This window comes from Ranitomeya imitator, chromosome 3 (genome assembly GCF_032444005.1).
Source record: "Ranitomeya imitator isolate aRanImi1 chromosome 3, aRanImi1.pri, whole genome shotgun sequence".
Lineage (NCBI taxonomy): Eukaryota > Metazoa > Chordata > Amphibia > Anura > Dendrobatidae > Ranitomeya > Ranitomeya imitator.
The window spans coordinates 328,384,810-328,528,988 of NC_091284.1; the positions used below are offsets into that span (position 1 = coordinate 328,384,810).

At 45.9% G+C, this 144,179-nt stretch overlaps 2 protein-coding genes across 3 annotated transcripts; both read right to left on the minus strand.

Moving 5' to 3' along the window:
- Positions 1–9,945: 9,945 nt before the first annotated feature.
- LOC138669868 (peptide methionine sulfoxide reductase MsrA-like) lies at positions 9,946–120,747 on the minus strand. Of its 2 annotated transcripts, XM_069756700.1 has the most exons (6): positions 120,635–120,747; positions 120,413–120,481; positions 83,762–83,881; positions 27,849–27,953; positions 18,498–18,604; positions 9,946–12,379 (listed from the first exon to the last, which is right to left on the minus strand). In XM_069756700.1, the coding sequence occupies exons 1-6, from the start codon at positions 120,705–120,707 to the stop codon at positions 12,227–12,229; spliced, it is 627 nt and encodes a 208-aa protein (XP_069612801.1). In that variant the 5' UTR covers positions 120,708–120,747; the 3' UTR covers positions 9,946–12,226. The 2 variants fall into 2 exon arrangements, with proteins under 2 accessions (XP_069612801.1, XP_069612802.1); XM_069756701.1 differs by lacking the exon at positions 83,762–83,881.
- Positions 68,385–70,344, minus strand: LOC138671471 (uncharacterized). Its single transcript, XM_069759650.1, has 3 exons — positions 70,284–70,344; positions 69,538–69,694; positions 68,385–69,442 (listed from the first exon to the last, which is right to left on the minus strand). The coding sequence occupies exons 1-3, from the start codon at positions 70,342–70,344 to the stop codon at positions 68,449–68,451; spliced, it is 1,212 nt and encodes a 403-aa protein (XP_069615751.1). The 3' UTR covers positions 68,385–68,448.
- Positions 120,748–144,179: the final 23,432 nt, after the last annotated feature.

Here is a 144,179-nt window from a genome sequence, read left to right on the forward strand (position 1 = left end):
ACTCACAGTCATTACTTGTGGGGGGCTATCTATCCTTTGGGGATTTTCTCTGAGGCAAGATAGTTTTCCTGTTTCTATCTTTAGGGGTAGTTAGTTCTCAGGCTGTGACGAGGTGCCTAGGGAGTGACAGGAGCATCCCACGGCTACTTCTAGTGTGGTGTTGAGCTTAGGGACTGCGGTCAGTACAGGTACCACCTCCTTCAGAGCTCGTCCCATGTTGCTCCTAAACCACCAGTTCATAACAGGCCACAGTGTCTGAACAGCCTGGGTTCCTGGCTACTCTTAATCTAAACCTGGTGCCCAAACAGTAGCCCCCCCCCCCCACATATGGGGTATCAGCATACTCAGGACAAACTTTGGGGTCCGATTTCTCATGTTACCCTTGAGAAAATAAAAAATTGCAAGCTAAAAAATCATTTTTGAGGAAAAAAAAGGATTTTTTATTTTCACAGCTCTACACTATAAATTTCTGTGAAGTACTTGGGGGTTCAAAAGTGCTTACCAGACATCTATATAAGTTCCTTAAGGAGTCTCTTTTTCAAAATGGTGTCACTTCTGGTGAGTTTCCACTGTTTAGGCACATCAGGGGCTCTCCAAACGCGACATGGCATCCAATCTCAATTCCAGCCAATTCTGCATTGAAAAAGTCAAACGGAACTTCTTCTCTTCCAAGCTCTGCCATGCGCCCAAACTGTGGTTTACCCCCACATATGGGGTATCGGTGCACTCAGGACAAATTGCACACCAACTTTCCTGGTCTAATTTCTCCTGTTACCCTTGTGAAAATAAAAATGTGGGAGCGAAAAATCATTTTTGTAGAAAAGATTTCATTTTTTATTTTCACGGCTCTACATTATAAACTTCTGTGAAGCACCTGGGGGTTTAAAGTGCTCACCACACATCTAGAAAGGTTCCTTAAAGGGTCTAGTTTCCAAAATGGTGTCACTTGTGGGGGTTTCTACTGTTTAGGCACATCAGGGGCTCTCCAGATGCGACATGGCGTTCGATCTCAATTCCAGCCAATTCTGTATTGAAAAAGTCAAACGGTGCTCCTTCTCTTCCAAGCCCTGCCGTGCGCCCAAACAGTGGTTTACCCCCACATATGGGGTATCGGCGTACTCAGGACAAATTGGACAACAACTTTTGTTGTCTAATTTCTCCTGTTACACTTGTGAAAATAAAAATTTGGGGGCAAAAAGATCATTTAAGAAAAAATGTGATTTTTTAATTTTCACAGCTCTACGTTATAAACTTCTGTGAAGCACCTGGGGGTTCAAAGTGCTCACCACACACCTAGATAAGTTCCTTAAGGGGTTTAGTTTCCAAAATGGTGTCACTTGTGGGGGGTTTCCACTGTTTAGGCACATCAGGGGCTCTCCAAACACGACATGGCGTCCGATCCCAATTCCAGCCAATTCTGCATTGAAAAAGTCAAACAACTCCTTCTCTTCCAAGCTCTGCCGTGCGTCCAAACAGTGGTTTACCCCCACATATGGGGAATTGGCGTATTCAGGAAAAATTGCACAAACAAATTTTGTGGTTCATTTTCTCTTTTTACACTTGTGAAAATAAAAAAAATTGGTTCTGAAGTAAAATGTTTGCAAAAAAAAGTAAAATGTTCATTTTTTTCTTCCACATTGTTTCAGTTCCTGTGAAGCACGTAAAAGGTTAATAAACTTCTTGAATGTGGTTTTGAGCAGCTTGAGGGGTATAGTTTTTAAAATGGTGTCAAGTTTGGGTATTTTCTGTACACCCCTCAAAGTGACTTTAAATGTGAGATGGTCCCTAAAAAAATGGTTTTGTAAATTTTGTTGTAAAAATGAGAAATCGCTGGTCAACTTTTAACCCTTATAACTTCCTAACAAAAAAACTTTTGTTTCCAAAATTGTGCTGATGTAAAGTAGAGAAAGTAGAGATGTGGGAAGTGTTATTTATTAACTATTTTGTGTGAAATATCTCTCTTATTTAAGGGCATAAAAATTCAAAGTTTGAAAATTGCAAAATTTTAAAAATTTTCGCCATATTTCCATTTTTTTCATAAATAATCACAAGTAATATCGAAGAAATGTTACCACTAACATGAAGTACAATATGTTATGAAAAAACATTCTCAGAATCAGCGGGATCTGTTAAAGCATTCCAGTGTTATAAACTTATAAAGTGACACTGGTCAGAATTGTAAAAATTGGCTTGGTCATTAAAGGGACACTGTCACCTGAATTTGGAGGGAACAATCTTTAACCATGGAGGCGGGGTTTTTGGGTGTTTGATTCACCCTTTCCTTACCCGCTGGCTGTATGCTGGCTGCAATATTGGATTGAAGTTCATTCTCTGTCCTCCATAGTACGCGCCTGCGCAATGCAAGATTGCACCTTATGCAGGCATGTACTACGGAGGACAGAGAATGAACTTCAATCCAATATTGCAGCCAGCATGCAGCCAGCGGGTAAGGAAAGGGTGAATCAAACACCCAAAAACCCCGCCTCCATGGCTGAAGATTGTTTCCTCCAAATTCAGGTGACAGTGTCCCTTTAAGTACCAAATTGGCTCTGTCAATAAGGGGTTAAAGGTATATACACCGCTAAGTTGGGATTGGTGCCTAATAAGCTTCACTGGTCGTTTCTTATTATAGCATTCTAAGATCCTAAGGCCACACGCACATGATGAGTTTTTTTTCTACAATTTTCCAAAGACATGGAAACATTTTCACTATGTATTTGTAAAATTGCAGCAAAAAAGAAAGCATCAAAAACACATCATGTGAATATGACCTCAAGGCAAGGGCAGATGCCACAGTTATTTAGTCAATGCAGTCAAAAATATGCAGTAGACGGCATGTAATAATTGTATACACAACCATTCATACGTCCGTGTTTCACGTACGAGTTCTATCCAGATTTTTCATGGGTAGAACACGTACTCATTACAATCTGTGCTGCTATTCACATGTCCCTTTATTTTCGGCAGCATGGATTAAAAGTACCAACACAAGTCTATGGGTCCTTGTGCCATCCATGTGTTGTCTGTGTTTATATGGCAAAGGATAGGCTGTCAGTTCTTACAATCATTAGTGATTTTCACTTCGCTAGCTTAACACAACTTTCTGAAAAATGATCAGTTTCATTCAGAGAAATTGGGCAATTTTTTTCTCACTTGTCATCTGTACGCAATCCGTACAAATTTATATTTTCCTATTTCCTTTCCATTTATAGTTTCCTATGTTAATAAATTGTAATGTATCCATATAAAAATCTGATTTTATACTATAGCTTTATATGGTGTCTGATTTTTTTTTTCTTAGCAACCATAGACTTGAATGGGTGAGTCTCATCCGATTTACGCAAGAAATTAGTGCATGTTGAGATTTTTCTCACATGCAGACTTGGTTAGTGAAAAAAAATTCTCATCTGTACAGCCCCATTGAAATACATTGGTCCGTGTACTGTCTTTTTTTCACAGATGGCTCTTGGAAAATATTCTTGTGTGAACCCACCCTAAGGTTGCATTCAGACGTATGTACAAATCGGTCCAAGATCAGACTGCAATGCACAGACTGATCGAGGGTCTCCTGACCCAAGCGTGACAGCTTCATAGACATATATGAAGTTGTCAGGCTTGGGTGAGTAGACTTGCGACCAGCTTGGGCACTGCAGTCTGAGCTCGTACCGATTTGTACGGATTTCTGAATGCAACCTTACAATGTTAACCACGGTCAACACTCAGATTACACACGGATTTTCAATGGCTTGTTTGAGTCATTTTAATATATTATGTGAATCACAAACAGACATGTCTCTGATTTGTTTTGCACAATAAAACATGGCCATGTGAACAGCTCCATAGATTTTAAGGGGTTCAGTTCAATCAGTGAAAACCACAAATAGAACACACACGTGAAAAAAAGACGTCTGAACGTGGCCTGATGCTTTTCTATGCAAACTTGTCATGCAGTCAACTGAATGTGTTTTTTTGCCACATCAACCACATGACCACTCGCAATCATGTCTTATAGCATTGTCTTCAGAAGGATTGCTTCATACAGAGTTTTTTCAGTTTTTTTGCTTATAAAAACCACATGAAGTTTTCACAAAAATTCCAAGGTCTAAAAAGCATGAAAAACACCACAAAAAATGTGCTGTTTACAGTGCTTAGACGCACAAAAAAAGGGTAAAAATATTGCAAAATATGTGGCAATAGCCAAACAATTTGTGCCAGAATGCTAGCATATGGCTGTTGCAAATATCCCAAAATGTTTACATTACATGTAATTGCACAGAAATTTTGCGACTTTTGGTATTTTTTCACCTATGTCAACGTTTGGCAAGTGGGCATGGCTTAGTTATAGTTGAATTGGAATACAAATTCTGACAAATTCATTAACAATTCAATTTAGTGTACACAAGTGGTCAAAATTGTTGGTACCCCTCGTTTAATGACAGAAAAACCCACAATGGTCACAGAAATATAAATAAAAGATCTATGACAATGAACAAATGAAACCTAAAAACAAAGAGAGGGGAGTGCACATGAGTGGTATCAGCCGGGAAAAGAATGCAGAAAGGTCAAAGACCTACTCACCGCAGACAGTTATGCTGAACAAGCATAACAATGTGGAATGGCTCAAAAGGATTCCCAGTCCTGTCCGACAGATGAACAGCAGCTTGCAGACCTCCACACGGAAGGCGCAGGGCAATGATGGACAATTGAAGTCCAGAGATGTGTCGGCGTGCAGGAGACTCCGAATACTGCGTCCCACGTGATCAATGACCTGCCGGTCACGTGGTGGATGGTCCTGGAGTGGTGAAGGGCAATTTGGCTTGTCAACTGCAGCTCCCACCGCAGTCCCTCAAGGAGGGAGCAGCAATGCAAATAAAAAGAATATAGCGGTCTCGATGGAGCGCTGATGACAGAGGCCTCCGGAGCACAGATTTAGGAGTTTAAAAACTTTAATGACAACGCGTTTCAACAGCCAATCGTTGTCTTCTTCAGGTGGCAATAAGTAAAAAGGTTAAAAGGGAAGAAGGAAGTATTTAAAGGGACAAAGACCAATGGAAATTAAAGAGGGAGGTGCAAAAGAGAAAAAGGGGAGGAGGTACAAAAAGTGATAAATAAACAGTAAGATGCTATACACAAAATGTAATTATGCTATAAAATATAAAAAAAATTAAAAACCAAAATAGATATAAAATGTGTATAAAAATAGCATGATAAACAACCATAATACACAGTTAAAAGAACAGACAGAAAAATCATCAAAAGTGTATGTAAGATAAAATAAACGTCACATTATTTAGCCACATTTTCTATTGTAAGATTAAGTCCCTCAGGGGAAAGAGTGCCCAATTTAAAAATCCAAAAGCTCTCCCTATTAATTAATCTTAAGGAAAATCACTTAAGAAATCCCATCCCACTGGCAGAGCAAATGACGAAAAAAACAAAAGCAATCTGAATATTAATACTATTTAAAAAAAGGGAATTTTTAATTTGTCCAGTCACAATCTAACAAATGAGGAAAAATCTCTACTAGAACATGGCCTCTCCTTTTGTCCTGACGCCCCAGTTAACACATTCAATCTCTACATGGATCTCAATGAATTTGTGCATAAATTGACTATCCAATGTAATTTTTTATTGGAAGGAAGAAACAAAACTACTCATCAGACCCCCCCCTTCACCCGTTAATATAGAGGATCCCTATATACATGTTAATACACAAGTATTATCCAGTAATTTTTACCCCCTTCATCATAGGGGCTCTCATATAGAAACTTTCCAACATCTCATTCTGAATGATGTCCGCTCTTTATCTTTCAATAAAAAAAGGAATACTAACCTTACCATAGCAGAAAAATTAGCTATAAATACCCTTAGGGACAATAAGGATATTATAATAAAGAGTGCTGATAAGGGAGGGGGGTAGTCATTATGGATAGAACTTGTTATATAGAGGAAGGCCTGAGAATTTTGAGTGATCTGGAGTATTATGAAAGAGCTGAACCGGATCTCTCCATATCCATCTTTGGTCAATATAATAAGTTTATAAAGAATGCTCTTTTTCTTGGCATCCTGAACAGAAGGGAATTTAAATTTCTTAACATCTCTCGTTTTAAGGCTCCTTTCTTTTATTTTCTTCCTAAGATCCATAAGGACCCAATAAATCCCCCCGGGCGCCCCATAATCTCTGGTATCGGTTCTATAACCAGTAACCTTTCTCATTATCTGGATCTTTTCCTTCAGAAGTATGTTATTGAGTTAGACTCCTACGTAAAGGATTCGTCCCAGTTAATTAACCATCTCCATTCCTTGTCCGCCCATCCTGATTGTATTCTGATAACTATGGATGTTCAAGCTCTTTATAGCAACATACCTCATGACCGTGGTTTGGAAACAACAAAACAATTTCTACTCCATGATCAGGACATGCCCCCCACACAGCAAGAATTTTTGCTTAATGCTATTAAATTTATTTTAAACAATAATATATTCTCATTTGAGAATGTTACTTACAGACAGTTGAATGGTTGTGCAATGGGGACGAGATTCGCCCCCAGCTTTGCAAACCTGTTTATGGGGGCTTTTGAGGCACTTTTCATTTCCCCTTTTCTTCATCCTAGTGGTAAAATAGCTTTGTATCGCCGATTTATTGATGACTTGTTCCTAGTTTGGACGGGGTCTTTGGACAAAGCATCTGACTTCATTCAGAGGGTAAATGATAATTCTTGGGGTTTATCCTTCTCAGCTTCAATGTCAAATACCAATATACAATTATTGGATTTGATGATACATGTTGACCCAATGGGTAAATTCCACACTTCTACATTTTTCAAAAAAGTGGACGTAAATAGTTATTTACTTTTTAATAGCGGTCACCTTCTGAGGTGGATCACTAATATCCCCTTTGGCCAGTATTGGCGTATCCGAAAAAATTGTATCAATGAGAACGATTTTCAGAAGAAATCCAAGATTTTAAGAATCGTTTTTTAGAGAAAGGATACCCTAAAAAATTGATCCACGATGCTTTTAATAAAGTTCAATCCCTTTCTCAAAAAGACTGTCTCAGCAAGATTAAAACCGATAAGAGGAAAGAAACCTCTGAAATTAGGAAGTGGAGTTTTATTACAACTTATAATTATTCCCATGCATCCATCCAGGATTTACTCAAAAAATATTGGTTTATTTTATGGGGGGCCCGATCCTTTCAAAATATCTTCCTGCTAAACCTAAATTTATTTTTAGAAGGAACCGTAATCTTCGGAATATGGTTGCCCCCAGTAATCTGAAGCTCAATACTCATCCTCCATCAATCACTAATACGCGTAATCCTGGTTGCTTCGCATGTAAGGCGCCAAAATGCCTCTGCTGCACTTCTATTGTGCATGGTGCTAAACAATTTAAATCGACTATCACGGGCACTAATTTTAATATCAACTATTATGTCAACTGCCAGTCATCTATCTAAGCATTTTTCACTAACACATCAGAAAGATCCCAGCCATTTGAATCTTATTATTATTGATTACACACCTGTTAATGTTCCTGACCGGTATAGGAGATTAATTCATAGGGAGAGCTTTTGGACTTTTAAATTTTGCACTCTTTCCCCTGAGGGACTTTATCTTACAATAGAAAATGTGGCTAAATAATGTGACATTTATTTTATCTTACATACACTTTTGATGATTTTTTTGTCTGTTCTTTTAACTGTGTATTATGGTTGTTTATCATGCTATTTTTATACACATTTTATATCTATTTTGGTTTTTAATATTTTTAATATTTTATAGCATAATTGCATTTTGTGTATACCATCTTACTGTTTATTTATCACTTTTTGTACCTCCTCCCCCCTTTTCCTCTTTTGCACCTCCCTCCTTAATTTTCATTGGTCTTTGTCCCTTTAAATACTTCCTTCTTCCTTTTTAACCTTTTTACTTATTGCCACCTGAAGAAGACAGCGATTGGCTGTTGAAACACGTTGTGATTAAAGATTTAAATCTCCTAAAGCTGTGCTCCAGTGGCCTCTGTCATCAGCGCTCCATCGAGACCACTTTATTCTTTTTATTTGCAATGAACAAATGAAAGTCAGACATTGCTTTTCAACCATGCTTCCACAGAATTTAAAAAAAAATAAAACTCACAAAATAGGCCTGGACAAAAATGATGGTACCCTTAACCCAATATTTTGTTGCACAACCTTTTGAGGCAATCACTGCAATCAAACGATTCCTGTAACTGTGAATGAGACTTCTGCACCTCTCGACAGGTATTTTGGCCCACTCCTCAAGAGCAAACTGCTCCAGTTGTCTCATGTTTGAAGGTTGCAGACGGCATGTTTCAGCTCTTTCCAAACATGTTCAATAGGATTTAGGTCAGGGCTCATAGAAGGCCACTTCAGAATAGTCGAATGTTTTCCTATTAGCCATTCTTGGGTATTTTTAGCTGTGTGTTTTGGGTCATTATCCTGTTGCAAGACCCATGACCTGTGAATGAGACTAAGGTTTCTGACACTGGGCAGCACATTTCTATCTATAATCCCTTGATAGTCTTGAGATTTCATTGTACCCTGCACAGATTCTAGACACCCTGTGCCAGATGCAGCAAAGCAGCCCCAGAACATAACAGAGTATTCTCCATGTTTCACAGTAGGGACAGTGTTCTTTTCTTGATATGCTTTATTTTTCCGTCTGTGAACATAGAGCTGATGTGCCTTGGCAAAAACTTCCTTTTTTGTCTCATCTGTCCATAGGATATTTTCCCAGAAGCTTGGCGGCTTGTCAACATGTAGTTTGGCAAAATCCAGTCTGGCATTTTATGATTTTTTTCAACAATGGTGTCCTCCTTGGTCGTCTCCCATGAAGTCCACTTTGGCTCAGGCAACGACGAATGGTGCAATCTGACACTGATGTTCCTTGAGCTTGAAGTTCAACTTTAATCTGTTTAGAAGTTTTTCTTGGCTCCTTTGTTACCTTTTGTATTATCCATCTCTTTGATTTGTCATCAATTTTCCTCCTGCGGCCACATCCATTGAGATTGGCTACAGTCCCATGGATTTTAAATTTCTTAATAATATGTGCAACTGTAGTCACAATAACATAAAGCTGCTTGGAGATGGTCTTATAACTTTTATCTTTAACACGTTTGTCTATAATTTTCTTTCTAATCTCCTGAGACAACTCTTTCCTTCTCTTCCTCTGGTCCATGTTGAGTGTGATACCCACCATGTCACCAAACAGCACAGTGAATATCTGTAGCCCTATATACAGGCCCACTCACTGATTCCAATATTGTAGACACCTGAGATGCTAGTTAGTGGACACACCTTGATTTAATATGTCCCTTTTATCACATTATTTTCAGGGGTACCATCATTTCTATCCAGACCTATTTCATGAGTTTTATTTTTTTTTTTTTTAAATCCTGTGGAAGCATCATTGAAAAGAAATGTCTGACTTCATTTGTTCATTGTCATAGATGTTTTATTTATTATTAGTTTTGTCAGATTCAAGTTATTACTGTGACCATTGTGGGTTTTTCTGTCATTAAACGAGGGGTACCAACAATTTTGACCACATGTGTATTTTCCTCCAGAGGAGTCTGCATCAATACTAGTCTTGATGAATCAACGTCATGGTGATTTTTAAAAAAAGCTGTATGTAAATTTATCCTTCGCACTCATTAAGACTTAATTTTTTTATCCCCACCCCGCCCCCATAAAAAAACAAGCAAAAAACATAGACCAATTTTCATCTGTGTGCTGGATCAGGTTTTCATCGAGGTTTGGTTAGAGCGAGGGTTCTACTGTACAGCCATGCTTGTAAGTTTATGAGCCATTCCGAATTTTCCATATTTCTACACAAATTTTAACTAAATTTACGGTACATCAGATTTTTCCCACATGTACGACATGTACATAAATGGAGACAAATCAAACAAATAAGTCCAAAGTATTAAACTTTATGTTTTAATCCAATATCACATCCGTGAGTGGCAGAAGAATGTGAACCTTTGCATTCAGGATCTGGTGTGACCTCTTTTGTAGCAATAGCTGAATCTAAACATTTGTCTTGCCAGCATTACCCACATTTTCTTGAGATTCAGCTCATGGACAAAAGTCCTGACAATTTATTTTAGATTTCACTGTTATAATTCTGGATTCGTTGTTCCATCAATGATGGTAAGCTATCTTGGCATAAATGCAGCAACATGGGCCCAAACTATCATACTACCACCGTGTTTCACAGAAGTACATTGTTTTTATGCTGTAATGCAGTGGTTTTCTTTCTCCTAACAAAACACATTGGGTTTAAACCAAAAATCCCTATTTTGGTCTCATAGATCTACAAATAGACTTCTGGTTTTTCTAGTGTTCTTTAGCAAATGGTAAATGGAGAGTAATCTTATTTTTGTAGAGCAGTGGCTTTCTCCTTGCAATCCATTCATGCACATTATTATTATTTAGTGTTCTTCTGATGTTGGACTCATGAATATTAACACTGGCAAATGTAAGGCCTTTAGTTGCATAGAGGCTACCTTGGGTTCTTTTGTGACCTTGCGGACTACTGTCGACCACTCCTTAGGAGGGTAAAAATGGTTTTGAATTTCCTACATTGGTACAATATCTGTCTTACTGTGATTTGGTGGCGTTCAAACTCTCTAGAAATGGTTTTGTAACTTTTTGCAGTCTGAAGAGCATCAACAACTCTTCTCAGGTCCTCAGAAATCTCCTTTGTTCTTGCCATGATACATGTTGACCCTAATTACCTAATTCATCAAGAGTGGCATTTTTTACACTGGTCTAGATGAGGGGATGAAGTGAAATGCGAGGCACACAATTCATTAAGAGGCGCATACTTGATAAGTGGGGATTACAAAGCACCGTTACGCCTAGACCCACTTATTTTGTTGGAGCTGGGCAAAAAAGCCATGAAAATGCTAAAAGTTCCAAAAATTCTTGTACGACCTCTCGTTGTGAAATCAATTTGAATCTTTTTACGGCGGTTTCCTGACGAAAAAGCTTAATGAATTGGGGCCTTAATACTTAATATGTGTTTTGAAGGTCTGACTTAGATTGAGCCATATTCTTTAAATAAAGCCTCATTCACATGTCCGATTTTTGCCTATGAGTGCTACTCATGGCTTTCACAGATAACACTCATACCCATGATATTGTATGGGACATGTCCGGTGATAGCAACATCACCGTGTGTTTCTTGTAAATCTCCTCCATGCACAATGATACCAGACGTACGCTCTCCAACTTCATGAGTACACTGCGCATGCCAGGGTTGCCAGTCGTCCAGAAATTCCAGTCTATAAAATTAAGGAACTTTTTGCCCTGTCTCTAAAAATATGGAGGGTGTCTGTGATTTTTTTGAAGATCGTATACAGATTATTTTGACTGCAATTATCATCACTGTACAGTGAATGCAGCTGATGTCAGAATTATGGGGTATAGATATGGATCATGTATCAAAAGGATTTATTATAGTCTTCAATGTGTCCGTAAACTATATTGTCTGTCTGTGATTTTGATAAGCCATCCAGAAGAAATAAAAAGTCATGGTGGCAACCATGGCGCATGCGCAGGGAGGCTGAATGTCAAGATTTACAAGGAGCCGACAGTGACGTCGCTCTTGCAGGTTATGTCTATTGCAAATAGAGGAGCATGATTACAAGATGGGGGGCAGCACTAGTGTGAGGGAATCAAAGACCCGCCGGACATTTATGTAATAATAGTGCAGATTAAAGCTTGAGTAAAGAGTAAAGATATTACAAAGCCACAAGAAATAGAGACATGAAAAGCATGGAAATGACTGAAACACAGATGTATCCTTCCAACAAATCCAATATACACAATGCAGCAGCAAAGTGAGGAGTTTTAGCACAAGCTGTGATCTTGGCCCATTGTCTGCTCTTGATTTGTACGTTTTCAGCAACATATCGCTATATGTAAATGGCCAGTTCAGTCTTGCTGAAAATATTGGGCCAGTAAGGTGCATGCACCATTAATCCGCTCAGGCATTGACTATATAGACATGTATTGTTATCCCGTGTATTGGATTTAGCCACATGATGTGGAATGGACAGTGATGTTAGATCCATACATGTCACGGTTTATGGTGAGTTAATGTGAAAAGTCAGAATGTACAGACCTATCAGCAGATGTATCTGAGCTTTATTAACATCACATGCCTAAACTGTGCCGGGAAGAATAGCATCCAGGCGTTCACAGCACACAGGACACTCCAGTTCCTTTCAGCCCACAATAGCCATCTGGGATTTTCTGCAGATATTGCTGGTGGTAATCCTCAGCATAATAAAACTCTGGAACGGGGAGGATCTCAGTGGTGATGGCTCCCAAGTTACAATGTTTAAGCTCCTGTGGACAGAAGACAGGAATCATCATATATATATATATATATCTGCACCTTGCTTTCTGTTCCAATTTTGCCCCAATGACAGATGTTCCTCACAATTGTGAGGCTGGGGTCACATTGTGTTTCAGGAGTCCGTTTAACAGACTACGTTACACCGCTGCATAACGCGGTGTAACGTAGTCCGTTAACACCGCCATTGCTAGTAATGGCGAACGCATCGCTAGCGCACGCCCACATTGGGGGTGCGCTAGCGATGTGCCATCATTTGAGTGACGGACCCGAGACGCTGGCTGCAGCGTTTCCGGGTCCGTCACTGCTAGTGCAGATGGAGCTAGCAGAAGCTCCATCTGCGCTAGCGTGATGTAGCGCAGGCACTTGCGCTAGCAGCAGCCCGTTAGCGTATGTGCTGAGTGGGCTGCTGCTAACGCAGTGTGACCCTAGCCTAACTGTGTGGTCTTTACTGATGTTATGTAACACAACAGTCGGCAACATGCGGCTAAACCAAAACTTAATTTTATGGGCAAGGGTTTCCTGTTTATTTACTGGGCAGTTTTACCTGAAAATATGATTGTTAATGACCACATAGTTTTGTACAATCTTTTGGACCAATTCACAATCCATCTCATACATGGTTTTGGCTGCATGCAGCTGTTGCAATGTGGCCACGTAGCCCTTGGGCTCCTTTAGAATACCTGGCTACTGATGGTCATTTAGTGGCCTATTCGGACAGACAGACCGCATCTCTTTTGCGCACTGAGCAATTAGTAGTAGACTGTTCTGTGTATATGAATTGTCGTTGTTCTCAGTAGCACATGTACTGTTTCCACAGGACAATGTGCTGCCGAGAATGATAATTTTATTTTTATTCGCCTCAAAAGTAAAATCCACATAGATCTTCACAATGTTAGCAATCACGCCTTCCATTTTTGCCACTTGCTCTACAACCTGCAAAAGATGGGCTGTAGAAACACTGTATATATAGGTTTTCAGTAGCCAATAACGTTTGGGAGCCTCCCATGGGCGTTTTTAAAAAACGGATCTGTCATAAAATGGATTAAAAAAACTGAAGAAATGGATGGAAAACTGATGTGACGGGTCCGTTTTTTCACCGGATCCACTAGTTGGATCCGTCGAAAAAATGAATCCTTTGCATCAGTTTTTCACAATCTGACTGACGTCAAAAAAATGATGTGTGAAAGGGGCCTTTCTCTTCTATTGTTTCTGTCTCCTGGGTACCCAAAAAATGCACCAGAATACATTAATGAATCAAGCCTTAGGTTTATTTTAGGCTGCCGTCACACTATCAGTATTTGGTCAGTATTTTACATCAGTATTTGTAAGCCAAATCCAGGAGTTGAACAAATAGAGGAAAAGTATAATAGAAACATATGCACCACTTCTGTATTTATCACCCACTCCTGGTTTTGGCTTCCAAATACTGACCAAATACTGATAGTGTGACGGCAGCCTTAGACAGTTGTAATTTTTTGCCTGTCTTACAATCACAACACCTGCACCCCTCCATGTCTCCTCAGAAACGGAAAAGTACTCCACTTCTCATAAAGTATGAAATTTTCAGATTTTACATATGTATTGCAGCCATAAAGTACAATAATTCAGGCTACAGGGAGGTACAGTGGGCAGCACGGGCTAGGTCTTATCCCATGTGCATGATGATATGCTCACAGCTTTTATCAGTACTTGGGGCTGTGTATGGCGTTCCCTGAAGTCTGGGAGCTTTTCTGTAGCACACACCTGCAGGCATGGTGTACATATGCTAGAACACAGTGTGGCTCTTGGCGTACTATGGTTGTGTTGTAAAGCATGAAGTGAACTATGTGCAGCTGTAATTTATCATGGCGCCAGCATATTCCATAGAGTTGTACAAAGTATACACTATGCCTCTGAACCCATTGGGCTCACAATTTAATTTTTCTTTTGTAAATGAGAGCGTCAATTTTGCAAAAGAATAATAAAGTTACACTAAACGATTTACCAACGATCACGACCAGCAATACGACCTGGCCGTAATCGTTGCTAAGTCGTTGTTTGGTCGCTGGGGAGCTGTCACACAGACAGTTCTCTCCAGCGACCAACGATCAGGGGAACGACTTCGGCATCGTTGAAACTGTCTTCAATGATGCCGAAGTCCCCGGGTAACCAGGGTAAACACCGGGTTACTAAGTGCAGGGCCGCGCTTAGTAACCTGATATTTACCCTGGTTACCATTGTAAAAGTTAAAAAAAAACAAACAGTACATACTCACATTCCTGTCACGTCCCCCAGCGTCAGCTTCCCTGCCCTGTCAGCACCGGACGTAAAGCAGAGCGGTGACGTCACCGCTGTGCTCTGCTTTACGGCCGGCCGGCGCTGACACAGTCAGTGCGGGAAGCTGACGCCGGGGGACTTGACAGACATCGAAATGTGAGTATGTACTGTTTTTTTTTTTAACTTTTACAATGGTAACCAGGGTAAATATCGGGTTACTAAGCGCGGCCCTGCGCTTAGTAACCCGATGTTTACCCTGGTTACCAGTGAACACATCGCTGGATCGGCGTCACACACGCCGATTCAGCGATGACAGCGGGGTGATCGGCGACCAAAAAAAGGTCCTGATCATTCCCCACAGCCAACGATCTCCCAGCAGGGGCCTGATCGTTGGTCGCCGTCACGCATAACGATTTCGTTAACGATATCGTTGCTACGTCACAAAAAGCAACGATATCGTTAACGAAATCGTTATGTGTGAAGGTACCTTTAGTAAACTCGAGCACGCTCTTATGAATCTGTGCCAATTAGTGAGTGTGCTGACATCAGGAAAATAAAACTGGTTGGGTGATATGGTTGAGCACTTCATGAGATATTAACAAGACTTTTTCTGTGTTTTTTTTTTTTTGGTTTTCTGCGGCAGTCTGTTAAGCATTATTTGACATATTTGCCAAGTAGGCATCTCTGGGCATTGCCAAGTGTGTAGTGTAATATTGTAGCTAAATGCAGACTAGTTTGACTTCTTTCTTAAGATAACCCTATTCATGAGTGCCCTCTGCTGGTGGTAGGCCAGTATGACAATGAAGCAATCCATCGGCATTCTAATTTACTAGATGGTGGCCTGATTCGAATGCATCGGGTATTCTAAAATATGTCTGTATGCATGTCGCGCTGTGAGTGGGGGCTAAATTCCGCGCCAATATCGCTGATTGGTCGCGGCCGGCCGGGCACAACCAATCAGCGAAGCGGTGTTTAAATCCCGCGCCAATATCGCTGATTGGTCGGGGCCAGCTGGGCATGACCAATCACCGAAGCGGTGTTTAAATCCCACACCAATTTCAATGATTGGTCGCGGCCGGCCAGGCGCGACCAATCAGCAAAGCGTGGTTCAAATCCTGCACCAATTCGTGGCCGGACTGCGCCTGTCGCTGATTGGTCGTAGGATGTTGGGGGTTCGGGGCGCTGAATGTCGAGGGTTCGGGGCGCAGGATGTTGAGGGTTCGGGGCACAGGATATAGTACAGCCACGTAGTACATAACACAGCCACGTACTATATAGCACAGCCACGTAATATATAGCACAGCCACGTAGCATATAACACAGTCATGTAGCATATAACACAGTCATGTAGCATATAACACAGCCACGTAGTATAGAGCAGCCACATAGTATATAGCACAGCCACGCAGTATATGGCACAGCCACGAAGTATATAACACAGCCATGTAGTATATAGCACAGCCACGTAGTATATTACACAGCCCATGTAGTATATAGCACAGCCACGTAGTATATAGCAGCCATGTAGTATATAGCACAGCCACGTAGTATATGACACAGACAGCCACGTAGTATATAGCACAGCCACGTAGTATATAGCAGCCACGTAGTATATAGCACAGCCATGTAGTATATAGCACAGCCACGTAGTATATAGCACAGCCATGTAGTATATAGCAGCCATGTAGTATATCAGCCCACGTAGTATATAACAGCCACGTAGTACATAACACAGCCCACATAGTATATAACATAGCCCATGTAATATATAGCAGTGTGGGCACCATATCCCTATTAAAAAAAAGAATTAAAATAAAAAATACTCACCTTCCGGCAGCCCCCGGATCCAGCCCAGACCTTAGCGATGCTCCCGCCAGGTCCGTTCCCATGGATGCTTTGCGGCAATAATCCGTGAAGTCATCTAGATAATTTCGCAATGCATCTCTGGGAATGGAAGCTGCCGAGGAGCGGGAAAGCTGCTGAGGCGACGGAAGGTGAGTATATAATGATTTTTTATTTTTTTATTATTTTTAACATTATATCTTTTTACTATTGATGCTGCATAGGCAGCATCAATAGTAAAAAGTTGGTCCGGGATGGGGTGACACACTGGAACTGAGTGGAGGGGAGTAGGGAGGGGGCACTGACTGGAGGAGAATAGGGAGGGGCCAATTCGCCGCCGCACAAAGCCTGTCACTGATTGGTCGCGACCGGCAGCGACCAATCAGCGATGCGGGATTTCCATGACAGAGAAACAGACAGACAGACAGACGGAAATGGACCTTAGATGATTATATAGATAGACTAGATGGTGGCCCGATTCTAACGCATCGGTTATTCTAGAATATGTATGTATGTACGTCGCGCTGTGAGTGGAGGTTAAATTCCACGCCAATATTGCTGATTGGTCGCGCCTGGCTGGCCGATCAGTGAAGCGTCGTTCAAATCCCGCGCCAATTTGTGGCCGGACTGCGCCTGTCTCTGATTGGTCGCGGCTGGCCGGGCACATCCAAACAGCGAAGCGTGGTTCAAATCCTGTGGATGTCAGGGGTTAGGGGCGCTGAATGTCGGGTGTTCGGGGCGCAAGATATAGTACAGCCACGTAGTATAGAACACAGCCACGTAGTATATAGCAAAGCCACATAGTATATCACACAGCCCACGTAGTATATAACACAGCCACGTAGTACATAACACAGCCACGTAGCATATAGCACAGCCACGTAGCATATAGCACAGCCATGTAGTATATAGCACAGCCACGTAGTGTATAGCACAGCCACGTAGTGTATAGCAGCCACGTAGTATATAGCACAGCCACGTAGTATATAGCACAGCCCACATAGTATATAACACAGACAGCCACGTAGTATATAACAGACAGCCACATAGTATATAGCACAGCCATATAGTATATAGTAGCCACATAGCATATAGCACAGCCACGCAGTATATAGCACAGCCCATGTAGTATATAACACAGACAGCCATGTAGTATATAGCAGCCACGTAGCATATAGCACAGCCACGTAGTATATAGCACAGCCTATTTAGTATATAACACAGAGAGCCACGTAGTATATAGCAGCCACGTAGTATATAGCACAGCCACGTAGTATATAGCATAGCCACGTAGTATATAGCAGCCACATCGTGTATAGCAGCCACGTAGTATATAACACAGCCCATGCAGTATATAACACAGCCCACATAGTATATAACACAGCCCACATAGTATATAACACAGCCCATACAGTATATAGCAGTGTGGGCATGATATCCCTGTTAAAAAAATAATTAAAATAAAAAATAGCTATATCCTCACCCTCCGGAGTCCACCGAAGCTGCCTGCTCTTCGTGATGCGGCCGGCAGCTTCCGTTCCTATTGATGCATTGCGGAATTACCCAGATGTGTAATTTCGCAATGCATCACTGGGAACGGATGCTGGCGTCCGCATCGCGTGAAGCGGGACAGCTTCGGTGGATGGCGGAAGGTGAGAATACCACTAATTTTTATTTTTTTATTATTTTTAACATATCTTTTTACTATTCATGCTGCATAGGCACCATCAATAGTAAAAAGTTGGTCCGGGATGGGGCGACACACTGGCACTGACTGGAAGGGAGTAGGGAGGGTACACTGACTGGAGGAGAGTAGGGAGAGGCCAATACGCGGCTGCACTAAGCCTGTCGCTGATTGGTCGCGACCAATCAGCGATGCGGGATTTCTGTTACAGACAAACAAACAGAAAGACAGACAAACAGACAGAAGTACCCCTTAGACGATTATATATACAGTATATATATGGAATGTTACTTGGGAGATGGAATTGAATTCTGTTGAATATTTACCTTTTGGTAGCTGTCTATTGACTGAAGAGCTGCTTCTCTCTGTTGATCGCTGTAGGTGAATATCACAGAGCGGTACTGAGTACCTATTTCCTTTCCTTGCTTCATTCCTGCATTGACAGATGGAGTGATACTTTTATGGAAAGGGATTATATTGTCATGGTTATTCTTACTTCTTATCACAGTCTAGTAAGAAATATCTAACGTGTTCTAAAATTAGAATCACAACATGCTCTGCCAGACAGTAGTGCCAAAACACTCCAGGATCTATGAATTACTCTCTTTCCATATATAGTAAGCCAAGGGTCTGTCTAAATCAGTTGTTTAATAACGTATCCCTTTTTTATTTCCCCTTTATGGCTTTAAACTTTTACCATGTAATTACTAGTGTTGAGCCACCTCCCTAGTGTTCGGGTTCGGTTCGTCGAACAGGGAGGTGTTCGCCGAACTGTTCGTCGAACGTTCGACGAACACCGTCGAACCTCATTGAAACCAATGGCAGGCAAACACAAACACATACAAACACATGGAAAACACATAGAAAAACCTTAAAAGGTGTCCAAAAGCTGACAAACTGCTCAGAAGACACAACAAACATGGAAAAGTCACAACTACATATAGTCATGCGAAAAGAAAAGAGGTGGAGGAGTAAAAGGAGGAGGAGACACAGATATAGGCATGTCATGCCCTTCTAAAATCAAGAAAGGCTGGAGTAAATATCTAAACTCACTTTACCAACACCCAGACGTCTTGACAAAAAAATAAAAAAAGGAATATCTTTAGGTAGAATGGCGGCGGGTCCATTCAGAACACTTTCCTTAGAAGACGTAGTGTTACCCCCGTTGGGAGTTGTGCCAAAAAATGAACCCAATACATTCAGACTAATCCACCATTTGTCATATCCAAGGGGCAGGTCAGTAAATGACAACATCGACGCGGAACCAAGTACAGTTCTATGTACTGTACCTCCTTTGACGAGGCAATCAAGCGGGTCAAGAAGTTGGTAAGGGGCACCCTAATGGCCAAAACAGACATTGAGGGGGCGTTCATGTTACTACCTGTGCCCTTGAATAGTGTCCTCCCAATGGGCTTCTTCTGTGAAGGAGCATACTACATAGATCGCTGTTTGCCCATGGGATGCTCCATATCCTGCTCACTATTTGAGGCGTTTAGTTGCTTCCTCGAATGTGTCGTCATGGACGTTTGTAAGGCAGCACATATTATCCATTACCTTGACGACTTCTTATGCCTGGGCCCAAAAGATTCGCCACAGTGTGAAAACACGTGGTAGTCCACCTGTGAGAAGGAGAGAGCTGGAGGGAGAGTGGACACCCCAGAGCTGAGGGGTTAGATTGAGAAAGAAAGAAGGCGGTGTAGCTTGCTTCATGGGTGGGGTACTCTGCTGAGTAGCAGAAATTGCTACTAGGCCCAAAAGGATTTCCTGGGCCAGATGCCGTTAAAAAATAGTACTTAGGTAAACAGGCGGTGTAGCTTGCTTCATGGGTGGGGTACGCTGCTGAGTAGCACTAAATTCTACTAGGCCCAAAAGGATTTCCTGGGCTAGATGCTGTTACAAAATAGTAGTTAAGTAAACAGGCGGTGTAGCTTGCTTCATGGGTGGGGTACTCTGCTGAGTAGCACAAAGTGCTATTAGGTACAAAACAATTTCCTGGGCTAGATGAAGTTAAAAATTTGTAATTACATCAACAGGCGGTGTTGGTTGCTTCATGGGTGGGGTACTCTGCTGAGTAGCACAAAATGCTATTAGGTACAAAACAATTTCCTGGGCTAGGTGCAGTTAAAAATTAGTAATTAGATCAACAGCTGGTGTAGCTTGCTTCATGGGTGGGGTACGCTGCTGAGTATCACTAAATTCTACGAGGCCGAAAAGGATTTCCTGGGCTACATGCCGTGAAAAATAGCACTTAGGTAAACAGGCGGTAAGTGGCTGGGCTACTCTGCTGACTAGCAGACACTGAAGCTTTGGAGCAGACCTCTGAATCCCAGACCGTAGTATGAGGAAACAACTCTGCAGACGACCCCACCCACCTGGAATTGGCGATGGCAACATCATATAAAACTCAGCAAGGGGACTAAATAAAAGAGTCTCCATTTTTCCACTTAAGTGGCATCAATTTCACCAGAGTTTTTTAAAACGGTTGGTGAGGTGATTTTCAAAAATCATCAAGCTTTTATTCTCCCCAAGATGACAAAGGGGTAGAAAAGTCCTTGCGGATCCAGGATATGTTCATCTTGATGAACGTTAGTGTGAGAACACTAGGGAACTCCAAAAGGTGGACCGGCTAGACCGCGACAGCGAACCCCCCAAGGGCGAGTGGACCCGGAGGACCACCCCCTATACAGGGAGTGTTCGGGGCAGGTTCAAGGAAGACTACTGTTGCGGCAGCTAGTACCTGAAGGAGAGGTGCGGGAAAGGGAGTAATACAAATTGCAGGCAGGATGAAGTGAAGGATACACGGACCAGGGAGCAATGGAGGTTACCAAGAACCAGACAGGTGAAGTTCGGAGCGCAGACTGGTTGACACGACGAAGGCAAGGCCGTAGGGAGCAAAACAGGAGACACAGGTTGGGAGGCACTGGAAGGGAAAAACAAATGGGAAAAAGGTAACAGGAGGACGGAGGGAAAACACAAGGGAACGAAAACACAGCAGTACGGCAGAACAACAAGGCAGCTGATACAGGCGGGCAGCGAACAGAAAACAACAAGACTACGTGGGGCCAGAGTCACATGGAAACTCATATGACAATCAGGCAATGTCAGGGAGAAGAGGCGGCCTGATAAGGAGGACGGAGAAATAGCTTCCGGGTGGAAGTCCTCCAAAGCACAGAGCTTACCAGAGAGAGCGGCCTGGGATCAGCGAGGAGAATGTGCGCGTGCGCCGCCGACCCCAGTGCGCGCGCGCACCCGAGGATGACCAGGAGCCAAGCGCGCAGGAAGTGCAGAAGACTGGGAACGAGCAGGAACGCGCCAGGAGCGAGCAGGAACACCGCAGCATGGTAAGTATGAGGCACAAGTAGCGAGGCAGGCGGGAGCGTAACAGTTAGTCTGTCTACATTGTCACTGGACAGCCGCGTGTGCTTATATGTCAGCACACCACCAGCAGAGCTGAACACACGTTCAGAGAGAACGCTGGCTGCGGGGCACGACAAGATCTCCAAGGCGTGAGTGGCGAGCTCAGGCCATTTTTCAAGATTGGAAGCCCATAATGAGCAAGGGTCCAGTTCCACAGTCATGGCACCGATGTTAACTTGGAGATACTCTTGTACCATCCTCTCTAGGCATTGGCTGTGCATCAGACTTCTTGTCTCCTGTGGCCTTGCAAAGGATGGTCTTAAAAAATCTTGAAACGATTGGAAAAAATTGCTATTACCCCCAGATACGATTTTACTGTTACAGTTTGAGTGATAATTCGATAGTCCTACGGTTGGCAAGTTAGAACTCAGAGATTGACTACGTGCACCACTGGTGTTTTGTGGAAAAGCAGATGTTAGATTCTGTAACAGTCTCTGCTGATACTCCTACATGCGCGAATCCCTTTCTATGGCAGGAATTATTTCGCCAAATTTGCTTTTGTAGCGGGGATCTAAGAGTGTGGCAACCCAGTAGTCAACATTACTTTGGATTCTGACAATCCGAGGGTCAAGCTGCAGGTAGTGCAGCAAGAAGACACTCATGTGTCTTGCGCATCCAGGAGGACCAAGTCCTTGTTGTCTTGGTGGTGGCGAGGTGAGAATCATGCTTCCTTCGTCTGCCCTCTCCCCCCAACCTTGCACAACAGAAATTTGATCAAGGTCTCCCTCATCTGACGAGTCTTCCATGCCCAGCGCCAGTTCATCCTCCACTAATTCGCCTCCTGCACCTTCCTCAACAGTTTGGCTGCTACCATGCGCCCTCGGTAACCCCTCTCCCCCAGCCTCCAATACCAGCCGCCTTGGTGCTGCCAACGACGTCACCGCTCTGCTGTCCAGAATCCCAGAGTGCCTATCAGCCATATCCTCCTTCTTCTCCTCTCGCTTCCTCAAACTCAATGTGGACAAATCTGAACTCATCATCTTTCCTCCATCCCATAGATCTTCCTTACCTGACCTATCTATCGCAATCAATGACATCATGCTTTCCCCTGTACCGGAACTCCGCTGCCTTGGAGTAACCTTCGACTCTGCCCTGTCCTTCAAACCGCACATCCAAGCTCTTTCCACCTCCTGTCGCCTCCAGCTCAAAAATATCTCCAGAATCCGTCCTTTCCTCGACTGTCAATCCACTAAAATACTTGTGCACGCCCTCATCATCTCCCGCCTTGACTACTGCAACATCCTTTTCTGTGGCCTCCCTTGCACCTCTCCAGTCCATTCTTAACTCTGCTGCCCGACTAATTCATCTCTCTCCTCGCTGCTACTCCTCTGCTTCCCCCATCTGCAAATCTCTTCACTGGCTCCCATTCCCTCAGCGTATCCCGTTCAAATTACTAATACTGACCTTCAAAGCCATCCACAACCTGTCTCCTCCATATATCTCTGAACTAATCTCCCGATATCTTCCCTCACGTGATCTCCGGTCCTCCCAAGACCTCCTTCTCTCCTCCACACTTATTTGCTCATCATCCAACCGCCTCCAAGACTTCTCCCGAATATCCCCTATCCTCTGGAATTCTTTGCCCCAACACGTCCGACTATCAACCACATTCAGATCCTTCAGACGGAACCTGAAAACCCATCTCTTCAGGAAAGCCTACAGCCTGCACTGACCCCGCTGCCGCCTCATCACTACCGAAGCTACACCGGAGCTCCTGCAACCCTCAACCTACTGTCTCCTTCCCCATAATCCTGTAGAATGTAAGCCCGCAAGGGCAGGGTCCTCGCCCTTCTGTATCAGTCTGTCATTGTTAGTTTGTTTACTGTAAATGATATCTGTAACTTGTATGTAACCCCTTCTCATGTAAAGCACCATGGAATCAATGGTGCTATATAAATAAATAATAATAACCTTCTTGACCTTGGAGATATGATCCCTTCCGCATAAGACTCCTCCTGTTCCTCATCCTCCTCCTCCTCCTCCTCTTGTTCCACCACCTGACTCCGAACACTGTGTAAGGTGTGCTCCAGCATGTAAATCACTGGAATGGTCATGCTGATAATGGCATCATCAGCACTAAACATCTTTGTTGCCATTTCAAAACTGTGCAGAAGGGTGCATAGGTCCCTGATCTGAGACCACTCCTGCAGCGTGATTTGTCCCACCTCTTGATCTCGTTGGCCCAGGCTATACGTCATAACGTATTGCACCAGGGCTCGTCGGTGCTGCCACAGTCGCTGCAACATGTGCAGAGTTGAATTCCACCGTGTGGGCACATCGCATTTCAGCCGGTGAACTGGCAGGCCCAACGACTTCTGTAGAGATGCAAGTTGTCGAGCTGCAGGATGCGAACGGTGGAAGTGAGCACACAGTGACCGTGCCCTCTGCAGAAGCCCATCTAGTCCAGGATAATGGGATAAAAATTGCTGGACAACCAGGTTCAAAACGTGAGCCATACAAGGCACGTGTGTGACATTGCCCCGGCGAAGGGCCGCACCCAGGTTTGCAGCATTGTTGCTGGCTGCAGGTTGAGTGGAGACAACCATTGATGGAACTCGATCTCCAGAGCTGACCACAACTCCTCTGCTGTGTGACTCACATTTCCCAGACATTTCAATGTAAACACTGCCTGATGCCGTTTAGCCCTGGTGACAGCATAGTGAGGAGGTGTGCAGGATTCCTTCTGCGCAGTTACAACGCGGGTGGCATTACCAGACAGGCTTTGGGTGCAGGTGGAGGACCGAGAGGAGGTTGAGGAGGCAGAAGCAGTGGAGGATCTTCTAGATACAGAGGATCAATGAGCAACTCATGGCGACGGCAAGACTTGAACAGCAGCCCCTTCTCCTGATGTCGCCGTAGTTACCCAGTGCCCAGTCACCGACATGTAACGCCCCTGTCCATGTCTACTCGTCCAAGTGTCTGTGGTAAAATGCACCCTATCACACACAGAGTTTCTCAAGGAAGCGGTGCTGTTGTGTGCGACATGCTGGTGTAGCACAGGCAGAGCTTTCTTTGAGAAGTAGTGGCGAATGGCATCTGGTACTGGGGTACTGTGACGGACATAAGGTCTCGAAAATCCTCTGTGTCCACCAGGCGGAAAGGCAGCATTTCTGTAGCCAACAGCTTGCAGATGGAGAAATTCAACCTCTTAGCTTTGTCATGGCTAGGAGGAAATGGTCTTTTACTTGTCCACATCTGAGGGACTAAGGGCTGGCTGCCATGCTTAGACAGAGTTGAGTAGGGTGTCCACGGCAAACTGCTGGTCTGTTAGGAAGGTGCAGGTGGAGATGTTATGTTGCCTGGATCAAAATGTGGTGTCGATGTCGGAGAGCGCTCAACACCAGCAGGTGTTTCCACTAGCAAATGTCCTAACGACCTGCCAATCACACTGGCTGTTGCGGGTAAAAAGGTGGAAGGTCTGCATCCAAAACCATGTGCGACTGCTGTCCCCACAGTCACAGAGGATGAAGAGGACGCGGATGCACTTGATGGGGCAGACGGTCGTTGACCCAGCCCACTAGGCCGCATTGTAGCACAGTGAGCTTCCCACTGCAACTTATGCTTCATATCCATGTGACGGTTCATGCATGAAGTACTCAAGCCAATGATTTGTTGGCCTCTACTGAGATTTTGTTGACAAATCTTACAGACAACAGGAGTTGAGTCATCCTTTGCGATGTCAAAAAATGCCCAGGCTATGCAAGGCTTAGAGCACGTGCGACCTGAAGAGCCACCACGACTTCTGGTCTGAGGCACAGTTGGGGTTGAGGATGCAGTTGTTGACGTGCTTCCAGTACTCTGTCTCTGTCCAGGAAGGCGCACCATTACCTCGTCGTCAGACTTGTCACTAGCATCCTCCTCCTTCTCCTCTGCTGACCTCATGGACTGGCGGACTGGGGGTTGACAGTAAGTGGGGTCTACGACCTCGTCATCATCATCCTGTGTGTTCTCACACCCATCGTCCTCAGAGCCAACCTCTTCCTGCCCCGACCGAAAAGTCAAGTTTTCATTCCAATCAGGTATCTCAGTCTCATCATCATCTTCCTCCTTGTCTCCACCAACAGGAGTTACAGTTTGGGAACGAGGGTCTACATTATGCTGAGAACCTTCTTCATCTGGGCCTGGATCCGACTCACAAAGATTCTGAGCATCAGTGCAGATCATTTCCTCGTCTGGATTCACAGAAGCTCTGGAGCAGACCTCTGATTCCCAGGCTACAGTATGCGTAAACAGCTCTACAGACTCAACCATGTGTGTTAGCCCATGCTCAGACGGGCAGCTGGAGACTTGGGAGCTGTGAGGAAGCATGTGCGATTGGGGTGACAACTCTGAGGACTAGAGTAGTTGTGATGTTGAAGTTGACATGGAGGAGAGCCCACTTGAACGAGCACTTGATATCCGTCCAAGCACCTGCTGTTTTTGTGCCTCATCTGGAATTTTTGGCGATGCTTGTAGCGATGGTCGTAAGAAAGGGATCATATCAGATTGTCCACGAAAAGAAGTAAACATCTTACTTTGGCTGGAAGATGGTCTTTCTTCTGCAGATGTTACTGTTGCTTTACCACCTACCCCACGGACACAACCTTTTTTTCCCTTTCCAACACGCCTATTCCCCTTTCCTCCAGCAGCAGGCCTTTTGCCACTCATTTTAGTGCTTAACTAATTGGCAAATCTGTATCTGTAGTTGTTGGCACAACAACAAATAGCTGAAAACCGAGCAGAACTGCGTGGCCAAACTGTGGTACTAGGCCCAAAACTAATAACTGGATTCGATGCAGTGAAAATTGAGATACACAGGCAGTATAGTTTGTTTCACAGGCGGGCTACTCTGCTGACATGCAGACACTGCTCCTAGGCCCTAAACTAATAACTGGATTAGATGCAGTGAAAATAGAGATACACAGGCGGTATAGTTTGTTTCACAGGCAGGCTACTCTGCTGACGTGCAGACACTGAGGCCCTAAACTATTAACTGGATTAGATGCAGTGAAAATAGAGATATACAGGCGGTATAGTTTGTTTCACAGGCGGGCTACTCTGCTGACGTGCAGACACTGCTCCTAGGCCCTAAACTAATAACTGGATTAGATGCAGTGAAAATAGAGATACACAGGCGGTATAGTTTGTTTCACAGGCGGGCTACTCTGCTGACGTGCAGACACTGCTCCTAGGCCCTAAACTAATAACTGGATTAGATGCAGAGAAAATAGAGATACACAGGTGGTGTAGATCACAATTCCACCTACGGCTGATGCGGGCACATGTCAGTTGTATATATCAGCTGACATGTGCCTGGAAAGGTGCTGGCTCAGCGCCGGAGTCAGACATTGGCGTACTATTACGCCCAAGTTCGGAAAGAAGTTACATGGTATATTCACCATTCACTCTTATATTCAGACAGTTTATATAAAAAGATGTAAATATATTGTATTACTTATCTGGTAGTTAACATGTATTGTACTTCAGAGCTGTATTCATAATTCTGCTGGTGTTTACTGGAAACCATCAACACGCTTTTAGGATGAGCACAGTTCAGGATGAGAAGGTTAGAGACAGTTTCATTTTCCTGAATCAGCAAAATTGTGGACACAACACTGAATATTAACACAGGCTGTAACTCATAGTATTAGTAAAGGCATATATCATACTGTATGTACAATGTTACTCAATTTCTTATGTAGGTTAATTCTTTAATGTTTTATTAGAAATTGTGTTCTAAGGTGATCATAAACTTTGACCGAATTGTATTTGAGATGATATCTGCTCCCCAGCTTTAGGCTATGTGCACATGTTGCAGATTCGTGTGCGGATTTTTCCGCATTGTTTTTGCAAAATCCGCAGGTAAAACGCACTGCGGATTACCTGCGGAGTTACCGCGGATTTCCTGCAGTTTTTGTGTGGATTCCACCTGCGGTTTTACACCTGTGGATTCCTGTTGTGGAGCAGGTGTAAACAGCTGCGGAATCCGCACAAAGAATTGACATGCTGCGGAATAGACAATGCAGCGTTTCCATGCGTTTTTTCCTCAGCATATGCACTACGGATTTCGTTATCCATACGCTTACATGGTACTGTACAACGCATGGAAAACTGCTGTGAATCCGCAGGGCCAATCCACTGCAGATCCGCAGCAAAATCCGCAACGTGTGCACATAGCCTTTGGGCTCCCACATATTCCAAGTATATAAAATATGAAATATCTATTTATTATAAAATATTCCTCTATGTTTTAGAAAACCACGTATTAATACATATCATACCGTCTGTTGGGTTGTGATTTTCCCAGAAGAATTTCAGCAATGATTTATAACTAATCACTTTCGGGTCATATACAACTCGGACGACTTCAATGTGTGCAGTAAGACCTATAAAAAAAAGTACAAATACAATAAAAAATACAGCTAGCAGTGAAATGTTCATTTTGTAGGAAATACTAGGCTAGTACTACATTTGCATTGGAGGCTGCATTGCAAATACCGGTATTTTGCAGAAAGAAATAGGGCAGCTTGCTATGCTTTTTGTCCAGTAAAATAACGGCTTCCCTAAGGGTATGTGCACACGATGCGGATTTTGCTGCGGATTTGCAGCGTTTCCGCAGCTGCGTGTCCGCAGCAGTTTCCCATGCGTTTACAGTTCATTGTAAACCTATGGGAAACCAAAAACGCTGTGCACGTGCTGCGGAAAAAAACGCGTGGAAACGCAGCGGTTTACAATCTGCAGCATGTCACTTCTTTCTGCGGATCAACTGCCCCTATGGGAACCCGCAATTGTAAAACCGCAGTGAAAACTGCAGAAAAACCGCGGTAAATCTGCGGTAAATCCGCAGCGGTTTTCCACTGCGGATTTACCAAATCTGCTGCAGAAAAATCCGCAGGGTCCAATTTAACGTGTGCACATAGCCTAATGGAAACTAAACGGACCCCATAAAGGTGGTTGGAGCTCATCTAGAGCCATTGTTATCTGTCATTGAATGGATGTTTTTTTTTGCAGGAGTTCTGAAAGTTCCAAAAACTGTTGCGCAAGCCATGAAGATACATTTACAGTTTTATGACCCCATAGCCATGTAGCCATAAAACAAGGGAATAAAACCCTATAGCCATGTGGCCATAAAACATTTAGAAACTGTGGACATTATTTGTAACATGCCACTGTTACATTTCATGAAAATGTGATTTTATGTGTTGTGTACACCTGCATGATGTAGAAAGCCTTAACGGAGGTCCAGTCACCGTTACCCCCCAAGGGTGTGCCTAGGTGCCCTAGCGCTGTGGACCCGGAAGCCGAAGATCCTGAAGCCAGACGTACATGCTCCTCTCCTGAGCTCTCCATCCGTTGGTCCCCGGGTAAGTCAGACGGCCGACTGCCGTCCTGTGACACCCCATCCGAAGGTGCAGGGTCCCTTGCTGCTGACGCCGCCGCTGTGAAGATGCCTGAGCCAGCATAACGCTGCCCGTGCTGGGAAGTGCTCCTATCTGCAGCTGTGACATGGCCAGACCCCCTGGATGGACTCAGCCCCTGCCTGCGCTGGCTAGAGGAAGTCAGCCCTCCAGCTCCCTGCCCCGTCCCAGGCAGAGCGCTGCTGACAGGGCCGACAGAACGCCGCCCGTTAGATGCCACACGCCGAGAGGCCTGGGAATAAGGCCCCCACCTCTTGGAAGCGCCCGCTCCTCTGCGCCAGGCTCACCTGACCTGGCACAGCCCGCCGCTCCTGGTCCTGACACCTGGTGAGTTACACGCGCCGAGGAGGAGGCCGACTCCCCCTGCTGCAGGCCCCGCCGTGCTGCCGGATTCCTCCCAGCTCTGCCGCGGGCCGCTGCTGCACCGTCGCTCGCGTCTCCTGCTGGAGGGTCCTTAGAGGGGCTCCTGATATGGTGCCGGGTCTGAGGGGTGACGTCTGGGCTCAAGCGCGCCGGAGGCCTGGACCTCCGCGGCCGGCGTCCCTCTGCAGGTACCTGGGCTAGTCCCGTCACCGCACCGTTCAGAAGGCTGCTTATGGACTGCTGCAGCCATTTGGTGCCCTGTGTGCTGGCCTGTTCGCGCAGTCTCTGCAATAAGGCCTCCACGTCCATCACTGGGGATTTCAGCCACCGCCGGACCAGCAGGTGAGCGTGGCAGTTGCTGAGGTGAAATTGTCGGTTTCTTATCCAAATCACCCCCTCAGTAAGCTCCCCCGCTTGCTCCTCCCTGCCTCATCCAAACCCCGGCCCCCCCCCCCCTGTCCAAATTCAAAAGTACACAGCCCAAGCAAACTATTTAACCCTGACTTGCCCTTGCCCACCCTGAGGCTCTGCCATTGCCCGTGACCCCGTCATGCTGGCCTCCCTTGAGGGCCAGGGGCCCAGTACAGCCTTTCCTGGACTCACGTATACCAGGATGTGAAAAAGCATATCCGCAGAGGAGCGTCTTCTCCTTACCTTACGGTATGTATTCAACATCTTCACATACTGTATGTTGATGATGGTTTTTTTGCAGGGTTTTTTGCTAGCAGCTTTTTTAAAATATATGTATTACTTTGGAGAAAACCAAAAATATGTATTTTTAATGCTCTACTTATGTACACTAGGTAAATAACATAGTAACATAGTAACATAGTTAGTAAGGCCGAAAAAAGACATTTGTCCATCCAGTTCAGCCTATATTCCATCATAATAAATACCCAGATCTACGTCCTTCTACAGAACCTAATAATTGTATGATACAATATTGTTCTGCTCCAGGAAGACATCCAGGCCTCTCTTGAACCCCTCGACTGAGTTCGCCATCACCACTTCCTCAGGCAAGCAATTCCAGATTCTCACTGCCCTAACAGTAAAGAATCCTCTTCTATGTTGGTGGAAAAACCTTCTCTCCTCCAGACGCAAAGAATGCCCCCTTGTGCCCGTCACCTTCCTTGGTATAAACAGATCCTCAGCGAGATATTTGTATTGTCCCCTTATATACTTATACATGGTTATTAGATCGCCCCTCAGTCGTCTTTTTTCTAGACTAAATAATCCTAATTTCGCTAATCTATCTGGGTATTGTAGTTCTCCCATCCCCTTTATTAATTTTGTTGCCCTCCTTTGTACTCTCTCTAGTTCCATTATATCCTTCCTGAGCACCGGTGCCCAAAGCTGGACACAGTACTCCATGTGCGGTCTAACTAGGGATTTGTACAGAGGCAGTATAATGCTCTCATCATGTGTATCCAGACCTCTTTTAATGCACCCCATGATCCTGTTTGCCTTGGCAGCTGCTGCCTGGCACTGGCTGCTCCAGGTAAGTTTATCATTAACTAGGATCCCCAAGTCCTTCTCCCTGTCAGATTTACCCAGTGGTTTCCCGTTCAGTGTGTAATGGTGATATTGATTCCCTCTTCCCATGTGTATAACCTTACATTTATCATTGTTAAACCTCATCTGCCACCTTTCAGCCCAAGTTTTCAACTTATCCAGATCCATCTGTAGCAGAATACTATCTTCTCTTGTATTAACTGCTTTACATAGTTTTGTATCATCTGCAAATATCGATATTTTACTGTGTAAACCTTCTACCAGATCATTAATGAATATGTTGAAGAGAACAGGTCCCAATACTGACCCCTGCGGTACCCCACTGGTCACAGCGACCCAGTTAGAGACTATACCATTTATAACCACCCTCTGCTTTCTATCACTAAGCCAGTTACTAACCCATTTACACACATTTTCCCCCAGACCAAGCATTCTCATTTTGTGTACCAACCTCTTGTGCGGCACGGTATCAAACGCTTTGGAAAAATCGAGATATACCACGTCCAATGACTCACCGTGGTCCAGCCTATAGCTTACCTCTTCATAAAAACTGATTAGATTGGTTTGACAGGAGCGATTTCTCATAAACCCATGCTGATATGGAGTTAAACAGTTATTCTCATTGAGATAATCCAGAATAACATCCCTCAGAAACCCTTCAAATATTTTACCAACAATAGAGGTTAGACTTACTGGCCTATAATTTCCAGGTTCACTTTTAGAGCCCTTTTTGAATATTGGCACCACATTTGCTATGCGCCAGTCCTGCGGAACAGACCCTGTCGCTATAGAGTCACTAAAAATAAGAAATAATGGTTTATCTATTACATTACTTAGTTCTCTTAGTACTCGTGGGTGTATGCCATCCGGACCCGGAGATTTATCTATTTTAATCTTATTTAGCCGGTTTCGCACCTCTTCTTGGGTTAGATTAGTGACCCTTAATATAGGGTTTTCATTGTTTCTTGGGATTTCACCTAGCATTTCATTTTCCACCGTGAATACCGTGGAGAAGAAGGTGTTTAATATGTTAGCTTTTTCCTCGTCATCTACAACCATTCTTTCCTCACTATTTTTTAAGGGGCCTACATTTTCAGTTTTTATTCTTTTACTATTGATATAGTTGAAGAACAGTTTGGGATTAGTTTTACTCTCCTTAGCAATGTGCTTCTCTGTTTCCTTTTTGGCAGCTTTAATTAGTTTTTTAGATAAAGTATTTTTCTCCCTATAGTTTTTTAGAGCTTCAATGGTGCCATCCTGCTTTAGTAGTGCAAATGCTTTCTTTTTACTGTTAATTGCCTGTCTTACTTCTTTGTTTAGCCACATTGGTTTTTTCCTATTTCTAGTCCTTTTATTCCCACAAGGTATAAACCGCTTACACTGCCTATTTCTGATATTCCTGTGTTTTTTAGTAAACAATATACTTGCGCTTTCTCATGTTTTATCAAAACTATTGTTACATAATTAATATGATTTTTGATGTCCTTTCAGCTTCCTGTCAACTGGATTGTCTTATGCGGGACTACACCTGGAGTTTCTCATTGGTCGCTCCACGATTTCTGGCATTGTTCGCTCAACATGTATTGAAATATGGGCAAAACTACATGATGTTGTCATGCCTGAGCCAAAAATGGCCGATTAGCTCAAAATAGCCCGTGGGTTCAATGACACTTGTGACTTCCCACACTGCATTGGAGCCCTGGATGGGAAACATATCAGGGTGCATAAGCCGCCGAACTCTGGGTCCCAATTCTACAATTATAAGCAGTTTTTCTCTGTAGTTCTGTTAGCTGTAGTTGACAGTAACTACAGGTTTATAACTGTAGACATTGGGGCCTATGGGCGAACAGGAGACTCAAGGGTCTTCAATTCGTCCACTATGGGTCGGCGGCTACGTGAAAACCAGTTAGACCTCCCACCACCACAACAACTCCCAGCCTCCAATGCTGAAGCAGTGCCATATGTTCTTGTGGGAGATGAGGCCTTCCAATTGACAAGGAATGTCATGAGGCCTTATCCCAGGTGCAACCTGGATCACCGGCGGCGTGTTTTTAATTTGAGGCTTTCCAGGGCGCGTAGACTGGTGGAGTGTGCCTTTGGGATTCTGTGTGCCAAATGGCGTCTCCTCTAGTCTGCCATTCAGCTGAGTGAAGCTACTATTAATAAAGTAATTAAAGCGTGTGTTATTTTGCACAATTTTACTAGACTTCATGATTGCCCATCATCTGTTATTGGTGAAGAAATGTTGCCCAATGAGAGTGAATGCAAGTAGAGGAGCTGCGGAGACACCATCACGTGTTTCTCAACGCAGGCAGTGAATAGCCAGGCCTTTCCCCGGGATGGAACAACCAAGGGAAGGGCAGCATCCAATAAAGGAAAACCACCTATGCCAAGCATGGTATCCATCCACAGACAGCTGTTTCGGGGGTTTTGCCCCTCATCAGTGTGGAGTAGGAAACTGGCTATCAGGAGCAGTGCCTAGTAGAAAGTCTATAAAGGCACGGATGATTGACCTCGTGGAGACCAAAACATCCAACACCGCGGAGACACCATCACGTGTTTCTCAACGCAGTGATCCAGAACACTGCCCCCAAATATGCAAATGCAAGTAGAGGAGCTGCGGAGACACCATCACGTGTTTCTCAACGCAGGCAGTGAATAGCCAGGCCTTTCCCCGGGAAGGAATAACCAAGGGAAGGGCAGCATCCAATAAAGGAAAACATCCAATAAAGGAAAACCACCTATGCCAAGCATGGTATCCATCCACAGACAGCTGTTTCGGGGTTTTGGCCCCTCATCAGTGTGGCGTAGGAAACTGGCTATCAGGAGCAGTGCCTAGTAGAAAGTCTATAAAGGCACGGATGATTGACCTCGTGGAGACCAAAACATCCAACACCGCGGAGACACCATCACGTGTTTCTCAACGCAGTGATCCAGAACACTGCCCCCAAATATGCAAATGCAAGTAGCCAATGAGAGTAGGCCTACACCACATGGCCCTCCTCCACGCTGTCCCCTTTCTGGAATAAAAGTGAGAGATATTTTCACAAATTATTTTGTTTCTCCTCAGGGTGCTACTGCCTGGCAAGATAATACTGTTTCTCAGTTGTGATTTCCTTATTTTAAAAATATATTATCAACATAAAATATTTTATGCCTACAGAAACTGTACTCTGTGTGTTGTATTTACGGTACTTAATCACCAGATGTTTATGAACAGAGCATATGTGTGTGATGTAAGAATGATTGTCCCACAAACGTCAATTGGCTTTTGACAACATTTTTTACTTATTGCAAAAGACTTGGTCTTAACTTTAAACCATATTTGCTTCATATGGTTTTTTTTTTTTGGTTTTTTTTTAAACCACAACAGAACAAAGTTCAATTACAGCACAAAGTTAAACAAAACATGGTTATGCTGCAAAAAGATAAACAAAAATAACTTTGGCTTACAGATTTCTGTAAGTTGGTGGAGGTGATGGCGGCTGCTCAGGGTCCTGCTCAGGTGGCCTTTGTTGGGCCAATTGTCCTTCACCCTGTGTGGATGCTGTGTGTGGCGTTTCCAAATACAGGCCTTGCTCATATTGGCCAGTTGGGTATTGGCCATAAGGGAATTGTCTCTGCCCCTCATGCTGCTGAACATATTGGTTGGATTCATAGGCACCCCCAGTATGGCCATGTCGTCCAAACCCAGGTTGCAACTAGCCTACAGCACTGGGTCTGGAAAAGTGGCCATATTGGGAAGGTTGGTTGTAGGCTGCCATATGGTACGGTGCTGGCCTTGGTTGATTTTGGGTGGGGGGGGTTGAAGTTAAGGCACACGTGGAGGAGGTGCTTCAAATCCTGATTGACCATGCACCTGTTGAGGATGTGGAAGGCGCAAGAGGTTATGTGGTGAAAGCTGCCTTCTCTCAATAAATTCCAAAACCTCATAGGGGTCATTTGGGGAGGTGCATAAATCAATCAGGATTTGAATACACCCTCTCACACGTAGCCTCACCTCACGGGGAAGGGGATGAAGGTATCGGGCAGGGCTGCGAGCAAAGGCCTCCTCTCCATCATCCGTGGCTGCCCTGGCCAAATAATTGAGGACCCCAGCGTCCACATCCCTCCTACTGGCTTACAGCTCTCTCCTTCTGCGGCCTCTGCGTAAAGGCCCAGCTGCCTGTGGGGAGGACACCAGTGGGACAGTAGGGCTGCTGCTGTGACCATGCTCTTCCTGGGTTCAAGGATCAGGTGCTGCTGAGGGTGGTGGTGCTGCATCTTGGACACTTGCTGCTGTCTCTTGTGATGCAGAAGCCGATGGTCCAGGAAGGATGGAGGTAGAAGAGGCCAAAGATGGGCCTGCCACCTCTTCTTCAACACCAACGGGATCGATGACAGCCTCCGACTCCGACCCAGTCTCCCTCTTAGTGAGGTTGGACTTTTTTCTGTTATTAAGCAATAAACCAAAACAAAAAAATTAATAGTTGAGTCAATTGCTAACATAAGTTTATTATACATCTGTGACCTCGTCTCCCGGTAATTACCTACACACAACCTGCGATCCTCACAAGATCTCCTTCTCTATTCCGCTTTTATCTCCTCTTCCCACAATCGTATACAAGATTTATCTCGTGTATGACCCCTACTCTGGAACCCTCTACCACAACACATCAGACTCTTGCATACCATTGAAACCTTCAAAAAGAGCCTGAAGACCCACCTCTTCCGACAAGCCTATAACCTGCAGTAACCACCGATCGACCAAACCGCTGCACGACCAGCTCTATCCTCACCCACTGTATCCTCACCCATCCCTTGTAGATTGTGAGACTTCACAGGCAGGGTCCTCTCTCCTCCTGTACCAGTTATGACTTGAATTGTTTAAGATTATTGTACTTGTTTTTATTATGTATACCCCTCCTTACATGTAAAGCGCCATGGAATAAATGGTGCGATAACAATCAAAAATAATAATAACAATAATAATATTAATAAGAATTGTGTTGTGATGTTTTTACTTACGGTCTTAGATCCATACTGGGATCCAAAAAAGTCGATCGTAGTATATGTACTTTCGCTTTTTCGGTGGAGCTGCTGACCCACTTCTTGCCCGCTGCTGCCTTTCCCGGCAATATTGGTCTCTGATGCTGTGCCATCGTGTCATAACATCTTCCACTGCAATGACATGGCAAAAAATATTCTATAAGCTCATTCTGCACATTGGTTAAAACAGTTGGCATTGATTGATCATATTTTAACGATGCAAAAAAAATGCCTTCTTAAATGAATTTCCTAAAGTTTAAAATGCTTAAAAACAAAAAAACATTATAGACAATAAAATGAAACAACACAAGGCCAGGGTCTACTCCCCTCTGTACCAGTCTGGCGTTAACAAAAATAGTACCCAACGCAACATCTATATTATGTATGTACGTAAACACTTTCTCATGTTCAGCATCTTTGTTTTTGTCCAAAAATTTAAAAACAAATACCAGACTAAGCCCCCCAAAAATCGGCATGAAATCATGTAGGTCAAGCATTTTTCAATGTTAATTAATGTCGCAACATGAGTGTACTTACAAAGTTGTGTCTGCTCCGCACGTGTGCGTTGGTCAAAATCTGGGAATAGTCCTCCAAGCTGCCTCTTTCCTGGCCCAGTTGGAGTAGTTTGGATCCCGCTGGTCCCAGATTTCTGGCCTTTCTTGGACCAGGATGAGGAGCATATCCACGTTAATGATGGATGCCATGCTGCTTGCAACTCCGTGGAGGCGAGCGCCAGACTTCCGGGATGTCTGTCTGGCTTTTTCAGCTAATTAGCATGTGTGAGCTTCCTGATTGAGGGTTTGGCACATTTCCTGGAACCTGGAGATGTCTGGCGTATTTCTCGCAAGTCACACTGCTGGTCCGTGTGTAATCCGCATTTTTCGCTCCCCCATTGACTTTCATTGGTGGATTTTTTGCGCAATACTCTGACAAACGCAGCATGCTGCGATTTTCTAGGGCCGTACAAGACCGTATAATACGGATCCGTAAAATACGGCAGATACGAGCTGGGCCATAGAGAATCATTGTACAGTATGCAATCCATATTTTCTGCGCCTCTCATACGTCCGTAAAACTCGCTAGTGTGACGCCGGCCTTAGGATTGTCATGCTACAAGGTTTCAATTTATAATTACAGGGTGCGTCCAGGTTTGAGATGAAAGTCTGTAGTCTCTCTGTGACTGCACTCTGTGACTGTAGACTTCTGAATTCTCCCAGCGCATTCATTGCACACTTTTAGGATTCTCCCTTGGCGGTGGGCAAGAGTGGACGGTCATGTGAGCACAAACATGCTATTTGTATACTTCTGGCTACATTTTGACTAGACTTGTGCACGCTCGCTGAATTCATTTTCATTGTATGAGGCAACGCATGTGTAGTTGGCACGTGATTGCATGCAGTGACAGATTATAATGAGGTCAATCTGGGCGGTAGCCCAGGGCAAATTGACCACCGCCATCAGGGCATTACTGCCCTGACTGGTGTATGGGCACGGTGGGCAGAGGGGGCCCCATCTCATCTGCTCAACGGGCCCCTACCGGCGCTGCGGCAGTTTAACGATATTGACGTGCTGGCGCGCGCCCGCACGCCAATAGTTAACAGCCGCCAGCCGCATGTCGCCGGAGTCTGATTTCATTGTCAGTCGCCGGCGAGTGTGCGCTGCTGGAGGGAGCTTCGCCGCTGGAGCGCAGACAGGTGAGGAGAACTTGTTTTTGTTTGTTTTTTTATTGCAAACGGCAATCCAGGGGGCCCAGGCCAGAATGCTTGACACTGGGGGCAGAGATGCTGCAAACACTGTGGGCAATATGCTGGACACACTAGGGGCAATATGCTGGACACACTAGGGGCAATATGCTGGACACACTGGGGGCAATATGCTGGACACACTGGGGCAGAATGCTGGACACATTGGGGGCAATATGCTGGACACACAGGGCAATATGCTGGACACACTGGGGCAATATGCTGGACACACTGGGGCAGAATACTGGACACACTTGGGGCAATATGTTGGACACACTGGGGGCAAAATGCTGGACACACTGGGGCAGAATGCTGGACACACTGGGGCAGAATGCTGGACACATTGGGGGCAATATGCTGGACACACGGGGCAATATGCTGGACACACTGGGGCAATATGCTGGACACACTGGGGCAGAATACTGGACACACTTGGGGCAATATGTTGGACACACTGGGGGCAATATCCTGGACACACTGGGGGCAGGATGCTGGACACACTGGGGGCAATATGCTGGACACACTGAGGGCAGAATGCTGCACACTGGGGGCATGATGCTGGACACACTGGGGGCAGGATGCTGGACACACTGGGGGCAGAATGCTGGACACACTGGGGCAATATGCTGGACACACTGGGGCAAAATGCTGGACACACTGGGGGCAATATGCTAGACACACTGGGGCAGAATGCTGGACACACTGGGGGCAATATGCTGGACACACTAGGGCAGAATGCTGGACACACTGGGGGCAGGATGCTGGACACACTGGGGGCAGAATACTGGACACACTGGGGGCAGAATACTGGACACACTGGGGGCAGGATGCTGGACACACTGGGGGAAGGATGCTGGACACACTGGGGCAGAATGCTGGACATACTGGGGGCAATATGCTGGACACACTGGGGCAGAATGCTGGACACACTGGGGGCAATATGCTGGACACACTGGGGCAGAATGCTGGACACACTGGGGGCAATATGCTGGACACACTGGGGCAGAATGCTGGACACACTGGGGGCAATATGCTGGACACACTGGGCCAGAATGCTGGACACACTGGGGGCAGTATGCTGGACACACTTGGGGCAATATGCTGGACACACTGGGGGAAGAATGCTGGACACACTGGGGGCAGAATGCTGGACACACTGGGGGCAAAATGCTGGACACACTGGGGGCAATATGCTGGACACACTGGGGGCAATATGCTGGAGACACTGGGGGCAATATGTTGGACACAATGGGGGCAATATGCTGGAGACACTGGGGGCTGAATGCTGGACACTCTGGGGGCAATATGCTGGACACACTGGGGCAGAATTCTGGACACACTGGGGGCAATATGCTGGACACACTGGGGGCAATATGCTGGACACACTGGGGCAGAATGCTGGACACACTGGGGGTAGTATGCTGGACACACTGGGGCAATATGCTGGACACACTGGGGGCAATATGCTGGACACACTGGGGCAGAATGCTGGACACACTGGGGGCAGTATGCTGGACACACTGGGGGCAATATGCTGGACATACTGGGGGCAGAATGCTGGACACACTGGGGGCAATATGCTGGACACACTGGGGGCAATATGCTGGACACACTGGGGGCAATATGCTGGACACACTGGGGCAGAATGCTGGACACACTGAGGGCAGTATGCTGGACACACTTGGGGCAATATGCTGGACACACTGGGGGAAGAATGCTGGACACACTGGGGGCAGAATGCTGGACACACTGGGGGCAATATGCTGGACACACTGGGGGCAATATGCTGGACACACTGGGGGCAATATGCTGGAGACACTGGGGGCAATATGCTGGACACAATGGGGGCAATATGCTGGAAACACTGGGGGCTGAATGCTGGACACTCTGGGGGCAATGTGCTGGACACACTGGGGCAGAATGCTGGACACACTGGGGGCAATATGCTGGACACACTGGGGGCAGAATGCTGGACACACTGGGGGCAGTATGCTGAACACACTGGGGCAATATGCTGGACACACTGGGGGCAATATGCTGGACACACTGGGGCAGAATGCTGGACACACTGGGGGCAGTATGCTGGACACACTGGGGGCAATATGCTGGACATACTGGGGGCAGAATGCTGGACACACTTGGGGCAATATGCTGGACACACTGGAGGCAGAATGCTGGACACACTGGGGGCAGGATGCTGGACACACTGGGGGCAGAATGCTGGACACAGTGGGGGCAATATGCTGGACACACTGGGGCAGAATTTTGGACACACTGGGGGCAATATGCTGGACACACTAGGGGCAGGACTGGAGACATGAGCAGAATGTAGATATGGGGCATGATTGGAGACACGGGGCAGAATGAAAGACATGGGGCAGGATTGGAGACAGATCATGCAGGATCATGGGGCAGGATGGATACGATGGAGACAGATGGGGCAGGATGGGGAGATCATATGGATGGGAGAACATAAGGCTGGAGCCAGGAATGAGATACACGGGGCCAGGATGGGGGATATTATTACCATAGGGGCTAATTAAGGGATATTATTACTGCGGTGATGTATTTATTTTATTTTATTGAGGACACTGTTTTAAATGAGGGGGGCTGTCCTGTTACTGTGTAGAGTGACACTATGTTGCCTCTTTTTCTTTACGTGGTGTAATGTAGAAGTTGGGAAAAATTAAGTAATGTGTTCTGCAAGTGGAGCTCGAGATAACTGTGTTATTTCCTGCAGAGACGAGTCCTGGCTGGATGAAGTGATGGCGATCTGTGCTGGATAGAAGATGAAGGACTTCACCTAGAGACGTCACTGGTGAGTCAGTATAACCTATACACTGACACTATACACTGTATACTATATACAAAGCTCCTGTGTATAATGTCACCGGTGATCACTGTATTACCTCTACACAGACACTACATACTAAGTACAGATCTCCTGTGAATACTGGCACTTATGGTGATAGTATTGTGTTTTTTTGTTTTTTTTCTAACTGAAGGGTAAATTGACTAGATCAATGGATGTTTGACAGGTTATAGTTTCACACAGCAACTATTTTTCTGGAATAATCTGGTTCAGGTATATGATGACCCCTGTCGCATGACCCCGTCACATGACCCCATCACATGACCCCATCACATGACCGGGGGGCCCATAGTGTCTGAACAGCTCAGGGCCCTGGCTACCCTTAATCCTCCCCTGATCGCATGTATGTAAATTGCTGACACCAGAGAATCCTGAAAGCCTGCAGTGCGCTCTGTGAGAATTCAGAAGCCTGCAGTCACATAGAATGGCTGCAGGCTCATCACAAACTCGGACAACCTCTTTAATTCTCCTAACATAAATAAAAATATGAAAGTTATTTTTGCTTCCTTTTATTAGTGCATCCAGACAAAAAATAACTAGTGAACGTTTTCGGTCCCGCAAAGGACCTTTATCAGACAATTCTTTGACATGAACTGGATGTGGAAGCAATACAGGAAGAATTGGAGAGCATTAAACTTATGGCAGCCTGCTGCAACGGGTAAATAGTTGGGTGGTAGGACACCACTCAAAAGGAGAAAAAGTGCTGGGGTCTGAAACAACAGGGTTGCAGGAGCAAAGCCTGTGTCCGGATCAAGGGTGAAGGAGCGCACAGGCTTCACTTGCTGGAGCGCACAGGCTTCCGGGTTCGGCCTTCTGCGGGCCTCTGGATCGCTGAACACCGCTTGGAGCACGCCGTTCCTCATGGGGACCTGCTCTTGGACCCGGGAAGGAGGAGGGGAATATGTTCACCTGCACTGGGGGCAGGGTTTATTACTATATAAACCTGCCTGAAGACACCTCCAGGTAAGACTGATCCCTGTCAGTATGGACGGCGCTTCCTGTCCTTCATCTGCAGAGCCCAGCGCTGCCCCAGCTCATGTAAGTTCATTGCGGGGTGGGTCCGAGGCCAGGGCTAGTGGAGGGGGTCCCTTCTTACACCACTCTCCCTCTTTTTGCAGGGAGACAAGTCTGCCCAGAAAGCCCCGGCCAAATGTGCCATCTGCAGTTTGAAGCTTCCATCTCTATAGGAGAAGAAGCTTTGTCAGGGGTGCACGGATAAAGTTGTCAGAGCTGAGCAGCCCTCTCTCATTTAAGAAATCTGTGCCCTGGTTAAGCATGAGGTCTAGTCCTCTCTAGCCACCTTCAATCCTCCTCCCCCGCCACCTCTGTTGCTGGGTCCATCTCCTTTTAAAAATGGAAAATTCTAATTCTGGCTCTGAGTCTGAACACTTATTATTCTTCCTCTTCAGAGAAGTGGGGAGAATCTTCATCATCTAAGTCTACGGAGGCAATGAATATATTTTTTTCTCTTCTGATTATATAGAAGAGCTAGTAACTGCTGTACGTAACACAATGGGGTTACAGGAGGAATCAGTTCCTCAGTATATACAAGTTGAAATGTTTGGAGGATTAAAGTCGGAGAGACAGATGGGTTTCCCGGTACATAGAAGCATCCTGGATCTAATAAGGAATGGGCGCTCCCAGAGAAACATCTAACTACCCCCTCAGAACTGAAACATAGGTTTCCCTTAGAAGGGGTTTCTCCTACATGGGACGTACCTAAAGTGGATATACAGGTGGCGGATTCCTCACAGCTGAAGGATCCAATGGACAGGAAAATAGAAAGCTTGTTGAGGAAATCATGGGAAACATCCACCTCGGGGTTAAGATCCAACATTGCCTCCACCTGTGTTGAGTCAATAAGGATTGATGCTAGATCCTTTCTCCAATCTAATTCTGCTCGACGAGCCCTCTGGCTCAAGATGTGGAGCGGAGATGTCACCTCCAAAATTAAGCTATGCTCAATTCCCTTTAAAGGTGATTATGTCTTTGGTCCCGCTCAGGATAAAATTCTGGAAAAAGCCACGGATAGAAAAAACGCCCTTCCTGAGCAAAAACCTATCAGGAAGCATTTTTTTTGTGCCTCCCAATCTTATACTTCCCAGTCGAGAGGTAAAGGAAAAACTGGGAGATGGAGCTATGCCAAGGGGAAGGGAAAAAATATCCTCGTTCCCCAGCAGCAGCAGCCCCAGCAGGACAAACAATGACTCCATTCCGGTGGGGGGGAGGCTCGCAAATTTCTTCCACCATTGGTGGGCCATTACTAATTGTCAGTGGGTACTCAATGTCATCCGAGAGGGCCTCCTTATAGAGTTCATATCTTCCCCCCCTCAGAATCTGAGCATTACCTCCTCAACATGCCATCAATGATGATGGCAGGCCTTGGAAATCTCTTAAAATCAAACGCAATCTCCCCAGTACCCCCCGAGAAATGGGGTACAGGTCATTACTCTCGTATTTTCCTGGTAAAGAAACCATCGGGGGAGGCACGAGTCATAATAAATCTAAAAGACCTCAATCATCACATTCTATATCGCAGATTCAAAATGGAATCAGTGAAATCCACTATTCCCCCGATTTTTTCATGGCAACCATCGACCTAAAAGATGCGTACTTCCATGTGCCGATTCACCCTTGACACTAAAAATATCTCAGGTTCGCAATACAGTACAACCAGCAGGTAAAGCACTTTCGGCATTTTCTCAGCGCTGAGAGTCTTCTCCAGGATAATGGTGGTGTTGTATATCTGGGGACAGGGAATCTGTATTGTACCTTACTTTGGCGATCTATTAATAATAGCCCCCTTGGCTCAGACTCTCAGCGATCATGTTTCAAGGACTATCGATATTCTCAGAACCCTAGGATGGCTCCCAAATCTGAAGAAGTTCCAGTGCCAACCTTCCAAATCAAGGAAGTTTCTGGTGGTTCTATTAGACTCTGTTAAACAGAAGTCTTTTCTCCCAGAAGATCATCGCCGGGCTATAATGAGGAAAATTACAGATTTCAGAGAAGAAAGATCTCCGACTCTTCGGAAAGCCATGTTGGTTCTAGGCTCCATGACAGCCTGCATACAATCAGTGTCCTGGGCACAGGCCCACTCCAGAACCCTTCAAGCCCACATCCTCGGAAACTGGGATGGAAATCCGGGCTCTCTAAAAAGAGAGTGCACACTTCGGGGCATCCCTGGCAGGGTGGTTGAACTCCAAAAATATCCGCAGGGGCGGGAGCTGGTCACAATCCCCCTGGTGATGATTACAACCGATGCCAGCAAACGAGGCAGGGGGGCCATGATATCACATACTTCTTTCCAGGGACACTGGAATCAGACAACGAGCACCAGGTCCTCCAACTTCAGGGAACTCAAGGCAGTGGAGGAAGCCCTCCTGGCTGCAGGCGACCTAATAGCCGGAAATCATATCAAAGTTTATTCAGACAACACAACTACAGTTGCTCACCTCAGACATCAGGGGAGCTCAAAATTCAACAGCCTAAGAGGCATCTCAGACCGAATATTCTGTTGGGCCAAAAAGCACCTTCTCTCCTTGACAGCCGTCCATTTAAAGGGGTCCTCCAATCTACAGGGGGATTTCCTGAGTCGCCAAGACATTCAACGGGGGAATGGAGCCTGAACAGAAGTCTTCAAAATGCTGGTGGACAGATGGGGGCCTACCAGAAATCGATTTGTTTGCCTCAGAACAAAACACACAGGTCCAGGCTTTCTTTTCTCTGAATCCCAGGGACAACTCCAGAGGAGTGGATGCCTTGGCCCAGCCATGGAGTTTCCGATTAGCCTATGCTTTCCCGCCAATCCAAATACTGGTGAAAACCCTTCAGAAGATCTGGGAGGATCAGGTTCCGACCATACTAGTAGCTCCAGTATGGCCGAAAAGAAGCTGGTTCAACCTCATCATCAAGCAACAGATAGACGGACCAGTCCACCTGCAAGTAGAAGCCGATCTTCTTCTTCAGGGGCCCCTTCAACATCAAAACCCTCCAAAGTTGAACCTAGCTGCCTGGTTACTGAGGCTCAGGTCTTGAGAGCTAAGGGGCTGTCGGATGCCGTAATTGCTACTTTGCAAAGATCCAGGAAGCCAGTTACTAATGCGATCTATAATAAAGTCTGGAAAAAAATTTCTTCTTTCTACCTACTTAGTCCAGATCCACTTCACCCAAATATTTTGCAAATATTGGACTTCCTTCAGTGGGGGTTAGAGTTAGGCCTTTGACCCAGCACGCTGAAGGTTCAAGTTTCTGCTCTCGGCACTGTTTTTGACCAGGACCTAGCCAACCACCGCTGGATCAGAAGATGCATGATATTGGCTCACAGATCACTTCCCAGGAAACAACCCATTGTGCCTTCATGGGACCTAAATCTAGTCCTTAAGGGACTCACACAAACGCTGTTCTGTCCTCACTAGCTGAGGCAGGCTCATACGTAGCTATACAGTCAGCTAAACCGCTATACCGGGGTCCAATAAGGAGACTGTGGTTGAGTCTGTGCTTTATTAAACATAGTGGTATATTGATGCGGTGAAACTGTGAACAATGATATACATAGAATCAGTGCATGGTATAGAACAGATACATACTACACATGATATACATTATGCATAACATTTAGAAAGCTAGTAACTGAACTAGGAGTACAACTGGTTAAACTAGGCTACTATAGAGCAGAAATATCTACAGAAAGCATAAAGACATACCGGCAATGCAATCGCAAGGGGGATGAAGTGAAGCGTCTTTCCTTGAAGGCAAACTGAAGAAAGTGAAAGGAAAAATGGAGGGAAATAGAGGCTGAGCTACCATAATGCATTGCAAAGGAGGAGGAGAATCAGACATGGATAATACAAACACAGAAGATTGAACTGCCAACATAACTCTGGCCGCTAGAGGGAGCCAAAGCATCACAAACAAATAAAGGTATGAATATCCATACTGAGAAACCTGCAATTATGCAAAGAGATAATCAGGGTAACAATATTAGATGGCGGAGGCAGAACACTCCCCGTCTGGCATCAACGGATGTCAATACTCCTTTCTTCCGAAGGCAACAATAGGACCAGTTCAGATACCGGTCTGGAAAATGTCTTAGGCTCATTCCCTTTGGTCATCCTTAGCTCAACTTTGCAGACATTGCCGTCCTTGCTCGGGAACGTTGCGGTAACTAGACCAAGTGGCCACTGGTTCCGGTGAATCTGACAGTCTTTCACAAGAACAAGGTCACCTATGTTCAGATTAGGTTTAGTAGATTGCCACTTCGTACGTGGCTGCAGGGTAGACAAATATTGTTTGCGCCACCTGTCCTAGAAAGTATTTGCAAGACTTTGTACCTGTCTCCATTGGCGCTTGTAGAGGTCCTTAGCGTCGAATCCTCCTGGAGGGGCACTGGACAGTCCTGTTTTCTGGGTAAGTAGAGTAGCTGGAGTCAATAACAAGAGCTCCTCAGGGTCGTTAGAAACTGGAACCAGGGGTCTTGCATTGATTATAGCTGCAGCTTCAGCCATGAAGGTGATTAGGCTTTTGTGGGTAAGCCTCGCTGCTCCTTTACATTTTTCCATGTCAAGAGTTCTGGTGGTCCTGAATGAGCGAGCTATATGAGTCAGGCAGGTAATGGCTCGAGTAAGTGACTTCCAACTTGAGAATCTGTCGAACCTGCAAGATCCAAGCTGGATAACAGAGGTCATTGTATGTAGTGTAGACACCTGAGGGCGGATTTCAGCATCTGAGTCCTCTCCTACTAGTTCAAAGGTGTCCGGAAAACATTCCTCAATGTACAATAGTTTTGGTCCAGAGAGCCACGTTGTGCTTCCTAGTCGACTTGCGTCAACTGCTCTAGTTGCATGATCCGCTGGATTCTAATCTGTGAGTATGTAATGCCACTGTTTGGATGAACTGATCTCCTGATTCGTAGCACTCTGTTATTGGCATAAACGTAGAATCGCCTGGTTTCGTTGTGGATATATCCCAGGACTACTTTGCTGTCTGAGTAGAACTTTGCCTGTGTCAGGTCGATATCCATTTCGGATGCGATGAACTCCGCTAACTCAACGGCTAAGACTGCGGCACAAAGCTCTAACCTGGGTATAGTGTGCTCTGGTTGTGGTGCGAGTTTAGCCTTTCCCATTATGAAACCAATGTGGCACTGACATTTAGAGTCTACAGTTCTGAGGTAGGCAACAGCGGCAATTGCTTTGACAGAAGCATCTGCAAATACGTAGTCTTTGTCTTTGTATTTCAGTAGATGGCACAGGGGTGTATGGTCTCGGCACATGCAGGTTGGAGAGTGCCGCTAACGAGTTCTTCCACTCTTCCCACTGGATCCTCTTATCAGGTGGCAGAGGTGCATCCCAGTCAGATGTTTCCCTAGTTAAGTCTCTTAGTAGGGCCTTGCCTTGTATAGTAACAGGAGCTGCGAAACCCAAGGGATCGTACAGACTATTGATGGTAGACAGGATGCCTCTATGTGTGAAAGGCCTTTCTTCCTGGCTGACCTGAAAGGTGAAAGTGTCTGATCCAGGTCTCTGAGACCATTACATAGGTCCTGAGAAGGGAATGCTTCCATGAGTTCTTGGCTGTTTGAGGCTATTTTATGAAGTCTAAGGTTCGAGCAGGCAAGCATGTCCTGGGCTCTCCTGAGAAGACTGATGGCAGTATCATTTGAAGGCATGGCTTTTAGACAGTCGTCGACATAAAAGTCCTTTTCTATGAATTGTCTGACATCTGCTCCGTATTCTGCTTCTCCTTCCTGAGCCGACCTTTTGAGTCCGTAAATGGCGACTGCAGGTGAAGGACTGTTGCCAAAGATGTGCACTCTCATGCGATACTCTGTGACTTCTTTAGTAGGATCATTGTCTCTGTACCAGAAGAGTCTTAGGAAGTTCCTGTCTCTCTCTCTCACAAGGAAACAATGGAACATTTGCTGGATGTCAGCGATGAAGGCAATGGAATCCTTACGGAAGTGCATAAGTACACCCAGTAGTTTGTTATTGAGGTCTGGTCCTGTCAGCAGAACGTCATTCAGGGAGACATCATTAAATTTAGCACTGGAATCAAACACGACTCTGATCTGGCCTGGTTTCTTAGGGTGGTATACTCCGAACATGGGTAGGAACCAGCATTCTTCAGAGTCTTTGAGAGTGGGAGCTAGTTCTGCGTGACAGTTTTCAAAAATCTTTGACATGAAGGAGAAAAAGTGATCTTTCATCTCTGGTTTCTTTTGCAGATTACGTTTGAGAGAGGAGAAACGTTGTAATGCCTGATTTCTGTTGTTCGGTAGACGTGGTCTGTGGGTTTTGAAGGGAAGAGGTGCGACCCAGCTGTTGGTCTCATCTTTAAGGAGTCCCTTGTCCATTACCTCTAAGAACAACTTGTCCTCTGCCGACATTGCCACTTGGTTGCCCTGTTTAGTTCTCTGGAAGACTGTGCACCCTAACTGATCCTCATAGCTTCCCGACACTATATTGCTGTCGTGAGTAAAGTCTATTAAATGATCAGGTAGTTGGATGCTGTGTGGCAGTTCCCTGACATGGAACTCATTGTTACAAGGTTGAAACAGAGATGGACGTCCTTTCTCCAATGTATTTGTCAGCATGCTTTTCACAGAAAATGGGGCGTGCATGCGTCCCAAGCATACGTTGCCAATTATGACCCATCCTAGGTCTAGCCTTTGGGCATAGGGAGCATTGTGGAGTCCATTGATATGACGTCTCACTTTATGAACCTGCAGGATATCTCTCCCCAACAGCAGAATTATCTGGGCCTGATGGTCGAGTTCCGGTATAAGGTGTGCTATTCGTTTTAAGTGAGCGTGATGGATTGCTACATCTGGGGTAGGGATTTCAGATCTGTTGTCTGGGATCTGGTTACATTCGATGATCGTAGGTAGCGGTAGGCAGAATTGTCCATCTAAAGACTCGATTTGGTAGTCAGTAGCTTTCCTGCCTGCTGTTGTCACAGTACCTGCACACGTCTTTAAGGAGTAGGGAGTGCTTGGCCCTTTGATGTTGAATAGGTCAAAGAACGTTGATCTAGCCAAGGATCGATTACTTTGATCATCCAAGATAGCATACAGTCTTACAGCTTGGTCTCTATGGCCCTTCGGGTATACTCTGACGAGGCATATTTTTGAACAGGACCTACTGTCTATTGTCCCTTTGCAGACTTCTGTACACTGTGAAGTGATCTCTGGCGTAGCTGTATCAGTGTTCCTTTCCTCCCCGTCCCGCCATGCTCACTGTCAGCTGGCATATTTTGTGTACTCCATGGAGCTGGGCCAGGGTGTAGAGCGGTGTTATGGTCTGTGGTGCCACATTCTGTGCATTTTACACTGACCTTGCAATCCTTGGCGAGATGAGTTGTGGACGAGTAGCACTTGTAGCAGATACCGTTTTCTTTCAGGAAGCTTCTGTGATCTGGCATAGATTTTCCTCTGAAGGCTCTGCATTTCAGGAGAGGATGAGGCTTCTGATGAATTGGGCACTGCTTGTCAGGGTCCTGCACCTTTGTCTCTGATTGGGAGCAGCCAGCAGACCTGTAATTAGAACCTGGAGAAGAAACATAAGTCTTGTGTACTTCCACAGATGTTCTGCGTGGATTTGCAGGTGGTGATGGTGTGGCATATGGTATTGCAAAGTCAAAGCTGGGATGGTTTCTAATTCTCGCTTGTTGGTGTATGAAGTCTACAAAAACGAAGAAGGGAGGGAATGGAACGGTGTGTTTGTATTTGTACGTGGAACCATGTGTGAGCCACCTCTCCTGTAGATTGTAGGGCAACTTCTGGACTATAGGGTTAACACCTCTGGCTGTGTCGAGGAATGCAAGTCCCTGTAGGTCGTCCTCGTATTTGGCAACTTGGACTTCCTTTAGCAGGTCGCTTAGCTCTCTAAGTTTCTGGAGACCTTTGTTAGATATTTTAGAAAAGTCATCGATTCTTTTGAACAAGGCTCTTTCTATTACTTCTGCTGAGCCGAAACACTCATCCAGCCTCTTCCAGATCTCTTTGAGGCCAGTCTCAGGGCGGTTTTTATTGATGTCTCTGATCCTTACTGCATGTTTGACTGACTCTTCTCCCAGGTATTTCACTAACAGGTCTATCTCTTCCCTGTGTTGTAGTCCCAAGTCTCTAATGACATTTTGGAAGGAAGCTTTCCAAGCTCTGTAACCTTCAGCTCGGTCAGTGAATTTCATGAGTCCCTTGGCAACCAGTTCACGTCGTGTGAAGAACTTGGCAAATTCTGTCGTGAACCGGTTGTCAGCAGAGTATACTGGTGATGGGTTGCCCTGATAGTGATGTGAGGTGTGTTCGTACCTGTTAGTGTCCTCAGGGTGGCGCCAGCCGGTGTCGTATTGCTTCGGCCTGATGTACGGTGTGTCAGCAGGGTGATCCACGTTGGTTACCTGGTGAGGGGTAAGGTAGTCATTAGCAGAGTTGTTTTGCCTCACATTTTCGAGTTTGTTTCTGTCCTGAGCCTCGTGACGACTCTTGCTCACTTTGCTGGAGGTGTCGTATTCTGGTTTTGGTACAGGGTTATAGTTTGGATCAGGAAGTTCATTAACATACTGAGATGTGCGTTGTGGTGAGTCTTGCAGTGGAAACTCCAGACTCGACGTACTGCTTTGGCTATGCAGCTTCGGATTTTGCGCGGCCTCTAGCGATTCTGCTTCGGCGAGGGCTGCGGCAGCTTCCCTTTTTGCTGCTAGGCTTTCTAAGGCGGCATCCACGCGCGCCTTCTCTAATTTAAGTTGCATCTCTTGGTCAGCAAAGCTCGCTCGCATTTTGGCAGCTTCAGCATTTGCACGGGCAATGGCGACCGCGCTGCTGATAGATGTTGTCTTTGAGGAGACGGAAGTAACAGATCTTGTCCTATGTGATTTGTGAGACATGGTGTCTTGGGAAAGTGCTTGGCTGTGCAGAGATTGCTGTAGATGTATTTAGACTTTGAGTAGCCGGTGATTTGAATCCCACTAGTTGGATGGCTGCCGTTTCACTGTTCTGTCCTCACTAGCTGAGGCAGGCTCATACGTAGCTATACAGTCAGCTAAACCGCTATACCGGGGTCCAATAAGGAGACTGTGGTTGAGTTTGTGCTTTATTAAACGTAGTGGTATATTGATGCGGTGAAACTGTGAACAATGATATACATAGAATCAGTGCATGGTATAGAACAGATACATACTACACATGATATACATTATGCATAACATTTAGAAAGCTAGTAACTGAACTAGGAGTACAACTGGTTAAACTAGGCTACTATAGAGCAGAAATATCTACAGAAAGCATAAAGACATACCGGCAATGCAATCGCAAGGGGGATGAAGTGAAGCGTCTTTCCTTGAAGGCAAACTGAAGAAAGTGAAAGGAAAAATGGTGGGAAATGGAGGCTGAGCTACCATAATGCATTGCAAAGGAGGAGGAGAATCAGACATGGATAATACAAACACAGAAGATTGAACTGCCAACATAACTCTGGCTGCTAGAGGGAGCCAAAGCATCACAAACAAATAAAGGTATGAATATCCATACTGAGAAACCTGCAATTATGCAAAGAGATAATCAGGGTAACAATATTAGATGGCGGAGGAAGAACAAACGCCGTTCAAGCCCTTGTCTTCCTGCACTCCTCAACTCCTTTCATACAAAGCTGCTTTCCTTGTGGCGATAACCACAGCAAGACGCGTGGGAGAGCTGCAAGCCTTATCGATTAGAGAACCCTATTTAATGATTACGGATGACTCTATAATTCTTCGTCTTGATCCATCTTTTCTTCCGAAAGTGGCGTCTGATTTTCACCCATCTCAGAACATCATCCTCCCATCCTTCTGTCAGAATCCGACAAATTCAAAAGAGGAAGAGTTCCATACTCTAGATGTTAAGAGGACTATTCTACACTACCTTGAGCAAACTAGATCTTTAAGAGTTGATCAGAATTTGTTCCTCCATCTGTCAGGTCAGAATAAGGGGAAGAAGGTGGCAAAATCTACCATCTCCAATTGGATCAAGAGGGTCATACATGAAACATATCTAGCCCAGAACACAACACCTCCGATCGGGGTCAAAGCCCACTCTACAAGATCTACTTCAGTTTCATGGGCAGAAAGAGCAGGCGCTTCCATGGAGGAGATCTGCAGGGCCGCAACATGGTCTTCACCTCATACCTTCACCAAACACTACAGATTAGACTTATTGTCTAATTATTCCCCCTAGTGCAGAATAGGTTGCTACTCCTCCTATGCTGTCGTGGAAGGTGACTAGAGAAAATAGAATTAGACTTACCGGTAATTCGGTTTCTAGGAACCTTCCACGACAGCACTAATTCCCTCCCTTGTTTCCTTGGTTAAATCCTGGGACCATTAAGGTAGCTAGTGCTATGGTATCCGTTATAAGTCACTGGCGAATAGGAGGTAGGAAGGGCCTTTTAACCTCTTGTGCTTCATGTCCCCCATTAGGGAATGGAGACACCCGCCAATGCTGTCGTGGAAGGTTCCTAGAAACTGAATTACCGGTAAGTCTATTTCTATTTTCGTGCCCACTCACACTTTTCTCCACGATATTGTCACCTCACACTTTTCCCTTCAATAGTGTCCTCACACGTTTCTCCCTCCTCATACTGTTTCCTCTCAAAATCCCTCCTCAAAATCATACTGTCTCTTCATATATTTACCCCCTCACTCTCCATACTACCTCCTCATACATACACCCGACTCCCCATACTATGTCTGAACACATCCCATCACCCTCACTCCCCACAACTTTTTCCCCTCACTACTCTTATGGTGTACGCACCTATACCCAACTCACCATACTGTGTTTGAACACATCCCCCACTCTCTCTCCATACTGTGTCTGCATACATTCCCTCCTTTGCTCCTCATATTGCATTCGCACCCGCCCATTGTCCCCACCAATCCCCTACCCACCATACTGTGTATGCACCCATCCCCCTCATACATTCCCCCTCACTCCTCATACTGTGTCCACACCCATCCCCCAACTCACCATACTGTGTCTGCACCCATCTCCCATACTCACCATACTGTGTCTGCTCCCATCCCCCATACTGTTTTCTCATATATTACCCCAATCTCCCCCTTGCTCCTCATACTGTGCCTTCAAATTTGTCTTACTCCCCATATTGTGCATGCACCTGTCCCTTCCTTGCTCCCCAAACTTGTGTTCTCAAATTGTCACGCCGTTAACGGCGATAAAGGGGCAGGACGGCATACTGGGACCCGCACCTGTCCCTGCCACTATAATGGGGCCCTGGCTTTCCCTTATCTCAGGGGTACCTATGATGGTTAGGAGGCCTGAGCCGTCAGCTTATCCCTGTCTCCTGTGCAAACCCTATCAGTGGCCCCCTCTCCCCCCAAGGGAGGTGGACTGCTCCAGTGTATAAATACAACAATAAACAGGGTATACAGACAAGGTAACTAAAAGTCTCAAACTCACCAAATGCTTACACAACCACAGAGGCAACACAGAGAAGGGAAGAGAAGGAAAAAACTTGGAAAGAAAACAGGTTTAACATGCAACCAAAACAGCAGAAACCTATCTCTGTAAATAAACCTCCAAGCTCCCAATACCACACTCCTTCAACCTCCACGCCAGGCAGCATAACTGATCACTGACAATAGCTGTAGTCAAGGCTGGGTCTATATAGAGGAGGAGATTACAAAATCCACTTCAGCTGAGAGACCCAACTCTCAGCAACTCAGCAACAAGGTTAACTCCTGCACTGCTGGCACAAAGCAGCCAGGTCAGAATACAGGAGAAGAGCTTCTGTTCACTGTGTGTGAATGAGGCCCAGAGCGCTGCAGCTCTCTGTCGCGGTAGCCCCGTGACACAAATATTCCCAAATACACTAAATCTCCCCCACCCTAAATCATCGGTGTCTTCCACTCCACTGCAGCACTTACCATCAATGTGCGCTTGTGCAGCGCTGGCGAGTGACGTCAGTAGTGTGATCACATGACCTGATCACGCTGCTGACATCACCCTGATCCAGCGGTCAGAGCTTCAATTGTACTCGTGTCTGAAAGTATTGTTCTGTTGTGAATTCTGTGGTCAAGATCCCTCCTGTGGTCATGAGTGGTACTTCGGCTGGTTCTGTGTATGAGCTTCCTCTGGTGGATGTGAGTGGGGCTGCGGCTTCTGAGTTCCCTTCCTCAGGTGATGAGGTTAAGTCATTAGGTGCTGCTCTATTTAACTCCACCTAGTTCTTTGTTCCTGGCCTCCAGTCAATGTTCCAGTATTGGTCTTGCTCTCTCTCCTGGATCGTTCTTGTGGCCTGTCTGCCCTGCATAAGCTAAGTTCTGCTTGTGTTTTGTTTGCTTTTTTTTTCTGTCCAGCTTGCTATATTGGTTGTCTTGCTTGCTGGAAGCTCTGGGACGCAGAGGGAGCACCTCCGTGCCGTTAGTTGGTGCGGAGGGTCTTTATGCGCCCTCTGCGTGGTTGTTTGTAGGTTTTTGTGCTGGCCGCAAAGCTATCTTTCCTATCCTCGGTCTATTCAGTAAGTCGGGCCTCACTTTGCTAAAATCTATTTCATCTCTGTGTTTGTATTTTCATCTTTACTCACAGTCATTATATGTGGGGGGCTGCCTTTTCCTTTGGGGAATTTCTCTGAGGCAAGTTAGGCTTATTTTCTATCTTCAGGGCTAGCTAGTTTCTCAGGCTGTGCCCGAGGCGCCTAGGTCTGGTCAGGAGCGCTCCACGGCTACCTCTAGTGTGGTGTGATAGGATTAGGGATTGCGGTCAGCAGAGTTCCCACGTCTCAGAGCTCGTCCTATGTTATTAGTAACTATCAGGTCACTTTGTGTGCTCTTAACCACCAGGTCCATTGTGTTTCTGAATCACCAGTTCATAACAGTACTGGAGGCCCAAAGTACTAATGCTTCTCAATAGAGGGAAAAGAGAAGTTCTGAGACCATTTTTTTTCTCTGCACTGTGTTTTGTCTTTCTTTTCCCCTAGACATTTGGGTGGTTCAGGACACAGGTGTAGTGATGGACATTAAAGGTCTGTCTTCTTGTGTGGATCATCTCACTGCAAGAGTACAAAATATTCAAGACTTTGTGGTTCAGAATTCTATGTTAGAACCAAGAATTCCTATTCCTGATTTGTTTTCTGGAGATAGAGCTAAGTTTCTGAGTTTTAAAAATAATTGTAAACTGTTTCTGGCTTTGAAACCCCGCTCCTCTGGTGACCCAGTTCAACAAGTTAAGATCATTATTTCTTTATTACGTGGCGACCCTCAAGACTGGGCATTTTCCCTTGCGCCAGGAGATCCTGCATTATGTAATATTGATGCGTTTTTTCTGGCGCTCGGATTGCTTTATGATGAACCTAATTCAGTGGATCAGGCAGAGAAAAATTTGCTGGCTCTGTGTCAGGGTCAGGATGAGGTAGAGATATATTGTCAGAAGTTTAGGAAGTGGTCTGTGCTGACTCAATGGAATGAATGTGCGCTGGCAGCAATTTTCAGAAAGGGTCTCTCTGAAGCCCTTAAGGATGTCATGGTGGGATTTCCTATGCCTGCTGGTCTGAATGAGTCTATGTCTTTGGCCATTCAGATCGATCGACGCTTGCGTGAGCGTAAAACTGTGCACCATTTGGCGGTATTACCTGAGCATAAACCTGAGCCTATGCAATGTGATAGGACTTTGACCAGAGCTGAACAGCAAGAACACAGACGTCGGAATGGGCTGTGTTTTTACTGTGGTGATTCCACTCATGCTATCTCCGATTTTCCTAAGCGCACTAAGCGGTTCGCTAGGTCTGCCACCATTGGTACGGTACAGTCGAAATTTCTTTTGTCCGTTACTTTGATCTGCTCTTTGTCATCCTATTCTATCATGGCATTTGTGGATTCAGGCGCTGCCCTGAATTTGATGGACTTGGAGTTTGCTAGGCGCTGTGGGTTTTTCTTGGAGCCCTTACAGTATCCTATTCCATTGAGAGGAATTGATGCTACGCCTTTGGCCAAGAATAAGCCTCAATACTGGACCCAGCTGACCATGTGCATGGCTCCTGCGCATCAGGAGGATATTCGCTTTTTGGTGTTGCATAATCTGCATGATGTGGTCGTGTTGGGGTTACCATGGCTACAAGTCCATAACCCAGTATTGGATTGGAAATCAATGTCTGTGTCCAGCTGGGGTTGTCAGGGGGTACATGGTGATGTTCCATTTCTGTCTATTTCGTCATCCGCCCCTTCTGAGGTCCCAGAGTTCTTGTCGGATTACCGGGATGTATTTGATGAGCCCAAGTCCAGGGCCCTACCTCCGCATAGGGATTGCGATTGTGCTATCGATTTGATTCCTGGTAGTAAGTTTCCTAAGGGTCGACTGTTTAATTTGTCTGTGCCTGAGCACGCCGCTATGCGGAGTTACGTAAAGGAATCCTTGGAGAAGGGTCATATTCGCCCGTCGTCGTCGCCATTGGGAGCAGGGTTCTTTTTTGTGGCCAAGAAGGATGGTTCACTGAGACCTTGTATTGATTACCGCCTTCTAAATAAAATCACAGTCAAATTTCAGTACCCCTTGCCGCTGCTGTCTGATTTGTTTGCTCGGATTAAGGGGGCTAGTTGGTTCACCAAGATAGATCTTCGTGGTGCGTATAATCTTGTGCGTATTAAACAGGGCGATGAATGGAAAACAGCATTTAATACACCCGAGGGCCATTTTGAGTACCTGGTTATGCCATTCGGGCTTTCTAATGCTCCATCAGCATTTCAGTCCTTTATGCATGACATCTTCCGAGAGTACCTGGATAAATTCCTGATTGTATACTTGGATGATATTTTGGTCTTCTCGGATGATTGGGAGTCTCACGTGAGGCAGGTTAGAATGGTGTTCCAGGTCCTGCGTGCGAATTCTTTGTTTGTGAAGGGGTCAAAGTGTCTCTTTGGTGTTCAGAAGGTTTCATTTTTGGGTTTCATTTTTTCCCCTTCTACTATCGAGATGGACCCTGTTAAAGTTCAGGCCATTTATGATTGGACTCAGCCGACATCTCTGAAGAGTCTGCAAAAGTTCCTGGGCTTCCTGGGCAATTTTTATTGTCGCTTCATCAATAATTTTTCTAGTATTGCTAAACCGTTGACTGATTTAACCAAAAAGGGTGCTGATGTGGTCAATTGGTCTTCTGCTGCTGTGGAAGCTTTTCAGGAGTTGAAGCGTCGTTTTTCTTCTGCCCCTGTGTTGTGCCAACCGGATGTTTCGCTGCCGTTCCAGGTCGAGGTTGATGCTTCTGAGATTGGAGCAGGGGCTGTTTTGTCGCAAAGAAGTTCTGATGGCTCGGTGATGAAACCATGTGTCTTCTTTTCCAGGAAGTTTTCGCCTGCTGAGCGCAATTACGATGTTGGCAATCGAGAGTTGCTGGCCATGAAGTGGGCATTCGAGGAGTGGCGTCATTGGCTTGAAGGAGCTAAGCATCGCGTGGTGGTCTTGACTGATCACAAGAACTTGACTTATCTTGAGTCTGCCAAACGGTTGAATCCTAGACAGACTCGTTGGTCGCTGTTTTTCTCCCGTTTTGACTTTGTGGTTTCGTACCTTCCGGGCTCTAAAAATGTGAAGGCGGATGCCCTGTCTAGGAGTTTTGTGCCCGACTCTCCGGGTTTGCCTGAGCCGGCGGGTATTCTCAAAGAGGGGGTAATTTTGTCTGCCATCTCCCCTGATTTGCGGCGGGTGCTGCAAAAATTTCAGGCTAATAGACCTGACCGTTGCCCAGCGGAGAAACTGTTTGTCCCTGATAAATGGACGAGTAGAGTTATCTCTGAGGTTCATTGTTCGGTGTTGGCTGGTCATCCTGGAATCTTTGGTACCAGAGATTTGGTGGCTAGATCCTTTTGGTGGCCGTCTCTGTCATGGGATGTGAGTTCGTTTGTGCAGTCCTGTGGGATTTGTGCTCGGGCTAAGCCCTGCTGTTCTCGTGCCAGTGGGTTGCTTTTGCCCTTGCCGGTCCCAAAGAGGCCCTGGACACATATCTCTATGGATTTTATTTCGGATCTCCCCATCTCTCAAAAGATGTCGGTCATTTGGGTGGTTTGTGATCGCTTCTCTAAGATGGTCCATTTGGTACCCTTGTCTAAATTGCCCTCCTCCTCTGATTTGGTGCCATTGTTTTTCCAGCATGTGGTTCGTTTACATGGCATTCCGGAGAACATCGTTTCTGACAGAGGTTCCCAGTTTGTTTCGAGGTTTTGGCGAGCCTTTTGTGCTAGGTTGGGCATTGATTTGTCTTTTTCCTCGGCTTTCCATCCTCAGACAAATGGCCAAACTGAACGAACCAATCAGACCTTGGAAACATATCTGAGATGTTTTGTTTCTGCTGATCAAGATGATTGGGTGTCCTTTTTGCCGTTGGCTGAGTTCGCCCTTAATAATCGGGCCAGCTCGGCTACTTTGGTTTCGCCGTTTTTCTGCAATTCTGGTTTCCATCCTCGTTTCTCTTCAGGGCAGTTTGAGTCTTCAGACTGTCCTGGTGTGGATACTGTGGTGGATAGGTTGCAGCAGATTTGGACTCATGTAGTGGACAATTTGACATTGTCCCAGGAGAAGGCTCAACGTTTCGCTAACCGCAGGCGCTGTGTGGGTCCCCGACTTCGTGTTGGGGATTTGGTTTGGTTGTCGTCTCGTTATATTCCTTTGAAAGTTTCCTCTCCTAAGTTTAAGCCTCGTTTCATTGGTCCGTATAGGATTTCTGAGGTTCTTAATCCTGTGTCTTTTCGTTTGACCCTTCCAGCTTCTTTTTCCATCCATAATGTATTCCATAGGTCATTGTTGTGGAGGTACGTGGCACCTGTGGTTCCATCCGTTGATCCTCCTGCCCCGGTTTTGGTTGAGGGGGAGTTGGAGTATATAGTGGAGAAGATTTTGGATTCTCGCATTTCGAGACGGAAACTCCAGTACCTGGTTAAGTGGAAGGGTTATGGTCAGGAAGATAATTCCTGGGTCTTTGCCTCTGATGTTCATGCTGCCGATCTGGTTCGTGACTTTCATTTGGCTCATCCTAGTCGGCCTGGGGGCTCTGGCGATGGTTCGGTGACCCCTCCTCAAGGGGGGGGTGTACTGTTGTGAATTCTGTGGTCAAGCTCCCTCCTGTGGTCATGAGTGGTACTTCGGCTGGTTCTGTCTATGAGCTTCCTCTGGTGGATGTGAGTGGGGCTGCGGCTTCTGAGTTCCCTTCCTCAGGTGACGAGGTTAAGTCGTTAGGTGCTGGTCTATTTAACTTCACCTAGTTCTTTGTTCCTGGCCTGCAGTCAATGTTCCAGTATTGGTCTTGCTCTCTCTCCTGGATCGTTCTTGTGGCCTGTCTGCCCTGCATAAGCTAAGTTCTGCTTGTGTTACTTTTTGTTTGCTATTTTTTCTGTCCAGCTTGCTATATTGGTTGTCTTGCTTGCTGGAAGCTCTGGGATGCAGAGGGAGCACCTCCGTGCCGTTAGTCGGTGCGGAGGGTCTTTTTGCGCCCTCTGCGTGGTTGTTTGTAGGTTTTTGTGCTGGCCGCAAAGCTATCTTTCCTATCCTCGGTCTATTCAGTAAGTCGGGCCTCACTTTGCTAAAATCTATTTCATCTCTGTGTTTGTATTTTCATCTTTACTCACAGTCATTATATGTGGGGGGCTGCCTTTTCCTTTGGGGAATTTCTCTGAGGCAAGGTAGGCTTATTTTTCTATCTTCAGGGCTAGCTAGTTTCTCAGGCTGTGCCCGAGGCGCCTAGGTCTGGTCAGGAGCGCTCCACGGCTACCTCTAGTGTGGTGTGATAGGATTAGGGATTGCGGTCAGCAGAGTTCCCACGTCTCAGAGCTCGTCCTATGTTATTAGTAACTATCAGGTCACTTTGTGTGCTCTTAACCACCAGGTCCATTGTGTTTCTGAATCACCAGTTCATAACATTGTTCACTGGGAGCCGACACGCTGCACCTTCTCTGAGCTAGCTGTCAGCTTGACAGTCGGCTCAGAGAATGGCCGACTCCCAGTCCACGGGACATCAAAATGCCGCCACCAGGGGAAACCCCTAGGACTGCTGCATTATGCGGACCGACAGCACCCCCCCCTGCCTGCTGTGCCCATGGCAGATGCCCCGTCTGCCCTCCACCCTAGATATGCCTCCAGATGAATTCACATCTTTGTTTTTGTTAATGTTTAACTCCTGCAAACATTTTATTGTTCAAAATTGGGGTGTTTAAGCTCTGACCAGGCAATGTTCACAAAATTGTTGTGGATAAAGTGGGCTGCTAGCAAGTACACATCTGTCATAGACCTGTGTTAAACTTATGTACCATAAGCTGTACAAATGTAATTAAAGCTTTCTGTTTCTCAGGGCTAGACATCCATCCCTCTCTAGTTGGGTGGCCATGCCTACTAGTCATGCTTCTTCGCTCCTGGCAGACTGAGTACAAAGTTACAACACACAACCGATCCCAAGTTCAGTGAAGAGTCAAGTCATTCACCCACCTTCCTACCCACCAGACTGAGATCAGAGCTCAATTTCCCCCCTCTTCCCCAGTAGATTGAGTGAAGAGCCCACATCTGGCTGTATATAGTAACTACATATATGCATAGTTACATCATTAGAGCTTCTCGAGGTAACCTAAACATGCTGCCCCCACTTCTTACCATTCTCTCGTATTCTTTCTGCTAATCCTGGGAGGGAAGCATGACTTCATTTGCCAGTGGAATAGAGTGGGTTACTAGCAGTATTGTGCCCCTTACATAGTAATTATCTTCCCTGATTGCACCCTTAAAACAAATGCCCTAAGGGTTACGTTAAAAAAAACAATGCCCCCTTAATGTCCATTTCAAATGTATTAATGCCACCTTAGTTCCCTGTTAAAAAGTAATGATGACCCCTGAGTGCTCTTCAAAAGTAATAATTGCACCTTTGTGCCACCCCCTGGAAAAATAAAACATTTAGTCACCTAATCCAACCCTTTAAGTCCTATTCTCTCTTCTATACACAGAGCAAGCTGGCACAGGCTGTGCAATGCAGTGATGCCATTGCTCTGCCTGCATGGATTGGAAGAGTGGTTGGAAAAGGAGCCATCTAATGGTGTTAACCGGTAATTTTGTGTGACACAAAGTTTGTGCACTGCACCAGATTGTTGGCACTAGCAACATCACTTCTTAAGTGCTATATATTTTTTTTTTTTTTTAAGTCTGAAGTGTTTTCTTTTTTTGTCTTTTGATGCACCCCCAGAAGACCCTTCCATGGTGTCTTGTGCGCAGAACTGTTCTTGCCCTAATGAAGTGGGAGGCAGGCATACTGTGGGAAGACTTCCATAGAATAAATATATCAGGAGTCCTCATAAATATTGTGAACAGAGCCGTATACCAATACACAGCCATAATGTGAATAGCCTAGAAGTGGTACAGCTTACATAATACGACACCCATAGAAGTCTCTAGTGATATACAATACCTTTGATTTCAGATTCAGATTTCATGTTCAATCACATGTTGTATTACCAAAGTATTCTGCCATAGAATTAATACTTTTAAAAGAGAACATCCCATCAGCAAAAAGACACCTGAAGTGCCTAAGGATTGCATATCATCATGTACACCCTTTGCACACAGTTCACAGGAGATTGCCTACAGGGCTAAAGTTGAGAAATGTGACCTGATAGAATAAATCTGCAGATGCAATGACTAACGTCAAATGTATAGAAGAGAGAGAGGTTTTACTTCACTCTGTTCTTCATAAATGCAACAGTGTATTTAAATGTGTGTTTTGGATCATTGTCATGTTGGAAAAGTGCCCGCGCACATCTACCAAGGGCACAGAGTGATGGTAGCATCTTCTCTTTCAATACAGCACAGTACATCTGTTAAATTCATGATACCTTCAATTAAATGTAACTCCCTGACACCAGCAGCAATTATGCTGCCCCCACATAAGGACACTACCACCACCACCACATTTCACTATAGGTATCATGCATTTAAGGCCACTGTTGCATTTCTAAAGAAGAACGGTGTGAAAGTGATTCAGTGGCCAAGTGTCTCCTCATCTGAGCCCAATCAAACAACTATGAGGAATTCTGAAGAGACAAGTTGAGCATCACTCTAGCCAGCATCCAGGCTCTAAATGAGGTTGTTCTTGAAAAACGGAAAAAGATGGATGTTGCAATATGTCGCCAACTTGTTCATTCCAATGCTAGAAGACTTGGTGCTGTCCTTAAAACTCATGGCAGTCATACAAAATACTAGATCTAGTAGTGTTTGATGTGGGGTGTATTCATTTTTGCATCAACTAATTTGAGAAAAACTGAAGATTATATTATTATCCTCACTTTTGTGTTATGGGTTAAAAATTTTCTATGAAACTCAGTTGTGTCAAAATTTTGAAAACTGTGCTTGTCTTCAGTTAGATATTGATTAAAATCTTAATTTTCAAAGAGGGTGACTGTATACTAATTTCTGCAAATACAGTTTAAGAGACCACCACATCAAATCCCTGTCATGGGCAGCCCAATCTCCAGACCTGAACCCCATTGGAAACCTCTGGAATGTAATCAGGAGGATGATGGATAGTTACAAGCCATCAAACAAAGAACTGCTTACATTCTTGCGCCAGGAGCAGTGTGAAAGACTGGTGGAAAGCATGCTAAGACGTATGAAAGCTGGGATTAAAAATCATGGTTATTCCACAAAATATTGATTTCTGAACTCTTCCTGAGTTAAAACATTAGTATTGTTGTTTCTAAATGATTATGAACTTGTTTTCTTTGCATTATTTGAGGTCTGAAAGCACTGTTTTTTTTTAATGTTTGACCATTTCTCCTTTTCAGAAAAAAATACAAAATTCATTGTTTGGAAATTCGGAGACATGTTGTCAGAAGTTTATAGAATAAAAGAACAATTTACATTTTACTCAAAAATATACGTATACAGAGAAAAATCAGACAAACTGAACATTTTGCAGTGGTCTCTTAATTTATACAGCTCTGGTAAAAATTAATAGACAACTGCAAAATGTTCAGTTAACCTCCAATATGTCTTTTTACTGACCTGAGATATAAGAGAATAGCCTCCCCATACAGGTGACAATCCAGCAGCTGTCGGCTGTACACTATAGCTGACAACTTGCTCCATCAGCCATGATCAGTGTTGGCACCAACCATATCTGTTTAATTCCTTAGATTCTGCTGGCAATAGTGATTACATCATATACAGCTCTGGCAAAAATTAAGAGACCACTGCAAAATTTTCAGTTTGTCTGATTTTTCTCTTTATAGGTATATTTTTGAGTAAAATGTAAATTGTTCTGACATGTTGTCAGTAGTTTATAGAATAAAAGAACAATTTACATTTTACTCACAAATATACCTATAAAGAGAAGAATCAGACAAACTGAACATTTTGCAGTGGTCTCTTAATTTTTGCCAGAGCTGTAAATGTTTAACAGAGTGTGGAGGCTTCCTCTTTATCCCCATCGACACCCTGAGATCATGATTGTGTGGTCCTGGTGTTTGCTATGGCAATTCATGACCCAATAACGGCCTTAGTCTGCAGGCTACTGTGACCTGTTCAGAAGTTTGCGACATTTAAGTGGTAAAAATACAATTATTCATTTCTGTCATATCACTTTGCATTAATTCCTAAAAATTACCTGAAGGGTTAATAAACTACCTGACATCAATAAATACTGGGTAACGCTGGCGCTCCCCACTAGATCACCAATTGGTTAGAAACTGCAAGAAAATACGTCCCCCAGCTGCTGGAATCACTAACAGAATAAGTGCCACTTCTGTGAAAAAGAACAATAACCAGATAATAGATGCCGCGCTTAGGGGATATGGCCACGGATGCCATCCTTGCAGTAATCAATACAACATGTACGTGTTTACACCAAATACCAAAAACAAGCGTGAATATAATATGGCAAAGGCGCAGCCACAGAAGTCCTTACATAGCTGTCGCGGCACCCTAGCTGCGGGAATCATATGGCCGTATGAACCTGAATAATGCAGCACTTACCCTACTGAATAAGTGTCTACGGCCCGGTGATACAACTGCTGCTTCCGACTATGCAGCTTGAAGCTTGGTCCAAGCTATCTGATATCGCTGTAATTTCACTGGCCCAAAGAATAAAATCGTCTAATCACTTATACCGCACAAGGAATGGCGTAAAAATAAATAAAACCAATTTTTCACATGCTGTTGATTTGATCATTCTGTGTCCCAAAGATCGCACTAAGTCTCGTACACATTTATTTTGAACTTTGTGCTGAACACTGAGTTTTCGTGTAAATTGCTGAAGTATGTGAATCGGATAGAACCCCAGCGGAAGATTCCCTATAATGAGGCAGACGGAGGCACTGTGGACGCCGTCTGGCTGCCTATGATCCAGCATAAAAGCATTCGTCTGGCACAGTTTTGTGCTCCTCTAAAAAAAAAGACAACACTGAACCGAGGCCAAACAGAGTCCAGAGTAACACTGCTGTGTCATTATAGTTAATGGATCAATCAGGTTTCATCTGAATCACATTATTCAGAGATTTAGATGGAGACCTCAATGTAGATCGTTAGACACTACATTTTAGTTGCTGTAGCACCCCTTTAACTCCTTCCCGACTTGTGCCGTATATGTACTGGGTTCCCACAAAACGCTGTACATATACTTCTTTCTCGATCACGCAGGGTTAAGCTGAGCGCCGCTGCGATTCAGTGCGGGTGTCCACTCTATATGAGCTGACACCCTGCAGCAACACCCATGATCGGTGCTAGCACCGATCGGACGTTTAACCCCTCTTATGCCGATGTCAATAGTGACAGCAACATCAAGGAGCATCATAGAGGGAGTGAGCTCTCTGTCTGCTCCCATCAGCACAATGTGTTGTGTGGATGATTTCCATGATGATCCTGAGCCACAAGATGGCCCGGGGTAGTAGTCCTATCTGAGTCAACTAAGCCACAGTCAGTGTACACCCCGGCACCTTGTACAGAAATGGACAGGACAAATGCAATCCCAGACACAGCTGCAGTCCAACAGGGAAAGTTTAATAAAAGGGATGAATAAAGTACATTAACTTCCTGCTCTCTCCCTAACGACTTCCACAGCCGTAACCACAGCAGCCACGGCGGCCGAAAAAGGAGTTAGTTCATATGTTGGAATCTGGATACTTGAAGTACCTTTCTGCGGGGCACTTACACAGTCCCGTTGTCCCACTGCCCAAAGGTCCGGGGCAGCATCCTTTCCCCTCCTGGGGTCTGGCAAGGCTGAGCTTGTGCCCTGGGCAAACATGCCTGGGCTCTGAGCCGAAAGAAGGAGCTTCCTGCTCCCCAGAGGCTGCAAGTCCAGCTCACCCAGTTAGCCTGTGCTGGCCTTGCCTCTAACACATATAGTAACATTGCAGATACAGCATAATAATACATAACACAATGCAATACAACAGTAATAACATACTTCACAGTACAAGTATAATGTTCATAGGCATACACCATGGGTACCACACAGGAGAGAGACAGAGAGAAGTGATGAGGTTCTCTGCCACCTCTTTACAGGGCCATTCAGGGCCATTGAGAGAAGGCCTGTGAGTGCCTGCTCAGAGCAACTGACACGCCTTTTCCCTGCCTGTCAGACACTGCTCCGATGCCCTACACTGTAGAAGCATTGTGAAATATCAGATAAGTGTAATGATGATGTCCCATAGTGGGACAATGCAAAACAGTAACAAAAAAAAGTTATTTAAAATTGTAAAAAAATTATTACAAACCCAAATAAAGAACAAAACAATGAAGAAAAATATTATTAAAATAAGCATATTTATTTATGGAAAAAAAGAAAGCAAAACAGTACACATATTTGGTATCACTGCATCCAGAACAACCCGACCTAAAAAAGTCCCACTAATTAACCCCTTTAGTGAATTCCATAAAAAAAACAAGTAGAAAATGAGGCAGAAAACAATGCTTTATCATCATACCATTGAACAAAAAGTGTAATAAAACACTATCAAAAAGACGAATATAAATAAAAATGGTGCTGCTGAAAACGTTATCTTGTCCCACAAAAAACAAGCTGCCATACAGCTCCGACAGCGGAAAAATAAAAAGTTATAGTTCTCAGAATACAGTGATGCAAAAATATTTATTTTTCTATAAAATAGTTATTGTGTTTAAGTGCCAAAACATACAAAAAATATATACATGGGGTATCGCTGTAATCATATTAAGCCAAAGAATAAAGCTGCCTTATCAATTTTACCACAAGTGGAACGGCATTAAAAAAAAAAAAACAGTTCCTGAATTGCTGTTTTTTGTTCATTCTGCCTCTCAAAAATCGGAATAGAAAGAGATCAAAAAATGTCATGTGCCCGAAAATGGTACCAGTAAAAATGTAAACTCCCACAAAAAAAAGTCATATGACTCTCGGCCAAACTATGGAAAAATTATAGCTGCCTAAATATGGCGATGTAAAAAGCAACTTTTAGTGTGTGACAGCTGCTAAACATATAATAATAATCTTTATTTTTTATATAGCGCTAACTTATTCCGCAGCGCTTTACACACATTGTCATCGCTGTCTCTGATGGGGCTCACAATCTAAATTCCCTATCAGTATGTCTTTGGAACATACATAAAAACCCGACATAAATTTGGTATCGCTGTAATCGCACCAATCGTAAGAATAAAGTCGCCTAATAATTTATATCGCATTGGGAATGGTGTAAAAAAATAAATAAAACCAATTCTTCAGCATTGCTGATTTGTTTCTGCCTCCAAAACATCACAGTAAGGCCGGCGTCACACTCGGCGTAAGACAATACGGTCCGTATTTTACGGCCGTACTACGCGCGTAATACGCCAAAATGTCCCTGAAATCTAGTTCCGTAGTTAATGCGTTGCCTAGGTGTGGTCGCGTATTTTGCGAATGTACTGTTCCGTGTGTAATCCGTATGTGATCCGTATGGCGTATTTTTCACGCAACATGCCAAAATGGACATTTAACGGTTTTCTGGCCTGCAAATCATTTAAATCAGCATTAACCACACTATTTAAGCCCTCGACAACAGGTGGAACCCTCCCATCTGCCCTATTTGTGCTTGCGCTTATTTTGGCTGTGTTGGTATTACCTTACAAACATGTCTGACCATGTGTATTTAAGCACAACTCAGCGGGTGTTGTTTCACTGGCTGTTGTCGCGTCACTTTGGTCAGCCATATCCGGTGAATGTTGATCCGCGAAGGAGGAGACGAAGATTGTGGGTGCATCCTCTATTGACCCAACACCAGAGTAAAGGACATTTTCAGAGGCTATATACAGCTTTGAGGTCACATTCTGAAAAGTTCTACCTGTATACTCGCATGACCATCAGGACCTTTGATATGTTGTTGGAGATCATACGTCCAGGTATCACGTATCAGGACACAAGGATGCGAAAAGCCATATCTGCTGAGGAGCGTCTTCTCCTAACCTTACGGTATGTTTTCTACATTCTCACATACTGTATGTTGATGATATTTTTTTTCTGTGTTGTGTTCTAGCAGGTTTTTTTAAGTATAGGTGGACATTATGGCACAAGCACACAAACAAAACTGTGGTTATTGTTTGAGTAAAGTAACCAAGGGAAATTTTCCTTTTTATATTTTCAATAATGTGTTTGAAAATATAGTATGCACTTGTGCTTCATCATGTGTTATTTTTACTCATTTTTTTTTAAATAATGTTATCTTTATTTGTCTTTCAGCTTCCTGTCCACAGGCTTGTCCTATGCGGGACTACACCTTGAATTTCTGATTGGGCGTTCCACAATTTCTGGCATTGTTCGTTCAACCTGTTTGCAAATATGGGAGAAACTTCATGAAATTGTTATGCCTGAGCCCAAACAGGAGGATTGGCTCAAAATCGCCAGTGGATTCCAAAACACTTGTGACTTCCCTAACTGCATTGGAGCTGTGGATGGGAAACATATCAGGGTGCGTAAGCCACCGAACTCTGGTTCCCAATTCTACAATTATAAGCAGTTTTTCTCTGTAGTTCTGTTAGTAGTTGCTGACAGTAACTACAGGTTTATAATTGTAGACATTGGGGCCTATGGGCGAACTGGAGACTCTAATGTCTTTAATGCGTCCATTATGGGTCGGCGGCTACGTGACAACCAGTTAAACCTCCCACCACCACAACAACTCCCAGGCTCCAATGCGGAAGCAGTGCCTTTTGTTTTGGTTGGAGATGAGGCCTTCCAACTGACGAGGCACGTCATGAGGCCTTATCCCAGGCGCAATCTGGACCACCGGTGGAGGGTATTTAATATGAGACTTTCCAGGGCGCGGAGACTGGTGGAATGTGCCTTTGGGATTCTTGTTGCCAAATGGCGTGTTCTCCAGTCTGCCATTCAACTCAGTGATGCTACAATCAATGAAGTAATAAAAGCCTGCGTTATTTTGCACAATTTTACCCGCATACATGATTGTTTCTCAGATAATATTGTTGATCACCTGATGGACAATGTGATTAGGCCTACCCCATATGTCCCTCCTCCGCGGGATCCCCTTTCTGGCCTCAAAGTTCGTAATGTATTCACAAATTATTTTGTGTCTCCTCAAGGTGCCACTCCCTGGCAAAAATATGCAATTTTTCATGTGTAATTTTGCTTTTTTATAAATATTTTTTGAGAAATCAAAAAAATCTTTCTGTTGTATTTAATTAATTTACATATGGTTATGAGCCTAGCATGTGTGTGTGATGTAATAATGATTGGCCGACAGACAATTTATTTTAGTTTTGGAACGTAGTTTTTACTCAAACTTCTTTTTTTGTTGAGGTTAGTTTTTGAAACTAAAGTTTTTGCCATAACCTCTTGTATGTCAACATTTTAAACTGCCAATATAAGCATTAAATAAAAAAAAACAGCCAAACAAAGTGCTATGTCAGCACAAAGAACATCAAGATAGAGAATAAAATATTATATAAACAAAAACTTAATAAAACAAAAACAAAAAATCACAAATCTTGATATGTTGGCGGTGGAGATGTGTCTAGTTCACGGTCCTCATCAGGTGGCCTTTGTAGGCCCAATTGTCCTTGACCCTGTGAGGATGTGGTACTGGCTGGAGGAGCATTAGGCATGTTCTGATGTTGGGCAGTAGGCAAATTTAGAAATGGATTCTGACTAAACCCATGATGTTCCTGAACATATGGCCTGGAATCATACCCCAAACCAAAATGGCCATGTTGTCCAAAGCCAGGTTGGGACCAGCCTCCAGCACTGGGTCTGGACAAGTGGCCATATTGGGATGGTTGATGATATCCAGCCATATGGTACTGAGGTTGCCATGGTGGGTTTTGTGTGGGTTGGGGTTGAGTTGTCGGCTCACGTGGAGGGGGTGCTTCAGATCCCTGTTGAGCATGCACCTGTTGGAATCTTTGAGGCCGCAGGATATTTTGTGGTGACATCTGCCACTGTTCTATCATCTCCATAAGCTGGTATGGGTTATTTGGGGGGGTGCATGCATCAATAAGGATCTGAATGCACCCTCTCGCACGAAGCCTCAACTCACGCTCTATGGGCCTCAAATATCGTGCCAGGCTCCTTGTAAAGCCCTCCTCACCATCATCCTCACGGACCCTTGCCAGGTAGCTCAACACCCCAGCATCAATATTTCTCCTACTTTGTAGGAGCTCTCTCCTGCGGCGAGCACGCTGGCTAAACAATCCAGCCTGTGGTGAGCGCTCAAGGGCAACTGTAGGGCTGCTGCTGTTTGCCTGCTCATTCTGGCTCGGTGGTTCTGCTGCTGCTGCTCCTGAAGACGGTGGTGCCTCTTCTTCTTGGGCTGCTGCTGCTTCTGGAGCTGCCTGGGCAGATGAGGAGGATCCTGGAGGGATGGAGCCTGAGGGATCCGAAGATGGTCCAGCCACCTCTTCTCCTTCCCCAACTGGGTCAATGAGTAACTCAGAATCTGACCCTGTCTCCCTGTCAGTGAGGTTAGACTGTGTTCTGTAATGTAAAAATATTTTGAGTACAAAATTGTTTTTTAAAAAAGAAAATCAATTTAAAACAAAAAAAAAATGTGTTGTGAGGTTTCTACTTACGTCCTGAGGTCCATGCTGGGGTTCAAGAAAGATAATCTATCAAAATAGATGTATTTCTTCTTTTTCGGAGGTGCATCTGCCTCACTTTTTTCCCGATGCTGCCTCTCCCTCCTGTACTGATTGCGGATACTCCGCCATCTTGTTGAAACAGCACCCACTGAAACAAAAAACATGAAACAAAGATATTAGCCCATTATGTACAGTGGTCACACAAGGTGTAATTGACTACACAGATTTTAGTGTAGCATACGAATATGCATTTGTGGAATACATTTATTAGTAACTTTGTGCAAATAAGACAATTATGATGTAATGCCACAAGGACAGAGTCCGCTACCCTCTATCCCAGAAAGAAACATATTAGAAAAACATTGTTAAGGGATAAATGTTAAAAACATTATTGTAATCCGTTTATCATGTACAGCACCATGTACGTACTGGTGGGCTTTCAATTAAGTTCTATACTAATCAATAAATTAATGATTACAAATTCAAAGTACTAATGTACTACTGATTCACAATAAAATTACATTACAAACATGAGTGTACTTACTTATTTGCCTCTGTGCCTCACGTGGCTGCTGCTCATAATGTGGGAATAGGGACACACACACACTCCTCCATGCTGCCTCTTTTTGTGCCCTGTTGGCATAGTTTGGATCTCTTTGATCCCATAGAACTGACCTTTCTTGGACCAAAATAAGCAGCATGTCCACATTAATTAGGTGAGACATGGTGTATCTCACTCCGTGGAGGCGTGCAGCAGACTTCCAGGTTCACTGTCTGGCTTTTTGAGCTAATTAGCATGTCTCAGCTTCCTGATTGAGCCATTTGGACAATTCCTGACACCTGCCTGAGTGTAGCGTATTTCTCGCAAGTCACACGCATGGTCCGTATGCATTCCGTATTTTGCGCACACCCATAGACTTTCATTGGCGTATTTTTTGCGCAATACGCTGACAAACGCAGCATGCTGCGATTTTCTACGGCCGTAGGAAGCCGTATAATACAGATGCGTAATATACGGCTGATAGGAACTGACCCATTGGGAATAATTGGGACGTTTGTTAGGCGTGTTTTACGGATGTATTTTATGCGCTCTTATGTCCGTAAAACTCGCTAGTGTGACGCCGGCCTTAGGCTGCAGTCACACTATCAGTATTTGGTCAGTATTTTACATCAGTATTTGTAAGCCAAAACCAGGAGTGGAACAAATAGAGGAAAAGTATAATAGAAACATATGCACCACTTCTGTATTTATCATCCACTCCTGGTTTTGGCTTACAAATACTGATGTAAAATACTGACCAAATACTGATAGTGTGACGGCAGCCTAAAGCTCGGCTCACATTTATCCTGCACTCTGCACCGAGTATTTGCATCAGGGTTTCCGTGTAAATCTCTGAAATATATGATTCAGACAGAACCCGGGCAGAAGATCCCCTATAATAATGGCAGATGAAGGCACAGTGGATGCTGTCTGACCTGTGATCCAGTGATGTTCATCTTTTTAGGCGAGCATAAAAGTGCAGTCGACCACAGAGAGACCAGATCGAGCCCAGAATAATCTCTGCTGTCTCACTGTAGTAACATAGTAACATAGTAACATAGTTAGTAAGGCCAAAAAAAGATATTTGTCCATCCAGTTCAGCCTATATTCCATCATAATAAATCCCCAGATCTACGTCCTTCTACAGAACCTAATAATTGTATGATACAATATTGTTCTGCTCCAGGAAGACATCCAGGCCTCTCTTGAACCCCTCGACTGAGTTCGCCATCACCACCCCCTCAGGCAAGCAATTCCAGATTCTCACTGCCCTAACAGTAAAGAATCCTCTTCTATGTTGGTGGAAAAACCTTCTCTCCTCCAGACGCAAAGAATACCCCCTTGTGCCCGTCACCTTCCTTGGTATAAACAGATCCTCAGTGAGTGGATCCATTGGGGGGGTTTCATGTGTCATATCACTCAGTGATTTAGATAGAAACCCCAAAGTAAGTGCTTAGCGTAGTTAAATGTAATCGTAAATGTTATGTAAAATGTTCCCAATAAAAGCTGCAACTCAAGCCACAAAAAGCAAGTCCCCACTCAGGTCTGTCATCTGTTAACAGAAATATAGAGGGCGTCAAAGGCTCTGGAAAAGCGAAATAGCTCCTCACCCCCAAAATAAATTCAGCAAATTCTGCACTCCCAAATCCAAATGCCCCTCTCTTGTTTGTTTCTGGAAAACACCCATGGAGAAAAAATAGTCACTACATCTGTAGATAAATTCCAAAAGGGGTATAATTTCCAAGAGGGGTCACTTGAAGGGTGATTCATCTTTTCTAGCACTTGGGGCTCTGAATATGGTGTCCGCAAACTATTCTAGGAAAATCTGTGCTCCAGGAGGCAAATAGTGCTCCATCTCTCCCTAAGTCTAGCCAGAGAAGCAGTACTGTACAGCCACATACTGGGTATTTCTACATTGAGCAGAAATTGTGGGACACATATTGCTGCCATTTTTACCCATTTCCCAGTATGAAAATGTAAAATCTGGGGTTAACACACAATCTTGGTGGTAAAAATGTAATTATTTTTCTTCACTGCCCAATGTTATAAAATTATGTGACAAACCTGTGGTGTCAATATGATCGCTGCATCCCTAAATGAATTGAGAGGTTTAGTTTATAAAATTGGGTTTCTTATGGGGGGTTCTACTGGTCTGGCACCTCAGGAACTCTACTAATGTGACATGGCACCCTCAAACCAGTACAGCTAAATCTGAACTTCAATATGGCGCTGCTTCCTGCTTCCCTTCTGTGCTTTTCACTGTGCCTTAAAAGTATTTTTCTACCACAAATGTGGTATCGGTGTACTCAGGTGAAATTGCACAACAAATTTTGGTGTCCGTTTTCTCATGTTACCCTTGTGAAAATGCAAAATTTGGGGCCCAAAAAATGTGGCAAAAATGTAATTTTTTTTTTTATTTTCACCACTTAATGTTATAAACTTCTAAGAAGCACCTACGGGTTCAAGGTGCTCACCACACATTTACATAAGTAGGGACTAGTTTCCAAATTTTTGTCACTTGTGGGGGGGTTACCACTGTTTAGGCACATCAGGAGCACTCCAAACGTGACATGGCGTCTGCTAATTATTCCAGCAAATTTTGTATTCAAAAAGTCAAATGGTGTAGATTCTTTTCCGAGCTCTGCAGTGCGCTCAAACAGTGTTTTTCCTCCTGTTACCCTTGCGAAAGTAAAAAAAATTGGATCTAAAGGAAAAATTTAGTGGAAAAAGTTAAGTTTATTTTTTTCCTTCCACATTCCATTAATTCCTGTGAATCACCAGAATGGTTAATACATTTCTTGAATATGGTTTTGAGTACCTTGAGGGGTGCAGATTTTAGAATGATGTCACTTTGGGGTATTTTCTGTCATATAGGCCCCTCAAAGTCACTTCAATGTGATGTGGTCCCAAATGTGATGTGGTCCCAAAATTTTGATGAAAAAATAAGAAATAGTTTGTCAACTTTTAACCCTTATAATTTCCTAACAAAAAAACAAATTGTTTCAACAATTGTACTGTTGTAAAGTAGACATGTGAGAAATGTTATTTATTAACTATTTTGTGTGATATGACTGATTTAAGGGTATAAATATAAAAAATTTAAAAATTGCTAAATTTTCCCTCCTCCCTCCCTCCCTCCCCCTCCCTCTCTATTCCCCGCCCCTCCTCTCCAGGTCAAGACACAAAATTCTAATAAAGTTCTTTGGAAAAAAAAAATTGCTAAATTTTCGCCAAAGTTTCGATATTGTTCAGGAATAATCATAAGTCATATCAAACCAATTTTACCACTACCATGAAGTACAAAGTGTCACAAGAAAACAGGACCTGCTGCAGTTCGCAGGCCTCAAGATGGCTTTCATCAGCCACATCTGAAGGGTCCAAGACGTTACAGAATCCAGATGGGAGTTATCGGGCTCGTGACAAGCGCAATAAGTCGCGCGCACCCTCCAAGGCTATCAGCCGGGGAAAACCATCCCCCACGGCTTCCAGCCACGCCAGCTGCCATGCAGTCGCACAAGACAGAGCCATAATTCCGCCATTGCATGGTTGTAATTAAGCTCGGGTGCACGACAGTCCATCATGCGCTCCAACGTTGGCTAACAACCAGGAATACGTATCGTAAGATTCCCTGGTGTCCAATCAGGCCATCGTGGTAGCGGGAGCCAGTTTCCTCATCCTGTGATATCACCCCATCAACATCAGCGGGAGCCGGGGTTACTCCAGGATCGGTGTACACTCCTCCAGAGTCACACTGCGGTGAGTGTTCCAAAGATAGCGAGGAACTGTTACGCTACGGGGGTAACTTAAAAGAAATGGAGCTAACCTTAGCGATAAAGGAGCTAATTCTACACCTATTACATCCGAGCAGTACAGTGGTGAACACTACAACAATACAGCAAATAGATTAATGGCTGCACTCAAAATTAATCTGTGCTAGAGCAAGGAAATGTGCGATACATGAAATGGGAATAGCATAATGGCTTGTGAAATATATGAAAAAAACACATGAGATTCTTACCACAAGATCTGGCCAAAAGTTGTGAGCCCATCCACCAATCGTCAAGGTAATCTCAGAACGGATGGGTACCTTAGCTGACTGCCTAGTGTGAACACTTACCTATGGCTAATAACGTGGTAAAGCCTGCTTATATAGGAAGCTCAGAACCAACTGTGTTAGGATGTAATTAAAATCACAGCATGGTGAAGGGCGGGGCGTTCAAGTCAGAAAAAATAGTACATAGTAAATATAAAAAAACTGACTGAACAGCAATCTAGTCTGAACTGGTGCATAACCAAAAAAGTCATATAGCAAATAGATTAATGGCTGCACTCAAAATTAAACACTTACCTATGGCTAATAACGTGGTACATCCTAACACAGTTGGTTCTGAGCTTCCTATATAAGCAGGCTTTACCACGTTATTAGCCATAGGTAAGTGTTCACACTAGGCAGTCAGCTCAGGTACCCATCCGTTCTGAGATTACCTTGACGATTGGTGGATGGGCTCACAACTTTTGGCCAAATCTTGTGCTAAGAATCTCATGTGTTTTTTTCATATATTTCACAAGCCATTATGCTATTCCCATTTCATGTATCGCACATTTCCTTGCTCTAGCACAGATTAATTTTGAGTGCAGCCATTAATCTATTTGCTATATGACTTTTTTGGTTATGCACCAGTTCAGACTAGATTGCTGTTCAGTCAGTTTTTTTATATTTACTATTTTTTATATTTTTTATATTTACTACAACAATACAGTCAGCGAGTCTACACAAAGACGTGTTTTTCTGTGGGATCAGCCCGCTAGGCGGTCATATAGACCAGGAGACTAGACAAAAAATTTGGAACAACAATTATGTTGACATATGGTCGCTGCTATCAGTCGACCAACAAACAGTGGATAAAGCTAACGAACGGGTTTATGATAGGAATAGATAAAAATAGCATTAACTATGAATAATTGGCTTCAGGCCTTCGCAGAATTGGGCTGTATCTAGGCCAGAAGCATATGGAATGCTGCTCCGAATTATTTATATATCAGGACATGATAAATAGTTCATACAAATCGCATGGCGGTTCAGCCTGACGGCGGTATGACGAGGAGTTCCACAGGCGGCTGGCCCTACAGCCCAATCTAGGGTGGAGAGTTAAAGTGACAGACGTATGGTTGCGACTGATGCTGCCGCAGAAGCAGCCCCCCTTTTCAGCTACGACCACTAATTACTCCGCAGCTGCAGGTCAAAACTCAGTGGTTGTACGAAAACCCGGGGCCTGCTGGCTATTTAACGAGGGAAACTGCCGTTTCCACGTGCTATGCAAATTCAGATATGACTGCTCAGCTTGCGGGGGGGGGACACCTAGCGTCAAGGTGCACTCTCCAGCCATATAAAGCGCCTACAAGGCAGAACCCCAGTGAGCGTAACCGCGATCGGCCCCTGGTTAGACCTCTAACCCAATAAAAAAGCAGCACAGCAACTACAAGCTGGCTTTACGGACGGGGTTTTTATCCCCTTCAAGTTTACAAGAACGTCAACCCTATCTGATAACCTAAAATCTGCTTGTGAATTTCCCGAAATCCTAAGACAAAAAATACAAAAGGAGGTGAAACTAGGTAGAATAGCAGGCCCCTTTCAGTCTCTACCCTTCAAAAATATCAAAATATTGCCATTAGGCATTATACCCAAAAAGGAACCCAGTAAATATTGTTTAATCCATCATCTGTCTCACCCAAACGGCGAATCGGTTAATGACGCTATCTCCCCAGAAGAAGCTTCTGTCACATACGCGTCTTTCGATAAGGTGGTGGAACTAGTTCGGGCAGCCGGACCTGGCGCCCTGCTAGCCAAATCAGACATAGAATCGGCATTCTGTTTACTACCTCTGCACCCCGAATATTTCCACCTACTGGACTGCAAAGTGGACCAAGCACTATTATTTTGATATGTGTTTACCAATGGGATGTTCCATCTCATGTCACTATTTCGAATTATTCAGTACCTTCTTGGATTGGGTAGTTCGATATGAAACAGGCAGCAAATCCCTAATTCATTACCTCAACGATTTTTTGTTTGTCAGACCCAGAAATTCTAAACTCTGCTCCGATCTACTAGAGAAATTCAAAGCTATCTCACGGCAATTCGGCATACCATTATCGCCCGAAAAAACAGAGGGACAGTGCAACGTATTGCCTTTCTTAGGAATCGAAATAGACACCAATTCAATAGTTTTCCGCTTACCGATGGATAAAACACAGCAGATGTTGAAAGGCTTCCACAAAGTTAAAGAAGTAATCCTCCAGCAAATGCAGGCATTATTGGGTCTACTGACGTTCGCCTGCCACGTAATGCCGGCTGGCAGAGCATTCTCGCGCAGACTATCGTTGGCAACAAAAGACGCTTCTCAGCCCGGTCATAGAATTAGGCTCACGTTCCTGCAATCGTACAACGGTCATAAATGTGTCATGGCTAGAGAGACTGCAAGCAAGGACCTTGGACTGGCAATAGGGTGGAGCAAAAAAGAGGGTTTTGCAGCAATCTGCAAAAACCAATGGTGCAAATACGATTGGCCGGAGCTATGGACCACATCAAACGCGTGACCCAGCCCTATGGGAAATGTTTGCAATTGTGGCGGCTGTTGAGATATGGGCTAATCAGTTGATAAACATGAACATTCGTTTCCAAACAAAAAATATGAAAACAGCAAGGAGTCTAAACCACATGTCATCCTCATCCTAGCGCTGCTATGCCTAGAAAGCAATATTTGGTGTAGAGCCACCACTGTGGTGGAAGTAGACGACAATATAATTAACTCACTGTTATTTTCCAATTGGCAGGCTTTCAGAATCCAGCATCCCAATGCGCAGCCCCGGGGTATTCAGTGTCCACTATCCCTGTGGGACACAGTGGCCAATCACTGATGCCCTTAATCTGGGACTCCATTTCGCCGGCTACCTAGCAGGTCTATGGTAAGGCTTGGGAGGACGGGTGCTCATTACTTCAGGGTAGGCCAGTTGATAAATGCGACTGAACACGAGGTGCCGTGAGGGTCGAATTTCTACTAAGGCTGAAGGAAAGCGGGGCGTCGGGGACGTCGGCGCAACGGAAATTATCAGTGTTAGCCTTTTTCTTTCAACTACTGGGATGGGCAGACATAATAAAGTTCTTTTTTATTAAGCAAGCCATTAAAGGATTGAAAACGCTTCAGCCAAGCCAAGAATGTAGCTGCCCCATTTCACTGAGGCTATTGCATGACATGATTTCAATATCCCCATCAGTCTGCATATCGCAATACGAGGCGGTCCTGATATCGGCAGCTTTTGCGATCGCCTTTTTTGGAGCACTGCGCATTAGCGAATTACTACCACGGTCAAAAAACGCGTCGGAAGGAGGCCTAATTAATGAGGACATAGTCATATGCAGCGACGCTGTACGCATTCGGGTGAGAAAATCCAAGTGCGATCCCACCAGTAGGGGCACATGGGTCCTGGTTAACTCTACAGACGGCCCAGTTTGCCTGCTAAAAATCATCCAAAGATACGTTGGAATAAAACACGCAAGTAGATTTTTCTTCACTCATATAGACGGGTCCTCTCTGACCAAGTACCAATTCCAGGCAATGACAAGCTATGCTTGAAAAAAATAGGTGCTAATCCAAAGGAGTATGGAACACATTCGTTCCGGATCAGGGCAGCCACAGAACCAGCTAGAACAGGAGTGTCAGAGGTCGAGGTGCAGAGAATGGGACGTTGGAAGTCCAACATGCTTCGCCAGATACATAAGACCTGATTTGCTGAATTAACATATGTTGTCTCTTACAGGAGTAGAAGTTTGGGTTGTAGGACATTCCTATGTCTACTGGGTGGAAAAAAGGGCCACACTGCGGCCGAGAGGAACAAGTCTTGGCCTCCCAGGCCTAGAAGTTAACTGGAGGGGTATCAGAGGACTCCAATAGAAACAGGTTTTCAAAGAAATGGTTGACATAGCAAGGAGGGCGAAACACCCGGTGATAATAGTGTTACACGCGGGTGGCAATGATCTAGGCAAGCAAAAGGTGGCCGACCTGTACAAATGGATGACAGCGGATATGGAACGGTTCAGCTGTTTATTCACAAATATGATACTGGTGTGGTCGGAGATGATACCACAGGCCGTCTGGCGTGGCGCAAGAGATAAAAAAGCCATAGATTGCACAAGAAGGAAATTCAATGCTCGGATCGGAAAATTTGTGAGGGTAAAGGGCGGTATCGTAATTCGTCACCACCAGCTGCAAGGAAATAACACGGTACTATTACGAACGGACGGAGTTCACCTAACGGATATTGACCTCGATATTTTTCAGTCTGGATAACAGGATGAGGTTGAACAGGCTCTAAGGTTGTTGAGTGGGGGTCAGAGTCCCATGTAGGTCATACACGCGATCCTCAGTGGCGGAAGAAGCAGAGGAGGGCAAAGGTTCGTAACCGCTCATTGGACCCATTCACCTGTCGATCATGGACAGGAGCTCGGCGCAAGCCGCCCGTTACGAAATGTAATTGCCTTTTTCTGCTTATGTAATTAATAAACTGACCAACCTGTTAAACTCACCTAGGACAGTGTGTGTTTCATTGCCGGATTGGTGGGAGAGTGGAAGGCACTGGTTACGACACACAGGTCTCTACAGTCTGGCAGGCACGGTCCTGTTTAAAGTGCGTGCCTCTGACTGGGGTGCACATATAGCAAACAACAATAAAATACAGTCAGTGCCCAGTTCCCCCCTCGCACCACTCCTCTTGATGATGCACTAATTAGGATGCCCCTGCCGGCCAATGGTCCCTAAAGGGGAAGGGTCCTACTGCCACATCTACAGGGGTTAAATCCAGGTGTCCGTTCCAGTAACTTCCTCTTTTCCCCGGCGGACACCTGGAAGCTTTTTTGGATTAAATAAAAGTAAAAAAAATTTCCACAAAATTATCCCGGTGCCACAGCTTTTTAAAGGTTATATGTCTCTATGACATATCAAAAGAATTCTAAAAGTGCAGTTACTCTTTAACTAGAAATTCTTGTTCTTCTATCAGTAAATAAATATATGTGTGTGTTGAACGGAGGCCACCATTGTTTTAGTGCATTTAACCCCTTCATGACCCAGCCTATTTTGACCTTAATGACCTGGCCGTTTTTTGCAATTCTGACCATTGTCCCTTTATGAGGTAATAACTCGGGAACGCTTCAACGGATCCTAACGGTACTGAGATTGTTTTTTTCGTGACATATTAGGCTTCATGATAGTGGTAAATTTAGGTCAATAATTTTTGCGTTTATTTGTGAAAAAAATGGAAATTTGGCTAAAATTTTGAAAATTTCGCAATTTTCAAATTTTGAATTTTTATTCTGTTAAACCAGAGAGTTATGTGACACAAAATAGTTAATAAATAGCATTTCCCACATGTCTACTTTACATCAGCACAATTTTGGAAGCAAAATTTTTTTGCTAGAAAGTTATAAGGGTTAAAATTTGACCAGTGATTTCTCATTTTTACAACAAAATTTACAAAACCAGGGATCACCTCACATTTGAAGTCAGTTTAAAGGGTCTGTATGGCTGAAAATACCCAAAAATGACACCATTCTAAAAACTGAACCCTTCAAGGTACTCAAAACCATATTGAAGAAGTTTATTAACCCTTCAGGTACTTCACAACAGCAGAAGCAACATGGAAGGAAAAAATGAACATTTTAGTCACAAAAATGATGTTTTAGCAACAATTTTTTTATTTTCCCAAGGGTAAAAAGAGAAACTGGATGCCAAACGTTATTGTACAATTTGTCCTGAGTATGCCGATACCTCATATGTGGGGAGGAACCACTGTCTGGGCGCACGACAGGGCTCTGAAGGGAAGGAGTGCCATTTGACTTTTTCAATGCGGACACCATGTCGCGTTTAGAGAGCCCCTGTGTGCCTAAACAATGGAGCTCCCCACAAGTGACCCCATTTTGGAAACTAGACCCCCCAAGGAGCTTATCTAGATGCATAGTGAGCACTTTGAACCCCCAGGTGCTTCACAAATTGATCCGTAAAAATGAAAAAGTACTTTTTTTTCACAAAAAAATTCTTTTAGCCTCGATGTTTTCATTTTGACATGGGCAACAGGATAAAATGGATCCTAAAATGTGTTGGGCAATTTCTCCTGAGTACACCGATACCTCATATGTGGTCACAAACCACTGTTTGTGCACACGGCAAGGCTCGGAAGGGAAGGAGCGCCATTTGACTTTAGAATTTGCTTTAGAAATTTGCTCCAATCGTTAGCGGACACCATGTCGTGTTTGGAGAGCCCCTGTGTGCCTAAACATTGGAGCTCCCCCACATGTGACCCCATTTTCGAAACTAGACCCCCCAAGGAACTTATCTAGATGCATAGTGAGCACTTTGAACCCCCAGGTGCTTCACAAATTGATCCGAAAAATGAAAAAGTACCTTTTTTTTCACAAAAAATTTCATTTAGCCTCAATTTGTTCATTTCCACATGAGCAACAGGATAAAATGGATCATAAAATTTATTGGGCAATTTCTCCTGAGTACACTGATACCTCACATGTGGGGGTAAACCACTGTTTGGGCACGCGGCAGGGCTCGGAAGGCAAGGAGCGCCATTTGACTTTTTGAATGAAAAATTAACTCCAATCGTTAGCGGACACCATGTCGTGTTTGGAGAGCCCCTGTATGCCTAAACATTGGAGCTCCCCCACATGTGACCCCATTTTGGAAACTAGACCTCCCATGGAACTAATCTAGATGTGTGGTAACCACTTTAAACCCCCAAGTGCTTCACAGAAGTTTATAACGCAGAGCCATGAAAAAAAAAATCATTTTTCTTTCCTCAAAAATTATTTTTTAGCCTGCAATTTTTTATTTTCACAAGAGTAACAGGAGAAATTGGACCCCAAAAGTTGTTGTCCAGTTTGTAGTGAGTATGCTGATTCCCCATACGTGGGGGGGAACCACTGTTTGGGCACACGTCGGGGCTCAGAAGGGAAGTAGTGACTTTTGAAATGCCGACTTTGATGGAATGGTCTGCGGGCGTCACGTTGCGTTTGCAGAGCCCCTGATGTGCCTAAACAGTAGAAACCCCCACAAGTGACCCCATTTTGGAAACTAGAGCCCCCAAGGAACTTATCTAGATGTGTGGTAACCACTTTAAACCCCCAAGTGCTTCACAGAAGTTTATAACGCAGAGCCGTGAAAATAAAAAATAATTTTTCTTTCCTCAAAAATTATGTTTTAGCAAGCAATTTTTTATTTTCACAAGGGTAACAAAAGAAATTAGACCCCAATAGTTGTTTCCCAGTTTGTCCTGAGTATGCTGGTACCCCATATGTGGGGGTAAACCACTGTTTGGGCACACATCGGGGCTCGGAAGGGAGGGAGCACCATTTGACTTTTTGAACGCAAGATTGGCTGGAATCAATGGTGACGCCATGTTGTGTTTGGAGACCCCTGATGTGCCTAAACAGTGGAAACCCCTCAATTCTAACTTCAACACTAACCCCAACACACCCCTAACCCTAATCCCAACTGTAGCCATAACCCTAATCCCAACCCTAACCCCAACACACCCCTAACCACAACCCTAACCCCAACACACCCGTAACCTCAATCCCAACCCTAATCCTAACCCTAATCCCAACCATAGCCCTAATCCCAACTCTAACCACAACTTTAACCACAACGCACCCCTAACCCTAACCATAACCCTAACCCTAACCACAAGCCTAATATTTTCCCTATTTCCAACCCTAGCCCTAATTCCAACCCTAACTCTAATTCCAACCCTAACCCTAAGGCTATGTGCCCACGTTGCGGATTCGTGTGAGATTTTTCCGCACGATATTTGAAAAATCCGCAGGTAAAAGGCACTGCGTTTTACCTGCAGATTTACAGTGGATTTCCAGTGTTTTTTTGTGTGGATTTCACCTGCGGATTCCTATTGAGGAACAGGTGTAAAACGCTGCGGAATCCGCACAAAATTGACATGCTCCGGAAAATACAACGCAGTGTTTCCGCATGGTATTTTCCGCACCATGGGCACAGCGGATTTGGTTTTCCATAGGTTTACATGGTACTGTAAACCTGATGGAAAACTGCTACAAATTCGCAACGGGCGGCCAATCCGCTGCGGATCCACGGCCAATCCGCTGCGGATCCACGGCCAATCCGTTGCGGATCTGCAGCCAAATCCGCACCGTGTGCACATACCCTAACCCTAACCCTAGCCCTAACCCTAGCCCTAACCCTAGTTCTAACCCTAACCCTAGTGGGAAAAAAATATATATTTTCTTTATTTTATTATTGTCCCTACCTATGGGGGTGATTAGGGGGGGGGTCATTTACTATGTTTTTTATTTTGATCACTGTGATAGCTTTTATCACAGTGATCAAAATATACCTGGAACGAATCTGCCGGCAGATTCGGCGGGCGCACTGCGCATGCGCCCGCTATTTTGGAAGATGGCGGCGCCCATGGAGAAGACGGATGGACACCAGGAGGCTCGGTAAGTATGAGGGGGGAGATCGGAGCATGTGGGGGATCGGAGCACGGGGGGAGCGGGCAGGAGGACGGGGGAGCAGACAGGACAACAGAGGGGAGCGGAGCACAGAATAGAGGACTGGGGAGGTGATCGATGGCGGTGGGGGGGGCACATCAAGGTTTCCAGCCATGGCCGATGATATTGCAGAATATCATCGGCCATGGCTGGATTGTAATATTTCACCAGTTTTTATAGGTGAAATATTACAAATCGCTCTGATTGGCAGTTTCACTTTCAACAGCCAACCAGAGTGATCGTAGCCACCCCCCCTGGGCTGAAGTACCACTCACCTGTCCCTGCAGATCGGGTGAAATTGGAGTTAACCCTTTCACCCGATCTGCAGGGACGCGATCCCTCCATGACGCCACATAGGTGTCACAGGTCGGATTGGCACAGACTTTCATGACGCCTACGTGGCGTCAAAGGTCGGGAAGGAGTTAATAGCTAAAAGCAAAAACTGGCTAACCTTCATGTAGAAGGTGTGTACAGATTTATGTGTATAAAGAATGCTAAAGTAGGTAACAGGTAGCATTATAAAATGAATTCCAAGCCTGATTCACATGTCCATGTTTAAACACATATGCAAAAAAATGGTACCATCACCAGTGTTGTCCATTTTTACCATCAGTTTGTTATCATTGTGTCCATTTTTAACATCAGTGTGTCGTCCGTGCGTCCGTTGTTACCATCAGTGTGTCATCTGTGAGTCTGTTTTTATCATCAGTGCGTCGTCCGTTGTTAACATCAGTGTGTCATCAGTGTGTCATCCGTATGTCCGCTTTCACCATCACTCTCATCAGTGGTTTTCACAGATGGATAAAGGAAGAAAGAAACAAAGCTTTTCTTATAATTTTCAATGTTAGACATGAATGGCACACGGACGCCATCCCTGTGCTGTAGATGTTTTTCACGGACCCATAGACTTGTATTGGCCCTTGTCATTTGTGCTGCTAGAAAGAAACTGACATGTCTGTTTTGCACAGACACTGTCTGTGAAGAACACGGACACTTGAGCAGCACCATAGATTAAAATGGGTATGTGTTGTATCTGTGAAAAAAAACCAGATACATCACGGACGTCTGAATGAGGCCTAAGAGAAAGTACTTACCAGTGCACACTTCTTCATATGTGGGATTCTTTGTAAAACCTCCTGCATAACCCACTTGGGTAGAGAAGACCCCCTTCTGTCTCCAGAACAGTCGTTCAACTCCCCAGAAACAGCCCATGCCTGTAAAGTGTCAAAAGGTGACAGTCAGGATAAGACTTCCATGTAGCGCTGCTCTTTAACCCCTTTCTGACATTAGACGTAATAATCTGTCAAGATGACCTGGGTCTATCTGACCAGGGATAGATTATTACGTCTACATGATCGCACACACGGATGGTGTGGGGCTCTCCAAATTGGACATGACATGGACTAATGATTCCAGGAAATGTTACACTCAAAAAGTCAAATGACACTCCTTCCATTCCGAGCCATGCCATGCCCCCAGAAATGTTTCTACAAGATTGGGGAGTCCATCACTCCTCTGTGGGTCATTTGCATTAAAGCTGTTCCATCCTGCATGTCCACATGGATATTCCTTCTCTGAACCCTGCTTATACAAGTACTATACAGATGATCAGGTTTTAAATACATCAGATAGGGATTATATACATTAGATATGACTGCTCTATAAGGGTATAGCTTGACGATTGGTGGAGCAGCTTAGTATACATTTTTTTGCAAAAAAACATATCAACTAAATACCCTGTTTTTTTCCATCTTCTGACTAGCACTTGCTTATTACTATGATTTTTTTTACAACAGAGTATTTTTGACCTCACTGTGCTCTTTTGTGTCTTCAAGTGTCTTGATGGTGTGAACAGGTTCCTACAGACTTGTTCAATGTGCAAGTAGTCCATGTGTTTCTGGTTCTATAATTGTTCTCTTGTTTTTATAAGACTGGGGAGTCCATCACTCCTCTGTTGGTCATTTGCATTAAAGCTGTTCCATCCTGCATGTCCACATGGATATTCCTTCTCTGAACCCTGCTTATACAGGTACTATACAGATGATAAGGTTTTAAATACATCAGATAGGGATTATATACATTAGATAGGACTGCTCTATAAGGGTATACCTTGAGGATTGGTGGAGCAGCTTAGTATACATTTTTTTGCAAAAAATGTATCAACTAAATACCCTGTTTTTTTCCATCTTCTGACTAACACTTGCTTATTACTATGTTTTTTTTTTTACAACAGAGTATTTTTGACCTCACTGTGCGCTTTTGTGTCTTCAAGTTTCTTGATGGTGTGAACAGGTTCCTACAGACTTGTTCAATGTGCAAGTAGCCCATTTGTTTCTGGTTCTATAATTGTTCTCTTGTTTCTACAAGACTGGGGAGTCCATCACTCTTCTGTGGGTCATTTGCATTAAAGCTGTTCCATCCTGCATGTCCAAATGGATATTCCTTCTCTGAGCCCTGCTTATACAGGTACTATACAGAGGAACAGGTTTTAAATACATCAGATAGGGATTATATACATTAGATAGGACTGCTCCATAAGGGTATACCTTGACGATTGGTGGAGCAGCTTAGTATACATTTTTTTGCAAAAAAACCGTATCAACTAAATACCCTGTTTTTTTCCATCTTCTGACTAGCACTTGCTTATTACTATGATTTTTTTTTACAACAGAGTATTTTTGACCTCACTGTGCTCTTTTGTGTCTTCAAGTTTCTTGATGGTGTGATCAGGTTCCTACAGACTTGTTCAATGTGCAAGTAGCCCACGTGTTTCTGGTTCTATAATTGTTCTCTTGTTTCTACAAGACTGGGGAGTCCATCACTCCTCTGTTGGTCATTTGCATTAAAGCTGTTCCATCCTGCATGTCCAATTGCACAACAAATTGTATGGTGTACTTTCTCCTGTTACCCTTATGAAAATGCATTATTTTGTGCTGAAAACATATTTGTGGGAAAAATTAGATTTTTTTTTTTTTACAGCTCAACGTTAGAAACTTCAGTGAAGCACCTGAGAGATCAATGTGCTCACCACACATCTAGATCAGTTCCTTGAGGGGTTTAGTTTCCAAAATGGTGTCTTGTGATGGATTTGCACTGTTTAGGCACATCAAGGGCTCTAAAAACGCGACATGGCATTGGCCAATTGCTCCAGCAAATTTTGCATTCAAAAAGTCAAATGACGCTCCTTCCCTTCCGAGCTCTGCCGTGTGCCGAAACAGTCATTTTATCCCTCATATAGGGTACCTGCATGCTCAGGAGAAATTGGACCCAAAAATTCTTGCGTAATTTCTCCTGTTAACATTATCAAGATAAGAAAAATTAGATCTGAAATCAATATTTTGTGAAAACAAGTTAAATGTTAATTTTTTCTTTTTCCAAAAATTCCTGTGAAGCACCTGAAAGGTTAATAAACTTAACGAATGTGGTTTTGAGTACCTTGAGGCGTGCAGTTTTCAGAATGGTGTCACTTTTGGGTATATTCTTTCATATAGATCCCTCAAAGTGACTTCAAATGTGAGGTGGTCCTTAAAAAAAATGGTTTTGTAAATTTTATTGGAAAAATGAAAAATCGCTGGTCAACTTTTAACTGTTATGATCCGGTGACATAGGAGCTGCATGAGAACTTTCACTGGAGAAGGTGTCCACTATACTGACCGCAATCCTGAACTTAACAACGACGCAACTAGAAGTAGCAGTGGAGTGTACCTAACACACCTAGACACCTCGTCACAGCCGGAGGACTAAATACCCCTAAAGATGGAAATTGGAATACTATCTTGCCTCAGAGAAAATCCCCAAAGGATAGACAGCCCCCCACAAATATTGGCGGTGAGTCGGAGAGGAAAAAACATACACAGGCAGAAAAACAGGATTTAGCATAGGAGGCCACTCTAGCTAGATAGGACCGGATAGGACAGAGTTCTGTGCGGTCAGTATTAAAACCCTTCAAAACATACACAGCAGAATATACAAAAAACACTTCCTACATCTACTAAAAGATGTAGGAGCATAAATCTGCAACTCTAGTGAATCCTACAATCAGAGCAGGAATAAAACTGAAACAAGCACACAGCAGTGTGCCACAGATACAAAAACCAAACACTTATCTTTGCTGAATTTGGCAGCAACAGGAGAAGCCAGAAAGTGATCCAACACTTCACAAGTAACATTGACAACTGGAAAGGGCTAAAGGATCCTGCACACCTAAATATCCCAGTCAGAATTGTAATCATCCGATACACCTGGCCAGGACTGCGAGTCAGAGACATCTGCATTCCCACCAACAACCACTGGAGGGAACCCAAGAGCAGAATTCACAACATTTAACCTTTATAACATCCCTACAAAATTGCTGATGTAAAGTAGACATGTGGGAAATGATATTTATTAACTATTTTGTGTGACTATTTTGCAATTTTCCAACTTTGAATTTTTATGCCCTTAAATCACACAGATATGTCACACAAATTACTTAAGTAACATTTCCCACATGTCTACTTTACATCAGCACAATTTTGGAACCAAATTTTTTTTCTTAGGGAGTTATAAGGGTTAAAAGTTGACCAGCAATTTCTCATTTTTACAACACCATTTTTTTAGGGACCACATCACATTTGAAGTCACTTTGAGGGGTCTATATGATAGAAAATATCCAAACGTTACACTATTCTTAAACCTGCACCCCTCAAGATGCGCAAAAACACATTCAAGATGTTTATTAACCCTTCTTCACAGGAATTTATTAGGAGTTTATAAATGTATTTATCAGGAGTTTATTAATTCCCTGCTTCACAGAAATTTTTGGAATGTTTAAAAAACACGAACCTTTAACTTTTTTTTCACAAACAAAAAGTACTTTAGATCCAAATTTTTCTATTTTCCCAAGGGTAAAAGGAGAAATTGGACCCAAAAGTTATTGTGTAATGTGTCCTGAGTATGCTGATACCCCATATGTGGGGGGGGGGGACCACTGTTTGGGTGCATGGCAGAGCTCAGAAGGGAAGGAGCACCGTTTGACTTTTTCAACGCAAAATTGGCTGGAATTGAGATAGGACACCATGTACCATTTGGAGAGCCCCTGATGTGCCTAAACAGTGGAAACCCCCCTCCACAAGTAACACCATTTTAGAAACTAGACCTCCCAAGGAACTTATATAGATGTGTGGTGGGAACTTTGAACCCCCAAGGGCTTCACAGAAGTTAAAAACTTAAAAAATCATATTTTTTCCACAAAAATTATTTTTTTCACCCCCCAATTTTAATTTTCCCAAGGGTAACAGGACCCCAAAGGTTATTGTGCAATTTGTCCTGAGTATGTTGATTCCTAATATGTGGGGGTAAACCATGTCAAGTTTGGAGAGCCCCGGCTGTGGCCAAACAGTGGAAACCCCAAAAAATGACACCATTTTGGAAACTAGACCCCCTGAGAAACTTATCTAGTTGTGTGGTGAGCACTTTGAACCCTCACAGGCTTCACAGAAGTTTATAGCGTAGTCGTAAAATTAAAAAATCATATTTTTTCCACAAAAAAATGATCTTTTCACCCCCAATTTGAATTTGCCCAAGGGTAACAGGACCTCAAAACTTATTGTGCAATTTGTCCTGAGTACGCTGATACCTCATATGTGGGGGTAAATGTTGTGAATTCTGTGGCAGAGCTCCCTCCTGTGGTCACAAGTGGTACTTCGGCTGGTTCTCTCTGTGAGCTTCCGTTGATGGAGGAAAGTGGTACTGCGGCTTCTGAGTTTCCTTCCTCAGGTGATGTGGTGAAGTCGTTAGGTGCTGCTCTATTTAACTCCACCTAGTGCTTTGATCCTGGCCTCCAGTCAGTGTTCTAGTATTGGACCTGTTTCCTCCTGGATCGTTCCTGTGGCCTGCTGCTCTGCATAGCTAAGTTCCTCTTTGCTATTTGTTTGCTGTTTTTTTCTGTCCAGCTTGTCAATTTGTTTTTTTCTGCTTGCTGGAAGCTCTGGGACGCAGAGGGTGTACCTCCGTGCCGTTAGTTCGGTACGGAGGGTCTTTTTGCCCCCTTTGCGTGGTTTTTGTAGGGTTTTGTGTTGACCGCAAAGTTACCTTTCCTATCCTCGCTTTGTTCAGAAAGTTGGGCCTCACTTTGCTAAATCTATTTCATCTCTACGTTTGTCTTTTCATCTTAACTCACAGTCATTATATGTGGGGGCTGCCTTTTCCTTTGGGGTATTTCTCTGAGGCAAGGTAGGCTTTTTTTCTATCTTCAGGCTAGCTAGTTTCTCAGGCCGTGCCGAGTTGCATAGGGAGCGTCAGGCGCAATCCACGGCTGCCTTTAGTGTTGTTGGAGAGGATTAGGGATTGCGGTCAACAGAGTTTCCACGTCTCAGAGCTCGTTCTTGTTTTTTGGGTTATTGCCAGGTCACTGTATGTGCGCTGACCTCTATGTCCATTGTGGTACTGAATTACCTTTCATAACAGTACTGGAGGCCAAAAGTACTAATGATTCTCAATAGAGGGAAAAAAGAAGTTCTGAGACCATTTTTTTTTTTTTGCACTGTGTTTTGCCTTTTTTTTCCCCTAGACATTTGGGTGGTTCAGGACACAGGTGCAGCAATGGACATTAAAGGTCTGTCTTCATGTGTGGATCAGCTCACGGCAAGAGTACAAAGTATTCAAGACTTTGTGGTTCAGAATTCTATGTTAGAACCGAGAATTCCTATTCCTGATTTGTTTTTTGAAGATAGAACTAAATTTCTGAGTTTCAAAAATAATTGTAAACTATTTCTGGCTTTGAAACCTCGCTCCTCTGGTGACCCAGTTCAACAAGTTAGGATCGTTATTTCTTTTTTGCGTGGCGACCCTCAGGACTGGGCATTTTCTCTTGCGTCAGGAGATCCTGCATGAAGAAATATCGATGCATTTTTCCTGGCGCTCGGATTGCTGTACGATGAGCCTAATTCTGTGAATCAGGCAGAGAAGAATTTGCTGGCTTTGTGTCAGGGTCAGGATGAAATAGAGGTATATTGTCAGAAATTTAGAAAGTGGTCCGTACTCACTCAGTGGAATGAAGGTGCGCTCGCAGCTATTTTCAGAAAAGGTCTCTCTGAAGCCCTTAACCCCTTTACCCCCAAGGGTGGTTTGCACGTTAATGACCGGGCCAATTTTTACAATTCTGACCACTGTCCCTTTATGAGGTTATAACTCTGGAACGCTTCAATGGATCCTGGTGATTCTGACATTGTTTTCTCGTGACATATTGTACTTCATGACAATGGTAAAAATTATTTGATAGTACCTGCGTTTATTTGTGAAAAAAACGGAAATTTGGCGAAAATTATGAAAATTTCGCAATTTTCCAACTTTGAATTTTTATGCAATTAAATCACAGAGATATGTCACACAAAATACTTAATAAGTAACATTTCCCACATGTCTACTTTACATCAGCACAATTTTGGAACCAAAATTTTTTTTTGTTAGGGAGTTATAAGGGTTAAAAGTTGACCAGCAATTTCTCATTTCTACAACACCATTTTATTTTAGGGACCACATCTCATTTGAAGTCATTTTGAGGGGTCTATATGATAGAAAATACCCAAGTGTGACACCATTCTAAAAACTACACCCCTCAAGGTGCTCAAAACCATATTCAAGAAGTTTATTAACCCTTCTGGTGCTTCACAGGAATTTTTTGAATGTTTAAATAAAAATGAACATTTAACTTTTTTTCACAAAAAATGTAATTCAGCTCCAATTTGTTTTATTTTACCAAGGGTAACAGGAGAAAATGGACCCCAAACATTGTTGTACAATTTGTCCTGAGTATGCCAATACCCCACATGTGGGGGTAAACCACTGTTTGGGCGCATGGCAGAGCTCGGAAGCGAAGGAGTGCCATTTGACTTTTCAATGCAAAATTGACTGGAATTGAGATGGGACGCCATGTTTCGTTTGGAGAGCCCCTGATGTGGCTAAACATTGAAACCCCCCACAAGTGACACCATTTTGGAAAGTAGACCCCCTAAGGAACTTATCTAGAGGTGTGGTGAGCACTTTGACCCAACAAGTGCTTCACAGAAGTTTATAATGTAGAACCGTAAAAATAAAAAATCATATTTTTTCACAAAAATTATCTTTTCGCCCCCAATTTTTTATTTTCCCAAGGGTAAGAGAAGAAATTGGACCCCAAAAGTTGTTGTACAATTTGTCCTGAGTACGCTGATAGCCCATATGTGGGGGTAAACCACTGTTTGGGCGGATGGGAGAGCTCGGAAGGGAAGGAGCGCCGTTTGACTTTTCAATGCAAAATTGACAGGAATTGAGATGGGACGTCATGTTGCGTTTGAAGAGCCACTGATGTGCCTAAACATTGAAACCCCCCACAAGTGACACCATTTTGGAAAGTAGACCCCCTAAGGAACTTATCTAGAGGTGTGGTGAGCACTTTGACCCACCAAGTGCTTCACAGAAGTTTATAATGTAGAACCGTAAAAATAAAAAATCATATTTTTTCACAAAAATTATCTTTTTGCCCCCAATTTTTTATTTTCCCAAGGGTAAGAGAAGAAATTGGACCCCAAAAGTTGTTGTACAATTTGTCCTGAGTACGCGGATACCCCATATGTGGGGGTAAACCACTGTTTGGGTGGATGGGAGAGCTCGGAAGGGAAGGAGCGCCGTTTGACTTTTCAAAGCAAAATTGACAGGAATTGAGATGGGACGCCATGTTGCGTTTGAAGAGCCACTGATGTGCCTAAACATTGAAACCCCCCACAAATGACACCATTTTGGAAAGTAGACCCCCTAAGGAACTTATCTAGAGGTGTGGTGAGCACTTTGACCCACCAAGTGCTTCACAGAAGTTTATAATGCAGAGCCGTAAAAATAAAACAACATTTTTTTCCCACAAAAATTATTTTTTTAGCCCCCAGTTTTGTATTTTCCTGAGGGTAACAGGAGAAATTGGACCCCAAAATTTGTTGCCCAATTTGTCCTGAGTGCGATGATACACCATATGTGGGGGGAACCACTGTTTGGGCACATGGGAGGGCTCAGAAGGGAAGGAGTGCCATTTGAATGCAGACTTAGATGGAATGGTCTGCAGGTGTCACATTGCGTTTGCAGAGCCCCTAATGTACCTAAACAGTAGAAACCCCCCACAAGTGACACCATTTTGGAAAGTAGACCCCCTTAGGAACTTATCTAGATGTGTGCTGAGCGCTTTGACCCACCAAGGGCTTCACAGAAGTTTATAATGGAGAGCCGTAAAAATAAAACAAAAATTTTTTCCCACAAAAATTATTTTTTAGCCCCCAGTTTTGTATTTTTCCGAGGGTAAAAGGAGAAATTCGACCCCACAATTTGTTGTCCAATTTGTCCTGAGTGCGCTGATACCCCATATGTGGGGGGGAACCACTGTTTGGGCGCATGGGAGGGCTCGGAAGGGAAGGAGCTCCATTTGGAATGAGGACTTAGATGGAATGGTCTGCAGGTGTCACATTGCATTTGCAGAGCCCCTAATGTACCTAAACAGTAGAAACCTCCCACAAGTGACACCATTTTGGAAACTAGACCCCCTAAGGAACTCATCTAGATGTGTTGTGATAGCTTTGAACCCCCAAGTGTTTCACTACAGTTTGTAACGCAGAGCCGTGAAAATTAAAAAAAAAAATCTTTCCCCCCAAAATTATTTTTTAGCCCCCAGTTTTGTATTTTCCCGAGGGTAAGAGGAGAAATTCGACCCCAAAAGTTGTTGTCCAATTTGTCCTGAGTACGCTGATACCCCGTATGTTGGGGGAAACCAACGTTTGAGCGCATGGCAGAGCTCGGAAGGGAAGGAGCGCCATTTGGAATGCAGACTTAGATGGAATGGTCTGCAGACGTCACATTGCGTTTGCAGAACCCCTAATGTACCTAAACAGTAGAAACCCCCCACAAGTGACCCCATATTGGAAACTAGACCCCCCAGGGAACTAATCTAGATGTGTTGTGAGAACTTTGAACCCCCAAGTGTTTCACTACAGTTTATAACGCAGAGCCGTGAAAATAAAAAATCTTTTTTTTTCCCACAAAAAATATGTTTTAGCCCCGAGTTTTGTATTTTCCCAAGGGTAGCAGGAGAAATTGGACCCCAAAAGTTGTTGTCCTATTTGTCCTGAGTACGCTGATACCCCATATGTTGGGGTAAACCCCTGTTTGGGCACACGGGAGAGCTCGGAAGGGAAGAAGCACTGTTTTACTTTTTCAACGCAGAATTGGCTGGAATTGAGATCGGACGCCATGTCGCGTTTGGAGAGCCCCTGATGTGCCTAAACAGTGGAAACCCCCCAATTATAACTGAAACCCTAATCCAAACACATCCCTAACCCTAATCCCAACAGTAACCCTAACCACACCTCTAACCCTGACACACCCCTAACCCTAATCCCAACCCTATTCCCAACCGTAAATGTAATCTAAACCCTAACTGTAACTTTAGCCCCAACCCAAACTGTAGCCCTAGCCCTAACCCTAGCCCTAACCCTAGCCCTAACCCTAGCCCTAACCCTAACCCTAGCCCTAACCCTAGCCCTAACCCTAGCCCTAACCCTAACCCTAGCCCTAGCCCTAACCCTAGCCCTAACCCTAGCCCTAACCCTAGCCCTAGCCCTAGCCCTAACCCTAGCCCTAACCCTAGCCCTAACTCTAACCCTAGCCCTAATGGGAAAATGGAAATAAATACATTTTTTTAATTTTTCCCTAACTAAGGGGGTGATGAAGGGGGGTTTGATTTACTTTTATAGCGGGTTTTTTAGCGGATTTTTATGATTGGCAGCCGTCACACACTGAAAGACGCTTTTTATTGCAAAAAATATTTTTTGCGTTACCACATTTTGAGAGCTATAATTTTTCTATATTCTGGTCCACAGAGTCATGTGAGGTCTTGGTTTTTGCGGGACGAGTTGATGTTTTTATTGGTAACATTTTCGGGCACGTGACATTTTTTGATCGCTTTTTATTCCGATTTTTGTGAGGCAGAATGACCAAAAACCAGCTATTCATGAATTTCTTTTGGGGGAGGCGTTTATACCGTTCCGCGTTTGGTAAAATTGATGAAGCAGTTTTATTCTTCGGGTCAGTACGATTACAGCGACACCTCATTTATATCATTTTTTTATGTTTTGGCGCTTTTATACGATAAAAACTATTTTATAGAAAAAATAATTATTTTTGCATCGCTTTATTCTCAGGACTATAACTTTTTTATTTTTTTGCTGATGATGCTGTATGGCGGCTCGTTTTTTGCGGGACAAGATGACGTTTTCAGCGGTACCATGGTTAGTTATATCTGTCTTTTTGATCGCGTGTTATTCCACTTTTTGTTCGGCGGTATGATTATCAAGCGTTGTTTTTTGCCTCGTTTTTTTTTTTTTTTTCTTACGGTGTTTACTGAAGGGGTTAACTAGTGGGCCAGTTTTATAGGTCGGGCTGTTACGGACGCGGCGATACTAAATATGTGTACTTTTATTGTTTTTTTTTTTTTATTTAGATAAAGAAATGTATTTATGGGAATAATATTTTTATTTTTTTTTTCATTATTTTGGAATATTTTTTTTTATTTTTTTTTACACATTTGAAATTTTTTTTTTTTACTTTTTTACTTTGTCCCAGGGGGGGACATCACAGATCAGTGATCTGACAGTTTGCACAGCACTCTGTCAGATCACTGATCTGATAGGAGTGCAGGCTGCTTCACAGTGCCTGCTCTGAGCAGGCTCTGTGAAGCCACCTCCCTCCCTGCAGGACCCGGATCCGCGGCCATCTTGGATCCGGGGCTGGAGGGAGCAGGGAGGGAGGTGAGACCCTCGCAGCAACGCGATCACATCGCGTTGCTGCGGGGGGCTCAGGGAAGCCCGCAGGGAGCCCCCTCCCTGCGCGGTGCTTCCCTGTACCGCCGGCACATCGCGATCATCTTTGATCGCGGTGTGCCGGGGGTTAATGTGCCGGGGGCGGTCCGTGACCGCTCCTGGCACATAGTGCCGGATGTCAGCTGCGATAAACAGCTGACACCCGGCCGCGATCGGCGGCGCTCCCCCCGTGAGCGCTGCCGATCGCATATGACGTACTATTGCGTCCTTGGGAAGTAAAGCCCACCCCACATGGACGCAATAGTACGTCTAATGGCAGAAAGGGGTTAAGGATGTCATGGTGGGATTTCCTATGCCTGCTGGTCTGAATAAGTCTATGTCTTTGGCCATTCAGATCAGTCGACGCTTGCGCGAACGTAAATCTGTGCACCATTTGGCGGTATTACCTGAGCTTAAACCTGAGCCTATGCAGTGCGATAGGACTTTGACCAGAGTTGAACGGCAAGAACACAGACGTCTGAATGGGCTGTGTTTCTACTGTGGTGATTCCACTCATGCTATCTCTGATTGTCCTAAGCGCACTAAGCAGTTCGCTAGGTCTGCCACCATTGGTATGGTACAGTCAAAATTTCTTCTGTCTGTTACCTTGATCTGCTCTTTGTCATCGTATTCTGTCATGGCATTTGTGGACTCAGGCGCTGCTCTGAATTTGATGGACTTGGAGTATGCTAGGCGTTGTGGGTTTTTCTTGGAACCCTTGCAGTGTCCTATTCCATTGAGAGGAATTGATGCTACGCCTTTGGCCAAGAATAAGCCTCAGTACTGGACCCAGCTGACCATGTGCATGGCTCCTGCACATCAGGAGGTTATTCGCTTTCTGGTGTTGCATAATCTGCATGATGTGGTCGTGTTGGGGTTGCCATGGCTACAAGTCCATAATCCAGTATTAGATTGGAAATCCATGTCTGTGTCCAGCTGGGGTTGTCAGGGGGTACATGGTGATGTCCCATTTCTGACTATTTCGTCATCCACCCCTTCTGAGGTTCCTGAGTTCTTGTCTGATTACCGGGATTTATTTGATGAGCCCAAGTCCGATACCCTACCTCCGCATAGGGATTGTGATTGTGCTATCGATTTGATTCCTGGTAGTAAATTCCCAAAAGGTCGACTGTTTAATTTATCTGTGCCTGAGCATGCCGCTATGTGGAGTTATGTGAAGGAGTCTTTGGAGAAGGGGCATATTCGCCCGTCATCGTCGCCATTAGGAGCAGGGTTCTTTTTTGTAGCCAAGAAGGATGGTTCACTGAGACCTTGTATAGATTACCGCCTTCTAAATAAGATCACGGTTAAATTTCAGTACCCCTTGCCATTGTTATTTGATTTGTTTGCTCGGATTAAGGGGGCTAGTTGGTTCACCAAGATAGATCTTCGTGGTGCGTATAATCTTGTGCGTATTAAGCGAGGCGATGAGTGGAAAACTGCATTTAATACGCCCGAGGGCCATTTTGAGTATCTAGTAATGCCATTCGGACTTGCCAATGCTCCATCAGTGTTTCAGTCCTTTATGCATGACATCTTCCGAGAGTACCTGGATAAATTCCTGATTGTGTACTTAGATGACATTTTGATCTTCTCGGATGATTGGGAGTCTCATGTGAAGCAGGCCAGAACGGTGTTTCAGGTCCTGCGTGCTAATTCTTTGTTTGTGAAGGGATCAAAGTGTCTCTTTGGTGTTCAGAAGGTTTCATTTTTGGGGTTCATCTTTTCCCCTTCTACTATCGAGATGGACCCTGTTAAGGTCCAAGCCATCCATAATTGGACTCAGCCGACATCTCTGAAAAGTCTGCAAAAGTTCCTGGGCTTTGCTAATTTTTATCGTCGCTTCATCTGCAATTTTTCTAGTATTGCTAAACCATTAACCGATTTGACCAAGAAAGGTGCTGATTTGGTCAATTGGTCTTCTGCTGCGGTGGAAGCTTTTCTAGAGTTGAAGCGTCGTTTTTCTTCTGCCCCTGTGTTGTGTCAACCAGATGTTTCGCTTCTGTTCCAGGTCGAGGTTGATGCTTCTGAGATTGGAGCAGGCGCTGTTTTGTCGCAGAGAAGTTCTGATTGCTCGGTGATGAAACCATGCGCCTTCTTTTCCAGGAAGTTTTCGCCTGCTGAGCGAAATTATGATGTGGGCAATCGAGAGTTGCTGGCCATGAAGTGGGCATTCGAGGAGTGGCGTCATTGGCTTGAAGGAGCTAAGCATCGCGTGGTGGTCTTGACTGATCATAAGAACTTGACTTATCTCGAGTCCACCAAGCGGTTGAATCCTAGACAAGCTCGTTGGTCGTTGTTTTTTGCTCGTTTTGACTTTGTGATTTCATACCTTCCGGGCTCTAAAAATGTGAAGGCGGATGCTCTGTCTAGGAGTTTTGTGCCCGACTCTCCGGGTGTATCTGAGCCAGCGGGTATCCTCAAAGAGGGAGTAATTGTGTCTGCCATCTCCCCTGATTTGCGGCGGGTGCTGCAAAAATTTCAGGCTAATAAACCTGATCGTTGCCCAGCAGAGAAACTGTTTGTCCCTGATAGGTGGACGAATAAAGTTGTCTCTGAGGTTCATTGTTCGGTGTTGGCTGGTCATCCTGGAATCTTTGGTACCAGAGAGTTAGTGGCTAGATCCTTTTGGTGGCCATCTCTGTCGCGGGATGTGCGTATTTTTGTGCAGTCCTGTGGGATTTGTGCTCGGGCTAAGCCCTGCTGTTCTCGTGCCAGTGGGTTGCTTTTGCCCTTGCCGGTCCCGAAGAGGCCTTGGACACATATCTCTATGGATTTTATTTCAGATCTTCCCGTCTCTCAAAAGATGTCAGTCATTTGGGTGGTCTGTGATCGCTTCTCTAAGATGGTCCATTTGGTACCCTTGCCTAAATTGCCTTCCTCCTCTGATTTGGTGCCATTGTTTTTCCAGCATGTGGTTCGTTTACATGGCATTCCAGAGAATATCGTTTCTGACAGAGGTTCCCAGTTTGTTTCGAGGTTTTGGCGAGCCTTTTGTGGTAGGATGGGCATTGACTTGTCTTTTTCCTCGGCTTTCCATCCTCAGACTAATGGCCAGACCGAACGAACCAATCAGACCTTGGAAACATATCTGAGATGCTTTGTTTCTGCTGATCAGGATGACTGGGTGTCCTTTTTGCCTTTGGCTGAGTTCGCCCTTAATAATCGGGCCAGCTCGGCTACCTTGGTTTCACCGTTTTTCTGCAACTCTGGGTTCCATCCTCGTTTCTCTTCAGGACAGGTTGAGTCTTCGGACTGTCCTGGTGTGGATACTGTGGTGGACAGGTTGCAGCAGATTTGGACTCATGTAGTGGACAATTTGACTTTGTCCCAGGAGAAGGCTCAACGTTTCGCTAATCGCAGACGCTGTGTGGGTCCCTGACTTCGGGTTGGGGACTTGGTTTGGTTATCTTCTCGTCATATTCCTATGAAGGTTTCCTCTCCTAAGTTTAAACCTCGTTTTATTGGTCCGTATAGGATTTCTGAGGTTCTTAATCCTGTGTCTTTTCGTCTGACCCTTCCAGATTCTTTTTCCATACATAACGTATTCCATAGGTCATTGTTGCGGAGATACGTGGCACCTATGGTTCCATCTGTTGATCCTCCTGCCCCGGTTTTGGTGGAGGGGGAGTTGGAGTATATTGTGGAGAAGATTTTGGATTCTCGTGTTTCAAGGCGGAAACTCCAGTATCTGGTTAAGTGGAAGGGTTATGCTCAGGAATATAATTCCTGGGTCTTTGCCTCTGATGTCCATGCTCCCGATCTTGTTCGTGCCTTTCATATGACTCATCCTGGTCGTCCTGGGAGCTCTGGTGAGGGTTCGGTGACCCCTCCTCAAGGGGGGGGTACTGTTGTGAATTCTGTGGCAGAGCTCCCTCCTGTGGTCACAAGTGGTACTTCGGCTGGTTCTCTCTGTGAGCTTCCGTTGGTGGAGGAAAGTGGTACTGCGGCTTCTGAGTTTCCTTCCTCAGGTGATGTGGTGAAGTCGTTAGGTGCTGCTCTATTTAACTCCACCTAGTGCTTTGATCCTGGCCTCCAGTCAATGTTCTAGTATTGGACCTGTTTCCTCCTGGATCGTTCCTGTGGCCTGCTGCTCTGCATAGCTAAGTTCCTCTTTGCTATTTGTTTGCTGTTTTTTTCTGTCCAGCTTGTCAATTTGTTTTTTTCTGCTTGCTGGAAGCTCTGGGACGCAGAGGGTGTACCTCCGTGCCGTTAGTTCGGTACGGAGGGTCTTTTTGCCCCCTTTGCGTGGTTTTTGTAGGGTTTTGTGTTGACCGCAAAGTTACCTTTCCTATCCTCGCTCTGTTCAGAAAGTTGGGCCTCACTTTGCTAAATCTATTTCATCTCTACGTTTGTCTTTTCATCTTAACTCACAGTCATTATATGTGGGGGCTGCCTTTTCCTTTGGGGTATTTCTCTGAGGCAAGGTAGGCTTTTTTTCTATCTTCAGGCTAGCTAGTTTCTCAGGCCATGCCGAGTTGCATAGGGAGCATCAGGCGCAATCCACGGCTGCCTATAGTGTTGTTGGAGAGGATTAGGGATTGCGGTCAACAGAGTTTCCACGTCTCAGAGCTCGTTCTTGTTTTTTGGGTTATTGCCAGGTCACTGTATGTGCGCTGACCTCTATGTCCATTGTGGTACTGAATTACCTTTCATAACAGGTAAACCACTGTTTGGGCGCATGGCAGAGCTCGGAAGGGAAGGAGTGCCATTTAACTTTTTCAATGCAAAATTGGCTGGAACTGAGATCGGACGCATTGTTGCGTTTGGAGAACCCCTGATGTGGCTAAACAGTGGAAACCACCCCACAAGTGACACCATTTTGGAAACTAGACCCCCCAATGAAATTATCTAGATGTATGATGAGAACTTAACCCCCAGGTGTTTCATTAAAGTTTATAACGACCGGGCGTGAAAATAAAAAAATCAAATTTTTTCCACAAACATGATCTTTTATTTTTCCAAGGGTAACAGGAGAAATTGGACCCCAAAATTTGTTGCCCAATTTGTCCTATGTACGTTGATACCCCATATGTGGGTGAAAACTACTGTATGGGCACACGTCGGGTCTCGGAAGGGAAGAGGTTTTGGAATGCAGACTTTGATGGAATGGTCTGTGGGCGTCATGTCGCGTTTGGAAGGCCCATGATGTGCCTAAACAGTGGAAACCTCCCACAAGTGACCCCATTTTGGAAACTATACCCCCCAATGAACTTATCTAGATGTGTGGTGAGCACTTTGAACCCCCAAGTGCTTCACAGAAGATTATAACGTAGAGCCATAAAAATAAAAAATCATATTTTTTCCACAAAAATGATCTTTTTGCCTCCAATGTTTTATTTTCCCAAGGGTAACAGAAGAAATTGGACCCCAAGCTTCATTGTGCAATTTGTTCTGAGTATGCTGATACCCCATATGTGGGGGTAAACCACTGTTTGGACACATGGCAGAGCTCAGAAGGGAAGGAGCACCAGATATAACTGTTATGGTTTGCAGGTGCCATGACCCACTGGGAGAGCCCGTGAGGTGCAAAACAGCAGAACCCCCCATAAGTGACCCCAAGTTATGAATTACACCTCTTAACGAATTCATCTAGGGGTGCAGTGATCATATTGACAACATGGGTGTGTCACAGAATTCTTTACCATTGGGCAGCCGTGCAGAGAAACTCGGGAGGAACGGAGCATTATTTGCTTATTCAAGTGAATGGGTCTGTGCACATGTCAGTGTGTTTCCACAGACCGCATGCCCATGGGCAAAACACGCTGACATGTCTTATTTTTTAATGTCAACACAGGCCAAAAAACATCCTGCACACGTGCAAATGCATAACACACATGGATGTTATCCAAGTGACATGCATCAGCGCCGGGGAAGAAGCGTTACAGTAAGCGCTGTTCTTCGGCGCCAGGTGCTGAACACGGCTCTCATGATTCTCCCCTGCTTGTGCCGATCGCTGGCAGAGCAGGAGAGAATGATGATAGCTTCCATTCTCCTCTACTTGTGCCGATCGCTAACAGAGCAGGGGAGAATGATGAGACCATGTTCAGCACCTGACGCCAGGGAACACTGTAACGCTTCTTCCTTGGAGCCCGGCCTTGTGGTACTGATGCCACAAGTGTGCCGCAACTATTACACACACGAACACTGACATCTCCGGTACCGGAAATATCAGAACGTGTGAAAGAGGCGTTATAGCGAGTTTTCATGTTTGGCTGCTGTCACACGCTAAAAGACGCTTTTCATTTAAAAAAATAGTTTTTGCATCACCATATTTTGAGAGCTATAATTTTTTCATATTGCGGCCCACAGAGTCATGTGAGGTCTTGTGTTTTGCGGGACAAGATGACATTTTTTTGGTACTATTTTCGGGCACATGACTTTTTTTTCCACTTTTTATTCTGATTTTTGGGAGGCAGAATGAACAAAAACCAGCAAATCATGATTTTTTTTCTTTTAACCCCTTTCTGACATCTGACTTACTATCCTGCCTAGGTGTTCTGGGCCCCTATGAGCACCGACGGGATAGTACATCATCACCGATCAGCTGCGCTCACGGGGGGAGCGCGGCCGATCGCCAGATAACTATCACAGCTGGCATCCGACACTATGTGCCAGGAGCAGTCACGGACCGCTCCTGCCACATTAACCCCCGGAACACTGCGATCAAACATGATCACAGCGTTCCGACGCCATAGGGAATCATCGCGCAGGGAGGAGGCTCCCTGCATGCTTCCGAGACCCTCGGAACAATGCGATGTGATTGCGTTGTTCCAAGCGTCTCCTTTCTGCAGGCCCCGTATCCAAAATGGCTGCGGAGCTCCTTCCGGGTCCTGCAGGGAGGTGGCTTGCAAGCACCTGCTCTGCAGGCGCCGGCAAGCCTGCAGCACTGCCTGTCAGATCGCAGATCAGTGATCTGACACAAAAAAAATCCTAAATAAAAATATTTATATATTGTTCCAATAGATACATTTCTTTATCTAAATAAAAACAACAATAAAAGTACACATATTTAGTGTCGCTGTGTCTGTAACAACCCGACCGATAAAACTGTCCCACTAGTTAACTAGTTCAGTGAACACCGTAAAAAAAAAAAACGAGGCAAAAAACAACACTTTATTATCATACCGCCCAGCAAAAAGTGGAATAACACGCGATCAAAAAGACGGATATAAATAGACATGGTACCGCTGAAAACGTCATCTTGTCTTGCAAAAAACGAGCTGACATACAGCGTCATCAGAAAAAAATAAAAAAGTTATAGTTCTCAGAATGAAGCGATGCAAAAATAATTATTTTTTATATAAAATAGTTTTTATCTAATAAAAGCGCCAAATCATAAAAAAATGATATAATTGAGGTATCTCTGTAATGGTACTGACCCGAAGAATAAAACTGCTTTATCAATTTTACCAAACATGGAACGGTATAAAAGCCCCCCAAAAGAAATTCATGAATAGCTGTTTTTCGGTCATTCTGACTCACAAAAGTCGGAATAAAAAGTGATCAAAAAATGTCACGTGCCCGAAAATGATACCAACAAAAATGTCAACTCGTCCCGCAAAAAACAAGGCCTCACATGACTCTGTGGACCAAAATATGGAAAAATAATAGTTCTCAAAATGTGGAGACCAAAAACTATTTTTTGCAAAAAAAGCATCTTTTAATGTGTGACAGCTGCCAATCATAAAAAATCCACTAAAAAAACCCGCTATAAATAGTAAATCAAACCCCCTTCATCACGCCCTTAGTTAGGGAAAAATAATAAAATAAAAAAAAGTATTCCCATTTTCTCATTAGGGTAAGGCCTTAGTTAGGGTAAGGCTACAGTTAGGGTTGGGGCTACAGTTAGGGTTGGGCCTAAAGTTAGTGTTAGGGTTGGGGCCAAAGTTAGGGTTAGGGTTGGGGCTAAAGTTAGGGTTAGAGTTGGGGCTAAAGTTAGGGTTAGGATTAGGGGTATGGTTAGTGTTATGGTTGGGATTAGGGTTAGGGGTGTGTTGGGGTTAGTGGTATGGCTGGGATTAGGGTTAGGGGCGTGTTCGGATTAAGGGTGTGATTAGGGTTATGGTTAGGGTTGGGATTAGGGATAGGGGTGTGTTTGGGTTAGGGTTTCAATTAGAATTGGGGTGTTTCCACTGTTTAGGCACATCAAGGGCTCTCGAAACGCGACATGGCGTCCGATCTCAATTCCAGCCAATTCTGCGTTGAAAGAGTAAAACAGCGCTCCTTCCCTTCCGAGCTCTCCAGTGCACCCAAACAGGGGTTTACCCCAACATATGGGGTATCAGCGTACTCCGGAAAACTTGGACAAAATCTTTTGTGGTCCAATTTCTCTTGTTACCCTTGGTAAAATAAAAAATTTGGGGGCTAAAAATCATTTTTGTGGGAAAACAATGATTTTTTATTTTCACGGCTCTGCGTTATAAACTGTAGTGAAACACTTGGGGGTTCAAAGTTCTCACAACACATCTAGATAAATTCCTTGGGGGGGTCTAGTTTCCAATATGGGGTCACTTGTGGGGGGTTTCTACTGTTTAGGTACATCAGGGGCTCTGCAAACACAATGTGATGCCTGCAGACCATTCCATCTAAGTCTGCATTCAAACGGTGCTCCTTCCCTTCCGAGCTCTGCCATGCGCCCAAACAGAGGTTTACCCCCACATATGGGATATCAGCGTACTCAGGACAAATTGCACAACATTTGGGGTTCAATTTCTTCTGTTACCCTTGGGAAAATAAAAAATTGGGGGCGAAAAGATAATTTGTGTGAAAAAATATGATGTTTTATTTTTACGGCTCTACATTATAAACGTCTGTGAAGCACTTGGTGGGTCAAAGTGCTCACCACACATCTAGATAAGTTCCTTAGGGGGTATACTTTCCAAAATGGTGTCACTTGTGGGGGCTTTCAATGTTTTCAATGTTTAGGCACATCAGGGGCTCTCCAAACACGACATGGCGTCCTATCTCAATTCCAGTCAATTTTGCATTGAAAAGTCAAACGGCGCTCCTTCCCTTCTGAGCTCTGCCATGCGCCCAAACAGTGGTTTACCCCCACATATCAGATATCAGCGTACTCAGGACAAATTGCAAAACAACTTTTGTGGTCCAATTTCTCCTATTACCCTTGGAAAAATAAAACAAATTGGAGCTAATGTAAATTTTTTGTGAAAATAGTTAAATGTCCATTTTTTTTAAACATTCCAAAAATTCCTGTGAAATACCTGAAGGGTTAACAAACTTCTTGAATGTGGTTTTCAGCACCTTGAGGGGTGCAGTTTTTAGAATGGTGTCACATTTGAGTATTTTCTATCATATAGACCCCTCAAAGTGACTTGAAATGTGATGTGGTCCCTAAAGAAATGGTGTTGTAAAAATGAGAAATTGCTGGTCAACTTTTAACCTTTATAACTCCCTAACAAAAAAAATGTTGGTTCCAAAGTTGTGCTGATGTAAAGTAGTCATGTGAGAAATGTTACTTATTATGTATTTTGTGTGACATATCTCTGTGATTTAAGGGCATAAAAATTCAGTTGGATAATTGCGAAATTTTCAAAATTTTCACCAAATTTCCATTTTTTTCACAAATAAACACAGGTAATATCAAAGAAATTTTACCACTATCATGAAGCACAATATGTCACGAGAAAACAATGTCAGAATCATTAGGATCCGTTGAAATGTTCCAGAATTATAACCTCATAAAGGGACAGTGGTCAGAATTGTAAAATTTGACCCGGTCATTAACGTGTAATCCACCCTTGGGGGTAAAGGGGTTAATACCGTTCCGCGTTTGGTGAAATTGGTAAGGCAGCCTAATTCTTTGGGTCACTATGATTACAGCGATACCTTATTTATATCCTTTGTTATGTTTTGGGGTTTTTATTTTATTTTATTTTTATTATTATTATTTTTGCATCGCTTTATTCTGACAGCTATAACTTTTTATTTTTCCGCTGATGGAGCTGTATAGTGGCTTTTTTTTGTGGGACAAGATGACGTTTTCAGCGGTACCATTGTTATTTATATCTGTCTTTTTGATTGCGTGTTATTCCACTTTTTGTTTGGCAGTATGATGATAAAGCATTGCTTTTTGACTTGGTTTTTTTATTTTTATGGTGTTCACTAAAGGGGTTAACTAGTGGGACAGTTTTATAGGTCGGGTCATTTGAAACACGGGGATACCAAAAATGTGTACTTTTATTGTTTAGATTTTTTTTCATTGAAATATTTATTTATTGATAGAATATGGATTTTTTAATTATTATTTTTTATTTTTTTTACATATTTTTACAATGATATAGATAATTGCATCACCTGGACAGGCAAGCATTCAATCACCTGTGCAATACTAAGGAAATCCTGAAAACATGACCTGTTGGTGGCTCTTGAGGACCGGAGTTGAGGAACACTGATATAGAAGCTGTCAGCGCAGCAGATTCTGCACACTGACCTTAGAGACTTCCTGACATGCACTGCGCAGCATGACAGGAAGTCTCTCAGCTCTGGAGACCTGGATGTCTTCATGACGACATCGGGTCTCCATGGCAGCGATCGGGACCCCACGGCATGCCATGGGGTCTCCGATCCAAAAGCAGAGGGGCTGTCAGCCCCTGTGCTGGCTCCATAATGCTGCGATCATGTTTGATCGCAGTGTTCCGGGGGTTAAAGTGACGGGAGCGGTCCGTGACCGCTCCTGGCACTTAGTGCCGGGTGTCAGCTGTGAGAATCAGCTGACACCCGACCCCGATCGGCCGAACACCACCCATGCGCGCAGCCGAACGGCTATGATGTTCTATCCCGTCCATGGTCAGACGGGCCCAGCTCACATGGACGGTATAGTAGTTGAATGTCAGAAAGGGGTTAAGGGCTTAAAAATTCAAAGTTTGAAAATTGCTAAATTCTCAAAATTTTCACCAAATTTCCATCTTTTTCACAAACGCAAGTTATACAGAAAACTTTTTACCGCTATCATGAAGTACAATATGTCACGAAAAACCTTCTCAGAATCACCGAATTCCAGAATTATAACCTCATAAAGTGACAGTGGTCAGAATTGCAAAAATTGGCCCGGTCATTAAAGGGACACTGTCACCTGAATTTGGAGGGAACAATCTTCAGCCATGGAGGTGGGGCTTTGGGGTGTTTGATTCACCCATTCCTTACCCGCTGGCTGCATGCTGGCTGCAATATTGGATTGAAGTTCATTCTCTGTCCTCCATAGTACACGCCTGCACAAGGCAATCTTGCATTGCGCAGGCGTGTACTATGGAGGACATAGAATGAACTTCAATCCAATATTGCAGCCAGCATGCAGCCAGCGGGTAAGGAAAGGGTGAATCAAAAACCCAAAAACCCCGCCTCTATGGCTGAAGATTGTTCCCTCCAAATTCAGGTGACAGTGTCCCTTTAATGTGCAAATCACCCTTGGGAGTAAAGGGGTTAAAATGTGTTACTATTTGGAACTTAAAGGGGTTGTCCACTAAATAACCTAAATAAAATAAAGTAAAACATACTTCCCAAACCAGCGCCATTCTAGCAATGTTTGTGCTGTAAATACCAAAAAGGCTTGGGCACTCGAATGAAAATGTATTGTCTAAAGTAGACCAATGAGTAGTGTTGAGCGATACCTTCCGATATCGGAAAGTATCGGTATCGGATAGGATCGGCCGATATTCAAAAAATATCGGATATCGCCGATACCGATACCCGATCCCAATGCAAGTCAATGGGACCAAAATATCGGAATTAAAATAAACCCTTTCTTTCCTTGTAGGTTCATTCTACATGAAGGAAAACAACTAAGAATAATGCAGGATGTATTTGGGGAGGTGGCGGAGACATTAAAGTCATAGAGGTTTAGCCCAATCAAATAGAATAGCATGTTTTTTTTGTTTTTTTTTAAAGACGTTCGGAGTGACAAAGATATTGACTATGTAAATATTTTTTTTATTTTGTCAGATATTGATGTTTCAGTATTCCACGACCTTCCCCTTCTTTTTTTTTTTACTTTTCCCACACTTTCATCTTCATCATCATCAGCATCTTTGACATCAACTTCTTCTTCACCTTATTCATCTTCTTCATCCTTTACCTTTTTTTTTTTTTTTTATTACATTCTTCATATTCATTTTATTCAACTATTATTCTTCCTATTCTACATATTCATTTTATTCAACTGTATTATTCTTCCTATTCTACTTCTTCATCATATTCTCATTTGTGACAGGCATTCCCGTAGTTGTTATCTATAAAAGTTGGAAGATTACACCTTCCGTTCTGCCAGTCACAAAAGTTACATTTGTCCGCGTTCAGTTTGGCCTGCAGCATCAGGCTTTATCCAGGGGCACCACGAGGAGGAACGGACTCACCCCCATACACTGCTTAGTCTTCTTCTGCATATAATTGAGATAATATCTTTTGCTCTGATATTAAGTGTTATGCTTAATGTTCTTCTGCTCTTTGTTCTGCAGCCTCTTGTTCTTCTGCTTCTCGGTCTTCCATGTCGTCGTCTCCAGTGTCGTCATCTCCGCCGTCGTCGTCTCCGCCGTCGTCGTCTCCGCCGTCGTCGTCGTCGTCTTCGGGGTGGTCTTCCGGGTTGCCGTCGTCGTCGTCTTCGGGGTGGTCTTCCGGGTTGTCGTCGTCGTCATCGGGGTGGTCTTCCGGGTCGTCGACTTTAGGGTCTTCAACTTGGAAATGTAGCAGAAGGTACAAGAAGGCTGAGAAAATGCCAAGAACCTGATGATGGAACTGGAACTCGGATGGCTACCCGAAGGTTCAAGAGCCTATGGAACTACCGAGGACCAGCTGACGTTACTGGAACCCGGTTACTAAGCAGGAGGTACCCGTGCTAAAAAGCACTACCAAGGACCGCCTGACGTTGGCGGAACTCGGATACCCAGAAGGAGGCACCTAAGCCAAAGGCTCTGCCCGGAACCAGCTGACGGTACTGGAACCAGGATGGGGAGCAGAAGGTCCAAGAGCCAATGGAACTACCGAGGACCAGCTGACGTTACTGGAACCCGGTTACTAAGCAGGAGGTACCCGTGCCTGAAAGCACTACCAAGGACCACCTGACGTTGGTGGAACTTGGATACCCAGAAGGAGGCACCTAAGCCAAAGGCTCTGCCCGGAACCAGCTGACGGTACTGGAACCAGGATGGGGAGCAGAAGGTACAAGAGCAAAAGACACTGCCGAGAACCAGCTGACGGTGCTGGAACCAGGTGGTGGACCCGAAGGCCCACAGGAGAGGAGAGAACAGCTAGGCCGCGAGGCAGCCGCAGTTACCGAACCCCAACAGTCCTACAGGGGGAGCTGGGCCTACTGGCACTACAGAACCAGCCTTGACTACCAGTTCACGCACCACATAGGAAGCTCCTAAACTGGAGGCACCCTGGAGTTGGCTAACCCGACCGCACCACGACGGGGCAAGCATAGGCGTCTCAGTGAGCTTGACACTACCCGGAAACAGCTGACGGTGCTGAAACCAGGTTTGGCACGAGGGAGTACCTGTGACAAAAACACTGCCGAGAACCAGCTGGCGGTGCTGGAACCCAGATGCGTTGCCCCAGTGTGCAAGAGCCAATGGCACGACCGAGGACCAGCTGACGGTGCTGGAACCCAGTTACTAAGCTGTAGGTGCCCGCGCTTAAAAGCACTACCAAGGACCGCCTGACGTTGGCGGAACTCGGATACCCAGGAGGAGGCACCTAAGCCAAAGGCTCGGCCCGGAACCAGCTGACGGTGCTGGAACCAGGTGGTGGACCCCAAGGCCCACAGGAGAGGAGAGAACAGCTAGGCCGCGAGGCAGCCGCAGTTACCGAACCCCAACAGTCCTACAGGGGGAGCTGGGCCTACTGGCACTACAGAACCAGCCTTGACTACCAGTTCACGCAGCCCACATAGGAAGCTCCTAAACTGGAGGCACCCTGGAGTTGGCTAACCCGACCGCACCACGACGGGGCAAGCATAGGTTTCTCAGTGAGCTTGACACTACCCGGAAACAGCTGACGGTGCTGAAACCAGGTTTGGCACGAGGGAGTACCTGTGACAAAAACACTGCCGAGAACCAGCTGGCGGTGCTGGAACCCAGATGCGTTGCCCCAGTGTGCAAGAGCCAATGGCACGACCGAGGACCAGCTGACGGTGCTGGAACCCGGTTACTAAGCTGTAAGTGCCCGCGCTTAAAAGCACTACCAAGGACCGCCTGACGTTGGCGGAACTCGGATACCCAGGAGGAGGCACCTAAGCCAAAGGCTCGGCCCGGAACCAGCTGACGGTGCTGGAACCAGGTGGTGGACCCCAAGGCCCACAGGAGAGGAGAGAACAGCTAGGCCGCGAGGCAGCCGCAGTTACCGAACCCCAACAGTCCTACAGGGGGAGCTGGGCCTACTGGCACTACAGAACCAGCCTTGACTACCAGTTCACGCAGCCCACATAGGAAGCTCCTAAACTGGAGGCACCCTGGAGTTGGCTAACCCGACCGCACCACGACGGGGCAAGCATAGGCGTCTCAGTGAGCTTGACACTACCCGGAAACAGCTGACGGTGCTGGAACCAGGTTTGGCACGAGGGAGTACCTGTGACAAAAACACTGCCGAGAACCAGCTGGCGGTGCTGGAACCCGGATGCGTTGCCTATCAAAGATTGTCTTCCTACAGCCCCAACTAGCGGTGTTGGAGCAAAGGGTAAGCAGGGGGAGCAGAGTGTAGGCCGAAGCCTGCACTGGAGTCAGCTTTGTGTCTGCGTTGCATTTGCAGGACACTTTGCCGGCTACACAGTGGGGGAACAGCAGGCGGTGCTGAACCCCACTAACACATTGGCTGGTGTTTTTCTCTGTGCAGCTAGCACTTCCGGGCAAAAACTAGCGGTGTTATAGCCCAGGGGCAGCAGGAGGAGGAGAGGAGCAGAGTGTAGGCCAAAGCCTAGTTGAACCAATTTCAAAGGTAACCTTTAACCCCCCCTCAGGTGTTACAAAGTACAAGAGCCACACCTTGTGCAGCATTAATGCTGCACAAGTAAAAGGTTGCTCTATTAATTTTTCTACTTGCACACGCTGAATGCAACACATACACAATTTAGCCCATTCTACAGTCAAACTGTAGTTGAGGCGTGACTTGTATTTTTAAGGAGACGCAGCATAGGTGTCCCAAATAACGCCTTTGTACTTGGCGCAGCTTCCTGAGCGTTGTTTTTTGCTGTACAGGAGTCTGCGCTCTTGTGTTATCCCTTGGCAATGCCCTGTTAGCGCTGCCCGTCTTATGACCTCATTTCATGTTGGGCGCTGCGGTTAACGATGGCCATAAATCCCAGACCCACAGTGCCTTTTCATAAAGTCACACTGCGGTGCTGGGATTCGTGGCCTTGAGCAGTAAATATTTTCGACGCTCACACACGTCCTTACACCTGCTTCAGACTGGGCGGCCTCTGCTGATCCCTTTTCGCATGCCGCGGCCATGAGGCCGCACAGTCTGAAGAAGGCGGAAGGAGATGAGTGACGACAGGCGAACATATGCACTGCTCGTGCCCATAAACCACACCCTCGCTGACAAAATAAATAAGACAACGAGGGGCGTTGTTTCACGCAGGGCGGATGCACAGGCGCAGCCAGCTAACCATGATGTCAAAAGACGGGAAGCGCTACCAAGGGGGGTGCTGCGTATCATTAGAAAGGAAAGTCACACCTCAGGGACAGTGGAATGGTCTCAATGATACACATTTTGTACGTGTTGAGTTCCACGTGGGCAAGGAGAAAAAGTCAGCCACCTTGTACAAATGCAGCAGTACTGCTGAACAAGGTGGCTGTTATACATAGAAACACCTGGGGGTGGGGGGCAAGCTCCCTTCAATTTCAGTTCATGTGCCTGCGTGGCGTTTGCAGGTCACGTTGCAAGCTACACAGCAGGGGAACAGCTGGCGGTGCTGAACCCCACTAACACATTGGCTGGTGTTTTTCTCTGTGCAGCTAGCAATTCCGGGCAAAAACTAGCGGTGTTAGAGCCCAGGGTCAGCAGGAGGAGGAGATGAGCAGAGTGTAGGCCGAAGCCTCCACTGGTGGCAGCTTTTGGTTGGTTGTGCCAGCGTGGCTTGTGCTGGACACGATGCCGGCTACACAGCAGGGGAACAGCTGGCGGTGCTGAACCCCACTAACACATTGGCTGGTGTTTTTCTCTGTGCAGCTAGCACTTCAGGGCAAAAACTAGCGGTGTTAGAGCCCAGGGTCAGCAGGAGGAGGAGAGGAGCAAAGTGTAGGCCGAAGCCTAGTTGAACCAATTTCAAAGGTAACCTTTAACCCCCCCTCAGGTGTTGCAAGGTACAAGAGCCACACCTTGTGCAGCATTAATGCTGCACAAGTAAAAGGTTGCTCTCTTCATTTTGCTCCTTGCACACGCTGAATAAAACACGTACACTATTTAGCCCATTATACTGTCAAACAGTAGTGGAGGCGTGACTTTTCTTTTGAAGAAGACGCAGCACAGGTGTCAAAATTTACACCTAGGTGCTGGGCGCAGACTCCTGAGCGTTGTTATTAGCTGTACAGGAGTCTGCGCTATTGTGATCCCTTGGCCATGAGCTGTGAGCGCTGCCTGTCTTCTCACCTCATTTCATGTTGGCCGTTGCGGTTAGCAATGGATATGAATCCCATGCCCGCAGTGTGTTTTCAAAAAATCACACTGCGTGGCTGGGATTCGTGGCCTTGTGCAGTAAATATGTTTGCCGCTCACACATGTCCTTACACCTGCTTCAGACTGGGCGGCCTCAGCTGATCCCTTATCGCCTACCACGGCCAGGAGGCCGCACAGTCTGAAGAAGGCGGAAGGAGATGAGTTAAGACAGGCGAACATATGCACTGCACATGCCCATCAATCACACCCTCGCAGCAAAAATATATGAAACGAGGGGGGTTGTGTCGGGCAGGGCGGACGCACAGGCACAGGCAGCCAACCAATGATGTCAGAAGACAGGCAGCGCTACCAAGGGGGGTGGTGCGTGTCATTAAAAAGGAAAGTCACACCTCAGGGACATTGTAATGGTCTGTAATGAGACACATATTTTACGTGTTTAATTCTACGTGGGCAAGGATAAAAAATCAGCCACCTTGTACAAATGCAGCAGTACTGCTGTACTAGGTGGCTGTTATACATAGAAACACCTGGGGGGGTGGGGCCAGGTTCCCTTTAATTTCAGTTCATGTGCCTGCGTGGCGTTTGCAGGTCACGTTGCCGGCTACACAGCAGGGGAACAGCTGGCGTTGCTGAACCCCACTAACACATTGGCTGGTGTTTTTCTCTGTGCAGCTAGCACTTCCGGGCAAAAACTAGCGGTGTTTAAGCCCAGGGTCAGCAGGAGGAGGAGAGGAGCAGAGTGTAGGCCGAAGCCTGCACTGGTGGCAGCTTTTGTTCTGTTGTGCCAGCGTGGCTTGTGCTGGACACGTTGCCGACTACACAGCAGGGGAACAGCTGGCGGTGCTGAACCCCACTGACACATCACCTAGTGTTTTTTCTGTGTAGACAACACTTCCAGGTGGCAACTGACAGTGTTGAAACCCAGGGAATCAAAGAGGAGCAGAGTGTAGGCCGAAGCCTGCAGTGGAGCAAGTTGAAAGGGAACCTTTAACCCCCCCCCCCCCAGGCATTTGTTGCTGAAAGAGCCATCTTGTACAGCAGTAATACTGCACATGGAAAATGGTGGCTCCGAAAATTATGCTCCTTGCAAACGCTGAAGTACACACTCATATAATGTGTCCCCTCACACTGTCAAACCGTCCTGGAAGTGGGACTTTCCTTTGTAATGTGACACAGCAAAGCCGTCATTCCAACCCCCTTGGTGCCGTGCGCCACCTCCTCAACGTTGTTTGGTTCTGTCACGGAGCCCGCGCTGTAATGTTATCCCTTGGCCATGCACAGTTAGCGGTGCCCGTCTTCTGACATCATGTAGGTGTCAGGCTGGCAGTGCCTGTGCGTCCAAGCTGCCCGAGATCCAACCTTGCAGTGTCATCTAATGTAGTCCCACTGCGGGCCAGGGATCCATGGGCATGCGCAGTGCATATCATCGCCTCTCACTCACCTCCTTCCTGCTTCTTCAGACTGTGCGGCGTCACGGCCGTGGCATGCTATTAGGGATCAGCTGACGCCACCTAGTCTGAAGAAGCGTGAAGAAGGGGAGTGAGAGGCTAGTATATGCACTGCGCATGGCCATGGATACCAGGCCCACTGTGGGATCACATTAAACGACACTGCGAGGTGGGATTTCGGGCAGCGTAGACGCACAGGCGCAGCCAGGACGACAACAAATGATGTCAGAGGACGGGCAGCGCAAACTGTGCATGGCCAAGGGATAACATAACAGCCCAGGGTCCATGACGGAATCGAACAACGCTAAGGAGCCAGCGCACGGTGGCAAGGGGGTAGCAATGACGGCTGTGCTGCGTCACATTACAAAGGTAAGTCCCACCTCCGGGACGGTTGGACGGTGTGAGGGGACACATTACATGAGTGTGTAGTTCAGCGTTTGCAAGGAGCATAATTTCAAGAGCGACCTTTCCCTTGTGCAGTACTAGTGCTGCACATGGTGGCTCTTTCAGTAACAAACGCCTAGGGGGGGGGGGGGACAGGTCCCCTTACATTTTAGTTGTGCCAGCGTGGCGGTCGCATGACACGTTGCCGGATACACAGCTGGGGATCAGCTGACGTTACTGAACCCCAATAACAGAGGAGCGACTGTTGACTGTGCAGACAGCACTTCCAGGCACCAACTGGCGGTGTTAGAGCCCAGGGACAGCAGGAGGAGCAGATTGGAGGTATTGCCGCACACACAGCTGGGGATCAGCTGACGTTACTGAACCCCAATAACAGAGGAGCGACTGTTAACTGTGCACACAGCACTTCCAGGCACCAACTGGCGGTGTTAGAGCCCAGGAACAGCAGGAGGAGCAGATTGGAGGTATTGCCGCACACACAGCTGGGGATCAGCTGACGTTACTGAACCCCAATAACAGAGGAGCGACTGTTAACTGTGCACACAGCACTTCCAGGCACCAACTGGCGGTGTTAGAGCCCAGGGAAAGCAGGAGGAGCAGATTGGAGGTATTGCCGCACACACAGCTGGGGATCAGCTGACGTTACTGAACCCCAATAACAGAGGAGCGACTGTTAACTGTGCACACAGCACTTCTAGGCACCAACTGGCGGTGTTAGAGCCCAGGGTCAGCAGGAGGAGCAGAGGAACAGAGTGTAGGCCGAAGCCTGATTGGAGCAAGTTGAAAGGGAACCTTTAACCCCCCCCCCCCCCCAAGACGTTTGTAGCTGAAAGAGCCATCTTGTGCAGCACTAAGGATGCAAAAGGAAAAGGTTGCTCTTTTAATTATGCTCCTTGCAAACACTGAAGTAAACACTAAAAATGTGTCCCCTTATACCGTTCAACCGTCCCGGAGGTGCGAATTTCCTTCGTAATGGGACACAGCACAGCTGTCATTCCTATCCCCTTGGTGCCGTGCGCTGCCTCCTCAGCGTTGTTTTAAGCTGTCACGGAGCCTGCGCTGTTCTGTTAGCCCTTGGCCATGCCCAATTAGCGCTGCCTGTCTTCTGACATAATTTGGTGTCAGGCTGTCAGTGCCTGTGCGTCCACGCTGCTCCAGATCCCACATCGCAATCTCGTCTAACGTAATCCCACTGCGGGCCTTGGATCCATGGGCATGCACAGTGCATATACTCGACTCTCACTCCCCTCCTTCCCTCTTCTTCAGACTGTGCGGTGTCACGGCCGTGGCATGCTATTAGGGATCAGCTGACGGCGCACAGTCTAAAGAAGGCGGAGGGAAATGAGCGAGAGCCCGAGGGGAAGATATGCACTGCGCATGCCCATGGATCCCAGGCCCGCAGTGTGACTCAATCAGAAGACACTGCGAGGCGGGATCACGGGCAGCGCGGCCGCACAGGCGCAGCCAGCCTGACACCAAATTATGTCAGAAGACAGGCAGCGCAAATAGGGCATGCCCAAGGGATAACAGAACAGCGCAGGCTCCGTGACAGCTTAAAACAACGCTGAGGAGGCAGCGCATGGCACCAAGGGGGTAGGAATGACGGCTGTGCTGCGTCACATTACGAAGGAAAGTCCCAGCTCCGGGACGGTATAACGGTATCAGTGAACACATTTTATAAGTGTTAAGTTCTGCGTGTGCAAGGAGCTAAACCAAAAGAGCTACCTTTTCCTTGTGCAGCATTACTGCTGCACAAGATGGCTCTTTCAGTAACAAACGACGGGGGGAGGGGGGGGACAGGTTCCCTTACATTTAGGTTGTTGTGCCAGCGTGGCGGTCACAGGACACATTGCCGGCTACACAGCTGGGGATCAGCTGACGTTACTGAAACCCAATAACACTGGGTCGTATGTTTTTACTGTGCAGCCTGCACTTCTGAGCCGCAACTGGCGGTGTTGGAGCCCAGGAATAGCAGTTCAGGTGGTAGAAAGATGAACACAGCAGGAGACCTGGATGACACCCAATTACTTAATCAGGCAGAGGAGTGGCAAATTCCTGCGAGATCCAGGCCTGGTTCATTTTCAGGAAAGTAAGCCGGTCAACGTTATCGGAGGACAGTCGCATGCGACGGTCTGTTAGTACACCACCTGCAGCACTAAAGACACATTCCGATAAGACACTAGCCGCAGGGCAAGCCAGCACCTCCAATGCATACTGGCTTAGCTCTGGCCATGTATCCAGCTTAGAGACCCAAAACTTGAACGGGGAAGAGCCGTCTGGGAGTACAGTAAGAGGGCAAGCCATGTAGTCTGTCACCATCTGACGGAATCGTTGCCTCCTGCTGACTGGAGCCGCCGGTGATGGTGTAGACATTTGGGGCGGGCACACAAAAGTGTGCCAGAGTTGTGCCATACTGGGCTTGCCTTGGGCAGAGGCACTGCTTCTGCTCCCTCTTTGGGCAGAGCCTCCCCCACTGCCTCGACGCACTGAGCTGCTTTGTAAAGCACTAGCAGCACTCCTCTCAGTTGGACAGGAGAAGATGATGGAATTCACCAGTGTGTCGTGGTACTCCCGCAATTTACGCTCCCGGGTCAACGCTGGGATGAGGTTTTGGACGTTGTCCCGGTAGCGAGGATCGAGGAGGGTGAACACCCAATAATCAGGCATGTTGAGAATGTGGTCGATGCGGCGGTCGTTTCTCAGGCACTGCAGCATGAAATCCACCATGTGCTGCAGAGTGCCAACTGGCCCAGAAACGCTGTCCCCTGCTTGAGACATGATCTCTGCCCGCTCGTCATCACCCCACCCTCGCTGTACACACTGACCACTGGACAATTGTGTCGCTCCCTCCTCTGGACAGAGCTCTTCCTCCTCCATTGACTCCTCCTCATCCTCCTCACAAATTGGCCCCTGCGTACCCCTTTGTGAGGAACCACGTGGCGCTGACTCTCCAGAAGCTGATGGAAAAGGTGACTCCTCATCCTCCACCTCTTCCACAACATCATCCCTTAACCCTTGCAAAGTTTGCTGAAGCAGGCAGATAAGGGGGACAGTCATGCTGACTAGTGCATCATCTGCACTTGCCATCCGCGTGGAATAATCAAAAGGACACAAAACCTGGCAGACGTCCTTCATAGTGGCCCACTCTGTGGTTGTGAAGTCTGATCGGCGCTGACTGCGACTTCTTTGCGCCTGATGCAGCTGGTACTCCATAACTGCTTGCTGCTGCTCACACAACCGCTCCAACATATGTAACGTGGAATTCCACCGGGTAGGTAGGTCACATATGATGCGGTGTTCCGGAAGGCGGAATCGGCGCTGCAGAGCAGCAATGCGGGATCTGGCCAAGCTGGAACGCCGCAAGTGAGCACACTCTAGGCGGACCTTGTGCAGCAGGGCATCAAGATCCGGATAGTCCCTCAGAAAACTCTGCACAACCAAATTGAGCACATGTGCCAGACATGGGATGTGAGTGAGGTTGCCAAGGGCCAAAGCTGCCACCAGATTTCGGCCATTGTCACACACTACCATGCCTGGCTGGAGATTCGCTGGCAGTAACCACACATCGCTCTCCTGCTTGATGGCATTCCAGAGCTCCTGCGCTGTGTGGCTTCGATTCCCCAATGAAACAAGTTTCAAGACGGCCTGCTGACGTTTGGCCACGGCTGTGCTCATGTCGGTCATAGGTAAACGTTCACGGGTCCATGTGGAGGTGGACTGTGATGGCTCCTGCAGAGTTGATTCTGAGGAACTTGTGTAAGAGGAGGAGTCAATGCGTACAGACTGGATTCCTGCAATCCTTGGAGTGGGCAGGACACGTCCTGCGCCACTCGCACGATCTGTACCTGGCTCAACAACATTAACCCAATGGACAGTGAGGGAAACGTATCGCCCCTGTCCATGCTGACTGGTCCACGCATCGGTGGTGAGGTGGACCTTGCTACTGACGGCGTTCAGTAGCGCATGTTTTATGTTTCCCTCAACATGCCTGTGCAGGGCAGGGACAGCTTGCCTGCTGAAGTAAAAGCGGCTGGGCACCTTGTACTGTGGGACTGCCAATGCCATCAAGTCACGGAAGCTGTCAGTCTCCACCAGCCTGAACGAGAGCATTTCCAGGGACAACAGTTTGGCAATGCCTGCATTCAGAGCCTGTGCTCGGGGGTGGTTGGCCAAGAATGCCCGCCTTTTCTCCCATGCCTGTACTACCGATGGCTGTAGAGTAGACTGGGAGTGTGACGATGACTGGGAAGGTGGTGCTGTGGGTGGAATTACACAAGGTCTCTGGACAACAGTGCTAGAGGTTCTTCCATGGCGATCCTGGGAGGAAGCCAAACCAGCTGTGCGTGAGCTGGAGGAAGAGGCAACACGAGCTGAAGAGGTGGTAGCTGCCGCTGTTGGTTGGCCTACATCTTCAGTCTGTTTCTGTAACTCCACCACGTGCCTGGTCCGCACATGTTTCCACATATTTGTGGTATTGAGGTTGCTGACATTTTTCCCTCTTTTTACTTTCTGATGACACAGCTTGCATTTGACAAAACAAATGTCATCTGCAACTGTGTCAAAAAAGGACCAGGCACTGCAAGTCTTGGGAGCGCCCTTTTTGGCTTTGGAAAGAGACAGGCTCCTAACGGGTGCCAAAGTGGAGGCTACAGGCTCCGCAGTCTTTCCCCTCCCTCTCCCTCTCTGGCCCGTAAGGGGAATCTCTTCCTCAGAGCTGCTCCCACCACCTTCCTGTTCCTCACGCCACGATGGGTCAACGACCTCATCATCTCCACTACCCTCTGCCACCAACTGCTCCTCCTGGGTAGTCTCGGCAGCACAGTACGCACCAGAAAGCGTCAACTGAGTTTCATCATCAGATGCGTACTGCGCTGTGGTCACCGGAGGCACTGGCCCACCCGCCTCTTCAGAGTCAGAGAGACAAAGCTGTTGGGCATCACTGCACACTTCCTCTTCTTCCATTTCTCCAATGCTGCTTGGCTGGCCCCCTGTTTCCAAGCCAAGCGATTCAGAGAACAGAAGTAGAGACGGCTCCTGTCCTGGGCTCTCTGACTGCCTGGCCAATTTGGCAGGTGGTGAAGAGACAGATGGCTGCTCTCCAGTGGTCTGTGCCTGAGAGGATGTGGCACTAACTGAAGTCGATGCCGAGGCGTTAGCTGCCATCCACCCGACAACGGCTTCAATTTGGTCTTCACGCAGCAGCGGTGCACGGCGCTCTCCGACAAAGCTGCGCATGAAGGACTGTTCCCTGCTGAAACTGAGTGACGACGAGTCACCGGCGCTCCGCAGCAGGCACAGAATCACCACGTCCTCTCCCTGCTCCTCTCCCTGCTCCGCGCCCACGCCCACGTGCCTTACTCCCTGCCCTCTTCATCTTGGTTGACAGATAAAGATAAGCAGAAAAGTACTAAGGCCTTAGTGTGCTTATTCCTGAAATGCTCCTCCTAACAGGTGTAAGAAACACTAATGTTGTAAAGTGTGGACTAAACTTTATTATTTTTCAAATGTGGCCTACACAAGTGTTAAGTTGTGTTTGGTGAACTTTACTTTTTTTTTTTTTGCAGATCGGGCTACAGAGCTAGTTTAAATCACACGGAGACCGTGCAGACAGCCGTAAACGGCGCTGCAAGGCCAAAAAAACCTCCTCTAGGTTATCCTATTTAGTGTTTTTCCACTATTTAGCTGGAGACGGGTGGAAAGACACTAATAGGGAATTTTTTAAAAAAATTTTAAACAGGCTGCACTATTTGAAAAAAAGGAAATTTTTTTTCAAGGTATGAGGCAGTAACGCACCCTGAGCTGAATCCAACCGGCTATGGCTGCACACAGACTACAGGGCGAGCTGCGCTCACACAGAGACCATGCAGACAGCCGTAAACGGCGCAGCAAGGCCCAATAAACACCCTCTAGGTTATCCTATGTAGTGTTTTTCCACAATTTAGCTGGAGACGGGTGGAAAAACACTAATAGGAAATTTTTTTTTTAAATTTTAAACTGGCTGCACTATTGGAAAAAAATGAAATTTTTTTTCAAGGTATGAGGCAGTAATGCACCCTGAGCTGAATCCAACCGGCTATGGCTGCACACAGACTACAGGGCGAGCTGCGCTCACACAGAGACCATGCAGACAGCCGTAAACGGCGCTGCAAGGCCCAAAAAAACCCCTCTAGGTTATCCTATGTAGTGTTTTTCCACAATTTAGCTGGAGACGGGTGGAAAAACACTAATAGGAAATTTGAGAAAAAATGTGCAGCAGGCTGCACTATGAGCAAAAAAGGACAACTGTGTGAGGCAGTGTGAACCCCCCTGAGCTGAATACAACCGGGTATATGGCTGCACACAGACTACAGAGTGAGCTGCACACACACACACACACAGAGACCTTGCAGAACGCTGTTAAAACAGCGCTGCAAGGCAAGAGCAAGGTGAACAGTGAAGAACACACAGCGTTTTGCTAAATTAGCCTTTGGAAAGGAAAATAAAGCAATTAGCTATCTCAACTGGCCCTCAGTTAGAACACAGCGTCCTGTCCCTAACTGAAATCACAGCAGAGTGAGCGCAAAATGGCGGCAGCGTTTTTTATAGTGCAGAGTGACATCATTTCAGCAGCCAATCACAGCCTTGCCAGTACTTACATGCCCACCATGCTAAACAGGATGTGCCCACACTTCCAATCATTCCTCATTGGCTGCTGCGTTCAGTTTGAATTCTGCGAACTTCCGATTCCGGTATCCGATACGCGGGAAGTATCGGAATTCGGTATCGGAATTCCGATACCGCAAATATCGGCCGATACCCGATACTTGCGGTATCGGAATGCTCAACACTACCAATGAGGCAAATGCCACCACCATACAACAAAGAAAAAATACAGGATGACCCGATTGAAAGACAGATTAACTTTTGCCTGAATGGTGTGCGGGCGCTGACCACGGGTGCCAGAGTGTATATTCTCTAAAATGTTTGTGCTGTGTCAGTGTGATAAAAGGTCACCAGCGGGAGACACCGCACTGGTCCGGAAGGCAAATATGTGGGGGGTTTTATCCAGCATTTATCAATGGGGCTTTCACACTTTAATATAATATTATTATAAATAGTAATCTATATTTGCAGAACATATTCATAGGGAACATGTACAAAAAATAACGCTTTGCATGGTAAGAAACTAATTAATGTGAGGAAGTGGAGAGAGTGAATAATAATAAAGCTGACACAAAAGGTAAATGGGCTTGTTTTGTAGGGTCCAGCCATCTTTCATACTAATAAGGTAGCGCACATACATTTGCTTGAGCCAGTCATAAGCTAGTATCCAATTAATTAGCCTACTATTAAAAGGGTTATACACTACAATGATATTGACGACATGTCAGGAGAGGTCATGATTCATGAATAACAGATCAGAAGAACTTACCAAACATTGCCAGCTCAAATCCTGCTGGGTATGGCTCTAATGTGGAGTTTCCATTTACAGCATGCTTGGCTGCGAAGAGGAATAGATAATAAAATGCATGCAAAGACTGGAGAAATACTAAGGAGAGTTGTGACTCTCAGCAATCCTATGTTACTTCATTATCTAGCATGTTAGAAGAGTGTTCTCTTCATTCATATAGTGTTCATGAACGGACATTCTTACCTGCCACCTTGAGCGCTTCAGCCCTCCCTGGTAGGGCTTCTTCAGCAGTAGGAAGAACAGTCTTGCTTGGCATTGCTGCGGCATATGAATGTAGTAGGCACAGTCAGCCATGGGTATTTATAGGGTATAATTATGCGAAGGGGGCAGAGGTCAGCAGAATTTTTCTAATAAGTAACTTATGAGATCTGCTTGTTAAAGAGATACCAATAGCAATATTGCTACAAAACTTGTCCTGCCCAAATGTACTACTTGTAGCTATGTGCAAAACTTGTGTATGGAGAAGAAACAGGTACATGGGCATGTTAGACCCACTGTTTGATTTGTATCCCACCACAGCTCTGTATGAAACTTGTTATTCCAACAATTACTTCCATCAGATTGTGGGATGTACTGGATGAATTTAACCAAATCAGATCAGGCAGCATTGCTATGAACTAAGCCAATGTGCAGCCCACCAGTAGATGGAATCGGTCAATGCCCATACATTTCTGCTGTGTAATAATATGCAAATTCTTTCATAACCAAACATTAACTAAACTTTCTATTCACTGTATGTACCAACAATTAATAAGAGATGTATGCCCCCTAGAACCATTTCAGCCATCAACACAGGCTCCTTATTTATTACAGTGAAATATTCCACAGGTAAATCTGCAATGTGTGCACATAGCCTAAGTAACCAATAGTTTTGCATTCAGTAATTATTATACAAATTCAAGCACAAAATCTTTATAAATTATCTATTAAGTAAAGACTCAGGTAAATAGACAAAATGTTGTTATTGGCCCATGCAGTAAGTCAGGTCTCAAAGGCAGATGTCTGCATAGTTGTTGGACTGCTTCCTAATGTCCTGAGACACTGTTTAAAGGGACTCTGTCACCTGAATTTGGAGGGAACAATCTTCAGCCATAGGGGCGGGGTTTTCGGGTGTTTGATTCACCCTTTCCTTACCCGCTGGCTGCATGCTGGCTGCAATATTGGATTGAAGTTCATTCTCTGTCCTCCGTAGTACATGCCTGCACAAGGCAATCTTGCCTTGTGCAGGCGTGTACTATGGAGGACAGAGAATGAACTTCAATCCAATATTGCAGCCAACATGCAGCCAGCGGGTAAGGAAAGGGTGAATCAAACGCCCAAAAACCCCGCCTCCATGGCTGAAGATTGTTCCCTCCAAATTCAGGTGACAGTGTCCCTTTAAGTCACTTTGAGGAGCCTATATGACAGAAAATACCCAAAAGGGACCCCATTCTAAAAACTGCACCCCTCAAGGTTCTGAAAACCACATTCATGAAGTATAATGACCCTTCAGATGCTTCACAGGAATTTTTGGAATATGGAAGGAAAAAAAAACATTTACTTTTCTTTCACCAAAATTACTTTCGCAAGGGTAACAGGAGAACATGGACCATTCAATTTGTTGTGCAATTTCTCCTGAGCATGCCGATACCCCATCTACTATTTAGGCGCATGACATGGCTCAGCAGGGAAAGAGCACCATTTCACAATTTGCAGGCATAATTAGTGAACACTATGTCATGTCTGTAGAACCCCTGATGTGCCTAAACAGTGGAGACCCCGAACATGTGACACCATTTTGGAACCTAGACCCCTTAGGGAACTTATCTAGATGTGTATTGAGCACCTTGAATCCACAGGTGCTTCACAAAAGTTGATAACGTAGAGCTGCGAAAATGAAAAAAAATCACATTTTTCCAAAACAAGACTAAAGTCTTTTTTAGCTCCAAACTTTGTATTTTAATAAGAGTAACAGGAGAAAATGGACCCCAAAAATTGTTGTGCAATTTCTCATGAGTTCACCGATACCCCATATGTCATCAAAAACTACAAGTGCTTCTCACTAAATTAGACTATCATCAAAAGGTTAATTTATTTCAGTTCTTCAATACAAAAAGTGAAACCCATACAGTGCCTACAAGTAGTATTCAACCCCCTGTAGATTTAGCAGGTTTACACATTTGGAATTAACTTGGCATTGTGACATTTGGACTGTAGATCAGCCTGGAAGTGTGAAATGCACTGCAGCAAAAAAGAATGTTATTTCTTTGTTTATTTTTTTTTTAAATTGTGAAAAGTCTTTTCAGAGGGTCATTTATTATTCAACCCCTCAACCCACCAGAATTCTGTTTGGTTCCCCTAAAGTATTAAGAAGTAGTGCAGGCACAAAGAACAATGAGCTTCACATGTTTGGATTAATTATCTCTTTTTCCAGCCTTTTCTGACTATTTAAGACCCTCCCCAAACTTGTGAACAGCACTCATACATGGTCAACATGGGAAAGACAAAGGAGCATTCCAAGGCCATCAGAGACAAGATCGTGGAGGGTCACAAGGCTGGCAAGGGGTACAAAACCCTTTCCAAGGAGTTGGGCCTACCTGTCTCCACTGTTGGGAGCATCATCCGGAAGTGGAAGACTTATGGAACTACTGTTAGCCTTCCACGGCCTGGACAGCCTTTGAAAGTTTCCTCCCGTGCCGAGGCCAGGCTTGTCCGAAGAGTCAAGGCTAACCCAAGGACAACAAGGAAGGAGCTCCGGGAAGATCTCATAGCAGTGGAGACATTGGTTTCAGTCAATACCATAAGTAACGTACTCCACCGCAATGGTCTCCGTTCCAGACGAGCCCGTAAGGTACCTTTTCTTTCAAAGCGTCATGTCAAGGCTTGTCTACAGTTTGCTCATGATCACTTGGAGGACTCTGAGACTGACTGGTTCAAGGTTCTCTGGTCTGATGAGACCAAGATCGAGATCTTTGGTGCCAACCACACACGTAACGTTTGGAGACTGGATGGCACTGCATATGACCCCAAGAATACCATCCCTACAGTCAAGCATGGTGGTGGCAGCATCATGCTGTGGGGCTGTTTCTCAGCCAAGGGGCCTGGCCATCTGGTCCGCATCCATGGGAAGATGGATAGCACGGCCTACCTGGAGATTTTCGCCAAGAACCTCCGCTCCTCCATCAAGGATCTTAAGATGGGTCGTCATTTCATCTTCCAACAAGACAACGACCCAAAGCACACAGCCAAGAAAACCAAGGCCTGGTTCAAGAGGCAAAAAATCAAGGTGTTGCAGTGGCCTAGTCAGTCTCCTGACCTTAACCCAATTGAAAACTTGTGGAAGGAGCTCAAGATTAAAGTCCACATGAGCAGGGGCGGATTATCAGAGGGTCAATATGGGCAGTAGCCCAGGGCCCAGTGGTCTGGGGGGGCCCTGGGCTACCGCACAGATTGACCCTCCGCTAATCATCTGAATGCCCGCCGGCATTTGTGTGCCCCCGGACCCGGTGGGCAGAGAGAGGGGGCCCGCATTGGGCACCTTCTCATCTGCTCACCGGGCCCTTTCCGGCGCTGCGGCGGTTTTCTATTGACGTGCGGGCGCGTGCCCGCACGTCAATAGTTAACAACAATAGCCGCCAGCCAATTGGAGGCTGGCAGCTGATGTTGGCCGCAGTGCACACGTCGCCGGCGTCTGACGTCATTGTCAGTCGCCGGCGAGTGTGCGCTGCTGAAGGGAGCTCGCCGCCTGGAGCGCAGACAGGTGAGGAGACTGTTTTGTTTTTTTTTGTTTCTTTGTTTTTTTTTTTATCAGTTAACGGTGGACACACTGGGGGGCAATGCTGGAGACACTGGGGCAGATTGCTGGAGGACACACTGGGGGCAATGCTGGAGACACTGGGGCAGATTGCTGGAGACACTGGGGCAGATTGTTGGAGACAATGGGGCAATGCTGGAGATAGTGGGGCAATGCTGGAGATAGTGGGGCAATGCTGGAGACAGTGGGGCAATGCTGGAGACAGTGGGGCAGATTGCTGGAGGACACACTGGGGCCAATGCTGGAGACACTAGGGCAGATTGTTGGAGACAATAGGGCAATGCTGGAGACAGTGGGGCAATGCTGGAGACAGTGGGGCAATGCTGGAGACAGTGGGGCAGATTGCTGGAGGATACACTGGGGGCAATGCTGGAGACACTGGGGCAGATTGCTGGAGACACTGGGGCAGATTGTTGGAGACAGTGGGGCAATGCTGGAGACAGTGGGGCAATGCTGGAGACAGTGGGGCAATGCTGGAGATAGTGGGGCAGATTGCTGGAGGACACACTGGGGGCAATGCTGGAGACACTAGGGCAGATTGCTGGAGACAGTGGGGCAGATTGCTGGAGACAGTGGGGCAATGCTGGAGACAGTGGGGCAATGCTGGAGACAGTGGGGCAATGCTGGAGACAGTGGGGCAGATTGCTGGAGGAGACACTGGGGCAGATTGCTGGAGACAGTGGGGCAGATTGCTGGAGACAGTGGGGAAGATTGCTGGAGACAGTGGGGCAGATTGCTGGAGACAGTGGCGCAATGCTGGAGACAGTGGGGCAATGCTGGAGACAGTGGGGCAATGCTGGAGACAGTGGGGCAGATTGCTGGAGGACACACTGGGGGCAATGCTGGAGACACTGGGGCAGATTGCTGGAGACACTGGGGCAGATTGTTGGAGACAATGGGGCAATGCTGGAGATAGTGGGGCAATGCTGGAGATAGTGGGGCAATGCTGGAGACAGTGGGGCAATGCTGGAGACAGTGGGGCAGATTGCTGGAGGACACACTGGGGCCAATGCTGGAGACACTAGGGCAGATTGTTGGAGACAATAGGGCAATGCTGGAGACAGTGGGGCAATGCTGGAGACAGTGGGGCAATGCTGGAGACAGTGGGGCAGATTGCTGGAGGACACACTGGGGGCAATGCTGGAGACACTGGGGCAGATTGCTGGAGACACTGGGGCAGATTGTTGGAGACAGTGGGGCAATGCTGGAGACAGTGGGGCAATGCTGGAGACAGTGGGGCAATGCTGGAGATAGTGGGGCAGATTGCTGGAGGACACACTGGGGGCAATGCTGGAGACACTAGGGCAGATTGCTGGAGACAGTGGGGCAGATTGCTGGAGACAGTGGGGCAATGCTGGAGACAGTGGGGCAATGCTGGAGACAGTGGGGCAATGCTGGAGACAGTGGGGCAGATTGCTGGAGGAGACAGTGGGGCAGATTGCTGGAGACAGTGGGGCAGATTGCTGGAGACAGTGGGGAAGATTGCTGGAGACAGTGGGGCAGATTGCTGGAGACAGTGGCGCAATGCTGGAGACAGTGGGGCAATGCTGGAGACAGTGGGGCAATGCTGGAGACAGTGGGGCAGATTGCTGGAGGACACACTGGGGGCAATGCTGGAGACAGTGGGGCAGATTGCTGGAGACAGTGGGGCAATGCTGGAGACAGTGGGACAGATTGCTGGAGACAGTGGGGCAATGCTGGAGACAGTGGGGCAATGCTGGAGACAGTGGGGCAATGCTGGAGACAGTGGGGCAGATTGCTGGAGGAGACAGTGGGGCAGATTGCTGGAGACAGTGGGGCAGATTGCTGGAGACAGTGGGGCAGATTGCTGGAGACAGTGGGGCAATGCTGGAGACAGTGGGGCAGATTGCTGGAGGACACACTGGGGGCAATGCTGGAGACAGTGGGGCAGATTGCTGGAGACAGTGGGGCAGATTGCTGGAGACAGTGGGGCAATGCTGGAGACAGTGGGGCAGATTGCTGGAGACACTGGGGCAGATTGTTGGAGACAGTGGGGCAGATTGCTGGAGACAGTGGGGCAGATTGCTGGAGACAGTGGGGCAGATTGCTGGAGACACTGGGGCAATGCTGGAGGACACACTGGGGCAATGCTGGAGGACACACTGGGGCAATGCTGGAGACACTGGGGCAGATTGCTGGAGGACACACTGGGGCAATGCTGGAGACACTGGGGCAGATTGCTGGAGACACTGGGGCAGATTGTTGGAGACAGTGGGGCAGATTGCTGGAGACAGTGGGGCAGATTGCTGGAGACAGTGGGGCAGATTGCTGGAGACACTGGGGCAATGCTGGAGACAGTGGGGCAGATTGTTGGAGGACACACTGGGGGCAATGCTGGAGACAGTGGGGCAGATTGCTGGAGACAGTGGGGCAATGCTGGAGACAGTGGGGCAGATTGCTGGAGACAGTGGGGCAATGCTGGAGACAGTGGGGCAATGCTGGAGACAGTGGGGCAATGCTGGAGACAGTGGAGCAGATTGCTGGAGGAGACAGTGGGGCAGATTGCTGGAGACAGTGGGGCAGATTGCGGAGACAGTGGGGCAGATTGCTGGAGACAGTGGGGCAATGCTGGAGACAGTGGGGCAATGCTGGAGAAAGTGGGGCAGATTGCTGGAGGACACACTGCGGGCAATGCTGGAGACAGTGGGGCAGATTGCTGGAGACAGTGGGGCAGATTGCTGGAGACAGTGGGGCAATGCTGGAGACAGTGGGGCAGATTGTTGGAGACAGTGGGGCAATGCTGGAGGACACACTGGGGCAATGCTGGAGGACACACTGGGGCAATACTGGAGACACTGGGGCAGATTGCTGGAGGACACACTGGGGCAATGCTGGAGACACTGGGGCAGATTGCTGGAGACACTGGGGCAGATTGTTGGAGACAGTGGGGCAGATTGCTGGAGACAGTGGGGCAGATTGCTGGAGACAGTGGGGCAGATTGCTGGAGACACTGGGGCAATGCTGGAGACAGTGGGGCAGATTGTTGGAGGACACACTGGGGGCAATGCTGGAGACAGTGGGGCAGATTGCTGGAGACAGTGGGGCAATGCTGGAGACAGTGGGGCAGATTGCTGGAGACAGTGGGGCAATGCTGGAGACAGTGGCGCAATGCTGGAGACAGTGGGGCAATGCTGGAGACAGTGGAGCAGATTGCTGGAGGAGACAGTGGGGCAGATTGCTGGAGACAGTGGGGCAGATTGCGGAGACAGTGGGGCAGATTGCTGGAGACAGTGGGGCAATGCTGGAGACAGTGGGGCAATGCTGGAGACAGTGGGGCAGATTGCTGGAGGACACACTGCGGGCAATGCTGGAGACAGTGGGGCAGATTGCTGGAGACAGTGGGGCAGATTGCTGGAGACAGTGGGGCAATGCTGGAGACAGTGGGGCAGATTGTTGGAGACAGTGGGGCAATGCTGGAGGACACACTGGGGCAATGCTGGAGGACACACTGGGGCAATACTGGAGACACTGGGGCAGATTGCTGGAGGACACACTGGGGCAATGCTGGAGACACTGGGGCAGATTGCTGGAGACACTGGGGCAGATTGTTGGAGACAGTGGGGCAGATTGCTGGAGACAGTGGGGCAGATTGCTGGAGACAGTGGGGAAGATTGCTGGAGGACACACTGGGGGAAATGCTGGAGACAGTGGGGCAGATTGCTGGAGACAGTGGGGCAGATTGCTGGAGACAGTGGGGCAGATTGCTGGAGACACTGGGGCAATGCTGGAGACACTGGGGCAATGCTGGAGACAGTGGGGCAATGCTGGAGACACTGGGACAATGCTGGAGACACTGGGGCAGATTGCTGGACACACTGGGGGTAATATGCTGGACACACTGGGGCAGATTGCTGGACACACTGTCTGGGGGCAATATGCTGGACATACTGGGGCAGATTGCTGGACACACTGGGGGTAATATGCTGGACACACTGGGGGTAATATGCTGGACACACTGGGGGTAATATGCTGGACACACTGGGGGTAATATGCTGGACACACTGAGGGTAATATGCTGGACACACTGGGGGTAATATGCTGGACACACTGGGGGCAGGACTGGAGGCATGGGCAGAATGGAGACACAGGGTAGAATGAAAGACATGGGGCAGAGTGCTGGACACAGATGGGGCAGGATTGGATCATGGGGCAGGATGGATACGATGGAGACAGATGGGGCAGGATGGGGAGATCATATGGTGTAGAATGGATACTCATGAGTGCAGGATGGGATAACATATGGCTGGAGCCAGGAATGAGACACACGGGGCCAGGATGGGGAATATTATTACCATAGGGGCTAATTAAGGGATATTATTACTGCAGTGATGTATTTATTTTATTTTTTTGAGTATACTGTTTTAAATGGGGGGGCGGTCCTGTTACTGTGCAGAGTGACACTATATTGCCTTTTTTTCTTCATGTGGTTTAATTTAGAAGTTGTGAAAAATTAAGTAATGTTTTCTGCAAGCGGTGCTCGAGATAACTGTTATTTCCTGCAGAAACGAGTCCTGGCTGGAAGAAATGATGGCGGTCTGTGCTGGATGAAAGATGAAGGACTTCACCTAGAGACGTCACTGGTGAGTCAGTGTTACCTATACACTGACACTATACACTGTATACTATATACAGAGGTCCTGTGTACAATGTCACCAGTGATCACTGTATTACCTCTACACAGACACTGCATACTAAGTACAGATCTCCTGTGAATACTGGCACTTATGGTGATAGTATTGTGTTTTTTTATTTTTTATTACTGATCAGTATTGTAGTATTCAGTCACTATGTGGTGGTAATATGTGGTCTGGAAATGGTGTTGTGGTATTTGTCCCTTGTATGTGCTATTTGGTCACCATGTGGTAATATGTGGTCTTGACATGGTGCGGTGGTATTTGTTCCTTGTATGTGCTATTTGGTCACCAAGTGGTGGTAATATGTGGTCTTGACATGGTGCGGTGGTATTTGTTCCTTGTATGTGCTATTTGGTCACCAAGTGATAATGTGTGGTCTTGACATGGTGCGGTGGTATTTGTTCCTTGTATGTGATATTATTCGATCACTGTGGTTGTAATTTGTGGTCTGGTCATGGTGCGGTGGTATTTGTTCCTTGTATGTGATATTATTGGTCAAGATATACCTAAATTGTATTGCAGATTTTAACAAATATTTAATAGGTTACAGTAGAGTAGGGCCCGGCCATTTTTCTGGAATAATCTGGTTCGGGTATATCATGACCCCGGTCACATGACTCCCGTCACATGACCCCCGTCACATGACCGGGGGGGCCCACAGTGTGTGAACAGCCCGGGGCCCTGACTACCCTTAATCCACCCCTGCACATGAGACACCCAAAGAACCTAGATAACTTGGAGAAGATCTGCATGGAGCCAAGTGGGCCAAGATAACTCCAGAGACCTGTGCCGGCCTGATCAGGTCTTATAAAAGACTATTATTAGCTGTAATTGCAAACAAAGGTTATTCCACAAAATATTAAACCTAGGGGTTGAATAATAATTGACCCACACTTTTATGTTTAAAATTTATAAAAATTTAACTGAGCAACAAAACTTTTTGGTTTGTAAGATTTATGCATCTGTTAATAAATCCTGCTCTTGTTTGACGTTTGAAGGCTCTAACTTATTTGCATCTTATTAAACCTGCTAAATCTGCAGGGGGTTGAATACTACTTGTAGGCATTGTATATTATAGAGCCAATACAAGGAGTGATCTATTTCAAGTGTTTATTTCTGTTAATGTTGATGATTATGGCTTACAGCCAATGAAAACCCAAAAGTCATTTCACTTTTATATCACTGAGCAGTGAAGATAAAATAACATTTTTACCACCAAGATTATTGTGTTAGCCCTAAGTTTTACATTTTCTTACTGGGAAATGGGTAAAAATGGCACCAAAATTTGTCCCACAATTTCTACTTAACGTGGCAATACCCCATATGTGGCTGTACAGTATTACTTAGCCATACGGAGAGACTCGGGAGGGACGGAATGCTATTTGCTTCTGGGACACAGATTTACCTAGAATAGTTTGCGGATTCCATATACAGAGCCCCTAATTGCTAGAAGAGCAGAATTCCCCCTCAAGTGACCACATTTTGGACATGATAACCCTTTGGGAATTTATCTACAGATGTACTGACGGTTTTGACTACATGGGTGTTTTCCAGAAACAAACAGCAGTTGATGTTGCTGAGTGAAAATTGCAAACTGCCATTGTAGTGACCAGCAGGGCCACCATCAGGGCATTACAGCCGTGACTGGCGTATGGGGCCCGTTGGGCAGAGGGGGCCCGCATCGGGCCCCGTCTCATCTGCTCACCGGGCCCCCTGCAGGCGCTGCGGCACACTATTGAGGTGCGGGCCCGCGCCGGCACGTCAATAGTTAACAGCCGCCAGCCAGTCGGAGGCTGGCAGCTGAGTAGGGCCGCAGTGCACACTCGCTGGCATCTGATGTCATTGTCAGCCACCGGGCCTGGCGAGTGCGTCTTCACCTGCGTGGAGCCTGGAGGGAGCTTCGCCCGGCGCAGGAGCACGGCCAGGTAAGAACTCGTGTTTTTTTTTTCTTTGAGAGCGACGATCCAGGGGGGCCCGGGGCAGAATGCAGGACACGGGGGCAGTATGCTGGTGGACACACACTGGGGCAGAATGCTGGTGGACACACACAGGGGCAGAATGCTGGTGGACACACACTGGGGCAGAATGCTGGTGGACACACACTGGGGCAGAATGCTGGTGGACACACACTGGGGCAGAATGCTGGTGGACACATACTGGGGCAGAATGCTGGTGGACACACACTGGGGCAGAATGCTGGTGGACACACACTGGGGCAGAATGCTGGACACACACTAGGGCAGAATGATGGACACACACTGGGGCAGAATGCTGGACACACACTGGGGCAGAATGCTGGACACACACTGGGGCAGAATGCTGGACACACACTGGGGCAGAATGCTGGACACACTGGGGCAGAATGCTGGACACAGTGACAGGGGCAGTATGCTGGACACAGGGGCAGACTGTGAGACCCGGGGGCAGAATGCTGGACACGGGCAGAATGCTGGACATTGGGGCAGAATGCTGGACATTGGGGTGGAATGCGAGACATGGGGCAGAATGGAGACACGGGGCATGATTGGAGACACGGGGCAGGATGAAAGACATGGGGGCATGACTGGAGACAGATGGGGGAGAATTGGAGACACAGGGGGCAGGATTGGAGACAAGTGGCAGGATTGCAGACATGGGGGCATGATTGGAGACATAGGGGGCAGAATGGAGACATGGGGCATGATTGGAGACACTGGGGGCAGAATTGGAGACAGATCGTGCAGGATCATGGGGCAGGATGGAGAGATCACATGGGGCGATCATATGGGGCAGGATGGGGAGATCATATGGGGCAGAATGGATACTCATGAGGGCAGGATGGGAGAACATATAGCTGATGCCAGGAATGAGACACACGGTGGCCAGGATGGGGAATATTATTACCATAGGGGCTAATTTAGGGATATTATTACTGCAGTGATGTATTTATTTTATTTGTTGAGTATACTGTTTTAAATGAGGGGGCGATCCTGTTACTGTGTAGAGTGATACTATGTCGCCTCTTTTTCTTCATGTGGTGTAATGTAGAAGTTGGGAACAATTAAGTAATGTATTCTACAAGCAGAGCTCGAGATAACTGTTTTATTTCCTGCAGAGACAAGTCCTGGCTGGATGAAATGATGGCGGTCTGTGCTGGATGAAAGATGAAGGACTTCACCTAGAGACGTCACTGGTGAGTCAGTGTGTTACCTATAATGACCATACAAAACTCACACACCAAAACAACAGAGTGGGACACAGGGGAATTAAGGAAGGAGAAACCAAATAGAAGACGATGAGAATGTACACACAGATAAAATCTCCTGAACAATCTCCCAACCCCAACTCCAACCATGAACTACACCAACTCCAGAACCAGGCAGTAGAGATCAGCGGTGTTCGAGTCGAACTGTTCACCAATTTCAAATTCGAGCTGTTTTGGGCGGTGTTTGAGTCGTTCGACGAACTCGAACTATTTTCTTAAAATTCGGCCGTTCAAGTTTCTGTTCGATAACTGTTCGTTCACCAAAAGCATAACTTGATTTGCACATTAAAACTGTTTATCATTGTTAAGACTGCTTCAGTGTATAGTGGGCGGGGGGCGAGGGATAGATCTGTGCTGAAATAAGGCCGATCTCCATTTTTTTTCTTTCCCGCATTTACAGTGGGGCGGTGCAGTCTCTCAGCCTATCAGCAGTGCACACACACACAGCAATGTGCATGTGATGCACGCAAGCAAGGGCATGTGTCATTGGCTGTGTATGTCACATGTCCTTGCCCTATAAGAACCAGCCATTTGCCCCGTCGCCACCGTTTCCTCACTGCTGCAGCTTAGTGTTAGATGGCACCGCTGCTGCTGTGGGCGCTATACAGTCTAAGAGTGTTTTTTTGGAGCAAATTTTCAGAGAGATAGGTTTTAGGGAGTCGGGAATAGACGTAATATTAGCCCTTTTCAGGGTAGGTTACAGCAGTTCATAGCATTGTTTGCCAGGCAGGTCTGTGCCAGTGCTGTGCAAGTGTTTGTCACAGCATTTGGTGTAATCTAGCTCAGCCAATCCTTTTGGGCTAGTAGCATTGTCTGATAGTCATCTGAGTAGCCCACCTGTGAAGCTAGCTACACCGCCTGTGTATCTCAATTTTTACTGCATCTAACCCAGTTAATAGTTTTGGGCCTAGGAGCAGTGTCTGCATGTCAGCAGAGTAGCCCGCCTGTGAAACTAACTATACCGCCTGTGTATCTAAATTTTTACTGCATCTAATCCAGTTAATAGTTTTGGGCCTAGGAGCAGTGTCTGCACGTCAGCAGAGTAGCCCGCCTGTGAAACTAACTATACCGCCTGTGTATCTCTATTTTTACTGCATCTAAGCCAGTTAATAGTTTTGGGCCTAGGAGCAGTTTCTGCATGTCAGCAGAGTAGCCCGCCTGTGATACTAACTACACCGCCTGTGTATCTCTATTTTTACTGCATCTAATCCAGTTAATAGTTTTGGGCCTAGGAGCAGTGTCTGCACGTCAGCAGAGTAGCCCACCTGTGAAACTAACTACACCGCCTGTGTATCTCTATTTTTACTGCATCTAATCCAGTTAATAGTTTGTGGCCTAGGAGCAGTGTCTGCACGTCAGCAGAGTAGCACACCTGTGAAACTAACTATATCGCCTGTGTATATAAATTTTTACCTCATCTAACCCAGTTAATAGTTTTGGGCCTAGGAGCAGTGTCTGCATGTCAGCAGAGTAGCCCGCCTGTGAAACTAACTATACCGCCTGTGTATCTAAATTTTTACTGCATCTAATCCAGTTAATAGTTTTGGGCCTAGGAGCAGTGTCTGCACGTCAGCAGAGTAGCCCGCCTGTGAAACTAACTATACCGCCTGTGTATCTCTATTTTTACTGCATCTAAGCCAGTTAATAGTTTTGGGCCTAGGAGCAGTTTCTGCATGTCAGCAGAGTAGCCCGCCTGTGATACTAACTACACCGCCTGTGTATCTCTATTTTTACTGCATCTAATCCAGTTAATAGTTTTGGGCCTAGGAGCAGTGTCTGCACGTCAGCAGAGTAGCCCACCTGTGAAACTAACTACACCGCCTGTGTATCTCTATTTTTACTGCATCTAATCCAGTTAATAGTTTGTGGCCTAGGAGCAGTGTCTGCACGTCAGCAGAGTAGCACACCTGTGAAACTAACTATATCGCCTGTGTATATAAATTTTTACCTCATCTAACCCAGTTAATAGTTTAGGGCCTAGGAGCAGTCTCTGCATGTCAGCAGAGTAGCCTGCCTGTGAAACTAACGACACCGCCTGTGTATCTCAATTTTTACTGCATCTAACCCAGTTAATAGTTTTGGGCCTAGGAGCAGTGTCTGCACGTCAGCAGAGTAGCCCACCTGTGAAACTAACTATACCGCCTGTGTATCTCTATTTTTACTGCATCTAATCCAGTTAATAGTTTTGGGCCTAGTACCACAGTTTGGCCACTCAGTTCTGCTCGGTTTTCATCCATCGGTTGTTGTGCCAACAACTACAGATACAGAGTTGCCAATTAGTTAAGCACTAAAATGAGTGGCAAAAGGCATGCTGCTGGTGGAAAGGGGAATAGGCGTGTTGGAAAGGGAAAAAAAAGGTTGTGTCCGTGGGGTAGGTGGTAAAGCAACAGTAACATCTGCAGAAGAAAGACCATCTTCCAGCCAAAGTAAGATGTCTACTTCTTTTCGTGGACAATCTGATATGATCCCTTTCTTACGACCATCGCTACAAGCATCGCCAAAAATTCCAGATGAGGCACAAAAACAGCAGGTGCTTGAACGGATATCAAGTGCTCGTTCAAGTGGGCTCTCCTCCATGTCAACTTCAACATCACAACTACTCCAGTCCTCAGAGTTGTCACCCCAATCGCACTTGCTTCCTCACAGCTCCCAAGTCTCCAGCCGCCCGTCTGAGCATGGGGTAACACACATGGTTGAGTCTGTAGAGCTGTTTACGCATACTATAGCCTGGGAATCAGCGGTCTGCTCAAGAGCTTCTGTGAATCCAGACGAGGAAATGATCTGCACTGATGCCCAGAATCTTTGTGAGTCGGATCCAGGCCCAGATGAAGAAGGTTCTGAGCATAATGTAGACCCTCGTTCCCAAACTGTAACTCCTGTTGGTGGAGACAATGAGGAAGATGATGATGAGACTGAGATACCTGACGAACGAAAACTTGAGTATTCGGTCAGGGCAGGAAGAGGTTGGCTCTGAGGACGACGGGTGTGAGAACACACAGGATGATGATGATGAGGTTGTAGACCCCACTTACTGTCAACCCCCAGTCCGCCAGTCCATGAAGTCAGCAGAGGAGGTGGAGGAGGATGCTAGTGATGAGTCTGATGACGAGGTAACATTGCGCCTTCCTGGACAGAGACGGAGTACTGGAAGCATGTCAACAACTGCATCCTCAACCCCAACTGTGCCTCAGACCAAAAGTTGTGGTGGTTCTTCAGGTCGCACGGGCTTTAAGCGTTGCATAGCCTGGGCATTTTTTGACATTGCAAAGGATGACCCAACTCATGTTGTCTGTAAGATTTGTCAACAAAATCTCAGTAGACGACAAAAAATGACTAGCTTGAGTACTTCATGCATGAACCATCACATGGTCACATGGATATAAGGCATAAGTTGCAGTGGGAAGCTCACTGTGCTACAATGCGGCCTAGTGGGCCGGGTCAACCACCGTCTGCCCCATCAAGTGCATCCGCGTCCTCTTCATCCTCTGTGACTGTGGGGACAGCAGTCGCACATGGTTTTGGACGCAGACCTTACACCTTTTTACCCACAACAGCCAGTGTGATTGGCAGGTCGTCAGGACATTCGCAAGTGGAAACACCTGCTGTTGTTGAGCGCTCTCCGACATCAACACCACATTTTGATCAAGGAAACATAACATCTCTGCCTGCACTTTCCTCACAGACCTGCAGTTTGCCGGGGACACACTACTCAACTCCGTCTAAGCACGGCAGCCAGCCCTCAGTCCCTCAGATGTGGACAAGTAAAAGACCATTTCTGTTGTGAGTTCTGTTGTCGGGCTCCCTCCTGTGGTCATGAATGGTACTTCGGCTGGTTCTGTCCATGGACTTCCTCTAGTGGGTGTTTCTGAGTTTCACAGGTGACGAGGTTAATTCGTTAGCTGCTGCTCTATTTAACTCCACTTAGATCTTTGCTCCATGCCACCTGTCAATGTTCCAGTATTGGTCTGTTCACTCCTGGATCGTTCTTGTGACCTGTCTTCCCATCAGAAGCTAAGTTCCAGCTTGTATTTCTTTTGTTTTCTATTTTTCTGTCCAGCTTGCTATTTAATTTTTTGTCTGCTTGCTGGAAGCTCTGGAACGCAGCGGGAGCGCCTCTGCACCGTGAGTCGGTGCGGAGGGTCTTTTTGCGCCCTCTGCGTGGTCTTTTTGTAGGATTTTGTGCTGACCGCAAAGTAACCTTTCCTATCCTCGGTCTGTTCAGTAAGTCGGGCCTCACTTTGCTAAATCTATTTCATCTCTGTGTTTGTATTTTCATCTTTACTCACAGTCATTATATGTGGGGGGCTGCCTTTTCCTTTGGGGAATTTCTCTGAGGCAAGGTAGGCTTTATTTTTCTATCTTCAGGGCTAGCTAGTTTCTTAGCCTGTGCCAAGTTGCATAGGGAGCGTTAGGTGCAATCCACGGCTATTTCTAGTGTGTTTGATAGGTTTAGGGATTGCGGTCAGCAGAGTTCCCACGTCCCAGAGCTCGTCCTTATTATCAGTAACTATCAGGTCATTCCGTGTGCTCTTAACCACCAGGTCCATTATTGTCCTGACCACCAGGTCATAACACATTTCCTCCTAGCCATGACAAAGCTAAGAGTTTAAAATTCTCCATCTGCAAGCTGTTGGCTACAGAAATGCTGCCTTTCCACCTGGTGGACACAGAGGATTTTCGAGACCTTATGTCCGTCGCAGTGCCCCAGTACCAGATGCCCAGTCGCCACTACTTCTCAAAGAAAGTTGTGCCTGCGCTACACCAGCATGTTGCACACCACTGTACTGCTTACTTGAGAAACTCTGTGTGTGACAGGGTGCATTTCACCACAGACACTTGGACGAGTAGACATGGACAGGGGCGTTACATGTCGGTGACAGGGCACTGGGTAACTACAGCGACATCAGGAGAAGGGGCTGCTGTCCAAGTCTTGCCATCCCCACGAGCTGCTCGTCGATCCTCTAAAAGTTCCTCCAATGCTTCTGCCTCCTCAACCTCCTCTCGGTCCTCCACCTGCACCCAAAGCCTGTCTGGTAATGCCACCCGCGTTGTAACTGCGCAGAAGGAATCCTGCACACCTCCTCACTATGCTGTCACCAGGGCTCAACGGCATCAGGAAGTGTTTACATTGAAATGTCTGGGAAATGTGAGTCACACAGCTGAGGAGTTGTGGTCAGCTGTGGAGACCGAGTTTCATCAATGGTTGTCTCCACTCAACCTGCAGCCAGGAAAGGCTGTGTGCGACAATGCTGCAAGCCTGGGTGCGGCCCTTCGCAGGGGCAATGTTACACACGTGCCTTGTATGGCTCACGTTTTGAACCTGGTTGTCCAGCAATTTTTATCCCACTATCCCGGACTAGATGGGCTTCTGCAAAGGGCACGGTCGCTGTGTGCTCACTTCCGCCGTTCGCATTCTGCAGCTCAGCGACTTACATCTCTACAGAAGACGCTGGGCCTGCCAGTTCACCGGCTGAAATACGATGTGCCCACACGGTGGAATTCAACTCTGCACATGTTGCAGCGACTGTGGCAGCACCGACAAGCCCTGGTGCAATACGTTATGACTTATAGCCTGGGCCAACGAGATCAAGAGGTGGGGCAAATCACGCTGCAGGAGTGGTCTCAGATCAGGGACCTATGCACCCTTCTGCACAGTTTTGAAATAGCAACGAAGATGTTTAGTGCTGACGATGCCATTATCAGCATGACCATTCCGGTGATTTACATGCTGGAGCACACCTTACACAGTGTTCGGAGTCAGGTGGTGGAACAAGAAGAGGAGGAGGAACAGGAGGAGTCCTATGCGGAATGGATAATATCTCCAAGGTCAAGAAGGTTGGCAGCACCAAAGCGGCTGGCATTGGAGCCTGGGGGAGAGGGATTACCGAGGGCGTATGGTAGCAGCCAAACTTTTGAGGAAGGTGCAGGAGGCAAGGAAGAAGTGGAGGACGAACTGGCGCTGGGCATGGAAGACTCATCAGATGAGGGAGACCTTGATCAAATTTCTGTTGTGTGAGGTTGGGGGGAGAGGGCAGACGAAGAGAGCATGATTCTCACCTCGCCATCACCAAGACAACAAGGACTTGGTCCTCCTGGATGCGCAAAACACACGAGTGCCTTCTTGCTGCACTACCTGCAACATGACCCTCGGATTGTCAGAATCCGAAGTAATGCCGATTACTGGGTTGCCACACTCTTAGATCCCTGGTACAAAAGCAAACTTGGTGAAATAATTCCTGCCATAGAAAGGGATTCACGCATACAGGAGTATCAGCAGAAACTGTTACAGAATTTAACATCTGCTTTTCCACAAAACACTAGTTGTGCACGTAGTCAATCTCTGAGTTCAATCTTGCCAACCGTGGGACTATCGATTCATCACTCTAACCGTAACAGTAACATCGTATCTGGTGGTAACAGCAATTGTTTCCAATCATTTCAAGATTTTTTCAGACCATCCTTTGCAAGGCCACAGGAGACAAGAAGTCTGACGCACAGCCAACGCCTAGAGAGGATGGTACAAGAGTATCTCCAAGTTAACATCGATGCCATGACTGTGGAACTGGACCCTTGCTCATTTTGGGCTTCCAATCTTGAAAAATGGCCTGAGATCGCCACTCACGCCTTGGAGATCTTGTCGTGCCCCGCAGCCAGCGTTCTCTCTAAACGTGTGTTCAGCGCTGCTGGTTGTGTGCTGACAGATAAGCGCACGCGGCTGTCCAGTGACAATGTAGACAGAATAACGTTCATCAAGATGAACAAATCCTGGATCTGCAAGGACTTTTCTACCCCTGTGTCATCTTGGGGAGACTAAAAGCTTGATGATTTTTGAAAATCACGTCACCAACCCTTTTAAAAAACTCTGGCAAAATTGATGCCACTTAAGTGGTGTTTGTGGCCGAATTTTTGGAAAAAATAGAAACTCTTTTATTTAGTCCCCTTGCTGAGTTTTACATGACGTTGCCATCATCAATTCCAGGTGGGTGGGGTCGTCTGCAGAGTTGTTTACTCATACTATGGCCTGGGATTCAGAGGTCTGCTCCAAAGCTTCAGTGTCCGCTAGTCAGCAGAGTAGCCCAGCCACCCACCGCCTGTTTACCTAAGTAATATTTTTAACGGCATCTGGCCCAGGAAATCCTTTTGGGCCTAGTAGAATTTAGTGCTACTCAGCAGCGTACCCCACCCATGAAGCAAGCTACACCGCCTGTTTACCTAAGTACTATTTTGTAACGGCATCTGTTATGACCTGGTGGTCAGGACAATAATGGACCTGGTGGTTAAGAGCACACGGAATGACCTGATAGTTACTGATAATAAAGGACGAGCTCTGGGACGTGGGAACTCTGCTGACCGCAATCCCTAATCCTATCAAACACACTAGAAATAGCCGTGGATTGCGCCTAACGCTCCCTATGCAACTCGGCACAGCCTAAGAAACTAGCTAGCCCTGAAGATAGAAAAAAAAAGCCTACCTTGCCTCAGAGAAATTCCCCAAAGGAAAAGGCAGCCCCCCACATATAATGACTGTGAGTAAAGATGAAAATACAAACACAGAGATGAAATAGATTTAGCAAAGTGAGGCCCGACTAACTGAACAGACCGAGGATAGGAAAGGTTACTTTGCGGTCAGCACAAAAACCTACAAAAAGACCACGCAGAGGGCGCAAAAAGACCCTCCGCACCGACTCACGGTGCGGAGGCGCTCCCTCTGCATCCCAGAGCTTCCAGCAAGCAAGACAACAATAAAAAATAGCAAGCTGGACAGAAAAATAGTAAACCAAAGAAATGCAAGCTGAAACTTAGCTTCTGCTGGGAAGACAGGTCACAAGAACGATCCAGGAGTGAACTAGACCAATACTGGAACTGGAACATTGACAGGTGGCATGGAGCAAAGATCTAAGTGGAGTTAAATAGAGCAGCCAGCTAACGAATTAACCTCGTCACCTGAGGAAGGAAACTCAGAAACACCCACCAGAGGAAGTCAATGGACAGAACCAGCCGAAGTACCATTCATGACCAGAGGAGGGAGCCCGACAACAGAATTCACAACAGTACATCCCCCTTGAGGAGGGGTCACCGAACCCTCACCAGAGCCCCCAGGCCAACCAGGATGAGCCAAATGAAAGGCACGAACCAGATCGGCAGCATGAACATCAGAGGCAAAAACCCAGGAATTATCTTCCTGACCATAACCCTTCCACTTGACCAGGTACTGGAGTTTCCGTCTCGAAACACGAGAATCCAAAATCTTCTCCACCACATACTCCAACTCCCCCTCAACCAACACCGGGGCAGGAGGATCAATGAATGGAACCTCAGGCGCCACGTATCTCCGCAATAACGACCTAGCAATGAAAAAGAAAAAATAATCTCCAGCATGGATCTTCTAAAAAGTCAATTTATTGAAAACACTTTAAAATGCAAACATTTGAAAAAAAGAGATGGGGGTCCCAGGTGGTCAACTCCGACGCGTTTCGACCATCAGGTCTTAGTCATTGCACTGTTGAGGGATTGGTGAGCTGACTTATTTTCTTCCCATTTTTTCCTTTTTCCCTATTTTTGCAATAACGACCTATGGAACACATTATGGATGGCAAAAGAAGCAGGAAGGGCCAAACGAAATGACACAGGATTGATAACCTCAGAAATCTTATACGGACCAATGAAACGAGGCTTAAACTTAGGAGAGGAAACCTTCATAGGAACATAACAAGACGACAACCAAACCAAATCCCCAACACGAAGTCGGGGACCCACACAGCGCCGGCGGTTAGCGAAACGTTGAGCCTTCTCCTGGGACAATGTCAAATTGTCCACCACATGAGTCCAAATCTGCTGCAACCTATCCACCACAGTATCTACACCAGGACAGTCCGAAGACTCAACCTGCCCTGAAGAGAAACGAGGGTGGAAACCAGAATTGCAGAAAAACGGCGAAACCAAAGTAGCCGAGCTGGCCCGATTATTAAGGGCGAACACAGCCAACGGCAAAAAGGACACCCAATCATCCTGATCATTAGAAACAAAGCATCTCAGATATGTTTCCAAAGTTTGATTAGTTCGTTCGGTTTGGCCATTTGTCTGAGGATGGAAAGCCGAGGAAAAAGACAAATCAATGCCCATCCTAGCACAAAAGGATCGCCAAAACCTCGAAACAAACTGGGAACCTCTGTCAGAAACGATGTTCTCCGGGATACCATGTAAACGAACCACATGCTGGAAAAATAATGGCACCAAATCAGAGGAGGAAGGCAATTTAGACAAAGGTACCAAATGGACCATCTTAGAAAAGCGATCACAAACCACCCAAATGACCGACATCTTTTGAGAGACGGGGAGATCCGAAATAAAATCCATAGAAATATGCGTCCAGGGCCTCTTCGGGACCAGCAAGGGCAAAAGCAACCCACTGGCATGAGAACAGCAGGGCTTAGCCCGAGCACAAGTCCCACAGGACTGCACAAAAGAACGCACATCCCGTGACAAAGACGGCCACCAGAAGGATCTAGCCACCAAATCTCTGGTACCAAAGATTCCAGGATGCCCAGCCAACACTGAACAATGAATCTCAGAGATAGCTCTACTAGTCCATCTATCAGGGACAAACAGTTTCTCCGCTGGGCAACGGTCAGGTCTATCAGCCTGAAATTTTTGCAGCACCCGCCGCAAATCAGGGGAGATGGCAGACAAAATTACCCCCTCTTTGAGAATACCCGCCGGCTCAGGAACACCTGGAGAGTTAGGCACAAAACTCCTTGACAGGGCATCAGCCTTCACATTCTTAGAGCCCGGAAGGTACGAAACCACAAAATCAAAACGGGAGAAAAATAACGACCATCGAGCCTGTCTCGGATTCAACCGTTTGGCAGACTCAAGATAAGTTAAATTCTTGTGATCTGTCAAGACCACCACGCGATGCTTGGCTCCTTCCAGCCAATGACGCGACTCCTCGAATGCCCACTTCATGGCCAACAACTCACGATTACCAACATCATAGTTACGCTCAGCAGGCGAAAACTTTCTAGAAAAGAAAGCACATGGCTTCATCACCGAGCCATCAGAACTTCTTTGCGACAAAACAACCCCTGCTCCAATCTCAGAAGCATCAACCTCAACCTGAAACGGGAGCGAAACATCTGGCTGGCACAACACAGGGGCAGAAGAAAAACGACGCTTCAACTCCTGAAAAGCCTCTACAGCTGCAGAAGACCAATTGACCACATCAGCACCCTTCTTGGTCAAATCAGTCAACGGTTTAGCAACAGTAGAAAAATTAGCGATGAAGCGCCGATAAAAATTAGCAAAGCCCAGGAACTTTTGCAGGCTCTTCACAGATGTCGGCTGAGTCCAATCGTAAATGGCCTGGACTTTAACAGGGTCCATGTCGATAGTAGAAGGGGAAAAAATGAACCCCAAAAATGAAACCTTCTGAACTCCAAAGAGACACTTTGACCCCTTCACAAACAAGGAATTCGCACGAAGGACCTGGAACCCCATTCTGACCTGCTTCACATGAGACTCCCAATCATCCGAAAATACCAAAATATCATCCAAATACACAATCAGGAATTTATCCAGGTACTCTCGGAAGATGTCATGCATAAAGGACTGAAACACAGATGGAGCATTAGAAAGCCCGAATGGCATAACCAGGTACTCAAAATGGCCCTCGGGCGTATTAAATGCTGTTTTCCATTCATCGCCTTGTTTAATACGCACAAGATTATACGCCCCTCGAAGATCTATCTTGGTGAACCAACTAGCCCCTTTAATACGAGCAAACAAATCAGACAGCAACGGCAAAGGATACTGAAATTTGACTGTAATTTTATTAAGAAGGCGGTAATCAATACAAGGTCTCAAAGAACCATCCTTCTTGGCCACAAAAAAGAACCCTGCTCCTAACGGTGATGACGACGGGCGAATATGGCCTTTCTCCAAGGACTCCTTTATATAACGCCGCATAGCGGCGTGCTCTGGCACAGATAAATTGAACAATCAGCCCTTAGGAAACTTACTACCAGGAATCAAATTAATTGCACAATCGCAATCCCTATGAGGAGGTAGGGCACTGGCTTTGGGCTCAGCAAATACATTCCGATAATCCGACAAAAACTCTGGAACTTCAGAAGGAGTGGAAGACGAAATAGACAAAAATGGAACATCACCATGTACCCCCTGGCAACCCCAGCTGGACACAGACATAGATTTCCAGTCCAATACTGGATTATTAACCTGTAGCCATGGCAACCCCAAAACAACCACATCATGCAGATTATGCAACACCAGAAAGCGGATATCCTCCTCATGTGCAGGAGCCATGCACATGGTCAATTGGGTCCAGTACTGAGGCTTATTCTTGGCCAAAGGCGTAGCATCAATTCCTCTCAATGGAATAGGATACTGCAAGGGTTCCAAAAAAAAACCACAGCGCCTAGCATACTCCAAGTCCATCAAATTCAGGGCAGCGCCCGAATCCACAAATGCCATAACAGAATAGGATGACAAAGAGCAAATCAGAGTAACAGACAATAGAAATTTAGACTGTACCGTACTAATGGTGGCAGACCTAGCGAACCGCTTAGTGCGCTTAGGACAATCGGAGATAGCATGAGTGGAATCACCACAGTAAAAACATAGACCATTCTGACGTCTGTGTTCTTGCCGTTCAGCTCTGGTCAAAGTCCTATCACATTGCATAGGCTCAGATAGTACCGCCAAATGGTGCACAGCTTTACGCTCACGCAAGCGTCGATCGATCTGAATGGCCAAGGACATAGACTCATTCAGACCATCAAGCATGGGAAACCCCACCATGACATCCTTAAGGGCTTCAGAGAGACCCTTTCTGAAGATTGCTGCCAGGGCACATTCATTCCACTGAGTGAGCACAGACCACTTTCTAAACTTCTGACAATATATCTCCGCTTCATCCTGACCCTGACACAGAGCCAGCAAGATTTTCTCTGCCTGATCCACTGAATTAGGTTCGTCATAAAGCAATCCAAGCGCCAGGAAAAACGCATCAACATCACG

What these genes read in the sequence shown, in the direction of transcription:
- LOC138671471 (XM_069759650.1), bottom strand. Translation starts at nt 70,344, where the DNA reads ATGCTAATTAGCTCAAAAAGCCAGACAGTGAACCTGGAAGTCTGCTGC. An exon ending in CTGCTGCACGCCTCCACGGA is followed by an intron (nt 69,695 to 70,283) that starts GTGAGATACACC and finishes TTTTTGTTTCAG; the next exon opens with TGGGTGCTGTTTCAACAAGA. An exon ending in CCCAGCATGGACCTCAGGAC is followed by an intron (nt 69,443 to 69,537) that starts GTAAGTAGAAAC and finishes TTTACATTACAG; the next exon opens with AACACAGTCTAACCTCACTG.
- LOC138669868 (XM_069756700.1), bottom strand. Translation starts at nt 120,707, where the DNA reads ATGCCAAGCAAGACTGTTCTTCCTACTGCTGAAGAAGCCCTACCAGGG. An exon ending in ATTTGAGCTGGCAATGTTTG is followed by an intron (nt 83,882 to 120,412) that starts GTAAGTTCTTCT and finishes GACACTTTACAG; the next exon opens with GCATGGGCTGTTTCTGGGGA. An exon ending in ATATGAAGAAGTGTGCACTG is followed by an intron (nt 27,954 to 83,761) that starts GTAAGTACTTTC and finishes TTTTTTTTATAG; the next exon opens with GTCTTACTGCACACATTGAA.